This window comes from Rhineura floridana, chromosome 4 (assembly GCF_030035675.1).
Source record: "Rhineura floridana isolate rRhiFlo1 chromosome 4, rRhiFlo1.hap2, whole genome shotgun sequence".
NCBI classification, from domain to species: Eukaryota; Metazoa; Chordata; class Lepidosauria; order Squamata; family Rhineuridae; genus Rhineura; species Rhineura floridana.
The window spans coordinates 42,332,125-42,475,086 of record NC_084483.1 but is presented as its reverse complement, the minus strand read 5'-3'; positions in this window follow the sequence as shown (position 1 = coordinate 42,475,086).

Below are 142,962 nucleotides of genomic sequence, written 5' to 3'. Positions count from 1 at the left end.
TTTTCTCTCCTGAGCTGCACTCAGGTTTCTGCAGCTTGTTCAGAATCTAGAGCAGGGAAACAGGTTCTGCAAACTTTTTCTGCCCTTTCAGATCTCGGGCATCATATGATGTGAGTTTAAGACGCTTTGGATACTTTTCATTTTTTTGAAAAAATCATGACCCGCGGGTCAGCCTTCTTTTTCTCTCCTGAGCTGCACTCAGGTTTCTGCAGCTTGTTCAGAATCTAGAGCAGGGAAACAGGTTCCGCAAACTTTTTCTGCCCTTTCGGATCTCGGGCGTCATATGAAGTGAGTTTGAGATGCTTTGGATCCTTTTCATTTTTTTGAAAAAATCCTGACCCGCGGGTCTCAGCCTGCTTTTTCTTTCTTGAGCTGCACTCAGGTTTCTGCAGCTTGTTCAGAATCTAGAGCAGGGAAACAGGTTCCGCAAACTTTTTCTGCCCTTTCAGATCTCGGGCATCATATGATGTGAGTTTAAGACGCTTTGGATACTTTTCATTTTTTTGAAAAAATCATGACCCGCGGGTCAGCCTTCTTTTTCTCTCCTGAGCTGCACTCAGGTTTCTGCAGCTTGTTCAGAATCTAGAGCAGGGAAACAGGTTCCGCAAACTTTTTCTGCCCTTTCGGATCTCGGGCGTCATATGAAGTGAGTTTGAGATGCTTTGGATCCTTTTCATTTTTTTGAAAAAATCCTGACCCGCGGGTCTCAGCCTGCTTTTTCTTTCTTGAGCTGCACTCAGGTTTCTGCAGCTTGTTCAGAATCTAGAGCAGGGAAACAGGTTCCGCAAACTTTTTCTGCCCTTTCGGATCTCGGGCATCATATGACGCGAGTTTGAGACGCTTTGGATACTTTTCATTTTTTTGAAAAAATCATGACCCGCGGGTCAGAGCCTGCTTTTTCTTTCCTGAGCTGCACTCAGGTTTCTGCAGCTTGTTCAGAATGTAGAGCAGGGAAACAGGTTCTGCAAACTTTTCCTGCCCTTTTGGATCTCGGGCATCATATGACGAGAGTTTGAGACGGTTTGGATACTTTTCATTTTTTTGAAAAAATCATGACCCGCGGGTCACAGCCTTCTTTTTCTCTCCTGAGCTGCACTCAGGTTTCTGCAGCTTGTTCAGAATCTAGAGCAGGGAAACAGGTTCCGCAAACTTTTTTTGCCCTTTCGGATCTCAGGCATCATATGACTTGAGTTTGAGACGCTTCGTATACTTTTCATTTTTTTGAAAAAATCCTGACCCGCGGGTCACACTTTTTGCCTTTTTTTTCTCTCCTGAGCTGCACTCAGGTTTCTGCAGCTTGTTCAGAATCTAGAGCAGGGAAACAGGTTCCGCAAACTTTTTCTGTCCTTTTGGATCTCGGGCATCATATGACGTGAGTTTGAGACGCTTTGGATATTTTCATTTTTTTGAAAAAATCCTGACCCGCGGGTCAGAGCCTGCTTTTTCTTTCCTGAGCTGCACTCAGGTTTCTGCAGCTTGTTCAGAATCTAGAGCAGGGAAACAGGTTCCGCAAACTTTTTCTGCCCTTTCGGATCTCGGGCATCATATGATGCGAGTTTGAGATGCTTTGGATACTTTTCATTTTTTTGAAAAAATCATGAGCCGCGGGTCAGAGTTTTTGCCTTCTTTTTCTCTCCTGAGCTGCACTCAGGTTTCTGCAGCTTGTTCAGAATCTAGAGCAGGGAAACAGGTTCCGCAAACTTTTTCTGCCCTTTCGGATCTCGGGCATCATATGACGTGAGTTTGAGATGCTTTGGATCCTTTTCATTTTTTTGAAAAAATCCTGACCCGCGGGTCACAGCCTGCTTTTTCTTTCTTGAGCTGCACTCAGGTTTCTGCAGCTTGTTCAGAATCTAGAGCAGGGAAACAGGTTCCGCAAACTTTTTCTGCCCTTTCGGATCTCGGGCATCATATGACGTGAGTTTGAGACGCTTTGGATACTTTTCGTTTTTTTGAAAAAATCCTGACCCGCGGGTCACACTTTTTGCCTTCTTTTTCTCTCCTGAGCTGCACTCAGGTTTCTGCAGCTTGTTCAGAATCTAGAGCAGGGAAACAGGTTCCGCAAACTTTTTCTGCCCTTTCGGATCTCGGGCGTCATATGAAGTGAGTTTGAGATGCTTTGGATCCTTTTCATTTTTTTGAAAAAATCCTGACCCGCGGGTCACAGCCTGCTTTTTCTTTCTTGAGCTGCACTCAGGTTTCTGCAGCTTGTTCAGAATCTAGAGCAGGGAAACAGGTTCCGCAAACTTTTTCTGCCCTTTCGGATCTCGGGCATCATATGACGCGAGTTTGAGACGCTTTGGATACTTTTCATTTTTTTGAAAAAATCATGACCCGCGGGTCAGAGTTTTTGCCTTCTTTTTCTCTCCTGAGCTGCACCCAGGTTTCTGCAGCTTGTTCAGAATCTGGAGCACAGAAACAGGTTCCGCAAACTTTTTCTGCCCTTTCGGATCTCGGGCATCATATGACGCGAGTTTGAGATGCTTTGGATGCTTTTAATTTTTTTGAAAAAATCATGACCCGCGGGTCAGAGTTTTTGCCTTCTTTTTCTCTCCTGAGCTGCACCCAGGTTTCTGCAGCTTGTTCAGAATCTGGAGCACAGAAACAGGTTCCGCAAACTTTTCCTGCCCTTTTGGATCTCGGGCATCATATGATGAGAGTTTGAGACGGTTTGGATACTTTTCATTTTTTTGAAAAAATCATGACCCGCGGGTCACAGCCTTCTTTTTCTCTCCTGAGCTGCACTCAGGTTTCTGCAGCTTGTTCAGAATCTAGAGCAGGGAAACAGGTTCCGCAAACTTTTTCTGCCCTTTCAGATCTCGGGCATCATATGACTTGAGTTTGAGACGCTTTGGATACTTTTCATTTTTTTGAAAAATCAAGACCCCAAGGGTCAGAGTTTTTGCCTTCTTTTTCTCTCCTGAGCTGCACTCAGGTTTCTGCAGCTTGTTCAGAATCTAGAGTAGGGAAACAGGTTCCGCAAACTTTTTCTGTCCTTTTGGATCTCGGGCATCATATGACGTGAGTTTGAGACGCTTTGGATATTTTCATTTTTTTGAAAAAATCCTGACCCGCGGGTCAGAGCCTGCTTTTTCTTTACTGAGCTGCACTCAGGTTTCTGCAGCTTGTTCAGAATCTAGAGCAGGGAAACAGGTTCCGCAAACTTTTTCTGCCCTTTTGGATCTCGGGCATCATATGATGCGAGTTTGAGATGCTTTTGATACTTTACATTTTTTTGAAAAAATCCTGACCCGCGGGTCACACTTTTTGCCTTCTTTTTCTCTCCTGAGCTGCACTCAGGTTTCTGCAGCTTGTTCAGAATCTAGAGCAGGGAAACAGGTTCCGCAAACTTTTTCTGCCCTTTTGGATCTCGGGCGTCATATGAAGTGAGTTTGAGATGCTTTGGATCCTTTTCATTTTTTTGAAAAAATCCTGACCCGTGGGTCTCAGCCTGCTTTTTCTTTCTTGAGCTGCACTCAGGTTTCTGCAGCTTGTTCAGAATCTAGAGCAGGGAAACAGGTTCCGCAAACTTTTTCTGCCCTTTCGGATCTCGGGCATCATATGACGCGAGTTTGAGACGCTTTGGATACTTTTCATTTTTTTGAAAAAATCATGACCCGCGGGTCACAGCCTTCTTTTTCTCTCCTGAGCTGCACTCAGGTTTCTGCAGCTTGTTCAGAATCTAGAGCAGGGAAACAGGTTCCGCAAACTTTTTCTGCCCTTTCGGATCTCGGACATCATATGACGCGAGTTTGAGACGCTTTGGATACTTTTCAGTTTTTTGAAAAAATCCTGACCCGCGGGTCACAGTTTTTGCCTTCTTTTTCTCTCCTGAGCTGCACTCAGGTTTCTGCAGCTTGTTCACAATCTAGAGCAGGGAAACAGGTTCCGCAAACTTTTTCTGCCCTTTCGGATCTCAGGCATCATATGACTTGAGTTTGAGACGCTTCGTATACTTTTCATTTTTTTGAAAAAATCCTGACCCGCGGGTCACAGTTTTTGCCTTCTTTTTCTCTCCTGAGCTGCACCCAGGTTTCTGCAGCTTGTTCAGAATCTGGAGCACAGAAACAGGTTCCGCAAACTTTTCCTGCCCTTTTGGATCTCGGGCATCATATGATGAGAGTTTGAGACGGTTTGGATACTTTTCATTTTTTTGAAAAAATCATGACCCGCGGGTCACAGCCTTCTTTTTCTCTCCTGAGCTGCACTCAGGTTTCTGCAGCTTGTTCAGAATCTAGAGCAGGGAAACAGGTTCCGCAAACTTTTTCTGCCCTTTCAGATCTCGGGCATCATATGACTTGAGTTTGAGACGCTTTGGATACTTTTCATTTTTTTGAAAAATCAAGACCCCACGGGTCAGAGTTTTTGCCTTCTTTTTCTCTTCTGAGCTGCACTCAGGTTTCTGCAGCTTGTTCAGAATCTAGAGTAGGGAAACAGGTTCCGCAAACTTTTTCTGTCCTTTTGGATCTCGGGCATCATATGACGTGAGTTTGAGACGCTTTGGATATTTTCATTTTTTTGAAAAAATCCTGACCCGCGGGTCAGAGCCTGCTTTTTCTTTACTGAGCTGCACTCAGGTTTCTGCAGCTTGTTCAGAATCTAGAGCAGGGAAACAGGTTCCGCAAACTTTTTCTGCCCTTTCAGATCTCGGGCATCATATGATGTGAGTTTAAGACGCTTTGGATACTTTTCATTTTTTTGAAAAAATCATGACCCGCGGGTCAGCCTTCTTTTTCTCTCCTGAGCTGCACTCAGGTTTCTGCAGCTTGTTCAGAATCTAGAGCAGGGAAACAGGTTCCGCAAACTTTTTCTGCCCTTTCGGATCTCGGGCATCATATGACTTGAGTTTGAGACGCTTTGGATACTTTTCATTTTTTTGAAAAATCAAGACCCCACGGGTCAGAGTTTTTGCCTTCTTTTTCTCTCCTGAGCTGCACTCAGGTTTCTGCACCTTGTTCAGAATCTAGAGCAGGGAAAAAGGTTCCGCAAACTTTTTCTGCCCTTTCGGATCTCGGACATCATATGACGCGAGTTTGAGACGCTTTGGGTACTTTTCAGTTTTTTGAAAAAATCCTGACCCGCGGGTCACAGTTTTTGCCTTCTTTTTCTCTCCTGAGCTGCACTCAGGTTTCTGCAGCTTGTTCACAATCTAGAGCAGGGAAACAGGTTCCGCAAACTTTTTCTGCCCTTTCGGATCTCAGGCATCATATGACTTGAGTTTGAGACGCTTTGGATACTTTTCATTTTTTTGAAAAAATCCTGACCCGCGGGTCACACTTTTTGCCTTTTTTTTCTCTCCTGAGCTGCACTCAGGTTTCTGCAGCTTGTTCAGAATCTAGAGTAGGGAAACAGGTTCCGCAAACTTTTTCTGTCCTTTTGGATCTCGGGCATCATATGACGTGAGTTTGAGACGCTTTGGATATTTTCATTTTTTTGAAAAAATCCTGACCCGCGGGTCAGAGCCTGCTTTTTCTTTACTGAGCTGCACTCAGGTTTCTGCAGCTTGTTCAGAATGTAGAGCAGGGAAACAGGTTCCGCAAACTTTTTCTGCCCTTTCGGATCTCGGGCATCATATGATGCGAGTTTGAGATGCTTTGGATACTTTTCATTTTTTTGAAAAAATCCTGACCCGCGGGTCACACTTTTTGCCTTCTTTTTCTCTCCTGAGCTGCACTCAGGTTTCTGCAGCTTGTTCAGAATCTAGAGCAGGGAAACAGGTTCTGCAAACTTTTTCTGCCCTTTCAGATCTCGGGCATCATATGATGTGAGTTTAAGACGCTTTGGATACTTTTCATTTTTTTGAAAAAATCATGACCCGCGGGTCAGCCTTCTTTTTCTCTCCTGAGCTGCACTCAGGTTTCTGCAGCTTGTTCAGAATCTAGAGCAGGGAAACAGGTTCCGCAAACTTTTTCTGCCCTTTCGGATCTCGGGCGTCATATGAAGTGAGTTTGAGATGCTTTGGATCCTTTTCATTTTTTTGAAAAAATCCTGACCCGCGGGTCTCAGCCTGCTTTTTCTTTCTTGAGCTGCACTCAGGTTTCTGCAGCTTGTTCAGAATCTAGAGCAGGGAAACAGGTTCCGCAAACTTTTTCTGCCCTTTCAGATCTCGGGCATCATATGATGTGAGTTTAAGACGCTTTGGATACTTTTCATTTTTTTGAAAAAATCATGACCCGCGGGTCAGCCTTCTTTTTCTCTCCTGAGCTGCACTCAGGTTTCTGCAGCTTGTTCAGAATCTAGAGCAGGGAAACAGGTTCCGCAAACTTTTTCTGCCCTTTCGGATCTCGGGCGTCATATGAAGTGAGTTTGAGATGCTTTGGATCCTTTTCATTTTTTTGAAAAAATCCTGACCCGCGGGTCTCAGCCTGCTTTTTCTTTCTTGAGCTGCACTCAGGTTTCTGCAGCTTGTTCAGAATCTAGAGCAGGGAAACAGGTTCCGCAAACTTTTTCTGCCCTTTCGGATCTCGGGCATCATATGACGCGAGTTTGAGACGCTTTGGATACTTTTCATTTTTTTGAAAAAATCATGACCCGCGTCAGAGCCTGCTTTTTCTTTCCTGAGCTGCACTCAGGTTTCTGCAGCTTGTTCAGAATGTAGAGCAGGGAAACAGGTTCTGCAAACTTTTCCTGCCCTTTTGGATCTCGGGCATCATATGACGAGAGTTTGAGACGGTTTGGATACTTTTCATTTTTTTGAAAAAATCATGACCCGCGGGTCACAGCCTTCTTTTTCTCTCCTGAGCTGCACTCAGGTTTCTGCAGCTTGTTCAGAATCTAGAGCAGGGAAACAGGTTCCGCAAACTTTTTTTGCCCTTTCGGATCTCAGGTATCATATGACTTGAGTTTGAGACGCTTCGTATACTTTTCATTTTTTTGAAAAAATCCTGACCCGCGGGTCACACTTTTTGCCTTTTTTTTCTCTCCTGAGCTGCACTCAGGTTTCTGCAGCTTGTTCAGAATCTAGAGCAGGGAAACAGGTTCCGCAAACTTTTTCTGTCCTTTTGGATCTCGGGCATCATATGACGTGAGTTTGAGACGCTTTGGATATTTTCATTTTTTTGAAAAAATCCTGACCCGCGGGTCAGAGCCTGCTTTTTCTTTCCTGAGCTGCACTCAGGTTTCTGCAGCTTGTTCAGAATCTAGAGCAGGGAAACAGGTTCCGCAAACTTTTTCTGCCCTTTCGGATCTCGGGCATCATATGATGCGAGTTTGAGATGCTTTGGATACTTTTCATTTTTTTGAAAAAATCATGAGCCGCGGGTCAGAGTTTTTGCCTTCTTTTTCTCTCCTGAGCTGCACTCAGGTTTCTGCAGCTTGTTCAGAATCTAGAGCAGGGAAACAGGTTCCGCAAACTTTTTCTGCCCTTTCGGATCTCGGGCATCATATGACGTGAGTTTGAGATGCTTTGGATCCTTTTCATTTTTTTGAAAAAATCCTGACCCGCGGGTCACAGCCTGCTTTTTCTTTCTTGAGCTGCACTCAGGTTTCTGCAGCTTGTTCAGAATCTAGAGCAGGGAAACAGGTTCCGCAAACTTTTTCTGCCCTTTCGGATCTCGGGCATCATATGACGTGAGTTTGAGACGCTTTGGATACTTTTCGTTTTTTTGAAAAAATCCTGACCCGCGGGTCACACTTTTTGCCTTCTTTTTCTCTCCTGAGCTGCACTCAGGTTTCTGCAGCTTGTTCAGAATCTAGAGCAGGGAAACAGGTTCCGCAAACTTTTTCTGCCCTTTCGGATCTCGGGCGTCATATGAAGTGAGTTTGAGATGCTTTGGATCCTTTTCATTTTTTTGAAAAAATCCTGACCCGCGGGTCACAGCCTGCTTTTTCTTTCTTGAGCTGCACTCAGGTTTCTGCAGCTTGTTCAGAATCTAGAGCAGGGAAACAGGTTCCGCAAACTTTTTCTGCCCTTTCGGATCTCGGGCATCATATGACGCGAGTTTGAGACGCTTTGGATACTTTTCATTTTTTTGAAAAAATCATGACCCGCGGGTCAGAGCCTGCTTTTTCTTTCCTGAGCTGCACTCAGGTTTCTGCAGCTTGTTCAGAATCTAGAGCAGGGAAACAGGTTCCGCAAACTTTTTCTGCCCTTTCGGATCTCGGGCATCATATGACGCGAGTTTGAGATGCTTTGGATGCTTTTAATTTTTTTGAAAAAATCATGACCCGCGGGTCAGAGTTTTTGCCTTCTTTTTCTCTCCTGAGCTGCACCCAGGTTTCTGCAGCTTGTTCAGAATCTGGAGCACAGAAACAGGTTCCGCAAACTTTTCCTGCCCTTTTGGATCTCGGGCATCATATGATGAGAGTTTGAGACGGTTTGGATACTTTTCATTTTTTTGAAAAAATCATGACCCGCGGGTCACAGCCTTCTTTTTCTCTCCTGAGCTGCACTCAGGTTTCTGCAGCTTGTTCAGAATCTAGAGCAGGGAAACAGGTTCCGCAAACTTTTTCTGCCCTTTCAGATCTCGGGCATCATATGACTTGAGTTTGAGACGCTTTGGATACTTTTCATTTTTTTGAAAAATCAAGACCCCAAGGGTCAGAGTTTTTGCCTTCTTTTTCTCTCCTGAGCTGCACTCAGGTTTCTGCAGCTTGTTCAGAATCTAGAGTAGGGAAACAGGTTCCGCAAACTTTTTCTGTCCTTTTGGATCTCGGGCATCATATGACGTGAGTTTGAGACGCTTTGGATATTTTCATTTTTTTGAAAAAATCCTGACCCGCGGGTCAGAGCCTGCTTTTTCTTTACTGAGCTGCACTCAGGTTTCTGCAGCTTGTTCAGAATCTAGAGCAGGGAAACAGGTTCCGCAAACTTTTTCTGCCCTTTTGGATCTCGGGCATCATATGATGCGAGTTTGAGATGCTTTTGATACTTTTCATTTTTTTGAAAAAATCCTGACCCGCGGGTCACACTTTTTGCCTTCTTTTTCTCTCCTGAGCTGCACTCAGGTTTCTGCAGCTTGTTCAGAATCTAGAGCAGGGAAACAGGTTCCGCAAACTTTTTCTGCCCTTTTGGATCTCGGGCGTCATATGAAGTGAGTTTGAGATGCTTTGGATCCTTTTCATTTTTTTGAAAAAATCCTGACCCGTGGGTCTCAGCCTGCTTTTTCTTTCTTGAGCTGCACTCAGGTTTCTGCAGCTTGTTCAGAATCTAGAGCAGGGAAACAGGTTCCGCAAACTTTTTCTGCCCTTTCGGATCTCGGGCATCATATGACGCGAGTTTGAGACGCTTTGGATACTTTTCATTTTTTTGAAAAAATCATGACCCGCGGGTCACAGCCTTCTTTTTCTCTCCTGAGCTGCACTCAGGTTTCTGCAGCTTGTTCAGAATCTAGAGCAGGGAAACAGGTTCCGCAAACTTTTTCTGCCCTTTCGGATCTCGGACATCATATGACGCGAGTTTGAGACGCTTTGGATACTTTTCAGTTTTTTGAAAAAATCCTGACCCGCGGGTCACAGTTTTTGCCTTCTTTTTCTCTCCTGAGCTGCACTCAGGTTTCTGCAGCTTGTTCACAATCTAGAGCAGGGAAACAGGTTCCGCAAACTTTTTCAGCCCTTTCGGATCTCAGGCATCATATGACTTGAGTTTGAGACGCTTCGTATACTTTTCATTTTTTTGAAAAAATCCTGACCCGCGGGTCACAGTTTTTGCCTTCTTTTTCTCTCCTGAGCTGCACCCAGGTTTCTGCAGCTTGTTCAGAATCTGGAGCACAGAAACAGGTTCCGCAAACTTTTCCTGCCCTTTTGGATCTCGGGCATCATATGATGAGAGTTTGAGACGGTTTGGATACTTTTCATTTTTTTGAAAAAATCATGACCCGCGGGTCACAGCCTTCTTTTTCTCTCCTGAGCTGCACTCAGGTTTCTGCAGCTTGTTCAGAATCTAGAGCAGGGAAACAGGTTCCGCAAACTTTTTCTGCCCTTTCAGATCTCGGGCATCATATGACTTGAGTTTGAGACGCTTTGGATACTTTTCATTTTTTTGAAAAATCAAGACCCCACGGGTCAGAGTTTTTGCCTTCTTTTTCTCTTCTGAGCTGCACTCAGGTTTCTGCAGCTTGTTCAGAATCTAGAGTAGGGAAACAGGTTCCGCAAACTTTTTCTGTCCTTTTGGATCTCGGGCATCATATGACGTGAGTTTGAGACGCTTTGGATATTTTCATTTTTTTGAAAAAATCCTGACCCGCGGGTCAGAGCCTGCTTTTTCTTTACTGAGCTGCACTCAGGTTTCTGCAGCTTGTTCAGAATCTAGAGCAGGGAAACAGGTTCCGCAAACTTTTTCTGCCCTTTCAGATCTCGGGCATCATATGATGTGAGTTTAAGACGCTTTGGATACTTTTCATTTTTTTGAAAAAATCATGACCCGCGGGTCAGCCTTCTTTTTCTCTCCTGAGCTGCACTCAGGTTTCTGCAGCTTGTTCAGAATCTAGAGCAGGGAAACAGGTTCCGCAAACTTTTTCTGTCCTTTTGGATCTCGGGCATCATATGACGTGAGTTTGAGACGCTTTGGATATTTTCATTTTTTTGAAAAAATCCTGACCCGCGGGTCACAGCCTGCTTTTTCTTTCCTGAGCTGCACTCAGGTTTCTGCAGCTTGTTCAGAATCTAGAGCAGGGAAACAGGTTCCGCAAACTTTTTCTGCCCTTTCGGATCTCGGGCATCATATGATGCGAGTTTGAGATGCTTTGGATACTTTTCATTTTTTTGAAAAAATCATGAGCCGCGGGTCAGAGTTTTTGCCTTCTTTTTCTCTCCTGAGCTGCACTCAGGTTTCTGCAGCTTGTTCAGAATCTAGAGCAGGGAAACAGGTTCCGCAAACTTTTTCTGCCCTTTCGGATCTCGGGCATCATATGACATGAGTTTGAGATGCTTTGGATCCTTTTCATTTTTTTGAAAAAATCCTGACCCGCGGGTCACAGCCTGCTTTTTCTTTCTTGAGCTGCACTCAGGTTTCTGCAGCTTGTTCAGAATCTAGAGCAGGGAAACAGGTTCCGCAAAGTTTTTCTGCCCTTTCGGATCTCGGGCATCATATGACGTGAGTTTGAGACGCTTTGGATACTTTTCATTTTTTTGAAAAAATCATAACCCGCGGGTCAGAGCCTGCTTTTTCTTTCCTGAGCTGCACTCAGGTTTCTGCAGCTTGTTCAGAATGTAGAGCAGGGAAACAGGTTCCGCAAACTTTTTCTGCCCTTTCGGATCTCGGGCATCATATGACGCGAGTTTGAGATGCTTTGGATGCTTTTAATTTTTTTGAAAAAATCATGACCCGCGGGTCAGAGTTTTTGCCTTCTTTTTCTCTCCTGAGCTGCACCCAGGTTTCTGCAGCTTGTTCAGAATCTGGAGCACAGAAACAGGTTCCGCAAACTTTTCCTGCCCTTTTGGATCTCGGGCATCATATGATGAGAGTTTGAGACGGTTTGGATACTTTTCAGTTTTTTGAAAAAATCCTGACCCGCGGGTCACAGTTTTTGCCTTCTTTTTCTCTCCTGAGCTGCACTCAGGTTTCTGCAGCTTGTTCACAATCTAGAGCAGGGAAACAGGTTCCGCAAACTTTTTCTGCCCTTTCGGATCTCAGGCATCATATGACTTGAGTTTGAGACGCTTCGTATACTTTTCATTTTTTTGAAAAAATCCTGACCCGCGGGTCACACTTTTTGCCTTTTTTTTCTCTCCTGAGCTGCACTCAGGTTTCTGCAGCTTGTTCAGAATCTAGAGCAGGGAAACAGGTTCCGCAAACTTTTTCTGCCCTTTCAGATCTCGGGCATCATATGATGCGAGTTTGAGATGCTTTGGATACTTTTCATTTTTTTGAAAAAATCCTGACCCGCGGGTCACAGCCTTCTTTTTCTCTCCTGAGCTGCACTCAGGTTTCTGCAGCTTGTTCAGAATCTAGAGCAGGGAAACAGGTTCCGCAAACTTTTTCTGCCCTTTCAGATCTCGGGCATCATATGACTTGAGTTTGAGACGCTTTGGATACTTTTCATTTTTTTGAAAAATCATGACCCCACGGGTCAGAGTTTTTGCCTTCTTTTTCTTTCCTGAGCTGCACTCAGGTTTCTGCAGCTTGTTCAGAATCTAGAGCAGGGAAACAGGTTCCGCAAACTTTTTCTGCCCTTTCGGATCTCGGACATCATATGACGCGAGTTTGAGACGCTTTGGATACTTTTCAGTTTTTTGAAAAAATCCTGACCCGCGGGTCACAGTTTTTGCCTTCTTTTTCTCTCCTGAGCTGCACTCAGGTTTCTGCAGCTTGTTCAGAATCTAGAGCAGGGAAACAGGTTCCGCAAAGTTTTTCTGCCCTTTCGGATCTCAGGCATCATATGACTTGAGTTTGAGACGCTTTGGATACTTTTCATTTTTTTGAAAAAATCCTGACCCGCAGGTCACACTTTTTGCCTTTTTTTTCTCTCCTGAGCTGCACTCAGGTTTCTGCAGCTTGTTCAGAATCTAGAGCAGGGAAACAGGTTCCGCAAACTTTTTCTGTCCTTTTGGATCTCGGGCATCATATGACGTGAGTTTGAGACGCTTTGGATATTTTCATTTTTTTGAAAAAATCCTGACCCGCGGGTCAGAGCCTGCTTCTTCTTTCCTGAGCTGCACTCAGGTTTCTGCAGCTTGTTCAGAATCTAGAGCAGGGAAACAGGTTCCGCAAACTTTTTCTGCCCTTTCGGATCTCGGGCATCTTATGACGCGAGTTTGAGATGCTTTGGATGCTTTTCATTTTTTTGAAAAAATCATGACCCGCGGGTCAGAGTTTTTGCCTTCTTTTTCTCTCCTGAGCTGCACCCAGGTTTCTGCAGCTTGTTCAGAATCTGGAGCACAGAAACAGGTTCCGCAAACTTTTCCTGCCCTTTTGGATCTCGGGCATCATATGACGAGAGTTTGAGACGGTTTGGATACTTTTCATTTTTTTGAAAAAATCATGACCCGCGGGTCAGAGTTTTTGCCTTCTTTTTCTCTCCTGAGCTGCACCCAGGTTTCTGCAGCTTGTTCAGAATCTGGAGCAGAGAAACAGGTTCCGCAAACTTTTCCTGCCCTTTTGGATCTTGGGCATCATATGACGAGAGTTTGAGATGGTTTGGATACTTTTCATTTTTTTGAAAAAACCATGACCCGCGGGTCACAGCCTTCTTTTTCTCTCCTGAGCTGCACTCAGGTTTCTGCAGCTTGTTCAGAATCTAGAGCAGGGAAACAGGTTCCGCAAACTTTTTCTGCCCTTTCAGATCTTGGGCATCATATGACTTGAGTTTGAGACGGTTTGGATACTTTTCAATTTTTTGAAAAAATCGTGACCCGCGGGTCAGAATTTTTGCCTCCTTTTTCTCTCCTGAGCTGCACTCAGGTTTTTGCAGCTTGTTCAGAATCTAGAGCACGGAAACAGGTTCCGGAAACTTTTTCTGCCCTTTCGGAACTCAGGCATCATATGACTTGAGTTTGAGAAGCTTTGGATACTTTTCATTCTTTTGAAAAAATCATGAGCAGCGTGTCAGCGTTTTTGCATCCTTTTTCTCTCCTGAGCTGCATTCAGGTTTCTGCAGCTTGTGCAGAATCTAGAGCAGGGAGACAGGCTCCGCACACTTTTTCTGCCCTTTCGGATCTCAGGCATCATATGACGTGAGTTTGAGACGCTTTGGATACTTTTCAATTTTATGAAAAATTCCTGACCCGCGGGTCAGAATTTTTGCCTTCTTTTTCTCTCGTGAGCTGCACTCAGGTTTTTGCAGCTTGTTCAGAATCTAGAGCAGGGAAACAGGTTCCGCAAACTTTTTCTGCCCTTTTGGATCTCGGGCGTCATATGACATGAGTTTGAGATGCTTTGGATACTTTTCATTTTTTTGAAAAAATCCTGACCCGCGGGTCACACCTTTTTACTTTTTTTTCTCTCCTGAGCTGCACTCAGGTTTCAGCAGCTTGTTCAGAATCTAGAGCACGGAAACAGGTTCCGCAAACTTTTTCTGCCCTTTCAGATCTCGGGCATCATATGATGTGAGTTTGAGACGCTTTGGATACTTTTCATTTTTTTGAAAAAATGCTGACCCGCGGGTGAGCGTTTTTGCCTTCTTTTTCTCTCCTGAGCTGCATTCAGGTTTCTGCAGCTTGTTCACAATCTAGAGCAGGGAAACAGGTTCCGCAAACTTTTTCTGCCCTTTCGGATCTCGGGCATCATATGACGTGACTTCGAGACGCTTTGGATACTTTTCATTTTTTTGAAAAAATCCTGACCCGCGGTTCACACTTTTTGCCTTCTTTTTCTCTCCTGAGCTGCACTCAGGTTTCTGCAGGTTGTGCAGAATCTAGAGCAGGGAGAGAGGATCCGCACACTTTTTCTGCCCTTTTGATTCTCGGGCATCATATGACTTGAGTTTGAGATGCTTTGGATACTTTTCATTTTTTTGAAAAAATCCTGACCCGCGGGTCAGAGCCTGCTTTTTCTCTCCTGAGCTGCACTCAGGTTTCTGCAGCTTGTTCAGAATCTAGAGCAGGGAAACAGGTTCCGCAAACTTTTTCTGCCCTTTCGGATTTCGGGCATCATATGTTGTGAGTTTGAGACGCTTTGGATACTTTTCATTTTTTTGAAAAAATCGTGACCCGCGGGTCAGAGTTTTTGCCTTCTTTTTCTCTCCTGAGCTGCATTCAGGTTTTTGCAGCTTGTTCAGAATCTAGAGCACGGAAACAGGTTCCGGAAACTTTTTCTGCCCTTTCGGAACTCAGGCATCATATGACTTGAGTTTGAGACGCTTTGGATACTTTTCATTCTTTTGAAAAAATCATGAGCAGCGTGTCAGCGTTTTTGCCTCCTTTTTCTCTCCTGAGCTGCATTCAGGTTTCTGCAGCTTGTTCACAATCTAGAGCAGGGAAACAGGTTCCGCAAACTTTTTCTGCCCTTTCGGATCTCGGGCATCATATGACGTGACTTCGAGACGCTTTGGATACTTTTCATTTTTTTGAAAAAATCCTGACCCGCGGTTCACACTTTTTGCCTTCTTTTTCTCTCCTGAGCTGCACTCAGGTTTCTGCAGGTTGTGCAGAATCTAGAGCAGGGAGAGAGGATCCGCACACTTTTTCTGCCCTTTTGATTCTCGGGCATCATATGACTTGAGTTTGAGATGCTTTGGATACTTTTCATTTTTTTGAAAAAATCCTGACCCGCGGGTCAGAGCCTGCTTTTTCTCTCCTGAGCTGCACTCAGGTTTCTGCAGCTTGTTCAGAATCTAGAGCAGGGAAACAGGTTCCGCAAACTTTTTCTGCCCTTTCGGATTTCGGGCATCATATGTTGTGAGTTTGAGACGCTTTGGATACTTTTCATTTTTTTGAAAAAATCGTGACCCGCGGGTCAGAGTTTTTGCCTTCTTTTTCTCTCCTGAGCTGCATTCAGGTTTCTGCAGCTTGTTCAGAATCTAGAGCAGGGAAACAGGTTCCGCAAACTTTTTCTGCCCTTTCGGATCTCAGGCATCATATGACGTGACTTTGAGACGCTTTGGATACTTTTCAATTTTATGAAAAATTCCTGACCCGCGGGTCAGAATTTTTGCCTTCTTTTTCTCTCGTGAGCTGCACTCAGGTTTTTGCAGCTTGTTCAGAATCTAGAGCAGGGAAACAGGTTCCGCAAACTTTTTCTGCCCTTTCGGATCTCGGGCATCATATGACTTGAGTTTGAGAAGCTTTGGATACTTTTAATTCTTTTGAAAAAATCATGAGCAGCGTGTCAGCGTTTTTGCCTCCTTTTTCTCTCCTGAGCTGCATTCAGGTTTCTGCAGCTTGTGCAGAATCTAGAGCAGGGAGAAAGGCTCCGCACACTTTTTCTGCCCTTTTGGTTCTCGGGCATCATATGACTTGAGTTTGAGACGCTTTGGATACTTTTCATTTTTTTGAAAAAATCCTGACCCGCCGGTCACAGCCTTCTTTTTCTCTCCTGAGCTGCACTCAGGTTTTTTCAGCTTGTTCAGAATCTAGATCAGGAAAACAGGTTCCGCAAACTTTTTCTGCCCTTTCGGATCTCAGGCATCATATGACGTGACTTTGAGACGCTTTGGATACTTTTCATTCTTTTGAAAAAATCATGAGCAGCGTGTCAGCGTTTTTGCCTCCTTTTTCTCTCCTGAGCTGCATTCAGGTTTCTGCAGCTTGTTCACAATCTAGAGCAGGGAAACAGGTTCCGCAAACTTTTTCTGCCCTTTCGGATCTCAGGCATCATATGACGTGACTTTGAGACGCTTTGGATACTTTTCATTCTTTTGAAAAAATCATGAGCAGCGTGTCAGCGTTTTTGCCTCCTTTTTCTCTCCTGAGCTGCATTCAGGTTTCTGCAGCTTGTTCACAATCTAGAGCAGGGAAACAGGTTCCGCAAACTTTTTCTGCCCTTTCGGATCTCGAGCATCATATGACGTGACTTTGAGACGCTTTGGGTACTTTTCATTTTTTTGAAAAAATCCTCACCCGGGGGTCACAGCCTCCTCTTTCTCTCCTGAGCTGCACTCAGGTTTCTGCAGCTTGTTCAGAATCTAGAGCAGGGAAACAGGTTCCGCAAACTTTTTCTGCCCTTTTGGATCTCGGGCATCATATGACGCGAGTTTGAGACGCTTTGGATACTTTTCATTTTTTTGAAAAAATCCTGACCTGCGGGTCACACTTTTTTCCTTTTTTCTCTCTCCTGAGCTGCACTCAGGTTTCTGCAGCTTGTTCAGAATCTAGAGCACGGAAACAGGTTCCGGAAACTTTTTCTGCCCTTTCGGATCTCAGGCATCATATGACTTGAGTTTGAGATGCTTTGAATACTTTTCATTTTTTTGAAAAAATCCTGACCCGTGGGTCACACCCTTCTTTTTCTCTCCTGAGCTGCACCCAGGTTTTTGCAGCTTGTTCAGAATCTAAAGCAGGGAAACAGGTTCCGCAAACTTTTTCTGCCCTTTTGGATCTCGGGCATCATATGACGTGAGTTTGAGACGGTTTGGATACTTTCCAATTTTTTGAAAAAATCGTGACCCGCGGGTCAGCATTTTTGCCTTCTTTTTCTCTCCTGAGCTGCACTCAGGTTTTTGCAGCTTGTTCAGAATCTAGAGCACGGAAACAGGTTCCGGAAACTTTTTCTGCCCTTTCGGAACTCAGGCATCATATGACTTGAGTTTGAGACGCTTTGGATACTTTTCATTCTTTTGAAAAAATCATGAGCAGCGTGTCAGCGTTTTTGCCTCCTTTTTCTCTCCTGAGCTGCATTCAGGTTTCTGCAGCTTGTGCAGAATCTAGAGCAGGGAGACAGGCTCCACACACTTTTTCTGCCCTTTTGGTTCGCGGGCATCATATGACTTGAGTTTGAGACGCTTTGGATACTTTTCATTTTTTTGAAAAAATCCTCACCCGGGGGTCACAGCCTCCTCTTTCTCTCCTGAGCTGCACTCAGGTTTCTGCAGCTTGTTCAGAATCTAGAGCAGGGAAACAGGTTCCGCAAACTTTTTCTGCCCTTTTGGATCTCGGGCATCATATGACGCGAGTTTGAGACGCTTTGGATACTTTTCATTTTTTTGAAAAAATCCTGACCTGCGGGTCACACTTTTTTCCTTTTTTCTCTCTCCTGAGCTGCACTCAGGTTTCTGCAGCTTGTTCAGAATCTAGAGCACGGAAACAGGTTCCGGAAACTTTTTCTGCCCTTTCGGATCTCAGGCATCATATGACTTGAGTTTGAGATGCTTTGAATACTTTTCATTTTTTTGAAAAAATCCTGACCCGTGGGTCACACCCTTCTTTTTCTCTCCTGAGCTGCACCCAGGTTTTTGCAGCTTGTTCAGAATCTAAAGCAGGGAAACAGGTTCCGCAAACTTTTTCTGCCCTTTTGGATCTCGGGCATCATATGACGTGAGTTTGAGACGGTTTGGATACTTTCCAATTTTTTGAAAAAATCGTGACCCGCGGGTCAGCATTTTTGCCTTCTTTTTCTCTCCTGAGCTGCACTCAGGTTTTTGCAGCTTGTTCAGAATCTAGAGCACGGAAACAGGTTCCGGAAACTTTTTCTGCCCTTTCGGAACTCAGGCATCATATGACTTGAGTTTGAGACGCTTTGGATACTTTTCATTCTTTTGAAAAAATCATGAGCAGCGTGTCAGCGTTTTTGCCTCCTTTTTCTCTCCTGAGCTGCATTCAGGTTTCTGCAGCTTGTTCACAATCTAGAGCAGGGAAACAGGTTCCGCAAACTTTTTCTGCCCTTTCGGATCTCGGGCATCATATGACGTGACTTCGAGACGCTTTGGATACTTTTCATTTTTTTGAAAAAATCCTGACCCGCGGTTCACACTTTTTGCCTTCTTTTTCTCTCCTGAGCTGCACTCAGGTTTCTGCAGGTTGTGCAGAATCTAGAGCAGGGAGAGAGGATCCGCACACTTTTTCTGCCCTTTTGGTTCGCGGGCATCATATGACTTGAGTTTGAGACGCTTTGGATACTTTTCATTTTTTTGAAAAAATCCTGACCCGCCGGTCACAGCCTTCTTTTTCTCTCGTGAGCTGCACTCAGGTTTTTGCAGCTTGTTCAGAATCTAGAGCAGGGAAACAGGTTCCGCAAACTTTTTCTGCCCTTTCGGATCTCGGGCTTCATATGACACGAGTTTGAGATGCTTTGGATACTTTTCATTTTTTTGAAAAAATCCTGACCCGCGGGTCACACCTTTTTCCTTTTTTTTCTCTACTGCGATGCTCTCAGGTTTCTGCAGCTTGTTCAGAAACTAGAGCACGGAAACAGGTTCCGCAAACTTTTTCTGCCCTTTCAGATCTTGGGCATCATATGATGTGAGTTTGAGACGCTTTGGATACTTTTCATTTTTTTGAAAAAATGCTGACCCGCGGGTCAGCGTTTTTGCCTTCTTTTTCTCTCCTGAGCTGCATTCAGGTTTCTGCAGCTTGTTCACAATCTAGAGCAGGGAAACAGGTTCCGCAAACTTTTTCTGCCCTTTCGGATCTCGGGCATCATATGACGTGACTTCGAGACGCTTTGGATACTTTTCATTTTTTTGAAAAAATCCTGACCCGCGGTTCACACTTTTTGCCTTCTTTTTCTCTCCTGAGCTGCACTCAGGTTTCTGCAGGTTGTGCAGAATCTAGAGCAGGGAGAGAGGATACGCACACTTTTTCTGCCCTTTTGATTCTCGGGCATCATATGACTTGAGTTTGAGATGCTTTGGATACTTTTCATTTTTTTGAAAAAATCCTGACCCGCGGGTCAGAGCCTGCTTTTTCTCTCCTGAGCTGCACTCAGGTTTCTGCAGCTTGTTCAGAATCTAGAGCAGGGAAACAGGTTCCGCAAACTTTTTCTGCCCTTTCGGATTTCGGGCATCATATGTTGTGAGTTTGAGACGCTTTGGATACTTTTCATTTTTTTGAAAAAATCGTGACCCGCGGGTCAGAGTTTTTGCCTTCTTTTTCTCTCCTGAGCTGCACTCAGGTTTCTGCAGCTTGTTCAGAATCTAGAGCAGGGAAACAGGTTCCGCAAACTTTTTCTGCCCTTTCGGATCTCGGGCATCATATGACTTGAGTTTGAGAAGCTTTGGATACTTTTAATTCTTTTGAAAAAATCATGAGCAGCGTGTCAGCGTTTTTGCCTCCTTTTTCTCTCCTGAGCTGCATTCAGGTTTCTGCAGCTTGTGCAGAATCTAGAGCAGGGAGAAAGGCTCCGCACACTTTTTCTGCCCTTTTGGTTCTCGGGCATCATATGACTTGAGTTTGAGACGCTTTGGATACTTTTCATTTTTTTGAAAAAATCCTGACCCGCCGGTCACAGCCTTCTTTTTCTCTCCTGAGCTGCACTCAGGTTTTTTCAGCTTGTTCAGAATCTAGATCAGGAAAACAGGTTCCGCAAACTTTTTCTGCCCTTTCGGATCTCAGGCATCATATGACGTGACTTTGAGACGCTTTGGATACTTTTCATTCTTTTGAAAAAATCATGAGCAGCGTGTCAGCGTTTTTGCCTCCTTTTTCTCTCCTGAGCTGCATTCAGGTTTCTGCAGCTTGTTCACAATCTAGAGCAGGGAAACAGGTTCCGCAAACTTTTTCTGCCCTTTCGGATCTCAGGCATCATATGACGTGACTTTGAGACGCTTTGGATACTTTTCATTCTTTTGAAAAAATCATGAGCAGCGTGTCAGCGTTTTTGCCTCCTTTTTCTCTCCTGAGCTGCATTCAGGTTTCTGCAGCTTGTTCACAATCTAGAGCAGGGAAACAGGTTCCGCAAACTTTTTCTGCCCTTTCGGATCTCGAGCATCATATGACGTGACTTTGAGACGCTTTGGGTACTTTTCATTTTTTTGAAAAAATCCTGACCCGCGGGTCACAGCCTCCTCTTTCTCTCCTGAGCTGCACTCAGGTTTCTGCAGCTTGTTCAGAATCTAGAGCAGGGAAACAGGTTCCGCAAACTTTTTCTGCCCTTTTGGATCTCGGGCATCATATGACGCGAGTTTGAGACGCTTTGGATACTTTTCATTTTTTTGAAAAAATCCTGACCTGCGGGTCACACTTTTTTCCTTTTTTCTCTCTCCTGAGCTGCACTCAGGTTTCTGCAGCTTGTTCAGAATCTAGAGCACGGAAACAGGTTCCGGAAACTTTTTCTGCCCTTTCGGATCTCAGGCATCATATGACTTGAGTTTGAGACGCTTTGGATACTTTTCATTCTTTTGAAAAAATCATGAGCAGCGTGTCAGCGTTTTTGCCTCCTTTTTCTCTCCTGAGCTGCATTCAGGTTTCTGCAGCTTGTGCAGAATCTAGAGCAGGGAGACAGGCTCCGCACACTTTTTCTGCCCTTTTGGTTCTCGGGCATCATATGACTTGAGTTTGAGACGCTTTGGATACTTTTCATTTTTTTGAAAAAATCCTGACCCGCCGGTCACAGCCTTCTTTTTCTCTCGTGAGCTGCACTCAGGTTTTTGCAGCTTGTTCAGAATCTAGAGCAGGGAAACAGGTTCCGCAAACTTTTTCTGCCCTTTCGGATCTCGGGCTTCATATGACACGAGTTTGAGATGCTTTGGATACTTTTCATTTTTTTGAAAAAATCCTGACCCGCGGGTCACACCTTTTTCCTTTTTTTTCTCTACTGCGATGCTCTCAGGTTTCTGCAGCTTGTTCAGAAACTAGAGCACGGAAACAGGTTCCGCAAACTTTTTCTGCCCTTTCAGATCTTGGGCATCATATGATGTGAGTTTGAGACGCTTTGGATACTTTTCATTTTTTTGAAAAAATGCTGACCCGCGGGTCAGCGTTTTTGCCTTCTTTTTCTCTCCTGAGCTGCATTCAGGTTTCTGTAGCTTGTTCACAATCTAGAGCAGGGAAACAGGTTCCGCAAACTTTTTCTGCCCTTTCGGATCTCGGGCATCATATGACGTGACTTCGAGACGCTTTGGATACTTTTCATTTTTTTGAAAAAATCCTGACCCGCGGTTCACACTTTTTGCCTTCTTTTTCTCTCCTGAGCTGCACTCAGGTTTCTGCAGGTTGTGCAGAATCTAGAGCAGGGAGAGAGGATACGCACACTTTTTCTGCCCTTTTGATTCTCGGGCATCATATGACTTGAGTTTGAGATGCTTTGGATACTTTTCATTTTTTTGAAAAAATCCTGACCCGCGGGTCAGAGCCTGCTTTTTCTCTCCTGAGCTGCACTCAGGTTTCTGCAGCTTGTTCAGAATCTAGAGCAGGGAAACAGGTTCCGCAAACTTTTTCTGCCCTTTCGGATTTCGGGCATCATATGTTGTGAGTTTGAGACGCTTTGGATACTTTTCATTTTTTTGAAAAAATCGTGACCCGCGGGTCAGAGTTTTTGCCTTCTTTTTCTCTCCTGAGCTGCACTCAGGTTTCTGCAGCTTGTTCAGAATCTAGAGCAGGGAAACAGGTTCCGCAAACTTTTTCTGCCCTTTCGGATCTCGGGCATTATATGACTTGAGTTTGAGAAGCTTTGGATACTTTTAATTCTTTTGAAAAAATCATGAGCAGCGTGTCAGCGTTTTTGCCTCCTTTTTCTCTCCTGAGCTGCATTCAGGTTTCTGCAGCTTGTGCAGAATCTAGAGCAGGGAGAAAGGCTCCGCACACTTTTTCTGCCCTTTTGGTTCTCGGGCATCATATGACTTGAGTTTGAGACGCTTTGGATACTTTTCATTTTTTTGAAAAAATCCTGACCCGCCGGTCACAGCCTTCTTTTTCTCTCCTGAGCTGCACTCAGGTTTTTTCAGCTTGTTCAGAATCTAGATCAGGAAAACAGGTTCCGCAAACTTTTTCTGCCCTTTCGGATCTCAGGCATCATATGACGTGACTTTGAGACGCTTTGGATACTTTTCATTCTTTTGAAAAAATCATGAGCAGCGTGTCAGCGTTTTTGCCTCCTTTTTCTCTCCTGAGCTGCATTCAGGTTTCTGCAGCTTGTTCACAATCTAGAGCAGGGAAACAGGTTCCGCAAACTTTTTCTGCCCTTTCGGATCTCGAGCATCATATGACGTGACTTTGAGACGCTTTGGGTACTTTTCATTTTTTTGAAAAAATCCTGACCCGCGGGTCACAGCCTCCTCTTTCTCTCCTGAGCTGCACTCAGGTTTCTGCAGCTTGTTCAGAATCTAGAGCAGGGAAACAGGTTCCGCAAACTTTTTCTGCCCTTTTGGATCTCGGGCATCATATGACGCGAGTTTGAGACGCTTTGGATACTTTTCATTTTTTTGAAAAAATCCTGACCTGCGGGTCACACTTTTTTCCTTTTTTCTCTCTCCTGAGCTGCACTCAGGTTTCTGCAGCTTGTTCAGAATCTAGAGCACGGAAACAGGTTCCGGAAACTTTTTCTGCCCTTTCGGATCTCAGGCATCATATGACTTGAGTTTGAGACGCTTTGGATACTTTTCATTCTTTTGAAAAAATCATGAGCAGCGTGTCAGCGTTTTTGCCTCCTTTTTCTCTCCTGAGCTGCATTCAGGTTTCTGCAGCTTGTGCAGAATCTAGAGCAGGGAGACAGGCTCCGCACACTTTTTCTGCCCTTTTGGTTCTCGGGCATCATATGACTTGAGTTTGAGACGCTTTGGATACTTTTCATTTTTTTGAAAAAATCCTGACCCGCCGGTCACAGCCTTCTTTTTCTCTCGTGAGCTGCACTCAGGTTTTTGCAGCTTGTTCAGAATCTAGAGCAGGGAAACAGTTTCCGCAAACTTTTTCTGCCCTTTTGGATCTCGGGCGTCATATGACACGAGTTTGAGATGCTTTGGATACTTTTCATTTTTTTGAAAAAATCCTGACCCGCGGGTCACACCTTTTTCCTTTTTTTTCTCTACTGCGATGCTCTCAGGTTTCTGCAGCTTGTTCAGAAACTAGAGCACAGAAACAGGTTCCGCAAACTTTTTCTGCCCTTTCAGATCTCGGGCATCATATGATGTGAGTTTGAGACGCTTTGGATACTTTTCATTTTTTTGAAAAAATCCTCACCCGCGGGTCAGAGTTTTTGCCTTCTTTTTCTCTCCTGAGCTGCATTCAGGTTTCTGCAGCTTGTTCAGAATCTAGAGCAGGGCAACAGGTTCCGCAAACTTTTTCTGCCCTTTCGGATCTCAGGCATGATATGACGTGAGTTTGAGACGCTTTGGATACTTTTCAATTTTATGAAAAATTCCTGACCCGCGGGTCAGAATTTTTGCCTTCTTTTTCTCTCGTGAGCTGCACTCAGGTTTCAGCAGCTTGTTCAGAATCTAGAGCAGGGAAACAGGTTCCGCAAACTTTTTCTGCCCTTTCAGATCTCGGGCGTCATATGATGTGAGTTTGAGATGCTTTGGATACTTTTCATTTTTTTGAAAAAATGCTGACCCGCGGGTCAGCGTTTTTGCCTTCTTTTTCTCTCGTGAGCTGCATTCAGGTTTCTGCAGCTTGTTCAGAATCTAGAGCAGGGAGACAGGCTCCGCACACTTTTTCTGCCCTTTTGGTTCTCGGGCATCATATGACGTGAGTTTGAGACGGTTTGGATACTTTTCAATTTTTTGAAAAAATCCTGACCCGCGGGTCAGAATTTTTCCCTTCTTTTTCTCTCCTGAGCTGCACTCAGGTTTTTGCAGCTTGTTCAGAATCTAGAGCACGGAAACAGGTTCGGCAAACTTTTTCTGCCCTTTCGGATCACGGTCATCATATGACGCGAGTTTGAGATGCTTTGAATACTTTCCATTTTTTTGAAAAAATCGTGACCCGCGAGTCACAGCCTTCTTTTTCTCTCCTGAGCTGCACTCAGGTTTCTGCAGCTTGTTCAGAATCTAGAGCAGGGAGAGAGGATCCGCACACTTTTTCTGCCCTTTTGGTTCTCGGGCATCATATGACTTGAGTTTGAGACGCTTTGGATACTTTTCATTTTTTTGAAAAAATCCTGACCCGCGGGTCAACGTTTTTGCCTTCTTTTTCTCTCCTGAGCTGCATTCAGGTTTCTGCAGCTTGTTCACAATCTAGAGCAGGGAAACAGGTTCCGCAAACTTTTTCTGCCCTTTCGGATCTCGGGCATCATATGACGTGACTTTGAGACGCTTTGGATACTTCTAATTTTTTTGAAAAAATCCTGACCCGCGGGTCACACTTTTTTCCTTTTTTCTCTCTCCTGAGCTGCACTCAGGTTTCTGCACCTTGTGCAGAATCTAGAGCAGGGAGACAGGCTCCGCACACTTTTTCTGCCCTTTTGGTTCTTGGGGATCATATGACTTGAGTTTGAGACGCTTTGGATACTTTTCATTTTTTTGAAAAAATCCTGACCCGCGGGTCACAGCCTCCTCTTTCTCTCCTGAGCTGCACTCAGGTTTCTGCAGCTTGTTCAGAATCTAGAGCAGGGAAACAGGTTCTGCAAACTTTTTCTGCCCTTTCAGATCTCGGGCATCATATGATGTGAGTTTGAGACGCTTTGGATACTTTTCATTTTTTTGAAATAATCGTGACCCGCGGGTCACAGCCTTCTTTTTCTCTCCTGAGCTGCACTCAGGTTTCTGTAGCTTGTTCAGAATCTACAGCAGGGAAACAGGTTCCGCAAACTTTTTCTGCCCTTTTGGATCTCGGGCGTCATATGACACGAGTTTGAGACTCTTTGGATACTTTTCATTTTTTTGAAAAAATCCTGACCCGCGGGTCACACGTTTTTCCTTTTTTTTCTCTCCTGAGATGCACTCAGGTTTCTGCAGCTTGTTCAGAATCTAGAGCACGGAAACAGGTTCCGCACACTTTTTCTGCCCTTTCAGATCTCGGGCATCATATGATGTGAGTTTGAGACGCTTTGGATGCTTTTCATTTTTTTGAAAAAATGCTGACCCGCGGGTCAGCGTTTTTGCCTTCTTTTTCTCTCCTGAGCTGCATTCAGGTTTCTAAAGCTTGTTCACAATCTAGAGCAGGGAAACAGGTTCCGCAAACTTTTTCTGCCCTTTCGGATCTCGGGCATCATATGACGTGACTTTGAGACGCTTTGGATACTTTTCATTTTTTTGAAAAAATCCTGACCCGCGGGTCACACTTTTTGCCTTCTTTTTCTCTCCTGAGCTGCACTCAGGTTTCTGCAGCTTGTTCAGAATCTAGAGCAGGGAAACAGGTTCCGCAAACTTTTTCTGCCCTTTTGAATCTCGGGCATCATATGACGCGAGTTTGAGACGCTTTGGATACTTTTCATTTTTTTGAAAAAATCCTGACCTGCGGGTCACACTTTTTTCCTTTTTTTTCTCTCCTGAGCTGCACTCAGGTTTCTGCAGCTTGTTCAGAATCTAGAGCACGGAAACAGGTTCCGGAAACTTTTTCTGCCCTTTCGGATCTCAGGCATCATATGACTTGAGTTTGAGATGCTTTGAATACTTTTCATTTTTTTGAAAAATTCCTCACCCGTGGGTCACACCCTTCTTTTTCTCTCCTGAGCTGCACTCAGGTTTTTGCAGCTTGTTCAGAATCTAGAGCAGGGAAACAGGTTCCGCAAACTTTTTCTGCCCTTTTGGATCTCGGGCATCATATGACGTGAGTTTGAGACGGTTTGGATACTTTTCAATTTTTCAAAAAATCCTGACCCGCGGGTCAGAATTTTTGCCTTCTTTTTCTCTCCTGAGCCGCACTGAGGTTTTTGCAGCTTGTTCAGAATCTAGAGCAGGGAAACAGGTTCCGTAAACTTTTTCTGCCCTTTCGGATCTCGGTCATCATATGACGCGAGTTTGAGACGCTTTGAATACTTTCCATTTTTTTGAAAAAATTGTGACCCGCGAGTCACAGCCTTCTTTTTCTCTCCTGAGCTGCACTCAGGTTTTTTCAGCTTGTTCAGAATCTAGAGCACGGAAACAGGTTCCGTAAACTTTTTCTGCCCTTTCGGATCTCGGTCATCATATGACGCGAGTTTGAGACGCTTTGAATACTTTCCATTTTTTTGAAAAAATCGTGACCCGCGAGTCACAGCCTTCTTTTTCTCTCCTGAGCTGCACTCAGGTTTTTTCAGCTTGTTCAGAATCTAGAGCACGGAAACAGGTTCGGCAAATTTTTCTGCCCTTTCGGATCACGGTCATCATATGACGCGAGTTTGAGACGCTTTAAATACTTTCCATTTTTTTGAAAAAATCGTGACCCGCGAGTCACAGCCTTCTTTTTCTCTCCTGAGCTGCACTCAGGTTTCTGCAGCTTGTGCAGAATCTAGAGCAGGGAGAGAGGATCCGCACACTTTTTCTGCCCTTTTGGTTCTCGGGCATCATATGACTTGAGGTTGAGACGCTTTGGATACTTTTCATTTTTTTGAAAAAATCCTGACCCGCGGGTCAACGTTTTTGCCTTCTTTTTCTCTGGTGAGCTGCATTCAGGTTTCTGCAGCTTGTTCAGAATCTAGAGCAGGGAAACAGGTTCCGCAAACTTTTTCTGCCCTTTCGGATCTCGGGCATCATATGACGTGACTTTGAGACGCTTTGGATACTTCTCATTTTTTTGAAAAAATCCTGACCCGCGGGTCACACTTTTTTCCTTTTTTCTCTCTCCTTAGCTGCACTCAGGTTTCTGCACCTTGTGCAGAATCTAGAGCAGGGAGACAGGCTCCGCACACTTTTTCTGCCCTTTTGGTTCTTGGGCATCATATGACTTGAGTTTGAGACGCTTTGGATACTTTTCATTTTTTTGAAAAAATCCTGACCCGCGGGTCACAGCCTCCTCTTTCTCTCCTGAGCTGCACTCAGGTTTCTGCAGCTTGTTCAGAATCTAGAGCAGGGAAACAGGTTCTGCAAACTTTTTCTGCCCTTTCAGATCTCGGGCATCATATGATGTGAGTTTGAGACGCTTTGGATACTTTTCATTTTTTTGAAATAATCCTGACCCGCGGGTCACAGCCTTCTTTTTCTCTCCTGAGCTGCACTCAGGTTTCTGTAGCTTGTTTAGAATCTAGAGCAGGGAAACAGGTTCCGCAAACTTTTTCTGCCCTTTTGGATCTCGGGCGTCATATGACACGAGTTTGAGACTCTTTGGATACTTTTCATTTTTTTGAAAAAATCCTGACCCGCGGGTCAAACGTTTTTCCTTTTTTCTCTCTCCTGAGATGCACTCATGTTTCTGCAGCTTGTTCAGAATCTAGAGCACGGAAACAGGTTCCGCACACTTTTTCTGCCCTTTCAGATCTCGGGCATCATATGATGTGAGTTTGAGATGCTTTGGATGCTTTTCATTTTTTTAAAAAAATGCTGACCCGCGGGTCAGCGTTTTTGCCTTCTTTTTCTCTCCTGAGCTGCATTCAGGTTTCTAAAGCTTGTTCACAATCTAGAGCAGGGAAACAGGTTCCGCAAACTTTTTCTGCCCTTTCGGATCTCGGGCATCATATGACGTGACTTTGAGACGCTTTGGATACTTTTCATTTTTTTGAAAAAATCCTGACCCGCGGGTCACACTTTTTGCCTTCTTTTTCTCTCCTGAGCTGCACTCAGGTTTCTGCAGCTTGTTCAGAATCTAGAGCAGGGAAACAGGTTCCGCAAACTTTTTCTGCCCTTTCAGATCTCGGGCATCATATGACGCGAGTTTGAGACGCTTTGTATACTTTTCATTTTTTTGAAAAAATCCTGACCTGCGGGTCACACTTTTTTCCTTTTTTTTCTCTCCTGAGCTGCACTCAGGTTTCTGCAGCTTGTTCAGAATCTAGAGCACGGAAACAGGTTCCGGAAACATTTTCTGCCCTTTCGGATCTCAGGCATCATATGACTTGAGTTTGAGATGCTTTGAATAATTTTCATTTTTTTGAAAAAATCCTGACCCGTGGGTCACACCCTTCTTTTTCTCTCCTGAGCTGCACTCAGGTTTTTGCAGCTTGTTCAGAATCTAGAGCAGGGAAACAGGTTCCGCACACTTTTTCTGCCCTTTCAGATCTCGGGCATCATATGACGTGAGTTTGAGACGGTTTGGATACTTTTCAATTTTTCAAAAAATCCTGACCCGCGGGTCAGAATTTTTGCCTTCTTTTTCTCTCCTCAGCTGCACTGAGGTTATTGCAGCTTGTTCAGAATCTAGAGCACGAAAACAGGTTCCGGAAACTTTTTCTGCCCTTTCGGAACTCAGGCATCATATGACTTGAGTTTGAGACGCTTTGGATACTTTTCATTCTTTTAAAAAAATCATGAGCAGCGTGTCAGCGTTTTTGCCTCCTTTTTCTCTCCTGAGCTGCATTCAGGTTTCTGCAGCTTGTTCAGAATCTAGAGCAGGGAGACAGGCTCCGCACACTTTTTCTGCCCTTTTGGTTCTCGGGCATCATATGACTTGAGTTTGAGACGCTTTGGATACTTTTCATTTTTTTGAAAAAATCCTGACCCGCGGGTCACAGCCTTCTTTTTCTCTCCTGAGCTGCACTCAGGTTTTTGCAGCTTGTTCAGATTCTAGAGGAGGGAAACAGGTTCCGCAAACTTTTTCTGCCCTTTTCGAGCTCGGGCGTCATATGACACGAGTTTGAGATGCTTTGGATACTTTTCATTTTTTTGAAAAAATCCTGACCTGCGGGTCACAGCCTTCTTTTTCTCTCATGAGCTACACTCAGGTTTCTGCAGCTTGTTCAGAATCTAGAGCAGGGAAACAGGTTCCGCAAACTTTTTCTGCCCTTTTGGATCTCGGGCATCATATGACGCGAGTTTGAGATGCTTTGGATACTTTTCATTTTTTTGAAAAAATCCTGACCCGCGGGTCACACTTTTTTCCTTTTTTTTCTCTCCTGAGATGCACTCAGGTTTCTGCAGCTTGTTCACAATCTAGAGCCGGGAAACAGGTTCCGCAAACTTTTTCTGCCCTTTCGGATCTCGGGCGTCATATGACGCGAGTTTGAGACGCTTTGGATACTTTTCATTTTTTTCAAAAATCCTTACCCGCAATCACTTTTTTCCTTTTTTTTCTCTCCTGAGATGCACTCAGGTTTCTGCAGCTTGTTCAGAATCTAGAGCAGGGAAACAGGTTCCGCAAACTTTTTCTGCCCTTTCGGATCTCGGGCATCATATGACGTGACTTTGAGACGCTTTGGATACTTCTAATTTTTTTGAAAAAATCCTGACCCGCGAGTCACAGCCTTGTTTTTCTCTCCTGAGCTGCACTCAGATTTTTTCAGCTTGTTCAGAATCTAGAGCACGAAAACAGGATCCGGAAACTTTTTCTGCCCTTTCGGAACTCAGGGATCATATGACTTGAGTTTGAGACGCTTTGGATACTTTTCATTTTTTTGAAAAAATTGTGCCCCGCGTGTCAGTTTTTGCCTTCTTTTTCTCTCCTGAGCTGCATTCAGGTTTCTGCAGCTTGTTCACAATCTAGAGCAGGGAAACAGGTTCCGCAAAATTTTTCTGCCCTTTCGGATCTCAGGCATCATATGACTTGAGTTTAAGATGCTTTGGATACTATTCATTTTTTTGAATGCTCCACACTTTTTGCCTTCTTTTTCTCTCCTGAGCTGCACTCAGGTTTCTGCAGCTTGTTCACAATCTAGAGCAGGGAAATAGGTCCGCAAACTTTTTCTGCCCTTTTGGATCTCGGGCATCATATGACGCGACTTTGAGACGCTTTGGATACTATTCATTTTTTTGAAAAAATCCTGACCTGCGGGTCACTCTTTTTTCCTTTTTTTTCTCTCCTGAGCTGCACTCAGGTTTCTGCAGCTTGTTCAGAATCTAGAGTACGGAAACAGGTTCCGGAAACTTTTTCTGCCCTTTCGGATCTCAGGCATCATATGACTTGAGTTTAAGATGCTTTGGATACTTTTCATTTTTTTGAAAAAATCCTGACCTGCGGGCCACAGCCTTCTTTTTCTCTCCTGAGCTGCACTCAGGTTTCTGCAGCTTGTTCAGAATGTAGAGCAGGGAAACAGGTTCCGCAAACTTTTTCTCCCCTTTCGGAACTCGGTCATCATATGACGCGAGTTTGAGACGCTTTGAATACTTTCCATTTTTTTGAAAAAATCGTGACCCGCGAGTCACAGCCTTCTTTTTCTCTTCTGAGCTGCACTCAGGTTTTTTCACCTTGTTCAGAATCTAGAGCACGGAAACAGGTTCCGGAACTTTTTCTGCCCTTTCGGATCTCAGGCATCATATGACTTGAGTTTGAGACGCTTTGGATACTTTTCATTTTTTTGAAAAAATCCTGCCAGTGGGTCAGCGTTTTTGCCTCCTTTTTCTCTCCTGAGCTGCATTCAGGTTTCTGCAGCTTGTTCACAATCTAGAGCAGGGAAACAGCTTCCGCAAACTTTTTCTGCCCTTTCAGATCTCAGGCATCATATGACGTGACTTTGAGATGCTTTGGATACTTTTCATTTTTTTGAAAAAATCCTGACCCGCGGGTCACGCTTTTTGCCTTCTTTTTCTCTCCTGAGCTGCACTCAGGTTTCTGCAGCTTGTTCAGAATCTAGAGCACGGAAACAGGTTCCGCAAACTTTTTCTGCCCTTTCGGATCTCAGGCATCATATGACTTGAGTTTGAGACGCTTTGGATACTTTTCATTTTTTTGAAAAAATCCTGACCCGCGGGTCACAGCCTTCTTTTTCTCTCCTGAGCTGCACTCAGGTTTCTGCAGCTTGTTCAGAATCTAGAGCACGGAAACAGATTCCGCAAACTTTTTCTGCCCTTTCGGATCTCAGGCATCATATGACGTGAGTTTGAGACGCTTTGGATGCTTTTCATTTTTTTGAAAAAATCCTGCCAGCGGGTCAGCGTTTTTGCCTCCTTTTTCTCTCCTGAGCTGCATTCAGGTTTCTGCAGCTTGTTCACAATCTAGACCAGGGAAACAGGTTCCGCAAACTTTTTCTGCCCTTTCGGATCTCGGGCATCATATGACGTGACTTTGAGACGCTTTGGATACTTTTCATTTTTTTGAAAAAATCCTGACCAGCGGGTCAGCTTTTTTGCCTTTTTTTTCTCTCCTGAGCTGCATTCAGGTTTCTGCAGTTTGTTCACAATCTAGAGCAGGGAAACAGGTTCCTAAACTTTTTCTGCCCTTTCAGATTTCAGGCATTATATGACTTGAGTTTGAGACGCTTTGGATACTTTTCATTTTTTTGAAAAAATCCTGACCTGCGGGTCACAGCCTTCTTTTTCTCTCGTGAGCTGCACTCAGGTTTCTGCAGCTTGTTCAGAATCTAGAGCACGGAAACAGATTCCGCAAACTTTTTCTGCCCTTTCGGATCTCAGGCATCATATGACGTGAGTCTGAGACGCTTTGGATGCTTTTCATTTTTTTGAAAAAATCCTGCCAGCGGGTCAGCGTTTTTGCCTCCTTTTTCTCTCCTGAGCTGCATTCAGGTTTCTGCAGCTTGTTCACAATCTAGACCAGGGAAACAGGTTCCGCAAACTTTTTCTGCCCTTTCGGATCTCAGGCATCATATGACGTGACTTTGAGACGCTTTGGATACTTTTCATTTTTTTGAAAAAATCCTGACCCCGCGGGACACGCTTTTTGCCTTCTTTTTCTGTCCTGAGATGCACTCAGGTTTCTGCAGCTTGTTCAGAATCTAGAGCACGGAAACAGGTTCCGCAAACTTTTTCTGCCCTTTCGGTTCTCGGGCATCATATGACGTGACTTTGAGACGCTTTGGATACTTTTCATTTTTTTGAAAAAATCCTGACCAGCGGGTCAGCTTTTTTGCCTTTTTTTTCTCTCCTGAGCTGCATTCAGGTTTCTGCAGTTTGTTCACAATCTAGAGCAGGGAAACAGGTTCCTAAACTTTTTCTGCCCTTTCGGATTTCAGGCATTATATGACTTGAGTTTGAGACGCTTTGGATAGTTTTCATTTTTTTGAAAAAATCCTGACCCGCGGGTCAGCGTTTTTGCCTTCTTTTTCTCTCCTGAGCTGCACTCAGGTTTCTGCAGCTTGTTCAGAATGTGGAGCAGGGAAACAGGTTCCGCAAACTTTTTCTGCCCTTTCGGATCTCGGGCACAATATGACGTGACTTTGAGACGCTTTGGATACTTTTCATTTTTTTGAAAAAATCCTGACCGCGTGTCAGAGTTTTTGCCCTCTTTTTCTCTCACGAGCTGCACTCAGGTTTATTCAGCTCGTTCAGAATGTGGAGCAGGGAAACAGGTTCCGCTAACTTTTTCTGCCTTTCGGATCTCGGGCACCATATGACGTGACTTTGAGACGCTTTGGATACTTTTCATTGTTTGGAAAAACTCCTGACCCGCGGGTCACAGTTTTTTCTTTTTTTTCTCTCCTGAGCTGCACTCAGGTTTTTGCAGCTTGTTCAGAATCTAGAGCTCGGAAACAGGTTCCGCAAACTTTTTCTGCCCTTTCGGATCTCGGGCATCATATGACGCGAGTTTGAGACGCTTTGGATACTTTTCATTTTTTTGAAAAAATCCTGACCCGCGGGTCAGAGTTTTTGCCTTCTTTTTCTCTCCTGAGCTGCATTCAGGTTTCTGCAGCTTGTTCACAATCCAGAGCAGGGAAACAGGTTCCGCAAACTTTTTCTGCCCTTTCGGATCTCAGGCATCATATGACTTGAGTTTGAGAGGCTTTGGATACTTTCCATTTTTTTGAAGAAATCCTGAGCGGTCAGCGTTTCTCCCTTCTTTTTCTCTCCTGAGCTGCATTCAGGTTTCTGCAGCTTGTTCAGAATCTAGAGCTCGGAAACAGGTTCCGCAAACTTTTTCTGCCCTTCTGGATCACAGGCATCATATGACGTGAGTTTGAGACGCTTTGGATACTTTTCATTTTTTTGAAAATATCCTGACCCGCGGGTCAGAGTTTTTGCCTTCTTTTTCTCTCCTGAGCTGCTCTCAGGTTTTTTCAGCTTGTTCAGAATTTAGAGCACGGAAACAAGTTCCGGAAACTTTTTCTGCCCTTTCGGATCTCAGGCATCATATGACTTGAGTTTGAGACTCTTTGGATACTTTTCATTTTTTTGAAAAAATCCTGACCCCACGGGTGACACTTTTTGCCTTCTTTTTCTCTCCTGAGATGCACTCAGGTTTCTGCAGCTTGTTCACAATCTAGAGCAGGGAAACACGTTCCGCAAACTTTTTCTGACCTTTCGGATCTCGGGCATCATATGATGCGAGTTTGAGACGCTTTGGATACTTTTCATTTTTTTGAAAAAATCCTCACCCGCGGGTCAGAGTTTTTGCCTTCTTTTTCTCTCCTGAGCTGCACTCAAGTTTATTCAGCTCGTTCAGAATGTGGAGCAGGGAAACATGTTCCGCAAACTTTTTCTGCTCTTTCGGATCTCGGGCATCATATGACGTGCCTTTGAGATGCTTTGGATTCTTTTCATTTTTTTGAAGAAATCTTGACCCGCGGGTCACACTTTTTTCTTTTTTTTCTCTCCTGAGCTGCCCTCAGGTTTCTGCAGCTTGTTCAGAATCAAGAGCAGGGAGACAGGCTCTGCACACTTTTTCTGCCCTTTTGGATCTCGGGCATCTATGACGTAACTTTGAGACGCTTTGGATTCTTTTCATTTTTTTGAAAAAATCCTGACCCGTGGGTCACAGCCTTTTTTTTCTCTCCTGAGCTGCACTCAGGTTTCTGGAGCTTGTTCAGAATCTAGAGCAGGGAGACAGGCTCCGCACACTTTTTCTTCCCTTTTGGTTCTCGGGCATCATATGACTTGAGTTTGAGACGCTTTGAATACTTTTCATTTTTTTGAAAAAATCCTGACTCGCGGGTCACAGCCTTCTTTTTCTCTCCTGAGCTGCACTCAGGTTTATTCAGCTCGTTCAGAATGTGGAGCAGGGAAACAGGTTCCACAAACTTTTTCTGCCCTTTCGTATCTCGGGCACCATATGACGTGACTTTGAGACGCTTTGGATACTTTTCATTTTTTGGAAAAACTCCTGACCCGCGGGTCACACTTTTTTCCTTTTTTCTCTCTCCTGAGCTGCAGTCAGGTTTCTGCAGCTTGTTCAGAATCTAGAGCACAGAAACAGGTTCCGGAAACTTTTTCTACCCTTTCGGATCTCGGGCACCATATGACGTGACTTTGAGACGCTTTGGATACTTTTCATTTTTTGGAAAAACTCCTGACCCGCGGGTCAGAGTTTTTGCCTTCTTTTTCTCTCCTGAGCTGCACTCAGGGTTCTGCAGCTTGTTCAGAATCTAGAGCAGGGAAACAGGTTCCGCAAACTTTTTCTGCCCTTTCGGATCTCTGGCATCATATGACGTGACCTTGAGACGCTTTGGATGCTTTTCATTTTTTTGAAAAAATCCTGACCAGCGGGTCAGCGTTTTTGCCTTCTTTTTCTCTCCTGAGCTGCATTCAGGTTTCTGCAGCTTGTTCAGAATCTTGAGCACGGAAACAGGTTCCGGAAACTTTTTCTGCCCTTTCGGATCTCAGGCATCATATGACTTGAGTTTGAGATGCTTTGGATACTTTTCATTTTTTTGAAAATATCCTGACCCGCGGGTCACAGCCTTCTTTTTCTCTCCTGAACTGCACTCAGGTTTTTTTGGCTTGTTCAGAATCTAGAGCACGGAAACAGGTTCCGCAAACTTTTTCTGCCCTTTCGGATCTCAGGCATCATATGACTTGAGTTTGAGACGCTTTGGATACTTTTCATGTTTTTGAAAAAATCCTCACCCGCGGGTCACACTTTTTGCCTTCTTTTTCTCTCCTGAGATGCACTCAGGTTTCTGCAGCTTGTTCACAATCTAGAGCAGGGAAACAGGTTCCGCAAACTTTTTCTGCCCTTTCGGATCTCGGGCATCATATGACGCGAGATTGAGACGCTTTGGATACTTTTCATTTTTTTGAAAAAATCCTCACCCGCGGGTCAGAGTTTTTGCCTTCTTTTTCTCTCCTGAGCTGCACTCAGGTTTATTCAGCTCGTTCAGAATGTGGAGCAGGGAAACATGTTCCGCAAACTTTTTCTGCCCTTTCGGATCTGGGGCATCATATGACGTAACTTTGAGACGCTTTGGATTCTTTTCATTTTTTTGAAAAAATCCTGACCCGTGGGTCACAGCCTTCTTTTTCTCTCCTGAGCTGCACTCAGGTTTCTGCAGCTTGTTCAGAATCTAGAGCAGGGAGACAGGCTCTGCACACTTTTTCTTCCCTTTTGGTTCTCGGGCATCATATGACTTGAGTTTGAGACGCTTTGAATACTTTTCATTTTTTTGAAAAAATCCTCACCCGCGGATCACAGCCTTCTTTTTCTCTCCTGAGCTGCACTCAGGTTTATTCAGCTCGTTCAGAATGTGGAGCAGGGAAACAGGTTCCGCAAACTTTTTCTGCCCTTTCGGATCTCGGTCACCATATGACGTGACTTTGAGACGCTTTGGATACTTTTCATTTTTTGGAAAAACTCCTGACCCGCGGGTCACACTTTTTTCCTTTTTTTTCTCTCCTGAGCTGCATTCAGGTTTCTGCAGCTTGTTCAGAATCTAGAGCACAGAAACAGGTTCCGCAAACTTTTTCTACCCTTTCGGATCTCAGACATCGTATGACTTGAGTTTGAGATGCTTTGGATACTTTTCATTTTTTTGAAAATATCCTGACCCACGGGTCACAGCCTTCTTTTTCTCTCCTGAGCTGCACTCAGGTTTTTTTGGCTTGTTCAGAATCTAGAGCACGGAAACAGGTTCCGGAAACTTTTTCTGCCCTTTCGGATCTCAGACATCATATGACTTGAGTTTGAGACGCTTTGGATACTTTTCATTTTTTTGAAAAAATCCTCACCCGCGGGTGACACTTTTTGCCTTCTTTTTCTCTCCTGAGCTGCACTCAGGCTCATTCAGCTCGTTCAGAATGTGGAGCAGGGAAACAGGTTCCGCAAACTTTTTCTGCCCTTTCGGATCTCGGGCACCATATGACGTGACTTAGAGACGCTTTGGATACTTTTCATTTTTTGGAAAAACTCCTGACCCGCGGGTCAGAGCCTGCTTTTTCTTTACTGAGCTGCACTCAGGTTTTTGCAGCTTGTTCAGAATCTAGAGCTCGGAAAAAGGTTCCGCAAACTTTTTCTGCCCTTTTGGATCTCGGGCATCATATGACGCGAGTTTGAGACGCTTTGGATACTTTTCATTTTTTTGAAAAAATCCTGACCCGCGGGTCACACTTTTTTCCTTTTTTCTCTCTCCTGAGCTGCATTCAGGTTTCTGCAGCTTGTTCAGAATCTAGAGCATGGAAACAGGTTCCGTAAACTTTTTCTGCCCTTTCGGATCTCAGGCATCATATGACTTGAGTTTGAGACGCTTTGGATACTTTTCATTTTTTTGAAAAAATCCTGACCCGCGGGTCAGAGTTTTTGCCTTTTTTTTCTCTCCTGAGCTGCACTCAAGTTTATTCAGCTCGTTCAGAATGTGGAGCAGGGAAACAGGTTCCGCAAACTTTTTCTGCCCTTTCGGATCTCGGGCACCATATGACGTGACTTTGAGACGCTTTGGATACTTTTCATTTTTTGGAAAAACTCCTGACCCGCGGGTCACGCTTTTTTCCTTTTTTTTCTCTTCTGAGCTGCACTCAGGTTTTTGCAGCTTGTTCAGAATCTAGAGCATGGAAACAGGTTCCGCAAACTTTTTCTGCCCTTTCGGATCTCGGGCATCATATGACGTGAGTTTGAGACGCTTTGGATACTTTTCATTTTTTTGAAAAAATCCTGACCAGCGGGTCAGCTTTTTTGCCTTTTTTTTCTCTCCTGAGCTGCATTCAGGTTTCTGCAGTTTGTTCACAATCTAGAGCAGGGAAACAGGTTCCTAAACTTTTTCTGCCCTTTCAGATTTCAGGCATTATATGACTTGAGTTTGAGACGCTTTGGATACTTTTCATTTTTTTGAAAAAATCCTGACCTGCGGGTCACAGCCTTCTTTTTCTCTCGTGAGCTGCACTCAGGTTTCTGCAGCTTGTTCAGAATCTAGAGCACGGAAACAGATTCCGCAAACTTTTTCTGCCCTTTCGGATCTCAGGCATCATATGACGTGAGTCTGAGACGCTTTGGATGCTTTTCATTTTTTTGAAAAAATCCTGCCAGCGGGTCAGCGTTTTTGCCTCCTTTTTCTCTCCTGAGCTGCATTCAGGTTTCTGCAGCTTGTTCACAATCTAGACCAGGGAAACAGGTTCCGCAAACTTTTTCTGCCCTTTCGGATCTCAGGCATCATATGACGTGACTTTGAGACGCTTTGGATACTTTTCATTTTTTTGAAAAAATCCTGACCCCGCGGGACACGCTTTTTGCCTTCTTTTTCTGTCCTGAGATGCACTCAGGTTTCTGCAGCTTGTTCAGAATCTAGAGCACGGAAACAGGTTCCGCAAACTTTTTCTGCCCTTTCGGTTCTCGGGCATCATATGACGTGACTTTGAGACGCTTTGGATACTTTTCATTTTTTTGAAAAAATCCTGACCAGCGGGTCAGCTTTTTTGCCTTTTTTTTCTCTCCTGAGCTGCATTCAGGTTTCTGCAGTTTGTTCACAATCTAGAGCAGGGAAACAGGTTCCTAAACTTTTTCTGCCCTTTCGGATTTCAGGCATTATATGACTTGAGTTTGAGACGCTTTGGATAGTTTTCATTTTTTTGAAAAAATCCTGACCCGCGGGTCAGCGTTTTTGCCTTCTTTTTCTCTCCTGAGCTGCACTCAGGTTTCTGCAGCTTGTTCAGAATGTGGAGCAGGGAAACAGGTTCCGCAAACTTTTTCTGCCCTTTCGGATCTCGGGCACAATATGACGTGACTTTGAGACGCTTTGGATACTTTTCATTTTTTTGAAAAAATCCTGACCGCGTGTCAGAGTTTTTGCCCTCTTTTTCTCTCACGAGCTGCACTCAGGTTTATTCAGCTCGTTCAGAATGTGGAGCAGGGAAACAGGTTCCGCTAACTTTTTCTGCCTTTCGGATCTCGGGCACCATATGACGTGACTTTGAGACGCTTTGGATACTTTTCATTGTTTGGAAAAACTCCTGACCCGCGGGTCACAGTTTTTTCTTTTTTTTCTCTCCTGAGCTGCACTCAGGTTTTTGCAGCTTGTTCAGAATCTAGAGCTCGGAAACAGGTTCCGCAAACTTTTTCTGCCCTTTCGGATCTCGGGCATCATATGACGCGAGTTTGAGACGCTTTGGATACTTTTCATTTTTTTGAAAAAATCCTGACCCGCGGGTCAGAGTTTTTGCCTTCTTTTTCTCTCCTGAGCTGCATTCAGGTTTCTGCAGCTTGTTCACAATCCAGAGCAGGGAAACAGGTTCCGCAAACTTTTTCTGCCCTTTCGGATCTCAGGCATCATATGACTTGAGTTTGAGAGGCTTTGGATACTTTCCATTTTTTTGAAGAAATCCTGAGCGGTCAGCGTTTCTCCCTTCTTTTTCTCTCCTGAGCTGCATTCAGGTTTCTGCAGCTTGTTCAGAATCTAGAGCTCGGAAACAGGTTCCGCAAACTTTTTCTGCCCTTCTGGATCACAGGCATCATATGACGTGAGTTTGAGACGCTTTGGATACTTTTCATTTTTTTGAAAATATCCTGACCCGCGGGTCAGAGTTTTTGCCTTCTTTTTCTCTCCTGAGCTGCTCTCAGGTTTTTTCAGCTTGTTCAGAATTTAGAGCACGGAAACAAGTTCCGGAAACTTTTTCTGCCCTTTCGGATCTCAGGCATCATATGACTTGAGTTTGAGACTCTTTGGATACTTTTCATTTTTTTGAAAAAATCCTGACCCCACGGGTGACACTTTTTGCCTTCTTTTTCTCTCCTGAGATGCACTCAGGTTTCTGCAGCTTGTTCACAATCTAGAGCAGGGAAACACGTTCCGCAAACTTTTTCTGACCTTTCGGATCTCGGGCATCATATGATGCGAGTTTGAGACGCTTTGGATACTTTTCATTTTTTTGAAAAAATCCTCACCCGCGGGTCAGAGTTTTTGCCTTCTTTTTCTCTCCTGAGCTGCACTCAAGTTTATTCAGCTCGTTCAGAATGTGGAGCAGGGAAACATGTTCCGCAAACTTTTTCTGCTCTTTCGGATCTCGGGCATCATATGACGTGCCTTTGAGATGCTTTGGATTCTTTTCATTTTTTTGAAGAAATCTTGACCCGCGGGTCACACTTTTTTCTTTTTTTTCTCTCCTGAGCTGCCCTCAGGTTTCTGCAGCTTGTTCAGAATCAAGAGCAGGGAGACAGGCTCTGCACACTTTTTCTGCCCTTTTGGATCTCGGGCATCTATGACGTAACTTTGAGACGCTTTGGATTCTTTTCATTTTTTTGAAAAAATCCTGACCCGTGGGTCACAGCCTTTTTTTTCTCTCCTGAGCTGCACTCAGGTTTCTGGAGCTTGTTCAGAATCTAGAGCAGGGAGACAGGCTCCGCACACTTTTTCTTCCCTTTTGGTTCTCGGGCATCATATGACTTGAGTTTGAGACGCTTTGAATACTTTTCATTTTTTTGAAAAAATCCTGACTCGCGGGTCACAGCCTTCTTTTTCTCTCCTGAGCTGCACTCAGGTTTATTCAGCTCGTTCAGAATGTGGAGCAGGGAAACAGGTTCCACAAACTTTTTCTGCCCTTTCGTATCTCGGGCACCATATGACGTGACTTTGAGACGCTTTGGATACTTTTCATTTTTTGGAAAAACTCCTGACCCGCGGGTCACACTTTTTTCCTTTTTTCTCTCTCCTGAGCTGCAGTCAGGTTTCTGCAGCTTGTTCAGAATCTAGAGCACAGAAACAGGTTCCGGAAACTTTTTCTACCCTTTCGGATCTCGGGCACCATATGACGTGACTTTGAGACGCTTTGGATACTTTTCATTTTTTGGAAAAACTCCTGACCCGCGGGTCAGAGTTTTTGCCTTCTTTTTCTCTCCTGAGCTGCACTCAGGGTTCTGCAGCTTGTTCAGAATCTAGAGCAGGGAAACAGGTTCCGCAAACTTTTTCTGCCCTTTCGGATCTCTGGCATCATATGACGTGACCTTGAGACGCTTTGGATGCTTTTCATTTTTTTGAAAAAATCCTGACCAGCGGGTCAGCGTTTTTGCCTTCTTTTTCTCTCCTGAGCTGCATTCAGGTTTCTGCAGCTTGTTCAGAATCTTGAGCACGGAAACAGGTTCCGGAAACTTTTTCTGCCCTTTCGGATCTCAGGCATCATATGACTTGAGTTTGAGATGCTTTGGATACTTTTCATTTTTTTGAAAATATCCTGACCCGCGGGTCACAGCCTTCTTTTTCTCTCCTGAACTGCACTCAGGTTTTTTTGGCTTGTTCAGAATCTAGAGCACGGAAACAGGTTCCGCAAACTTTTTCTGCCCTTTCGGATCTCAGGCATCATATGACTTGAGTTTGAGACGCTTTGGATACTTTTCATGTTTTTGAAAAAATCCTCACCCGCGGGTCACACTTTTTGCCTTCTTTTTCTCTCCTGAGATGCACTCAGGTTTCTGCAGCTTGTTCACAATCTAGAGCAGGGAAACAGGTTCCGCAAACTTTTTCTGCCCTTTCGGATCTCGGGCATCATATGACGCGAGATTGAGACGCTTTGGATACTTTTCATTTTTTTGAAAAAATCCTCACCCGCGGGTCAGAGTTTTTGCCTTCTTTTTCTCTCCTGAGCTGCACTCAGGTTTATTCAGCTCGTTCAGAATGTGGAGCAGGGAAACATGTTCCGCAAACTTTTTCTGCCCTTTCGGATCTGGGGCATCATATGACGTAACTTTGAGACGCTTTGGATTCTTTTCATTTTTTTGAAAAAATCCTGACCCGTGGGTCACAGCCTTCTTTTTCTCTCCTGAGCTGCACTCAGGTTTCTGCAGCTTGTTCAGAATCTAGAGCAGGGAGACAGGCTCTGCACACTTTTTCTTCCCTTTTGGTTCTCGGGCATCATATGACTTGAGTTTGAGACGCTTTGAATACTTTTCATTTTTTTGAAAAAATCCTGACCCGCGGATCACAGCCTTCTTTTTCTCTCCTGAGCTGCACTCAGGTTTATTCAGCTCGTTCAGAATGTGGAGCAGGGAAACAGGTTCCGCAAACTTTTTCTGCCCTTTCGGATCTCGGTCACCATATGACGTGACTTTGAGACGCTTTGGATACTTTTCATTTTTTGGAAAAACTCCTGACCCGCGGGTCACACTTTTTTCCTTTTTTTTCTCTCCTGAGCTGCATTCAGGTTTCTGCAGCTTGTTCAGAATCTAGAGCACAGAAACAGGTTCCGCAAACTTTTTCTACCCTTTCGGATCTCAGACATCGTATGACTTGAGTTTGAGATGCTTTGGATACTTTTCATTTTTTTGAAAATATCCTGACCCACGGGTCACAGCCTTCTTTTTCTCTCCTGAGCTGCACTCAGGTTTTTTTGGCTTGTTCAGAATCTAGAGCACGGAAACAGGTTCCGGAAACTTTTTCTGCCCTTTCGGATCTCAGACATCATATGACTTGAGTTTGAGACGCTTTGGATACTTTTCATTTTTTTGAAAAAATCCTCACCCGCGGGTGACACTTTTTGCCTTCTTTTTCTCTCCTGAGCTGCACTCAGGTTCATTCAGCTCGTTCAGAATGTGGAGCAGGGAAACAGGTTCCGCAAACTTTTTCTGCCCTTTCGGATCTCGGGCACCATATGACGTGACTTAGAGACGCTTTGGATACTTTTCATTTTTTGGAAAAACTCCTGACCCGCGGGTCAGAGCCTGCTTTTTCTTTACTGAGCTGCACTCAGGTTTTTGCAGCTTGTTCAGAATCTAGAGCTCGGAAAAAGGTTCCGCAAACTTTTTCTGCCCTTTTGGATCTCGGGCATCATATGACGCGAGTTTGAGACGCTTTGGATACTTTTCATTTTTTTGAAAAAATCCTGACCCGCGGGTCACACTTTTTTCCTTTTTTCTCTCTCCTGAGCTGCATTCAGGTTTCTGCAGCTTGTTCAGAATCTAGAGCATGGAAACAGGTTCCGTAAACTTTTTCTGCCCTTTCGGATCTCAGGCATCATATGACTTGAGTTTGAGACGCTTTGGATACTTTTCATTTTTTGGAAAAACTCCTGACCCGCGGGTCACACTTTTTTCCTTTTTTTTCTCTCCTGAGCTGCATTCAGGTTTCTGCAGCTTGTTCAGAATCTAGAGCACAGAAACAGGTTCCGCAAACTTTTTCTACCCTTTCGGATCTCAGACATCGTATGACTTGAGTTTGAGATGCTTTGGATACTTTTCATTTTTTTGAAAATATCCTGACCCACGGGTCACAGCCTTCTTTTTCTCTCCTGAGCTGCACTCAGGTTTTTTTGGCTTGTTCAGAATCTAGAGCACGGAAACAGGTTCCGGAAACTTTTTCTGCCCTTTCGGATCTCAGACATCATATGACTTGAGTTTGAGACGCTTTGGATACTTTTCATTTTTTTGAAAAAATCCTCACCCGCGGGTGACACTTTTTGCCTTCTTTTTCTCTCCTGAGCTGCACTCAGGTTCATTCAGCTCGTTCAGAATGTGGAGCAGGGAAACAGGTTCCGCAAACTTTTTCTGCCCTTTCGGATCTCGGGCACCATATGACGTGACTTAGAGACGCTTTGGATACTTTTCATTTTTTGGAAAAACTCCTGACCCGCGGGTCAGAGCCTGCTTTTTCTTTACTGAGCTGCACTCAGGTTTTTGCAGCTTGTTCAGAATCTAGAGCTCGGAAAAAGGTTCCGCAAACTTTTTCTGCCCTTTTGGATCTCGGGCATCATATGACGCGAGTTTGAGACGCTTTGGATACTTTTCATTTTTTTGAAAAAATCCTGACCCGCGGGTCACACTTTTTTCCTTTTTTCTCTCTCCTGAGCTGCATTCAGGTTTCTGCAGCTTGTTCAGAATCTAGAGCATGGAAACAGGTTCCGTAAACTTTTTCTGCCCTTTCGGATCTCAGGCATCATATGACTTGAGTTTGAGACGCTTTGGATACTTTTCATTTTTTTGAAAAAATCCTGACCCGCGGGTCAGAGTTTTTGCCTTTTTTTTCTCTCCTGAGCTGCACTCAAGTTTATTCAGCTCGTTCAGAATGTGGAGCAGGGAAACAGGTTCCGCAAACTTTTTCTGCCCTTTCGGATCTCGGGCACCATATGACGTGACTTTGAGACGCTTTGGATACTTTTCATTTTTTGGAAAAACTCCTGACCCGCGGGTCACGCTTTTTTCCTTTTTTTTCTCTTCTGAGCTGCACTCAGGTTTTTGCAGCTTGTTCAGAATCTAGAGCATGGAAACAGGTTCCGCAAACTTTTTCTGCCCTTTCGGATCTCGGGCATCATATGACGTGAGTTTGAGACGCTTTGGATACTTTTCATTTTTTTGAAAAAATCCTGACCCGCGGGTCAGAGTTTTTGCCTTCTTTTTCTCTCCTGAGCTGCATTCAGGTTTCTGCAGCTTGTTCAGAATCTAGAGCAGGGAAACAGGTTCCGCAAACTTTTTCTGCCCTTTTGGATCTCGGGCATCATATGACGCGAGTTTGAGACGCTTTGGATACTTTTCATTTTTTTGAAAAAATCCTGACCCGCGGGTCACAACCTTCTTTTTCTCTCCTGAGCTGCACTCAGGTTTCTGCTGCTTGTTCAGAATCTAGAGCAGGGAAACCGGTTCCGCAAACTTTTTCTGCCCTTTTGGATCTCGGGCATCATATGACGCGAGTTTGAGACGCTTTGGATACTTTTCATTTTTTTGAAAAAATCCTGACCCGCGGGTCACACCTTTTTCCTTTTTTCTCTCTCCTGAGCTGCACTCTGGTTTCTGCAGCTTGTTCACAATCTAGAGCACGGAAACAGGTTCCGGAAACTTTTTCTGCCCTTTCGGACCTCAGGCATCATATGACTTGAGTTTGAGATGCTTTGGATACTTTTCATTTTTTTGAAAATATCCTGACCCGCGGGTCACACTTTTTGCCTTCTTTTTCTCTCCTGAGCTGCACTCAGGTTTTTTTGGCTTGTTCAGAATGTAGAGCATGGAAACAGGTTCCAGAAACATTTTCTGCCCTTTCGGATCTCAGGCATCATATGACTTGAGTTTGAGATGCTTTGGATACTTTTCATGTTTTTGAAAAAATCCTGACCCGCGGGTCACACTTTTTGCCTTCTTTTTCTCTCCTGAGCTGCACTCAGGTTTCTGCAGCTTGTTCACAATCTAGAGCAGGGAAACAGGTTCTGCAAACTTTTTCTGCCCTTTCGGATCTCAGGCATCATATGACTTGAGTTTGAGACGCTTTGGATACTTTTCATTTTTTTGAAAAAATCCTGACCCGCGGGTCAGAGTTTTTGTCTTCTTTTTCTCTCCTGAGCTGCACTCAGGTTCATTCAGCTCGTTCAGAATGTGGAGCAGGGAAACAGGTTCCGCAAACTTTTTCTGCCCTTTTGGATCTCGGGCACCATATGACGTGACTTTGAGACGCTTTGGATACTTTTCATTTTTTGGAAAAACTCCTGACCTGCGGGTCAGAGTTTTTGCCTTATTTTTCTCTCCTGAGCTGCATTCAGGTTTCTGCAGCTTGTTCAGAATCTAGAGCAGGGAAACAGGTTCCGCAAACTTTTTCTGCCCTTTTGGATCTCGGGCATCATATGACTTGAGTTTGAGATGCTTTGGATACTTTCCATTTTTTTGAAAAAATCATGACCCGCGGGTCACAGCCTTCTTTTTCTCTCCTGAGCTGCACTCAGGTTTATTCAGCTCGTTCAGAATGTGGAGCAGGGAAACAGGTTCCACAAACTTTTTCTGCCCTTTCGGATCTCGGGCACCATATGACGTGACTTTGAGATGCTTTGGATACTTTTCATTTTTTGGAAAAACTCCTGACCCGCGGGTCACACTTTTTTCCTTTTTTTTCTCTAGTGAGCTGCACTCAGGTTTTTGCAGCTTGTTCATAATCTAGAGCTGGGAAACAGGTTCCACAAACTTTTTCTGCCCTTTTGGATCTCGGGCATCATATGACCCGAGTTTGAGACGCTTTGGATACTTTTCATTTTTTTGAAAAAATCCTGACCCGCGGGTCACACTTTATTCGTTTTTTCTCTCTCCTGAGCTGCATTCAGGTTTCTGCAGCTTGTTCAGAATCTAGAGCATGGAAACAGGTTCCGTAAACTTTTTCTGCCCTTTCGGATCTCAGGCATCATATGACTTGAGTTTGAGACGCTTTGGATACTTTTCATTTTTTTGAAAAAATCCTCACCCGCGGGTCAGAGTTTTTGCCTTTTTTTTCTCTCCTGAGCTGCACTCAAGTTTATTCAGCTCATTCAGAATGTGGAGCAGGGAAACAGGTTCCGCAAACTTTTTCTGCCCTTTCGGATCTCGGGCACCATATGACGTGACTTTGAGACGCTTTGGATACTTTTCATTTTTTTGAAAAAATCCTGACCCGCGGGTCAGAGTTTTTGCCTTCTTTTTCTCTCCTGAGCTGCATTCAGGTTTCTGCAGCTTGTTCAGAATCTAGAGCAGGGAAACAGGTTCCGCAAACTTTTTCTGCCCTTTTGGATCTCGGGCATCATATGACGCGAGTTTGAGACGCTTTGGATACTTTTCATTTTTTTGAAAAAATCCTCACCCGCGGGTCACAACATTCTTTTTCTCTCCTGAGCTGCATTCAGGTTTCTGCAGCTTGTTCACAATCTAGAGCAGGGAAACAGGTTCCGCAAACTTTTTCTGCCCTTTCGGATCTCAGGCATCATATGACGCGAGTTTGAGACGCTTTGGATACTTTTCATTTTTTTGAAAAAATCCTCACCCGCGGGTCAGAGTTTTTGCCTTCTTTTTCTCTCCTGAGCTGCATTCAGGTTTCTGCAGCTTGTTCACAATCTAGAGCAGGGAAACAGGTTCCGCAAACTTTTTCTACCCTTTCGGATCTCAGGCATCATATGACTTGAGTTTGAGACGCTTTGGATACTTTCCATTTTTTTGAAGAAATCCTGAGCGGTCAGGGTTTTTGCCTTCTTTTTCTCTCCTGAGCTGCACTCAGGTTTTTGCAGCTTGTTCAGAATCTAGAGCAGGGAAACAGGTTCCGCAAACTTTTTCTGCCCTTTCGGATCTCGGGCATCATATGACTTGAGTTTGAGATGCTTTGGATACTTTTCATTTTTTGGAAAAAATAATGACCCCACTGGTGACACTTTTTGCCTTCTTTTTCTCTCCTGAGATGCACTCAGGTTTCTGCAGCTTCTTCACAATCTAGAGCAGGGAAACAGGTTCCGCAAAATTTTTCTGCCCTTTCGGATCTCGGGCATCATATGACGCGAGTTTGAGACGCTTTGGATACTTTTCATTTTTTTGAAAAATTCCTCACCCGCGGGTCAGAGTTTTTGCCTTCTTTTTCTCTCCTGAGCTGCACTCAGGTTTATTCAGCTCGTTCAAAATGTGGAGCAGGGAATCATGTTCCGCAAACTTTTTCTGCCCTTTCGGATCTCGGGCACCATATGACGTGACTTTGAGACGCTTTGGATACTTTTCATTTTTTGGAAAAACTCCTGACCCGCGGGTCACACTTTTTTCTTTTTTTTCTCTCCTGAGCTGCACTCAGGTTTTTGCAGCTTGTTCAGAATCTAGAGCTCGGAAACAGGTTCCGCAAACTTTTTCTGCCCTTTCGGATCTCCGGCATCATATGACGCGAGTTTGAGACGCTTTGGATACTTTTCATTTTTTTGAAAAAATCCTGACCCGCGGGTCAGAGTTTTTGCCTTCTTTTTCTCTCCTGAGCTGCATTCAGGTTTCTGCAGCTTGTTCACAATCTAGAGCAGGGAAACAGGTTCCGCAAACTTTTTCTGCCCTTTCGGATCTCAGGCATCATATGACTTGAGTTTGAGAGGCTTTGGATACTTTCCATTTTTTTGAAGAAATCCTGAGCGGTCAGCGTTTCTCCCTTCTTTTTCTCTTCTGAGCTGCATTCAGGTTTCTGCAGCTTGTTCAGAATCTAGAGCTCGGAAACAGGTTCCGCAAACTTTTTCTGCCCTTTTGGATCACAGGCATCATATGACGTGAGTTGGAGATGCTTTGGATACTTTTCATTTTTTTGAAAATATCCTGACCCGCGGGTCAGAGTTTTTGCCTTCTTTTTCTCTCCTGAGCTGCACTCAGGTTTTTTCAGCTTGTTCAGAATTTAGAGCACGGAAACAAGTTCCGGAAACTTTTTCTGCCCTTTCGGATCTCAGGCATCATATGACTTGAGTTTAAGATGCTTTGGATACTATTCATTTTTTTGAATGCTCCACACTTTTTGCCTTCTTTTTCTCTCCTGAGCTGCACTCAGGTTTCTGCAGCTTGTTCACAATCTAGAGCAGGGAAATAGGTCCGCAAACTTTTTCTGCCCTTTTGGATCTCGGGCATCATATGACGCGACTTTGAGACGCTTTGGATACTATTCATTTTTTTGAAAAAATCCTGACCTGCGGGTCACTCTTTTTTCCTTTTTTTTCTCTCCTGAGCTGCACTCAGGTTTCTGCAGCTTGTTCAGAATCTAGAGTACGGAAACAGGTTCCGGAAACTTTTTCTGCCCTTTCGGATCTCAGGCATCATATGACTGGAGTTTAAGATGCTTTGGATACTTTTCATTTTTTTGAAAAAATCCTGACCCCACGGGTGACACTTTTTGCCTTCTTTTTCTCTCCTGAGATGCACTCAGGTTTCTGCAGCTTGTTCACAATCTAGAGCAGGGAAACACGTTCCGCAAACTTTTTCTGCCCTTTCGGATCTCGGGCATCATATGATGCGAGTCTGAGACGCTTTGGATACTTTTCATTTTTTTGAAAAAATCCTCACCCGCGGGTCAGAGTTTTTGCCTTCTTTTTCTCTCCTGAGCTGCACTCAAGTTTATTCAGCTCGTTCAGAATGTGGAGCAGGGAAACATGTTCCGCAAACTTTTTCTGCCCTTTCGGATCTCGGGCATCATATGACGTGACTTTGAGATGCTTTGGATTCTTTTCATTTTTTTGAAGAAATCTTGACCCGCGGGTCACACTTTTTTCCTTTTTTCTCTCTCCTGAGCTGCACTCAGGTTTCTGCAGCTTGTTCAGAATCAAGAGCAGGGAGACAGGCTCCGCACACTTTTTCTGCCCTTTCGGATCTCGGGCATCATATGACGTAACTTTGAGACGCTTTGGATTCTTTTCATTTTTTTGAAAAAATCCTGACCCGTGGGTCACAGCCTTCTTTTTCTCTCCTGAGCTGCACTCAGGTTTCTGGAGCTTGTTCAGAATCTAGAGCAGGGAGACAGGCTCCGCACACTTTTTCTTCCCTTTTGGTTCTCGGGCATCATGTGACTTGAGTTTGAGACGCTTTGAATACTTTTCATTTTTTTGAAAAAATCCTGACCCGCGGGTCACAGCCTTCTTTTTCTCTCCTGAGCTGCACTCAGGTTTATTCAGCTCGTTCAGAATGTGGAGCAGGGAAACAGGTTCCACAAACTTTTTCTGCCCTTTCGGATCTCGGGCACCATATGACGTGACTTTGAGACGCTTTGGATACTTTTCATTTTTTGGAAAAACTCCTGACCCGCGGGTCACACTTTTTTCCTTTTTTTTTTCTCCTGAGCTGCACTCAGGTTTTTGCAGCTTGTTCAGAATCTAGAGCTCGGAAAAAGGTTCCGCAAACTTTTTCTGCCCTTTTGGATCTCGGGCATCATATGACGCGAGTTTGAGACGCTTTGGATACTTTTCATTTTTTTGAAAAAATCCTGACCCGCGGGTCACACTTTTTTCCTTTTTTCTCTCTCCTGAGCTGCATTCAGGTTTCTGCAGCTTGTTCAGAATCTAGAGCATGGAAACAGGTTCCGTAAACTTTTTCTGCCCTTTCGGATCTCAGGCATCATATGACTTGAGTTTGAGACGCTTTGGATACTTTTCATTTTTTTGAAAAAATCCTGACCCGCGGGTCAGAGTTTTTGCCTTTTTTTTCTCTCCTGAGCTGCACTCAAGTTTATTCAGCTCGTTCAGAATGTGGAGCAGGGAAACAGGTTCCGCAAACTTTTTCTGCCCTTTCGGATCTCGGGCACCATATGACGTGACTTTGAGACGCTTTGGATACTTTTCATTTTTTGGAAAAACTCCTGACCCGCGGGTCACGCTTTTTTCCTTTTTTTTCTCTTCTGAGCTGCACTCAGGTTTTTGCAGCTTGTTCAGAATCTAGAGCATGGAAACAGGTTCCGCAAACTTTTTCTGCCCTTTCGGATCTCGGGCATCATATGACGTGAGTTTGAGACGCTTTGGATACTTTTCATTTTTTTGAAAAAATCCTGACCCGCGGGTCAGAGTTTTTGCCTTCTTTTTCTCTCCTGAGCTGCATTCAGGTTTCTGCAGCTTGTTCAGAATCTAGAGCAGGGAAACAGGTTCCGCAAACTTTTTCTGCCCTTTTGGATCTCGGGCATCATATGACGCGAGTTTGAGACGCTTTGGATACTTTTCATTTTTTTGAAAAAATCCTGACCCGCGGGTCACAACCTTCTTTTTCTCTCCTGAGCTGCACTCAGGTTTCTGCTGCTTGTTCAGAATCTAGAGCAGGGAAACCGGTTCCGCAAACTTTTTCTGCCCTTTTGGATCTCGGGCATCATATGACGCAGTTTGAGACGCTTTGGATACTTTTCATTTTTTTGAAAAAATCCTGACCCGCGGGTCACACCTTTTTCCTTTTTTCTCTCTCCTGAGCTGCACTCTGGTTTCTGCAGCTTGTTCACAATCTAGAGCACGGAAACAGGTTCCGGAAACTTTTTCTGCCCTTTCGGACCTCAGGCATCATATGACTTGAGTTTGAGATGCTTTGGATACTTTTCATTTTTTTGAAAATATCCTGACCCGCGGGTCACACTTTTTGCCTTCTTTTTCTCTCCTGAGCTGCACTCAGGTTTTTTTGGCTTGTTCAGAATGTAGAGCATGGAAACAGGTTCCAGAAACATTTTCTGCCCTTTCGGATCTCAGGCATCATATGACTTGAGTTTGAGATGCTTTGGATACTTTTCATGTTTTTGAAAAAATCCTGACCCGCGGGTCACACTTTTTGCCTTCTTTTTCTCTCCTGAGCTGCACTCAGGTTTCTGCAGCTTGTTCACAATCTAGAGCAGGGAAACAGGTTCTGCAAACTTTTTCTGCCCTTTCGGATCTCAGGCATCATATGACTTGAGTTTGAGACGCTTTGGATACTTTTCATTTTTTTGAAAAAATCCTGACCCGCGGGTCAGAGTTTTTGTCTTCTTTTTCTCTCCTGAGCTGCACTCAGGTTCATTCAGCTCGTTCAGAATGTGGAGCAGGGAAACAGGTTCCGCAAACTTTTTCTGCCCTTTTGGATCTCGGGCACCATATGACGTGAGTTTGAGACGCTTTGGATACTTTTCATTTTTTGGAAAAACTCCTGACCCGCGGGTCACACTTTTTCCCTTTTTTTTCTCTCCTGAGCTGCACTCAGGTTTTTGCAACTTGTTCATAATCTAGAGTTCGGAAACAGGTTCCGCAAACTTTTTCTGCCCTTTCGGATCTCGGGCATCATATGACGCGAGTTTGAGACGCTTTGGATACTTTTCATTTTTTTGAAAAAATCCTGACCTGCGGGTCAGAGTTTTTGCCTTATTTTTCTCTCCTGAGCTGCATTCAGGTTTCTGCAGCTTGTTCAGAATCTAGAGCAGGGAAACAGGTTCCGCAAACTTTTTCTGCCCTTTTGGATCTCGGGCATCATATGACTTGAGTTTGAGACGCTTTGGATACTTTCCATTTTTTTGAAAAAATCATGACCCGCGGGTCACAGCCTTCTTTTTCTCTCCTGAGCTGCACTCAGGTTTATTCAGCTCGTTCAGAATGTGGAGCAGGGAAACAGGTTCCACAAACTTTTTCTGCCCTTTCGGATCTCGGGCACCATATGACGTGACTTTGAGATGCTTTGGATACTTTTCATTTTTTGGAAAAACTCCTGACCCGCGGGTCACACTTTTTTCCTTTTTTTTCTCTAGTGAGCTGCACTCAGGTTTTTGCAGCTTGTTCATAATCTAGAGCTGGGAAACAGGTTCCACAAACTTTTTCTGCCCTTTTGGATCTCGGGCATCATATGACCCGAGTTTGAGACGCTTTGGATACTTTTCATTTTTTTGAAAAAATCCTGACCCGCGGGTCACACTTTTTTCCTTTTTTCTCTCTCCTGAGCTGCATTCAGGTTTCTGCAGCTTGTTCAGAATCTAGAGCATGGAAACAGGTTCCGTAAACTTTTTCTGCCCTTTCGGATCTCAGGCATCATATGACTTGAGTTTGAGACGCTTTGGATACTTTTCATTTTTTTGAAAAAATCCTCACCCGCGGGTCAGAGTTTTTGCCTTTTTTTTCTCTCCTGAGCTGCACTCAAGTTTATTCAGCTCATTCAGAATGTGGAGCAGGGAAACAGGTTCCGCAAACTTTTTCTGCCCTTTCGGATCTCGGGCACCATATGACGTGACTTTGAGACGCTTTGGATACTTTTCATTTTTTTGAAAAAATCCTGACCCGCGGGTCAGAGTTTTTGCCTTCTTTTTCTCTCCTGAGCTGCATTCAGGTTTCTGCAGCTTGTTCAGAATCTAGAGCAGGGAAACAGGTTCCGCAAACTTTTTCTGCCCTTTTGGATCTCGGGCATCATATGACGCGAGTTTGAGACGCTTTGGATACTTTTCATTTTTTTGAAAAAATCCTGACCCGCGGGTCACAACATTCTTTTTCTCTCCTGAGCTGCATTCAGGTTTCTGCAGCTTGTTCACAATCTAGAGCAGGGAAACAGGTTCCGCAAACTTTTTCTGCCCTTTCGGATCTCAGGCATCATATGACGCGAGTTTGAGACGCTTTGGATACTTTTCATTTTTTTGAAAAAATCCTCACCCGCGGGTCAGAGTTTTTGCCTTCTTTTTCTCTCCTGAGCTGCATTCAGGTTTCTGCAGCTTGTTCACAATCTAGAGCAGGGAAACAGGTTCCGCAAACTTTTTCTACCCTTTCGGATCTCAGGCATCATATGACTTGAGTTTGAGACGCTTTGGATACTTTCCATTTTTTTGAAGAAATCCTGAGCGGTCAGGGTTTTTGCCTTCTTTTTCTCTCCTGAGCTGCACTCAGGTTTTTGCAGCTTGTTCAGAATCTAGAGCAGGGAAACAGGTTCCGCAAACTTTTTCTGCCCTTTCGGATCTCGGGCATCATATGACTTGAGTTTGAGATGCTTTGGATACTTTTCATTTTTTGGAAAAAATAATGACCCCACTGGTGACACTTTTTGCCTTCTTTTTCTCTCCTGAGATGCACTCAGGTTTCTGCAGCTTCTTCACAATCTAGAGCAGGGAATCATGTTCCGCAAAATTTTTCTGCCCTTTCGGATCTCGGGCATCATATGACGCGAGTTTGAGACGCTTTTAATACTTTTCATTTTTTGGAAAAACTCCTGACCCGCGGGTCACACTTTTTTCTTTTTTTTCTCTCCTGAGCTGCACTCAGGTTTTTGCAGCTTGTTCAGAATCTAGAGCTCGGAAACAGGTTCCGCAAACTTTTTCTGCCCTTTCGGATCTCCGGCATCATATGACGCGAGTTTGAGACGCTTTGGATACTTTTCATTTTTTTGAAAAAATCCTGACCCGCGGGTCAGAGTTTTTGCCTTCTTTTTCTCTCCTGAGCTGCATTCAGGTTTCTGCAGCTTGTTCACAATCTAGAGCAGGGAAACAGGTTCCGCAAACTTTTTCTGCCCTTTCGGATCTCAGGCATCATATGACTTGAGTTTGAGAGGCTTTGGATACTTTCCATTTTTTTGAAGAAATCCTGAGCGGTCAGCGTTTCTCCCTTCTTTTTCTCTTCTGAGCTGCATTCAGGTTTCTGCAGCTTGTTCAGAATCTAGAGCTCGGAAACAGGTTCCGCAAACTTTTTCTGCCCTTTTGGATCACAGGCATCATATGACGTGAGTTGGAGACGCTTTGGATACTTTTCATTTTTTTGAAAATATCCTGACCCGCGGGTCAGAGTTTTTGCCTTCTTTTTCTCTCCTGAGCTGCACTCAGGTTTTTTCAGCTTGTTCAGAATTTAGAGCACGGAAACAAGTTCCGGAAACTTTTTCTGCCCTTTCGGATCTCAGGCATCATATGACTTGAGTTTAAGATGCTTTGGATACTATTCATTTTTTTGAATGCTCCACACTTTTTGCCTTCTTTTTCTCTCCTGAGCTGCACTCAGGTTTCTGCAGCTTGTTCACAATCTAGAGCAGGGAAATAGGTCCACAAACTTTTTCTGCCCTTTTGGATCTCGGGCATCATATGACGCGACTTTGAGACGGTTTGGATACTATTCATTTTTTTGAAAAAATCCTGACCTGCGGGTCACTCTTTTTTCCTTTTTTTTCTCTCCTGAGCTGCACTCAGGTTTCTGCAGCTTGTTCAGAATCTAGAGTACGGAAACAGGTTCCGGAAACTTTTTCTGCCCTTTCGGATCTCAGGCATCATATGACTGGAGTTTAAGATGCTTTGGATACTTTTCATTTTTTTGAAAAAATCCTGACCCCACGGGTGACACTTTTTGCCTTCTTTTTCTCTCCTGAGATGCACTCAGGTTTCTGCAGCTTGTTCACAATCTAGAGCAGGGAAACACGTTCCGCAAACTTTTTCTGCCCTTTCGGATCTCGGGCATCATATGATGCGAGTCTGAGACGCTTTGGATACTTTTCATTTTTTTGAAAAAATCCTCACCCGCGGGTCAGAGTTTTTGCCTTCTTTTTCTCTCCTGAGCTGCACTCAAGTTTATTCAGCTCGTTCAGAATGTGGAGCAGGGAAACATGTTCCGCAAACTTTTTCTGCCCTTTCGGATCTCGGGCATCATATGACGTGACTTTGAGATGCTTTGGATTCTTTTCATTTTTTTGAAGAAATCTTGACCCGCGGGTCACACTTTTTTCCTTTTTTGTCTCTCCTGAGCTGCACTCAGGTTTCTGCAGCTTGTTCAGAATCAAGAGCAGGGAGACAGGCTCCGCACACTTTTTCTGCCCTTTCGGATCTCGGGCATCATATGACGTAACTTTGAGACGCTTTGGATTCTTTTCATTTTTTTGAAAAAATCCTGACCCGTGGGTCACAGCCTTCTTTTTCTCTCCTGAGCTGCACTCAGGTTTCTGGAGCTTGTTCAGAATCTAGAGCAGGGAGACAGGCTCCGCACACTTTTTCTTCCCTTTTGGTTCTCGGGCATCATGTGACTTGAGTTTGAGACGCTTTGAATACTTTTCATTTTTTTGAAAAAATCCTGACCCGCGGGTCACAGCCTTCTTTTTCTCTCCTGAGCTGCACTCAGGTTTATTCAGCTCGTTCAGAATGTGGAGCAGGGAAACAGGTTCCACAAACTTTTTCTGCCCTTTCGGATCTCGGGCACCATATGACGTGACTTTGAGACGCTTTGGATACTTTTCATTTTTTGGAAAAACTCCTGACCCGCGGGTCACACTTTTTTCCTTTTTTTTTTCTCCTGAGCTGCACTCAGGTTTTTGCAGCTTGTTCAGAATCTAGAGCATGGAAACAGGTTCCGCAAACTTTTTCTGCCCTTTTGGATCTCGGGCATCATATGACGCGAGTTTGAGACGCTTTGGATACTTTTCATTTTTTTGAAAAAATCCTGACCCGCGGGTCACACTTTTTTCCTTTTTTCTCTCTCCTGAGCTGCAGTCAGGTTTCTGCAGCTTGTTCAGAATCTAGAGCACAGAAACAGGTTCCGGAAACTTTTTCTACCCTTTCGGATCTCGGGCACCATATGACGTGACTTTGAGACGCTTTGGATACTTTTCATTTTTTGGAAAAACTCCTGACCCGCGGGTCACACATTTTTCTTTTTTTTCTCTCCTGAGCTGCACTCAGGTTTTTGAAGCTTGTTCAGAATCTAGAGCTCGGAAACAGGTTCCGCAAACTTTTTCTGCCCTTTCGGATCTCGGGCATCATATGACGCGAGTTTGAGACGCTTTGGATACTTTTCATTTTTTTGAAAAAATCCTCACCCGCGGTACAGAGTTTTTGCCTTCTTTTTCTCTCCTGAGCTGCATTCAGGTTTCTGCAGCTTTTTCACAATCTAGAGCAGGGAAACATGTTCCGCAAACTTTTTCTGCCCTTTCGTATCTCAGGCATCATATGACGTGAGTTTGAGACGCTTTGGATACTTTCGATTTTTTTGAAGCAATCCTGAGCGGTCAGCGTTTCTGCCTTCTTTTTCTCTCCTGAGCTGCATTCAGGTTTCTGCAGCTTGTTCAGAATCTAGAGCAGGGAAACAGGTTCCGCAAACTTTTTCTGCCCTTTCGGATCACAGGCATCATATGACGTGAGTTTGAGACGCTTTGGATACTTTTCAGTTTTTTGAAAATATCCTGACCCGCGGGTCACAGCCTCCTTTTTCTCTCCTGAGCTGCACTCAGGTTTTTTCAGCTTGTTCAGAATCTAGAGCACGGAAACAGGTTCCGCAAACTTTTTCTACCCTTTCAGATCTTGGGCATCATATGATGTGAGTTTGAGACGCTTTTTATTCTTTTCATTTTTTGGAAAAACTCCTGACCCGCGGGTCATAGTTTTTGCCTTCTTTTTCTCTCCTGATCTGCATTCAGGTTTCTGCAGCTTGTCCAGAATCTTGAGAAGGGAAACAGGTTTCGGAAACTTTTTCTGCCCTTTCGGATCTCAGGCATCATATGACTTGAGTTTGAGACGCTTTGGATACTTTTCATTTTTTTGAAAAAATCCTCACCCGCGGGTCAGAGTTTTTGCCTTCTTTTTCTCTCCCGAGCTGCACTCAGGTTTATTCAGCTCGTTCAGAATGTGGAGCAGGGAAACAGGTTCCGCTAACTTTTTCTGCCCTTTCGGATCTCGGGCACCATATGACCTGACTTTGAGACGCTTTGGATACTTTTCATTTTTTTGAAAAACTCCTGACCCGCCGGTCACAACCTTCTTTTTCTCTCCTGAGCTGCACTCATGTTTCTGCAGCTTGTTCAGAATCTAGAGCAGGGAAACAGGTTCCGCAAACTTTTTCTGCCCTTTTGGATCTCGGGCATCATATGACGCGAGTTTGAGACGCTTTGGATACTTTTCATTTTTTTGAAAAAATCCTCACCCGCGGGTCAGAGTTTTTGCCTTCTTTTTCTCTCCTGAGCTGCACTCAGGTTCATTCAGCTCGTTCAGAATGTGGAGCAGGGAAACAGGTTCCGCAAACTTTTTCTGCCCTTTCGGATCTCGGGCACCATATGACGTGACTTTGAGATGCTTTGGATACTTTTCATTTTTTGGAAAAACTCCTGACCCGCGGGTCACACTTTTTTCCTTTTTTTTCTCTCCTGAGCTGCACTCAGGTTTTTGCAACTTGTTCATAATCTAGAGCTTGGAAACTGGTTCCGCAAACTTTTTCTGCCCTTTCGGATCTCGGGCATCATATGACGCGAGTTTGAGACGCTTTGGATACTTTTCATTTGTTTGAAAAAATCCTGACCCGCGGATCAGAGTTTTTGCCTTCTTTTTCTCTCCTGAGCTGCATTCAGGTTTCTGCAGCTTGTTCAGAATCTAGAGCAGGGAAACAGGTGCCGCAAACTTTTTCTGCCCTTTTGGATCTCGGGCATCATATGACGCGAGTTTGAGATGCTTTGGATACTTTTCATTTTTTTGAAAAAATCCTGACCCGCGGGTCAGAGTTTTTGCCTTCTTTTTCTCTCCTGAGCTGCACTCAGGTTCATTCAGCTCGTTCAGAATGTGGAGCAGGGAAACAGGTTCCGCAAACTTTTTCTGCCCTTTCGGATCTCGTGCACCATATGACGTGAGTTTGAGACGCTTTGGATACTTTTCATTTTTTTGAAAAAATCCTGACCGCGTGTCAGAATTTTTGCCTTCTTTTTCTCTCCCGTGCTGCACTCAGGTTTATTCAGCTCATTCAGAATGTGGAGCAGAGAAACAGGTTCCGCTAACTTTTTCTGCCCTTTCGGATCTCAGGCATCATATGAGTTGAGTTTGAGAGGCTTTGGATACTTTCCATTTTTTTGAAGAAATCCTGAGCGGTCAGCGTTTCTCCCTTCTTTTTCTCTCCTGAGCTGCATTCAGGTTTCTGCAGCTTGTTCACAATCTAGAGCAGGGAAACAGGTTCCGCAAACTTTTTCTGCCCTTTCGGATCACAGGCATCATATGACGTGAGTTTGAGACGCTTTGGATACTTTTCATTTTTTTGAAAATATCCTGACCCGCGGGTCACAGCATTCTTTTTCTCTCCTGAGCTGCACTCAGGTTTTTTCAGCTTGTTCAGAATTTAGAGCACGGAAACAAGTTCCGGAAACTTTTTCTGCCCTTTCGGATCTCAGGCATCATATGACTTGAGTTTGAGACTCTTTGGATACTTTTCATTTTTTTGAAAAAATCCTGACCCCACGGGTGACACTTTTTGCCTTCTTTTTCTCTCCTGAGATGCACTCAGGTTTCTGCAGCTTGTTCACAATCTAGAGCAGGGAAACACGTTCCGCAAACTTTTTCTGCCCTTTCGGATCTCGGGCATCATATGACGCGAGTTTGAGACGCTTTGGATACTTTTCATTTTTTTGAAAAAATCCTCACCCGCGGGTCAGAGTTTTTGCCTTCTTTTTCTCTCCTGAGCTGCACTCAAGTTTATTCAGCTCGTTCAGAATGTGGAGCAGGGAAACATGTTCCGCAAACTTTTTCTGCCCTTTCGGATCTCGGGCATCATATGACGTGACTTTGAGATGCTTTGGATTCTTTTCATTTTTTTGAAGAAATCTTGACCCGCGGGTCACACTTTTTTCCTTTTTTTTCTCTCCTGAGCTGCACTCAGGTTTCTGCAGCTTGTTCAGAATCAAGAGCAGGGAGACAGGCTCCGCACACTTTTTCTGCCCTTTTGGATCTCGGGCATCATATGACGTAACTTTGAGACGCTTTGGATTCTTTTCATTTTTTTGAAAAAATCCTGACCCGTGGGTCACAGCCTTCTTTTTCTCTCCTGAGCTGCACTCAGGTTTCTGGAGCTTGTTCAGAATCTAGAGCAGGGAGACAGGCTCCGCACACTTTTTCTTCCCTTTTGGTTCTCGGGCATCATATGACTTGAGTTTGAGACGCTTTGAATACTTTTCATTTTTTTGAAAAAATCCTGATCCGCGGGTCACAGCCTTCTTTTTCTCTCCTGAGCTGCACTCAGGTTTATTCAGCTCGTTCAGAATGTGGAGCAGGGAAACAGGTTCCACAAACTTTTTCTGCCCTTTCGGATCTCGGGCACCATATGACGTGACTTTGAGACGCTTTGGATACTTTCATTTTTTGGAAAAACTCCTGACCCGCGGGTCACACTTTTTTCCTTTTTTCTCTCTCCTGAGCTGCAGTCAGGTTTCTGCAGCTTGTTCAGAATCTAGAGCACAGAAACAGGTTCCGGAAACTTTTTCTACCCTTTCGGATCTCGGGCACCATATGACGTGACTTTGAGACGCTTTGGATACTTTTCATTTTTTGGAAAAACTCCTGACCCGCGGGTCACACTTTTTTCTTTTTTTTCTCTCCTGAGCTGCACTCAGGTTTTTGAAGCCTGTTCAGAATCTAGAGCTCGGAAACAGGTTCCGCAAACTTTTTCTGCCCTTTCGGATCTCGGGCATCATATAACGCGAGTTTGAGACGCTTTGGATACTTTTCATTTTTTTGAAAAAATCCTCACCCGCGGGACAGAGTTTTTGCCTTCTTTTTCTCTCCTGAGCTGCATTCAGGTTTCTGCAGCTTTTTCACAATCTAGAGCAGGGAAACATGTTCCGCAAACTTTTTCTGCCCTTTCGTATCTCAGGTATCCTATGACTTGAGTTTGAGACGCTTTGGATACTTTCCATTTTTTGAAGAAATCCTGAGCGGTCAGCGTTTCTGCCTTCTTTTTCTCTCCTGAGCTGCATTCAGGTTTCTGCAGCTTGTTCACAATCTAGAGCAGGGAAACAGGTTCCGCAAACTTTTTCTGCCCTTTCGGATCACAGGCATCATATGACGTGAGTTTGAGACGCTTTGGATACTTTTCAGTTTTTTGAAAATATCCTGACCCGCGGGTCACAGCCTCCTTTTTCTCTCCTGAGCTGCACTCAGGTTTTTTCAGCTTGTTCAGAATCTAGAGCACGGAAACAGGTTCCGCAAACTTTTTCTGCCCTTTCAGATCTTGGGCATCATATGATGTGAGTTTGAGACGCTTTTTATTCTTTTCATTTTTTGGAAAAACTCCTGACCCGCGGGTCATAGTTTTTGCCTTCTTTTTCTCTCCTGAGCTGCATTCAGGTTTCTGCAGCTTGTTCAGAATCTTGAGAAGGGAAACAGGTTTCGGAAACTTTTTCTGCCCTTTCGGATCTCAGGCATCATATGACTTGAGCTTGAGACGCTTTGGATACTTTTCATTTTTTTGAAAAAATCCTGACCCGCGGGTCAGAGTTTTTGCCTTCTTTTTCTCTCCTGAGCTGCACTCAGGTTTATTCAGCTCGTTCAGAATGTGGAGCAGGGAAACATGTTCCACAAACTTTTTCTGCCCTTTCGGATCTCGGGCATCATATGACGTAACTTTGAGACGCTTTGGATACTTTTCATTTTTTTGAAAAAATCCTGACCCGTGGGTCACAGCCTTATTTTTCTCTCCTGAGCTGCACTCAGGTTTCTGCAGCTTGTTCAGAATCTAGAGCAGGGAGACAGGCTCTGCACACTTTTTCTTCCCTTTTGGTTCTCGGGCATCATATGACTTGAGTTTGAGACGCTTTGAATACTTTTCATTTTTTTGAAAAAATCCTCACCCGCGGGTCACAGCCTTCTTTTTCTCTCCTGAGCTGCACTCAGGTTTATTCAGCTCGTTCAGAATGTGGAGGAGGGAAACAGGTTCCGCAAACTTTTTCTGCCCTTTCGGATCTCGGGCACCATATGACGTGACTTTGAGACGCTTTGGATTCTTTTCATTTTTTGGAAAAACTCCTGACCAGCGGGTCAGCGTTTTTGCCTTCTTTTTCTCTCCTGAGCTGCATTCAGGTTTCTGCAGCTTGTTCAGAATCTTGAGCACGGAAACAGGTTCCGGAAACTTTTTCTGCCCTTTCGGATCTCAGGCATCATATGACTTGAGTTTGAGATGCTTTGGATACTTTTCATTTTTTTGAAAATATCCTGACCCGCGGGTCACAGCCTTCTTTTTCTCTCCTGAACTGCACTCAGGTTTTTTTGGCTTGTTCAGAATCTAGAGCACGGAAACAGGTTCCGGAAACTTTTTCTGCCCTTTCGGATCTCAGGCATCATATGACTTGAGTTTGAGACGCTTTGGATACTTTTCATGTTTTTGAAAAAATCCTCACCCGCGGGTCACACTTTTTGCCTTCTTTTTCTCTCCTGAGATGCACTCAGGTTTCTGCAGCTTGTTCACAATCTAGAGCAGGGAAACAGGTTCCGCAAACTTTTTCTGCCCTTTCAGATCTCAGGCATCATATGACTTGAGCTTGAGACGCTTTGGATACTTTTCATTGTTTTGAAAAAATCCTCACCCGCGGGTCAGAGTTTTTGCCTTCTTTTTCTCTCCTGAGCTGCACTCAGGTTCATTCAGCTCGTTCAGAATGTGGAGCAGGGAAACAGGTTCCGCAACCTTTTTCTGCCCTTTCGGATCTCGGGCACCATATGACGTGACTTTGAGACGCTTTGGATACTTTTCATTCTTTTGAAAAAATCCTGACCGCGTGTCAGAGTTTTTGCCCTCTTTTTCTCTCACGAGCTGCACTCAGGTTTATTCAGCTCGTTCAGAATGTGGAGCAGGGAAACAGGTTCCGCTAACTTTTTCTGCCTTTCGGATCTCGGGCACCATATGACGTGACTTTGAGACGCTTTGGATACTTTTCATTGTTTGGAAAAACTCCTGACCCGCGGGTCACAGTTTTTTCTTTTTTTTCTCTCCTGAGCTGCACTCAGGTTTTTGCAGCTTGTTCAGAATCTAGAGCTCGGAAACAGGTTCCGCAAACTTTTTCTGCCCTTTCGGATCTCGGGCATCATATGACGCGAGTTTGAGACGCTTTGGATACTTTTCATTTTTTTGAAAAAATCCTGACCCGCGGGTCAGAGTTTTTGCCTTCTTTTTCTCTCCTGAGCTGCATTCAGGTTTCTGCAGCTTGTTCACAATCCAGAGCAGGGAAACAGGTTCCGCAAACTTTTTCTGCCCTTTCGGATCTCAGGCATCATATGACTTGAGTTTGAGAGGCTTTGGATACTTTCCATTTTTTTGAAGAAATCCTGAGCGGTCAGCGTTTCTCCCTTCTTTTTCTCTCCTGAGCTGCATTCAGGTTTCTGCAGCTTGTTCAGAATCTAGAGCTCGGAAACAGGTTCCGCAAACTTTTTCTGCCCTTCTGGATCACAGGCATCATATGACGTGAGTTTGAGACGCTTTGGATACTTTTCATTTTTTTGAAAATATCCTGACCCGCGGGTCAGAGTTTTTGCCTTCTTTTTCTCTCCTGAGCTGCTCTCAGGTTTTTTCAGCTTGTTCAGAATTTAGAGCACGGAAACAAGTTCCGGAAACTTTTTCTGCCCTTTCGGATCTCAGGCATCATATGACTTGAGTTTGAGACTCTTTGGATACTTTTCATTTTTTTGAAAAAATCCTGACCCCACGGGTGACACTTTTTGCCTTCTTTTTCTCTCCTGAGATGCACTCAGGTTTCTGCAGCTTGTTCACAATCTAGAGCAGGGAAACACGTTCCGCAAACTTTTTCTGACCTTTCGGATCTCGGGCATCATATGATGCGAGTTTGAGACGCTTTGGATACTTTTCATTTTTTTGAAAAAATCCTCACCCGCGGGTCAGAGTTTTTGCCTTCTTTTTCTCTCCTGAGCTGCACTCAAGTTTATTCAGCTCGTTCAGAATGTGGAGCAGGGAAACATGTTCCGCAAACTTTTTCTGCCCTTTCGGATCTCGGGCATCATATGACGTGCCTTTGAGATGCTTTGGATTCTTTTCATTTTTTTGAAGAAATCTTGACCCGCGGGTCACACTTTTTTCTTTTTTTTCTCTCCTGAGCTGCACTCAGGTTTCTGCAGCTTGTTCAGAATCAAGAGCAGGGAGACAGGCTCTGCACACTTTTTCTGCCCTTTTGGATCTCGGGCATCTATGACGTAACTTTGAGACGCTTTGGATTCTTTTCATTTTTGTGAAAAAATCCTGACCCGTGGGTCACAGCCTTTTTTTTCTCTCCTGAGCTGCACTCAGGTTTCTGGAGCTTGTTCAGAATCTAGAGCAGGGAGACAGGCTCCGCACACTTTTTCTTCCCTTTTGGTTCTCGGGCATCATATGACTTGAGTTTGAGACGCTTTGAATACTTTTCATTTTTTTGAAAAAATCCTGACTCGCGGGTCACAGCCTTCTTTTTCTCTCCTGAGCTGCACTCAGGTTTATTCAGCTCGTTCAGAATGTGGAGCAGGGAAACAGGTTCCACAAACTTTTTCTGCCCTTTCGTATCTCGGGCACCATATGACGTGACTTTGAGACGCTTTGGATACTTTTCATTTTTTGGAAAAACTCCTGACCCGCGGGTCACACTTTTTTCCTTTTTTCTCTCTCCTGAGCTGCAGTCAGGTTTCTGCAGCTTGTTCAGAATCTAGAGCACAGAAACAGGTTCCGGAAACTTTTTCTACCCTTTCGGATCTCGGGCACCATATGACGTGACTTTGAGACGCTTTGGATACTTTTCATTTTTTGGAAAAACTCCTGACCCGCGGGTCAGAGTTTTTGCCTTCTTTTTCTCTCCTGAGCTGCATTCAGGTTTCTGCAGCTTGTTCAGAATCTAGAGCACGGAAACATGTTCCGCAATCTTTTTCTGCCCTTTCGGATCTCGGGCATCATATGATTTGAGTTTGAGACGCTTTGGATATTTTCATTTTTTTGAAAAAATCCTGACCCGTGGGTCACAGCCTTCTTTTTCTCTCCTGAGCTGCACTCAGGGTTCTGCAGCTTTTTCAGAATCTAGAGCAGGGAAACAGGTTCCGCAAACTTTTTCTGCCCTTTCGGATCTCTGGCATCATATGACGTGACCTTGAGACGCTTTGGATGCTTTTCATTTTTTTGAAAAAATCCTGACCAGCGGGTCAGCGTTTTTGCCTTCTTTTTCTCTCCTGAGCTGCATTCAGGTTTCTGCAGCTTGTTCAGAATCTTGAGCACGGAAACAGGTTCCGGAAACTTTTTCTGCCCTTTCGGATCTCAGGCATCATATGACTTGAGTTTGAGATGCTTTGGATACTTTTCATTTTTTTGAAAATATCCTGACCAGCGGGTCACAGCCTTCTTTTTCTCTCCTGAACTGCACTCAGGTTTTTTTGGCTTGTTCAGAATCTAGAGCACGGAAACAGGTTCCGCAAACTTTTTCTGCCCTTTCGGATCTCAGGCATCATATGACTTGAGTTTGAGACGCTTTGGATACTTTTCATGTTTTTGAAAAAATCCTCACCCGCGGGTCACACTTTTTGCCTTCTTTTTCTCTCCTGAGATGCACTCAGGTTTCTGCAGCTTGTTCACAATCTAGAGCAGGGAAACAGGTTCCGCAAACTTTTTCTGCCCTTTCGGATCTCGGGCATCATATGACGCGAGATTGAGACGCTTTGGATACTTTTCATTTTTTTGAAAAAATCCTCACCCGCGGGTCAGAGTTTTTGCCTTCTTTTTCTCTCCTGAGCTGCACTCAGGTTTATTCAGCTCGTTCAGAATGTGGAGCAGGGAAACATGTTCCGCAAACTTTTTCTGCCCTTTCGGATCTGGGGCATCATATGACGTAACTTTGAGACGCTTTGGATTCTTTTCATTTTTTTGAAAAAATCCTGACCCGTGGGTCACAGCCTTCTTTTTCTCTCCTGAGCTGCACTCAGGTTTCTGCAGCTTGTTCAGAATCTAGAGCAGGGAGACAGGCTCTGCACACTTTTTCTTCCCTTTTGGTTCTCGGGCATCATATGACTTGAGTTTGAGACGCTTTGAATACTTTTCATTTTTTTGAAAAAATCCTGACCCGCGGATCACAGCCTTCTTTTTCTCTCCTGAGCTGCACTCAGGTTTATTCAGCTCGTTCAGAATGTGGAGCAGGGAAACAGGTTCCGCAAACTTTTTCTGCCCTTTCGGATCTCGGTCACCATATGACGTGACTTTGAGACGCTTTGGATACTTTTCATTTTTTGGAAAAACTCCTGACCCGCGGGTCACACTTTTTTCCTTTTTTTTCTCTCCTGAGCTGCATTCAGGTTTCTGCAGCTTGTTCAGAATCTAGAGCACAGAAACAGGTTCCGCAAACTTTTTCTACCCTTTCGGATCTCAGACATCGTATGACTTGAGTTTGAGACGCTTTGGATACTTTCCATTTTTTTGAAGAAATCCTGAGCGGTCAGGGTTTTTGCCTTCTTTTTCTCTCCTGAGCTGCACTCAGGTTTTTGCAGCTTGTTCAGAATCTAGAGCAGGGAAACAGGTTCCGCAAACTTTTTCTGCCCTTTCGGATCTCGGGCATCATATGACTTGAGTTTGAGATGCTTTGGATACTTTTCATTTTTTGGAAAAAATAATGACCCCACTGGTGACACTTTTTGCCTTCTTTTTCTCTCCTGAGATGCACTCAGGTTTCTGCAGCTTCTTCACAATCTAGAGCAGGGAAACAGGTTCCGCAAAATTTTTCTGCCCTTTCGGATCTCGGGCATCATATGACGCGAGTTTGAGACGCTTTGGATACTTTTCATTTTTTTGAAAAATTCCTCACCCGCGGGTCAGAGTTTTTGCCTTCTTTTTCTCTCCTGAGCTGCACTCAGGTTTATTCAGCTCGTTCAAAATGTGGAGCAGGGAATCATGTTCCGCAAACTTTTTCTGCCCTTTCGGATCTCGGGCACCATATGACGTGACTTTGAGACGCTTTGGATACTTTTCATTTTTTGGAAAAACTCCTGACCCGCGGGTCACACTTTTTTCTTTTTTTTCTCTCCTGAGCTGCACTCAGGTTTCTGCAGCTTGTTCAGAATCTAGAGCACGGAAACATGTTCCGCAATCTTTTTCTGCCCTTTCGGATCTCGGGCATCATATGATTTGAGTTTGAGACGCTTTGGATATTTTCATTTTTTTGAAAAAATCCTGACCCGTGGGTCACAGCCTTCTTTTTCTCTCCTGAGCTGCACTCAGGTTTTTGCAGCTTGTTCAGAATCTAGAGCTCGGAAACAGGTTCCGCAAACTTTTTCTGCCCTTTCGGATCTCCGGCATCATATGACGCGAGTTTGAGACGCTTTGGATACTTTTCATTTTTTTGAAAAAATCCTGACCCGCGGGTCAGAGTTTTTGCCTTCTTTTTCTCTCCTGAGCTGCATTCAGGTTTCTGCAGCTTGTTCACAATCTAGAGCAGGGAAACAGGTTCCGCAAACTTTTTCTGCCCTTTCGGATCTCAGGCATCATATGACTTGAGTTTGAGAGGCTTTGGATACTTTCCATTTTTTTGAAGAAATCCTGAGCGGTCAGCGTTTCTCCCTTCTTTTTCTCTTCTGAGCTGCATTCAGGTTTCTGCAGCTTGTTCAGAATCTAGAGCTCGGAAACAGGTTCCGCAAACTTTTTCTGCCCTTTTGGATCACAGGCATCATATGACGTGAGTTGGAGACGCTTTGGATACTTTTCATTTTTTTGAAAATATCCTGACCCGCGGGTCAGAGTTTTTGCCTTCTTTTTCTCTCCTGAGCTGCACTCAGGTTTTTTCAGCTTGTTCAGAATTTAGAGCACGGAAACAGGTTCCGCAAACTTTTTCTGCCCTTTCGGATCTCGGGCACCATATGACGTGACTTAGAGACGCTTTGGATACTTTTCATTTTTTGGAAAAACTCCTGACCCGCGGGTCAGAGCCTGCTTTTTCTTTACTGAGCTGCACTCAGGTTTTTGCAGCTTGTTCAGAATCTAGAGCTCGGAAAAAGGTTCCGCAAACTTTTTCTGCCCTTTTGGATCTCGGGCATCATATGACGCGAGTTTGAGACGCTTTGGATACTTTTCATTTTTTTGAAAAAATCCTGACCCGCGGGTCACACTTTTTTCCTTTTTTCTCTCTCCTGAGCTGCATTCAGGTATCTGCAGCTTGTTCAGAATCTAGAGCATGGAAACAGGTTCCGTAAACTTTTTCTGCCCTTTCGGATCTCAGGCATCATATGACTTGAGTTTGAGACGCTTTGGATACTTTTCATTTTTTTGAAAAAATCCTGACCCGCGGGTCAGAGTTTTTGCCTTTTTTTTCTCTCCTGAGCTGCACTCAAGTTTATTCAGCTCGTTCAGAATGTGGAGCAGGGAAACAGGTTCCGCAAACTTTTTCTGCCCTTTCGGATCTCGGGCACCATATGACGTGACTTTGAGACGCTTTGGATACTTTTCATTTTTTGGAAAAACTCCTGACCCGCGGGTCACGCTTTTTTCCTTTTTTTTCTCTTCTGAGCTGCACTCAGGTTTTTGCAGCTTGTTCAGAATCTAGAGCATGGAAACAGGTTCCGCAAACTTTTTCTGCCCTTTCGGATCTCGGGCATCATATGACGTGAGTTTGAGACGCTTTGGATACTTTTCATTTTTTTGAAAAAATCCTGACCCGCGGGTCAGAGTTTTTGCCTTCTTTTTCTCTCCTGAGCTGCATTCAGGTTTCTGCAGCTTGTTCAGAATCTAGAGCAGGGAAACAGGTTCCGCAAACTTTTTCTGCCCTTTTGGATCTTGGGCATCATATGACGCGAGTTTGAGACGCTTTGGATACTTTTCATTTTTTTGAAAAAATCCTGACCCGCGGGTCACAACCTTCTTTTTCTCTCCTGAGCTGCACTCAGGTTTCTGCTGCTTGTTCAGAATCTAGAGCAGGGAAACCGGTTCCGCAAACTTTTTCTGCCCTTTTGGATCTCGGGCATCATATGACGCGAGTTTGAGACGCTTTGGATACTTTTCATTTTTTTGAAAAAATCCTGACCCGCGGGTCACACCTTTTTCCTTTTTTCTCTCTCCTGAGCTGCACTCTGGTTTCTGCAGCTTGTTCACAATCTAGAGCACGGAAACAGGTTCCGGAAACTTTTTCTGCCCTTTCGGACCTCAGGCATCATATGACTTGAGTTTGAGATGCTTTGGATACTTTTCATTTTTTTGAAAATATCCTGACCCGCGGGTCACACTTTTTGCCTTCTTTTTCTCTCCTGAGCTGCACTCAGGTTTTTTTGGCTTGTTCAGAATGTAGAGCATGGAAACAGGTTCCAGAAACATTTTCTGCCCTTTCGGATCTCAGGCATCATATGACTTGAGTTTGAGATGCTTTGGATACTTTTCATGTTTTTGAAAAAATCCTGACCCGCGGGTCACACTTTTTGCCTTCTTTTTCTCTCCTGAGCTGCACTCAGGTTTCTGCAGCTTGTTCACAATCTAGAGCAGGGAAACAGGTTCTGCAAACTTTTTCTGCCCTTTCGGATCTCAGGCATCATATGACTTGAGTTTGAGACGCTTTGGATACTTTTCATTTTTTTGAAAAAATCCTGACCCGCGGGTCACACTTTTTCCCTTTTTTTTCTCTCCTGAGCTGCACTCAGGTTTTTGCAACTTGTTCATAATCTAGAGTTCGGAAACAGGTTCCGCAAACTTTTTCTGCCCTTTCGGATCTCGGGCATCATATGACGCGAGTTTGAGACGCTTTGGATACTTTTCATTTTTTTGAAAAAATCCTGACCTGCGGGTCAGAGTTTTTGCCTTATTTTTCTCTCCTGAGCTGCATTCAGGTTTCTGCAGCTTGTTCAGAATCTAGAGCAGGGAAACAGGTTCCGCAAACTTTTTCTGCCCTTTTGGATCTCGGGCATCATATGACTTGAGTTTGAGACGCTTTGGATACTTTCCATTTTTTTGAAAAAATCATGACCCGCGGGTCACAGCCTTCTTTTTCTCTCCTGAGCTGCACTCAGGTTTATTCAGCTCGTTCAGAATGTGGAGCAGGGAAACAGGTTCCACAAACTTTTTCTGCCCTTTCGGATCTCGGGCACCATATGACGTGACTTTGAGATGCTTTGGATACTTTTCATTTTTTGGAAAAACTCCTGACCCGCGGGTCACACTTTTTTCCTTTTTTTTCTCTAGTGAGCTGCACTCAGGTTTTTGCAGCTTGTTCATAATCTAGAGCTGGGAAACAGGTTCCACAAACTTTTTCTGCCCTTTTGGATCTCGGGCATCATATGACCCGAGTTTGAGACGCTTTGGATACTTTTCATTTTTTTGAAAAAATCCTGACCCGCGGGTCACACTTTTTTCATTTTTTCTCTCTCCTGAGCTGCATTCAGGTTTCTGCAGCTTGTTCAGAATCTAGAGCATGGAAACAGGTTCCGTAAACTTTTTCTGCCCTTTCGGATCTCAGGCATCATATGACTTGAGTTTGAGACGCTTTGGATACTTTTCATTTTTTTGAAAAAGTCCTCACCCGCGGGTCAGAGTTTTTGCCTTTTTTTTCTCTCCTGAGCTGCACTCAAGTTTATTCAGCTCATTCAGAATGTGGAGCAGGGAAACAGGTTCCGCAAACTTTTTCTGCCCTTTCGGATCTCGGGCACCATATGACGTGACTTTGAGACGCTTTGGATACTTTTCATTTTTTTGAAAAAATCCTGACCCGCGGGTCAGAGTTTTTGTCTTCTTTTTCTCTCCTGAGCTGCACTCAGGTTCATTCAGCTCGTTCAGAATGTGGAGCAGGGAAACAGGTTCCGCAAACTTTTTCTGCCCTTTTGGATCTCGGGCACCATATGACGTGACTTTGAGACGCTTTGGATACTTTTCATTTTTTGGAAAAACTCCTGACCCGCGGGTCACACTTTTTCCCTTTTTTTTCTCTCCTGAGCTGCACTCAGGTTTTTGCAACTTGTTCATAATCTAGAGTTCGGAAACAGGTTCCGCAAAGTTTTTCTGCCCTTTCGGATCTCGGGCATCATATGACGCGAGTTTGAGACGCTTTGGATACTTTTCATTTTTTTGAAAAAATCCTGACCTGCGGGTCAGAGTTTTTGCCTTATTTTTCTCTCCTGAGCTGCATTCAGGTTTCTGCAGCTTGTTCAGAATCTAGAGCAGGGAAACAGGTTCCGCAAACTTTTTCTGCCCTTTTGGATCTCGGGCATCATATGACTTGAGTTTGAGACGCTTTGGATACTTTCCATTTTTTTGAAAAAATCATGACCCGCGGGTCACAGCCTTCTTTTTCTCTCCTGAGCTGCACTCAGGTTTATTCAGCTCGTTCAGAATGTGGAGCAGGGAAACAGGTTCCACAAACTTTTTCTGCCCTTTCGGATCTCGGGCACCATATGACGTGACTTTGAGATGCTTTGGATACTTTTCATTTTTTGGAAAAACTCCTGACCCGCGGGTCACACTTTTTTCCTTTTTTTTCTCTAGTGAGCTGCACTCAGGTTTTTGCAGCTTGTTCATAATCTAGAGCTGGGAAACAGGTTCCACAAACTTTTTCTGCCCTTTTGGATCTCGGGCATCATATGACCCGAGTTTGAGACGCTTTGGATACTTTTCATTTTTTTGAAAAAATCCTGACCCGCGGGTCACACTTTTTTCATTTTTTCTCTCTCCTGAGCTGCATTCAGGTTTCTGCAGCTTGTTCAGAATCTAGAGCATGGAAACAGGTTCCGTAAACTTTTTCTGCCCTTTCGGATCTCAGGCATCATATGACTTGAGTTTGAGACGCTTTGGATACTTTTCATTTTTTTGAAAAAATCCTCACCCGCGGGTCAGAGTTTTTGCCTTTTTTTTCTCTCCTGAGCTGCACTCAAGTTTATTCAGCTCATTCAGAATGTGGAGCAGGGAAACAGGTTCCGCAAACTTTTTCTGCCCTTTCGGATCTCGGGCACCATATGACGTGACTTTGAGACGCTTTGGATACTTTTCATTTTTTTGAAAAAATCCTGACCCGCGGGTCAGAGTTTTTGCCTTCTTTTTCTCTCCTGAGCTGCATTCAGGTTTCTGCAGCTTGTTCAGAATCTAGAGCAGGGAAACAGGTTCCGCAAACTTTTTCTGCCCTTTTGGATCTCGGGCATCATATGACGCGAGTTTGAGACGCTTTGGATACTTTTCATTTTTTTGAAAAAATCCTGACCCGCGGGTCACAACATTCTTTTTCTCTCCTGAGCTGCATTCAGGTTTCTGCAGCTTGTTCACAATCTAGAGCAGGGAAACAGGTTCCGCAAACTTTTTCTGCCCTTTCGGATCTCAGGCATCATATGACGCGAGTTTGAGACGCTTTGGATACTTTTCATTTTTTTGAAAAAATCCTCACCCGCGGGTCAGAGTTTTTGCCTTCTTTTTCTCTCCTGAGCTGCATTCAGGTTTCTGCAGCTTGTTCACAATCTAGAGCAGGGAAACAGGTTCCGCAAACTTTTTCTACCCTTTCGGATCTCAGGCATCATATGACTTGAGTTTGAGACGCTTTGGATACTTTCCATTTTTTTGAAGAAATCCTGAGCGGTCAGGGTTTTTGCCTTCTTTTTCTCTCCTGAGCTGCACTCAGGTTTTTGCAGCTTGTTCAGAATCTAGAGCAGGGAAACAGGTTCCGCAAACTTTTTCTGCCCTTTCGGATCTCGGGCATCATATGACTTGAGTTTGAGATGCTTTGGATACTTTTCATTTTTTGGAAAAAATAATGACCCCACTGGTGACACTTTTTGCCTTCTTTTTCTCTCCTGAGATGCACTCAGGTTTCTGCAGCTTCTTCACAATCTAGAGCAGGGAAACAGGTTCCGCAAAATTTTTCTGCCCTTTCGGATCTCGGGCATCATATGACGCGAGTTTGAGACGCTTTGGATACTTTTCATTTTTTTGAAAAATTCCTCACCCGCGGGTCAGAGTTTTTGCCTTCTTTTTCTCTCCTGAGCTGCACTCAGGTTTATTCAGCTCGTTCAAAATGTGGAGCAGGGAATCATGTTCCGCAAACTTTTTCTGCCCTTTCGGATCTCGGGCACCATATGACGTGACTTTGAGACGCTTTGGATACTTTTCATTTTTTGGAAAAACTCCTGACCCGCGGGTCACACTTTTTTCTTTTTTTTCTCTCCTGAGCTGCACTCAGGTTTCTGCAGCTTGTTCAGAATCTAGAGCACGGAAACATGTTCCGCAAACTTTTTCTGCCCTTTCGGATCTCGGGCATCATATGATTTGAGTTTGAGACGCTTTGGATATTTTCATTTTTTTGAAAAAATCCTGACCCGTGGGTCACAGCCTTCTTTTTCTCTCCTGAGCTGCACTCAGGTTTTTGCAGCTTGTTCAGAATCTAGAGCTCGGAAACAGGTTCCGCAAACTTTTTCTGCCCTTTCGGATCTCCGGCATCATATGACGCGAGTTTGAGACGCTTTGGATACTTTTCATTTTTTTGAAAAAATCCTGACCCGCGGGTCAGAGTTTTTGCCTTCTTTTTCTCTCCTGAGCTGCATTCAGGTTTCTGCAGCTTGTTCACAATCTAGAGCAGGGAAACAGGTTCCGCAAACTTTTTCTGCCCTTTCGGATCTCAGGCATCATATGACTTGAGTTTGAGAGGCTTTGGATACTTTCCATTTTTTTGAAGAAATCCTGAGCGGTCAGCGTTTCTCCCTTCTTTTTCTCTTCTGAGCTGCATTCAGGTTTCTGCAGCTTGTTCAGAATCTAGAGCTCGGAAACAGGTTCCGCAAACTTTTTCTGCCCTTTTGGATCACAGGCATCATATGACGTGAGTTGGAGACGCTTTGGATACTTTTCATTTTTTTGAAAATATCCTGACCCGCGGGTCAGAGTTTTTGCCTTCTTTTTCTCTCCTGAGCTGCACTCAGGTTTTTTCAGCTTGTTCAGAATTTAGAGCACGGAAACAAGTTCCGGAAACTTTTTCTGCCCTTTCGGATCTCAGGCATCATATGACTTGAGTTTAAGATGCTTTGGATACTATTCATTTTTTTGAATGCTCCACACTTTTTGCCTTCTTTTTCTCTCCTGAGCTGCACTCAGGTTTCTGCAGCTTGTTCACAATCTAGAGCAGGGAAATAGGTCCGCAAACTTTTTCTGCCCTTTTGGATCTCGGGCATCATATGACGCGACTTTGAGACGGTTTGGATACTATTCATTTTTTTGAAAAAATCCTGACCTGCGGGTCACTCTTTTTTCCTTTTTTTTCTCTCCTGAGCTGCACTCAGGTTTCTGCAGCTTGTTCAGAATCTAGAGTACGGAAACAGGTTCCGGAAACTTTTTCTGCCCTTTCGGATCTCAGGCATCATATGACTGGAGTTTAAGATGCTTTGGATACTTTTCATTTTTTTGAAAAAATCCTGACCCCACGGGTGACACTTTTTGCCTTCTTTTTCTCTCCTGAGATGCACTCAGGTTTCTGCAGCTTGTTCACAATCTAGAGCAGGGAAACACGTTCCGCAAACTTTTTCTGCCCTTTCGGATCTCGGGCATCATATGATGCGAGTCTGAGACGCTTTGGATACTTTTCATTTTTTTGAAAAAATCCTCACCCGCGGGTCAGAGTTTTTGCCTTCTTTTTCTCTCCTGAGCTGCACTCAAGTTTATTCAGCTCGTTCAGAATGTGGAGCAGGGAAACATGTTCCGCAAACTTTTTCTGCCCTTTCGGATCTCGGGCATCATATGACGTGACTTTGAGATGCTTTGGATTCTTTTCATTTTTTTGAAGAAATCTTGACCCGCGGGTCACACTTTTTTCCTTTTTTCTCTCTCCTGAGCTGCACTCAGGTTTCTGCAGCTTGTTCAGAATCAAGAGCAGGGAGACAGGCTCCGCACACTTTTTCTGCCCTTTCGGATCTCGGGCATCATATGACGTAACTTTGAGACGCTTTGGATTCTTTTCATTTTTTTGAAAAAATCCTGACCCGTGGGTCACAGCCTTCTTTTTCTCTCCTGAGCTGCACTCAGGTTTCTGGAGCTTGTTCAGAATCTAGAGCAGGGAGACAGGCTCCGCACACTTTTTCTTCCCTTTTGGTTCTCGGGCATCATGTGACTTGAGTTTGAGACGCTTTGAATACTTTTCATTTTTTTGAAAAAATCCTGACCCGCGGGTCACAGCCTTCTTTTTCTCTCCTGAGCTGCACTCAGGTTTATTCAGCTCGTTCAGAATGTGGAGCAGGGAAACAGGTTCCACAAACTTTTTCTGCCCTTTCGGATCTCGGGCACCATATGACGTGACTTTGAGACGCTTTGGATACTTTTCATTTTTTGGAAAAACTCCTGACCCACGGGTCACACTTTTTTCCTTTTTTTTTTCTCCTGAGCTGCACTCAGGTTTTTGCAGCTTGTTCAGAATCTAGAGCATGGAAACAGGTTCCGCAAACTTTTTCTGCCCTTTTGGATCTCGGGCATCATATGACGCGAGTTTGAGACGCTTTGGATACTTTTCATTTTTTTGAAAAAATCCTGACCCGCGGGTCACACTTTTTTCCTTTTTTCTCTCTCCTGAGCTGCAGTCAGGTTTCTGCAGCTTGTTCAGAATCTAGAGCACAGAAACAGGTTCCGGAAACTTTTTCTACCCTTTCGGATCTCGGGCACCATATGACGTGACTTTGAGACGCTTTGGATACTTTTCATTTTTTGGAAAAACTCCTGACCCGCGGGTCACACATTTTTCTTTTTTTTCTCTCCTGAGCTGCACTCAGGTTTTTGAAGCTTGTTCAGAATCTAGAGCTCGGAAACAGGTTCCGCAAACTTTTTCTGCCCTTTCGGATCTCGGGCATCATATGACGCGAGTTTGAGACGCTTTGGATACTTTTCATTTTTTTGAAAAAATCCTCACCCGCGGTACAGAGTTTTTGCCTTCTTTTTCTCTCCTGAGCTGCATTCAGGTTTCTGCAGCTTTTTCACAATCTAGAGCAGGGAAACATGTTCCGCAAACTTTTTCTGCCCTTTCATATCTCAGGCATCATATGACTTGAGTTTGAGACGCTTTGGATACTTTCGATTTTTTTGAAGCAATCCTGAGCGGTCAGCGTTTCTGCCTTCTTTTTCTCTCCTGAGCTGCATTCAGGTTTCTGCAGCTTGTTCAGAATCTAGAGCAGGGAAACAGGTTCCGCAAACTTTTTCTGCCCTTTCGGATCACAGGCATCATATGACGTGAGTTTGAGACGCTTTGGATACTTTTCAGTTTTTTGAAAATATCCTGACCCGCGGGTCACAGCCTCCTTTTTCTCTCCTGAGCTGCACTCAGGTTTTTTCAGCTTGTTCAGAATCTAGAGCACGGAAACAGGTTCCGCAAACTTTTTCTGCCCTTTCAGATCTTGGGCATCATATGATGTGAGTTTGAGACGCTTTTTATTCTTTTCATTTTTTGGAAAAACTCCTGACCCGCGGGTCATAGTTTTTGCCTTCTTTTTCTCTCCTGATCTGCATTCAGGTTTCTGCAGCTTGTCCAGAATCTTGAGAAGGGAAACAGGTTTCGGAAACTTTTTCTGCCCTTTCGGATCTCAGGCATCATATGACTTGAGTTTGAGACGCTTTGGATACTTTTCATTTTTTTGAAAAAATCCTCACCCGCGGGTCAGAGTTTTTGCCTTCTTTTTCTCTCCCGAGCTGCACTCAGGTTTATTCAGCTCGTTCAGAATGTGGAGCAGGGAAACAGGTTCCGCTAACTTTTTCTGCCCTTTCGGATCTCGGGCACCATATGACGTGACTTTGAGACGCTTTGGATACTTTTCATTTTTTGGAAAAACTCCTGACCCGCGGGTCACACTTTTTTCTTTTTTTTCTCTCCTGAGCTGCACTCAGGTTTCTGCAGCTTGTTCAGAATCTAGAGCACGGAAACATGTTCCGCAATCTTTTTCTGCCCTTTCGGATCTCGGGCATCATATGATTTGAGTTTGAGACGCTTTGGATATTTTCATTTTTTTGAAAAAATCCTGACCCGTGGGTCACAGCCTTCTTTTTCTCTCCTGAGCTGCACTCAGGTTTTTGCAGCTTGTTCAGAATCTAGAGCTCGGAAACAGGTTCCGCAAACTTTTTCTGCCCTTTCGGATCTCCGGCATCATATGACGCGAGTTTGAGACGCTTTGGATACTTTTCATTTTTTTGAAAAAATCCTGACCCGCGGGTCAGAGTTTTTGCCTTCTTTTTCTCTCCTGAGCTGCATTCAGGTTTCTGCAGCTTGTTCACAATCTAGAGCAGGGAAACAGGTTCCGCAAACTTTTTCTGCCCTTTCGGATCTCAGGCATCATATGACTTGAGTTTGAGAGGCTTTGGATACTTTCCATTTTTTTGAAGAAATCCTGAGCGGTCAGCGTTTCTCCCTTCTTTTTCTCTTCTGAGCTGCATTCAGGTTTCTGCAGCTTGTTCAGAATCTAGAGCTCGGAAACAGGTTCCGCAAACTTTTTCTGCCCTTTTGGATCACAGGCATCATATGACGTGAGTTGGAGACGCTTTGGATACTTTTCATTTTTTTGAAAATATCCTGACCCGCGGGTCAGAGTTTTTGCCTTCTTTTTCTCTCCTGAGCTGCACTCAGGTTTTTTCAGCTTGTTCAGAATTTAGAGCACGGAAACAAGTTCCGGAAACTTTTTCTGCCCTTTCGGATCTCAGGCATCATATGACTTGAGTTTAAGATGCTTTGGATACTATTCATTTTTTTGAATGCTCCACACTTTTTGCCTTCTTTTTCTCTCCTGAGCTGCACTCAGGTTTCTGCAGCTTGTTCACAATCTAGAGCAGGGAAATAGGTCCGCAAACTTTTTCTGCCCTTTTGGATCTCGGGCATCATATGACGCGACTTTGAGACGGTTTGGATACTATTCATTTTTTTGAAAAAATCCTGACCTGCGGGTCACTCTTTTTTCCTTTTTTTTCTCTCCTGAGCTGCACTCAGGTTTCTGCAGCTTGTTCAGAATCTAGAGTACGGAAACAGGTTCCGGAAACTTTTTCTGCCCTTTCGGATCTCAGGCATCATATGACTGGAGTTTAAGATGCTTTGGATACTTTTCATTTTTTTGAAAAAATCCTGACCCCACGGGTGACACTTTTTGCCTTCTTTTTCTCTCCTGAGATGCACTCAGGTTTCTGCAGCTTGTTCACAATCTAGAGCAGGGAAACACGTTCCGCAAACTTTTTCTGCCCTTTCGGATCTCGGGCATCATATGATGCGAGTCTGAGACGCTTTGGATACTTTTCATTTTTTTGAAAAAATCCTCACCCGCGGGTCAGAGTTTTTGCCTTCTTTTTCTCTCCTGAGCTGCACTCAAGTTTATTCAGCTCGTTCAGAATGTGGAGCAGGGAAACATGTTCCGCAAACTTTTTCTGCCCTTTCGGATCTCGGGCATCATATGACGTGACTTTGAGATGCTTTGGATTCTTTTCATTTTTTTGAAGAAATCTTGACCCGCGGGTCACACTTTTTTCCTTTTTTCTCTCTCCTGAGCTGCACTCAGGTTTCTGCAGCTTGTTCAGAATCAAGAGCAGGGAGACAGGCTCCGCACACTTTTTCTGCCCTTTCGGATCTCGGGCATCATATGACGTAACTTTGAGACGCTTTGGATTCTTTTCATTTTTTTGAAAAAATCCTGACCCGTGGGTCACAGCCTTCTTTTTCTCTCCTGAGCTGCACTCAGGTTTCTGGAGCTTGTTCAGAATCTAGAGCAGGGAGACAGGCTCCGCACACTTTTTCTTCCCTTTTGGTTCTCGGGCATCATGTGACTTGAGTTTGAGACGCTTTGAATACTTTTCATTTTTTTGAAAAAATCCTGACCCGCGGGTCACAGCCTTCTTTTTCTCTCCTGAGCTGCACTCAGGTTTATTCAGCTCGTTCAGAATGTGGAGCAGGGAAACAGGTTCCACAAACTTTTTCTGCCCTTTCGGATCTCGGGCACCATATGACGTGACTTTGAGACGCTTTGGATACTTTTCATTTTTTGGAAAAACTCCTGACCCACGGGTCACACTTTTTTCCTTTTTTTTTTCTCCTGAGCTGCACTCAGGTTTTTGCAGCTTGTTCAGAATCTAGAGCATGGAAACAGGTTCCGCAAACTTTTTCTGCCCTTTTGGATCTCGGGCATCATATGACGCGAGTTTGAGACGCTTTGGATACTTTTCATTTTTTTGAAAAAATCCTGACCCGCGGGTCACACTTTTTTCCTTTTTTCTCTCTCCTGAGCTGCAGTCAGGTTTCTGCAGCTTGTTCAGAATCTAGAGCACAGAAACAGGTTCCGGAAACTTTTTCTACCCTTTCGGATCTCGGGCACCATATGACGTGACTTTGAGACGCTTTGGATACTTTTCATTTTTTGGAAAAACTCCTGACCCGCGGGTCACACATTTTTCTTTTTTTTCTCTCCTGAGCTGCACTCAGGTTTTTGAAGCTTGTTCAGAATCTAGAGCTCGGAAACAGGTTCCGCAAACTTTTTCTGCCCTTTCGGATCTCGGGCATCATATGACGCGAGTTTGAGACGCTTTGGATACTTTTCATTTTTTTGAAAAAATCCTCACCCGCGGTACAGAGTTTTTGCCTTCTTTTTCTCTCCTGAGCTGCATTCAGGTTTCTGCAGCTTTTTCACAATCTAGAGCAGGGAAACATGTTCCGCAAACTTTTTCTGCCCTTTCATATCTCAGGCATCATATGACTTGAGTTTGAGACGCTTTGGATACTTTCGATTTTTTTGAAGCAATCCTGAGCGGTCAGCGTTTCTGCCTTCTTTTTCTCTCCTGAGCTGCATTCAGGTTTCTGCAGCTTGTTCAGAATCTAGAGCAGGGAAACAGGTTCCGCAAACTTTTTCTGCCCTTTCGGATCACAGGCATCATATGACGTGAGTTTGAGACGCTTTGGATACTTTTCAGTTTTTTGAAAATATCCTGACCCGCGGGTCACAGCCTCCTTTTTCTCTCCTGAGCTGCACTCAGGTTTTTTCAGCTTGTTCAGAATCTAGAGCACGGAAACAGGTTCCGCAAACTTTTTCTGCCCTTTCAGATCTTGGGCATCATATGATGTGAGTTTGAGACGCTTTTTATTCTTTTCATTTTTTGGAAAAACTCCTGACCCGCGGGTCATAGTTTTTGCCTTCTTTTTCTCTCCTGATCTGCATTCAGGTTTCTGCAGCTTGTCCAGAATCTTGAGAAGGGAAACAGGTTTCGGAAACTTTTTCTGCCCTTTCGGATCTCAGGCATCATATGACTTGAGTTTGAGACGCTTTGGATACTTTTCATTTTTTTGAAAAAATCCTCACCCGCGGGTCAGAGTTTTTGCCTTCTTTTTCTCTCCCGAGCTGCACTCAGGTTTATTCAGCTCGTTCAGAATGTGGAGCAGGGAAACAGGTTCCGCTAACTTTTTCTGCCCTTTCGGATCTCGGGCACCATATGACCTGACTTTGAGACGCTTTGGATACTTTTCATTTTTTTGAAAAACTCCTGACCCGCCGGTCACAACCTTCTTTTTCTCTCCTGAGCTGCACTCATGTTTCTGCAGCTTGTTCAGAATCTAGAGCAGGGAAACAGGTTCCGCAAACTTTTTCTGCCCTTTTGGATCTCGGGCATCATATGACGCGAGTTTGAGACGCTTTGGATACTTTTCATTTTTTTGAAAAAATCCTCACCCGCGGGTCAGAGTTTTTGCCTTCTTTTTCTCTCCTGAGCTGCACTCAGGTTCATTCAGCTCGTTCAGAATGTGGAGCAGGGAAACAGGTTCCGCAAACTTTTTCTGCCCTTTCGGATCTCGGGCACCATATGACGTGACTTTGAGACGCTTTGGATACTTTTCATTTTTTGGAAAAACTCCTGACCCGCGGGTCACACTTTTTTCCTTTTTTTTCTCTCCTGAGCTGCACTCAGGTTTTTGCAACTTGTTCATAATCTAGAGCTTGGAAACTGGTTCCGCAAACTTTTTCTGCCCTTTCGGATCTCGGGCATCATATGACGCGAGTTTGAGACGCTTTGGATACTTTTCATTTGTTTGAAAAAATCCTGACCCGCGGATCAGAGTTTTTGCCTTCTTTTTCTCTCCTGAGCTGCACTCAGGTTCATTCAGCTCGTTCAGAATGTGGAGCAGGGAAACAGGTTCCGCAAACTTTTTCTGCCCTTTCGGATCTCGTGCACCATATGACGTGAGATTGAGACGCTTTGGATACTTTTCATTTTTTTGAAAAAATCCTGACCGCGTGTCAGAATTTTTGCCTTCTTTTTCTCTCCCGTGCTGCACTCAGGTTTATTCAGCTCATTCAGAATGTGGAGCAGAGAAACAGGTTCCGCTAACTTTTTCTGCCCTTTCGGATCTCAGGCATCATATGAGTTGAGTTTGAGAGGCTTTGGATACTTTCCATTTTTTTGAAGAAATCCTGAGCGGTCAGCGTTTCTCCCTTCTTTTTCTCTCCTGAGCTGCATTCAGGTTTCTGCAGCTTGTTCACAATCTAGAGCAGGGAAACAGGTTCCGCAAACTTTTTCTGCCCTTTCGGATCACAGGCATCATATGACGTGAGTTTGAGACGCTTTGGATACTTTTCATTTTTTTGAAAATATCCTGACCCGCGGGTCACAGCATTCTTTTTCTCTCCTGAGCTGCACTCAGGTTTTTTCAGCTTGTTCAGAATTTAGAGCACGGAAACAAGTTCCGGAAACTTTTTCTGCCCTTTCGGATCTCAGGCATCATATGACTTGAGTTTGAGACTCTTTGGATACTTTTCATTTTTTTGAAAAAATCCTGACCCCACGGGTGACACTTTTTGCCTTCTTTTTCTCTCCTGAGATGCACTCAGGTTTCTGCAGCTTGTTCACAATCTAGAGCAGGGAAACACGTTCCGCAAACTTTTTCTGCCCTTTCGGATCTCGGGCATCATATGACGCGAGTTTGAGACGCTTTGGATACTTTTCATTTTTTTGAAAAAATCCTCACCCGCGGGTGAGAGTTTTTGCCTTCTTTTTCTCTCCTGAGCTGCACTCAAGTTTATTCAGCTCGTTCAGAATGTGGAGCAGGGAAACATGTTCCGCAAACTTTTTCTGCCCTTTCGGATCTCGGGCATCATATGACGTGACTTTGAGATGCTTTGGATTCTTTTCATTTTTTTGAAGAAATCTTGACCCGCGGGTCACACTTTTTTCCTTTTTTTTCTCTCCTGAGCTGCACTCAGGTTTCTGCAGCTTGTTCAGAATCAAGAGCAGGGAGACAGGCTCCGCACACTTTTTCTGCCCTTTTGGATCTCGGGCATCATATGACGTAACTTTGAGACGCTTTGGATTCTTTTCATTTTTTTGAAAAAATCCTGACCCGTGGGTCACAGCCTTCTTTTTCTCTCCTGAGCTGCACTCAGGTTTCTGGAGCTTGTTCAGAATCTAGAGCAGGGAGACAGGCTCCGCACACTTTTTCTTCCCTTTTGGTTCTCGGGCATCATATGACTTGAGTTTGAGACGCTTTGAATACTTTTCATTTTTTTGAAAAAATCCTGATCCGCGGGTCACAGCCTTCTTTTTCTCTCCTGAGCTGCACTCAGGTTTATTCAGCTCGTTCAGAATGTGGAGCAGGGAAACAGGTTCCACAAACTTTTTCTGCCCTTTCGGATCTCGGGCACCATATGACGTGACTTTGAGACGCTTTGGATACTTTCATTTTTTGGAAAAACTCCTGACCCGCGGGTCACACTTTTTTCCTTTTTTCTCTCTCCTGAGCTGCAGTCAGGTTTCTGCAGCTTGTTCAGAATCTAGAGCACAGAAACAGGTTCCGGAAACTTTTTCTACCCTTTCGGATCTCGGGCACCATATGACGTGACTTTGAGACGCTTTGGATACTTTTCATTTTTTGGAAAAACTCCTGACCCGCGGGTCACACTTTTTTCTTTTTTTTCTCTCCTGAGCTGCACTCAGGTTTTTGAAGCCTGTTCAGAATCTAGAGCTCGGAAACAGGTTCCGCAAACTTTTTCTGCCCTTTCGGATCTCGGGCATCATATAACGCGAGTTTGAGACGCTTTGGATACTTTTCATTTTTTTGAAAAAATCCTCACCCGCGGGACAGAGTTTTTGCCTTCTTTTTCTCTCCTGAGCTGCATTCAGGTTTCTGCAGCTTTTTCACAATCTAGAGCAGGGAAACATGTTCCGCAAACTTTTTCTGCCCTTTCGTATCTCAGGTATCCTATGACTTGAGTTTGAGACGCTTTGGATACTTTCCATTTTTTGAAGAAATCCTGAGCGGTCAGCGTTTCTGCCTTCTTTTTCTCTCCTGAGCTGCATTCAGGTTTCTGCAGCTTGTTCACAATCTAGAGCAGGGAAACAGGTTCCGCAAACTTTTTCTGCCCTTTCGGATCACAGGCATCATATGACGTGAGTTTGAGACGCTTTGGATACTTTTCAGTTTTTTGAAAATATCCTGACCCGCGGGTCACAGCCTCCTTTTTCTCTCCTGAGCTGCACTCAGGTTTTTTCAGCTTGTTCAGAATCTAGAGCACGGAAACAGGTTCCGCAAACTTTTTCTGCCCTTTCAGATCTTGGGCATCATATGATGTGAGTTTGAGACGCTTTTTATTCTTTTCATTTTTTGGAAAAACTCCTGACCCGCGGGTCATAGTTTTTGCCTTCTTTTTCTCTCCTGAGCTGCATTCAGGTTTCTGCAGCTTGTTCAGAATCTTGAGAAGGGAAACAGGTTTCGGAAACTTTTTCTGCCCTTTCGGATCTCAGGCATCATATGACTTGAGCTTGAGACGCTTTGGATACTTTTCATTTTTTTGAAAAAATCCTGACCCGCGGGTCAGAGTTTTTGCCTTCTTTTTCTCTCCCGAGCTGCACTCAGGTTTATTCAGCTCGTTCAGAATGTGGAGCAGGGAAACAGGTTCCGCTAACTTTTTCTGCCCTTTCGGATCTCGGGCACCATATGACCTGACTTTGAGACGCTTTGGATACTTTTCATTTTTTTGAAAAACTCCTGACCCGCCGGTCACAACCTTCTTTTTCTCTCCTGAGCTGCACTCATGTTTCTGCAGCTTGTTCAGAATCTAGAGCAGGGAAACAGGTTCCGCAAACTTTTTCTGCCCTTTTGGATCTCGGGCATCATATGACGCGAGTTTGAGACGCTTTGGATACTTTTCATTGTTTTGAAAAAATCCTCACACTCGGGTCAGAGTTTTTGCCTTCTTTTTCTCTCCTGAGCTGCACTCAGGTTCATTCAGCTCGTTCAGAATGTGGAGCAGGGAAACAGGTTCCGCAAACTTTTTCTGCCCTTTCGGATCTCGGGCACCATATGACGTGACTTTGAGATGCTTTGGATACTTTTCATTTTTTGGAAAAACTCCTGACCCGCGGCTCACACTTTTTTCCTTTTTTTCTCTCCTGAGCTGCACTCAGGTTTTTGCAACTTGTTCATAATCTAGAGCTCGGAAACTGGTTCCGCAAACTTTTTCTGCCCTTTCGGATCTCGGGCATCATATGACGCGAGTTTGAGACGCTTTGGATACTTTTCATTTTTTTGAAAAAATCCTGACCCGCGGATCAGAGTTTTTGCCTTCTTTTTCTCTCCTGAGCTGCATTCAGGTTTCTGCAGCTTGTTCAGAATCTAGAGCAGGGAAACAGGTGCCGCAAACTTTTTCTGCCCTTTCGGATCTCGGGCACCATATGACGTGACTTTGAGAAGCTTTGGATACTTTTCATTTTTTGGAAAAACTCCTGACCCGCGGGGTCACACTTTTTTCTTTTTTTTCTCTCCTGAGCTGCACTCAGGTTTTTGCAGCTTGTTCAGAATCTAGAGCAGGGAAACAGGTTCTGCAAACTTTTTCTGCCCTTTCGGATCTCAGGCATCATATGAGTTGAGTTTGAGAGGCTTTGGATACTTTCCATTTTTTTGAAGAAATCCTGAGCGGTCAGCGTTTCTCCCTTCTTTTTCTCTCCTGAGCTGCATTCAGGTTTCTGCAGCTTGTTCAGAATCTAGAGCAGGGAAACAGGTTCCGCAAACTTTTTCTGCCCTTTCGGATCACAGGCATCATATGACGTGAGTTTGAGACGCTTTGGATACTTTTCATTTTTTTGAAAATATTCTCACCCGCGGGTCACAGCCTTCTTTTTATCTCCTGAGCTGCACTCAGGTTTTTTCAGCTTGTTCAGAATTTAGAGCACGGAAACAAGTTCCGGAAACTTTTTCTGCCCTTTCGGATCTCAGGCATCATATGACTTGAGTTTGAGACTCTTTGGATACTTTTCATTTTTTTGAAAAAATCCTGACCCCACGGGTGACACTTTTTGCCTTCTTTTTCTCTCCTGAGATGCACTCAGGTTTCTGCAGCTTGTTCACAATCTAGAGCAGGGAAACACGTTCCGCAAACTTTTTCTGCCCTTTCGGATCTCGGGCATCATATGACGCGAGTTTGAGACGCTTTGGATACTTTTCATTTTTTTGAAAAAATCCTCACCCGCGGGTCAGAGTTTTTGCCTTCTTTTTCTCTCCTGAGCTGCACTCAAATTTATTCAGCTCGTTCAGAATGTGGAGCAGGGAAACATGTTCCACAAACTTTTTCTGCCCTTTCGGATCTCGGGCATCATATGACGTGACTTTGAGATGCTTTGGATTCTCTTCATTTTTTTGAAGAAATCTTGACCCGCGGGTCACACTTTTTTCCTTTTTTTCTCTCCTGAGCTGCACTCAGGTTTCTGCAGCTTGTTCAGAATCAATAGCAGGGAGACAGGCTCCGCACACTTTTTCTGCCCTTTTGGATCTCGGGCATCATATGACGCAAGTTTGAGATCCTTTGGATACTTTTAATATTTTTGAAAAAATCCTGACCCGCGGGTGACAGCCTTCTTTTTCTCTCCTGAGCTGCATTCAGGTTTCTGCGGCTTGTTCAGAATCTAGTGCAGGGAAACAGGTTCTGCAAACTTTTTCTTCCCTTTTGGATCTCGGGCATCATATGACGCGAGTTTGAGACGCTTTGGATACTTTTCATTTTTTTGAAAAATGCTGACCCGCGGGTCACAGCCTTCTTTTTCTCTCCTGAGCTGCACTCAGGTTTCTGCAGCTTGTTCAGAATCTAGAGCAGGGAAACAAGTTCTGCAAACTTTTTCTGCCCTTTTGGATCTCGGAAATCATATGACGCGAGTTTGAGACGCTTTGGATACTTTACATTTTTTTGAAAAAATCCTGACCCACGGGTCAGAGTTTTTGCCTTCTTTTTTTCTCCTGAGATGCACTCAGGTTTCTGCAGCTTGTTCAGAATCTAGAGCACAGAAACAGGTTCCGTAAACTTTTTCTGCCCTTTTGGATCTCGGGCATCATGTGATGTGAGTTTGTGACGCTTTGGATACTTTTCATTTTTTTGAAAAAATCCTGACCCGCGGGTCACACTTTTTTCCTTTTTTTCTCTCCTGAGCTGCACTCAGGTTTCTGCAGCTTGTTCAGAATCTAGAGCAGGGAAACAGGTTCCGCAAACTTTTTCTGCCCTTTCAGATGTCGGGCATCATATGACATGAGTTTGAGATGCTTTGGATATTTTCATTTTTTTGAAAAAATCCTGACCCGCGGGTCACAGCCTTCTTTTTCTCTCCTGAGCTGCACTCAGGGTTCTGCAGCTTTTTCAGAATCTAGAGCAGGGAAACAGGTTCCACAAACTTTTTCTGCCCTTTCGGATCTCTGGCATCATATGACGTGACCTTGAGACGCTTTGGATGCTTTCCATTTTTTTGAAAAAATCCTGACCAGCGGGTCAGCGTTTTTGCCTTCTTTTTCTCTCCTGAGCTGCATTCAGGTTTCTGCAGCTTATTTAGAATCTTGAGCACGGAAACAGGTTCCGGAAACTTTTTCTGCCCTTTCGGATCTCAGGCATCATATGACTTGAGTTTGAGATGCTTTGGATACTTTTCATTTTTTTGAAAATATCCTGACCCGCGGGTCACAGCCTTCTTTTTCTCTCCTGAACTGCACTCAGGTTTTTTTGGCTTGTTCAGAATCTAGAGCACGGAAACAGGTTCCGGAAACTTTTTCTGCCCTTTCGGATCTCAGGCATCATATGACTTGAGTTTGAGACGCTTTGGATACTTTTCATGTTTTTCAAAAAATCTTCACCCGCGGGTCACACTTTTTGCCTTCTTTTTCTCTCCTGAGATGCACTCAGGTTTCTGCAGCTTGTTCACAATCTAGAGCAGGGAAACAGGTTCCGCAAACTTTTTCTGCCCTTTCGGATCTCGGGCATCATATGACGCGAGATTGAGATGCTTTGGATACTTTTCATTTTTTTGAAAAAATCCTCACCCGCGGGTCAGAGTTTTTGCCTTCTTCTTCTCTCCTGAGCTGCACTCAGGTTTATTCAGCTCGTTCAGAATGTGGAGCAGGGAAACATGTTCCACAAACTTTTTCTGCCCTTTCGGATCTCGGGCATCATATGACGTAACTTTGAGACGCTTTGGATACTTTTCATTTTTTTGAAAAAATCCTGACCCGTGGGTCACAGCCTTATTTTTCTCTCCTGAGCTGCACTCAGGTTTCTGCAGCTTGTTCAGAATCTAGAGCAGGGAGACAGGCTCTGCACACTTTTTCTTCCCTTTTGGTTCTCGGGCATCATATGACTTGAGTTTGAGACGCTTTGAATACTTTTCATTTTTTTGAAAAAATCCTCACCCGCGGGTCACAGCCTTCTTTTTCTCTCCTGAGCTGCACTCAGGTTTATTCAGCTCGTTCAGAATGTGGAGGAGGGAAACAGGTTCCGCAAACTTTTTCTGCCCTTTCGGATCTCGGGCACCATATGACGTGACTTTGAGACGCTTTGGATTCTTTTCATTTTTTGGAAAAACTCCTGACCAGCGGGTCAGCGTTTTTGCCTTCTTTTTCTCTCCTGAGCTGCATTCAGGTTTCTGCAGCTTGTTCAGAATCTTGAGCACGGAAACAGGTTCCGGAAACTTTTTCTGCCCTTTCGGATCTCAGGCATCATATGACTTGAGTTTGAGATGCTTTGGATACTTTTCATTTTTTTGAAAATATCCTGACCCGCGGGTCACAGCCTTCTTTTTCTCTCCTGAACTGCACTCAGGTTTTTTTGGCTTGTTCAGAATCTAGAGCACGGAAACAGGTTCCGGAAACTTTTTCTGCCCTTTCGGATCTCAGGCATCATATGACTTGAGTTTGAGACGCTTTGGATACTTTTCATGTTTTTGAAAAAATCCTCACCCGCGGGTCACACTTTTTGCCTTCTTTTTCTCTCCTGAGATGCACTCAGGTTTCTGCAGCTTGTTCACAATCTAGAGCACGGAAACAGGTTCCGGAAACTTTTTCTGCCCTTTCGGATCTCAGGCATCATATGACTTGAGTTTGAGATGCTTTGGATACTTTTCATTTTTTTGAAAAAATCCTCACCCGCGGGTCAGAGTTTTTGCCTTCTTTTTCTCTCCTGAGCTGCACTCAGTTTTTTTTGGCTTGTTCAGAATCTAGAGCACGGAAACAGGTTCCGGAAACTTTTTCTGCCCTTTCGGATCTCAGGCATCATATGACTTGAATTTGAGACGCTTTGGATACTTTTCATGTTTTTGAAAAAATCCTGACCCGCGGGTCACACTTTTTGCCTTCTTTTTCTCTCCTGAGATGCACTCAGGTTTCTGCAGCTTGTTCACAATCTAGAGCAGGGAAATAGGTTCTGCAAACTTTTTCTGCCCTTTCGGATCTCAGGCATCATATGACTTGAGTTTGAGACGCTTTGGATACTTTTCATGGTTTTGAAAAAATCCTGACCCGCGGGTCACACTTTTTGCCTTCTTTTTCTCTCCTGAGCTGCACTCAGGTTTCTGCAGCTTGTTCACAATCTAGAGCAGGGAAACAGGTTCTGCAAACTTTTTCTGCCCTTTCGGATCTCAGGCATCATATGACTTGAGTTTGAGACGCTTTGGATACTTTTCATTGTTTTGAAAAAATCCTCACCCGCGGGTCAGAGTTTTTGCCTTCTTTTTCTCTCCTGAGCTGCACTCAGGTTCATTCAGCTCGTTCAGAATGTGGAGTAGGGAAACAGGTTCCGCAAACTTTTTCTGCCCTTTTGGATCTCGGGCACCATATGACGTGACTTTCAGACGCTTTGGATACTTTTCATTTTTTTGGAAAATCTCCTGACACGCGGGTCACACTTTTTTCCTTTTTTTTCTCTCCTGAGCTGCACTCAGGTTTTTGCAACTTGTTCATAATCTAGAGTTCGGAAACAGGTTCCGCAAACTTTTTCTGCCCTTTCGGATCTCGGGCATCATATGACGCGAGTTTGAGACGCTTTGGATACTTTTCATTTTTTTGAAAAAATCCTGACCCGCGGGTCAGAGTTTTTGCCTTATTTTTCTCTCCTGAGCTGCATTCAGGTTTCTGCAGCTTGTTCAGAATCTAGAGCAGGGAAACAGGTTCCGCAAACTTTTTCTGCCCTTTTGGATCTCGGGCATCATATGACTTGAGTTTGAGACGCTTTGGATACTTTCCATTTTTTTGAAAAAATCATGACCCGCGGGTCACAGCCTTCTTTTTCTCTCCTGAGCTGCACTCAGGTTTATTCAGCTCGTTCAGAATGTGGAGCAGGGAAACAGGTTCCACAAACTTTTTCTGCCCTTTCGGATCTCGGGCACCATATGACGTGACTTTGAGACGCTTTGGATACTTTTCATTTTTTGAAAAAACTCCTGACCCGCGGGTCACACTTTTTTCCTTTTTTTTCTCTAGTGAGCTGCACTCAGGTTTTTGCAGCTTGTTCATAATCTAGAGCTCGGAAACAGGTTCCACAAACTTTTTCTGCCCTTTTGGATCTCGGGCATCATATGACGCGAGTTTGAGACGCTTTGGATACTTTTCATTTTTTTGAAAAAATCCTGACCCGTGTGTCACACTTTTTTCCTTTTTTCTCTCTCCTGAGCTGCATTCAGGTTTCTGCAGCTTGTTCAGAATCTAGAGCATGGAAACAGGTTCCGTAAACTTTTTCTGCCCTTTCGGATCTCAGGCATCATATGACTTGAGTTTGAGACGCTTTGGATACTTTTCATTGTTTTGAAAAAATCCTCACCCGCGGGTCACAGTTTTTGCCTTTTTTTTCTCTCCTGAGCTGCACTCAAGTTTATTCAGCTCATTCAGAATGTGGAGCAGGGAAACAGGTTCCGCAAACTTTTTCTGCCCTTTCGGATCTCGGGCACCATATGACGTGACTTTGAGACGCTTTGGATACTTTTCATTTTTTGGAAAAACTCCTGACCCGCGGGTCACGCTTTTTTCCTTTTTTTTCTCTTCTGAGCTGCACTCAGGTTTTTGCAGCTTGTTCAGAATCTAGAGCATGGAAACAGGTTCCGCAAACTTTTTCCGCCCTTTCGGATCTCGGGCATCATATGACGTGAGTTTGAGACGCTTTGGATACTTTTCATTTTTTTGAAAAAATCCTGACCCGCGGGTCAGAGTTTTTGCCTTCTTTTTCTCTCCTGAGCTGCATTCAGGTTTCTGCAGCTTGTTCAGAATCTAGAGCAGGGAAACAGGTTCCGCAAACTTTTTCTGCCCATTTGGATCTCGGGCATCATATGACGCGAGTTTGAGACGCTTTGGATACTTTTCATTTTTTTGAAAAAATCCTCACCCGCGGGTCACAACCTTCTTTTTCTCTCCTGAGCTGCATTCAGGTTTCTGCAGCTTGTTCACAATCTAGAGCAGGGAAACAGGTTCCGCAAACTTTTTCTGCCCTTTCGGATCTCAGGCATCATATGACGCGAGTTTGAGACGCTTTGGATACTTTTCATTTTTTTGAAAAAATCCTCACCCGCGGGTCAGAGTTTTTGCCTTCTTTTTCTCTCCTGAGCTGCATTCAGGTTTCTGCAGCTTGTTCACAATCTAGAGCAGGGAAACAGGTTCCGCAAACTTTTTCTACCCTTTCGGATCTCAGGCATCATATGACTTGAGTTTGAGACGCTTTGGATACTTTCCATTTTTTTGAAGAAATCCTGAGCGGTCAGGGTTTTTGCCTTCTTTTTCTCTCCTGAGCTGCACTCAGGTTTCTGCAGCTTGTTCAGAATCTAGAGCAGGGAAACAGGTTCCGCAAACTTTTTCTGCCCTTTCGGATCTCGGGCATCATATGACTTGAGTTTGAGATGCTTTGGATACTTTTCATTTTTTGGAAAAAATAATGACCCCACTGGTGACACTTTTTGCCTTCTTTTTCTCTCCTGAGATGCACGCAGGTTTCTGCAGCTTCTTCACAATCTAGAGCAGGGAAACAGGTTCCGCAAACTTTTTCTGCCCTTTCGGATCTCGGGCATCATATAACGCGAGTTTGAGACGCTTTGGATACTTTTCATTTTTTTGAAAAATTCCTCACCCGTGGGTCAGAGTTTTTGCCTTCTTTTTCTCTCCTGAGCTGCACTCAGGTTTATTCAGCTCGTTCAAAATGTGGAGCAGGGAATCATGTTCCGCAAACTTTTTCTGCCCTTTCGGATCTAGGGCACCATATGACGTGACTTTGAGACGCTTTGGATACTTTTCAATTTTTGAAAAAAACTCCTGACCCGCGGGTCACACTTTTTTCCTTTTTTTCTCTAGTGAGCTGCACTCAGGTTTTTGCAGCTTGTTCATAATCTAGAGCTCGGAAACAGGTTCCGCAAACTTTTTCTGCCCTTTTGGATATCGGGCATCATATGACGCGAGTTTGAGACGCTTTGAATACTTTTCATTTTTTTGAAAAAATCCTGACCCCGCGGGTCACAGCCTTCTTTTTCTCTCCTGAGCTGCACTCAGGTTTCGGCAGCTTGTTCAGAATCTAGAGCAGGGAAACAGGTTCCGCAAACTTTTTCTGCCCTTTCGGATCTCAGGCATCATATGACTTGAGTTTGAGATGCTTTGGATACTTTTCATTTTTTTGAAAATATCCTGACCCGCGGGTCACAGCCTTCTTTTTCTCTCCTGAACTGCACTCAGGTTTTTTTGGCTTGTTCAGAATCTAGAGCACGGAAACAGGTTCCGGAAACTTTTTCTGCCCTTTCGGATCTCAGGCATCATATGACTTGAGTTTGAGACGCTTTGGATACTTTTCATGTTTTTGAAAAAATCCTCACCCGCGGGTCACACTTTTTGCCTTCTTTTTCTCTCCTGAGATGCACTCAGGTTTCTGCAGCTTGTTCACAATCTAGAGCAGGGAAACAGGTTCCGCAAACTTTTTCTGCCCTTTCGGATTTCGGGCATCATATGACGCGAGATTGAGACGCTTTGGATACTTTTCATTTTTTTGAAAAAATCCTCACCCGCGGGTCAGAGTTTTTGCCTTCTTTTTCTCTCCTGAGCTGCACTCAGGTTTATTCATCTCGTTCAGAATGTGGAGCAGGGAAACATGTTCCGTAAACTTTTTCTGCCCTTTCGGATCTCGGGCATCATATGACGTAACTTTGAGACGCTTTGGATTCTTTTCATTTTTTTGAAAAAATCCTGACCCGTGGGTCACAGCCTTCTTTTTCTCTCCTGAGCTGCACTCAGGTTTCTGCAGCTTGTTCAGAATCTAGAGCAGGGAGACAGGCTCTGCACACTTTTTCTTCCCTTTTGGTTCTCGGGCATCATATGACTTGAGTTTGAGACGCTTTGAATACTTTTCATTTTTTTGAAAAAATCCTGACCCGCGGATCACAGACTTCTTTTTCTCTCCTGAGCTGCACTCAGGTTTATTCAGCTCGTTCAAAATGTGGAGCAGGGAATCATGTTCCGCAAACTTTTTCTGCCCTTTCGGATCTCGGGCACCATATGACGTGACTTTGAGACGCTTTGGATACTTTTCATTTTTTGAAAAAAACTCCTGACCCGCGGGTCACACTTTTTTCCTTTTTTTTCTCTAGTGAGCTGCACTCAGGTTTTTGCAGCTTGTTCATAATCTAGAGCTCGGAAACAGGTTCCGCAAACTTTTTCTGCCCTTTTGGATATCGGGCATCATATGACGCGAGTTTGAGACGCTTTGAATACTTTTCATTTTTTTGAAAAAATCCTGACCCGCGGGTCACAGCCTTCTTTTTTCTCCTGAGCTGCACTCAGGTTTCGGCAGCTTGTTCAGAATCTAGAGCAGGGAAACAGGTTCCGCAAACTTTTTCTGCCCTTTCGGATCTCAGGCATCATATGACTTGAGTTTGAGATGCTTTGGATACTTTTCATTTTTTTGAAAATATCCTGACCCGCGGGTCACAGCCTTCTTTTTCTCTCCTGAACTGCACTCAGGTTTTTTTGGCTTGTTCAGAATCTAGAGCACGGAAACAGGTTCCGGAAACTTTTTCTGCCCTTTCGGATCTCAGGCATCATATGACTTGAGTTTGAGACGCTTTGGATACTTTTCATGTTTTTGAAAAAATCCTCACCCGCGGGTCACACTTTTTGCCTTCTTTTTCTCTCCTGAGATGCACTCAGGTTTCTGCAGCTTGTTCACAATGTAGAGCACGGAAACAGGTTCCGCAAACTTTTTCTGCCCTTTCGGATCTCGGGCATCATATGACGCGAGATTGAGACGCTTTGGATACTTTTCATTTTTTTGAAAAATTCCTCACCCGCGGGTCAGAGTTTTTGCCTTCTTTTTCTCTCCTGAGCTGCATTCAGGTTTATTCAGCTCGTTCAAAATGTGGAGCAGGGAATCATGTTCCGCAAACTTTTTCTGCCCTTTCGGATCTAGGGCACCATATGACGCGACTTTGAGACGCTTTGGATACTTTTCATTTTTTTGAAAAAATCCTGACCCGCGGGTCAGAGTTTTTGCCTTATTTTTCTCTCCTGAGCTGCATTCAGGTTTCTGCAGCTTGTTCAGAATCTAGAGCAGGGAAACAGGTTCCGCAAACTTTTTCTGCCCTTTTGGATCTCGGGCATCATATGACTTGAGTTTGAGACGCTTTGGATACTTTCCATTTTTTTGAAAAAATCATGACCCGCGGGTCACAGCCTTCTTTTTCTCTCCTGAGCTGCACTCAGGTTTATTCAGCTCGTTCAGAATGTGGAGTAGGGAAACAGGTTCCACAAACTTTTTCCGCCCTTTCGGATCTCGGGCACCATATGACGTGACTTTGAGACGCTTTGGATACTTTTCATTTTCTGAAAAAACTCCTGACCCGCGGGTCACACTTTTTTCCTTTTTTTTCTCTAGTGAGCTGCACTCAGGTTTTTGCAGCTTGTTCATAATCTAGAGCTCGGAAACAGGTTCCACAAACTTTTTCTGCCCTTTTGGATCTCGGGCATCATATGACGCGAGTTTGAGACGCTTTGGATACTTTTCATTTTTTTGAAAAAATCCTGACCCGTGTGTCACACTTTTTTCCTTTTTTCTCTCTCCTGAGCTGCATTCAGGTTTCTGCAGCTTGTTCAGAATCTAGAGCATGGAAACAGGTTCCGTAAACTTTTTCTGCCCTTTCGGATCTCAGGCATCATATGACTTGAGTTTGAGACGCTTTGGATACTTTTCATTTTTTTGAAAAAATCCTCACCCGCGGGTCACAGTTTTTGCCTTCTTTTTCTCTCCTGAGCTGCACTCAAGTTTATTCAGCTCATTCAGAATGTGGAGCAGGGAAACAGGTTCCGCAAACTTTTTCTGCCCTTTCGGATCTCGGGCACCATATGACGTGACTTTGAGACGCTTTGGATACTTTTCATTTTTTGGAAAAACTCCTGACCCGCGGGTCACGCTTTTTTCCTTTTTTTTCTCTTCTGAGCTGCACTCAGGTTTTTGCAGCTTGTTCAGAATCTAGAGCATGGAAACAGGTTCCGCAAACTTTTTCCGCCCTTTCGGATCTCGGGCATCATATGACGTGAGTTTGAGACGCTTTGGATACTTTTCATTTTTTTGAAAATTCCTGACCCGCGGGTCAGAGTTTTTGCCTTCTTTTTCTCTCCTGAGCTGCATTCAGGTTTCTGCAGCTTGTTCAGAATCTAGAGCAGGGAAACAGGTTCCGCAAACTTTTTCTGCCCATTTGGATCTCGGGCATCATATGACGCGAGTTTGAGACGCTTTGGATACTTTTCATTTTTTTGAAAAAATCCTCACCCGCGGGTCACAACCTTCTTTTTCTCTCCTGAGCTGCATTCAGGTTTCTGCAGCTTGTTCACAATCTAGAGCAGGGAAACAGGTTCCGCAAACTTTTTCTGCCCTTTCGGATCTCAGGCATCATATGACGCGAGTTTGAGACGCTTTGGATACTTTTCATTTTTTTGAAAAAATCCTCACCCGCGGGTCAGAGTTTTTGCCTTCTTTTTCTCTCCTGAGCTGCATTCAGGTTTCTGCAGCTTGTTCACAATCTAGAGCAGGGAAACAGGTTCCGCAAACTTTTTCTACCCTTTCGGATCTCAGGCATCATATGACTTGAGTTTGAGACGCTTTGGATACTTTCCATTTTTTTGAAGAAATCCTGAGCGGTCAGGGTTTTTGCCTTCTTTTTCTCTCCTGAGCTGCACTCAGGTTTCTGCAGCTTGTTCAGAATCTAGAGCAGGGAAACAGGTTCCGCAAACTTTTTCTGCCCTTTCGGATCTCGGGCATCATATGACTTGAGTTTGAGATGCTTTGGATACTTTTCATTTTTTGGAAAAAATAATGACCCCACTGGTGACACTTTTTGCCTTCTTTTTCTCTCCTGAGATGCACTCAGGTTTCTGCAGCTTCTTCACAATCTAGAGCAGGGAAACAGGTTCCGCAAACTTTTTCTGCCCTTTCGGATCTCGGGCATCATATGACGCGAGTTTGAGACGCTTTGGATACTTTTCATTTTTTTGAAAAATTCCTCACCCGTGGGTCAGAGTTTTTGCCTTCTTTTTCTCTCCTGAGCTGCACTCAGGTTTATTCAGCTCGTTCAAAATGTGGAGCAGGGAATCATGTTCCGCAAACTTTTTCTGTCCTTTCGGATCTAGGGCACCATATGACGTGACTTTGAGACGCTTTGGATACTTTTCATTTTTTGAAAAAAACTCCTGACCCGCGGGTCACACTTTTTTCCTTTTTTTTCTCTAGTGAGCTGCACTCAGGTTTTTGCAGCTTGTTCATAATCTAGAGCTCGGAAACAGGTTCCGCAAACTTTTTCTGCCCTTTTGGATATCGGGCATCATATGACGCGAGTTTGAGACGCTTTGAATACTTTTCATTTTTTTGAAAAAATCCTGACCCGCGGGTCACAGCCTTCTTTTTCTCTCCTGAGCTGCACTCAGGTTTCGGCAGCTTGTTCAGAATCTAGAGCAGGGAAACAGGTTCCGCAAACTTTTTCTGCCCTTTCGGATCTCAGGCATCATATGACTTGAGTTTGAGATGCTTTGGATACTTTTCATTTTTTTGAAAATATCCTGACCCGCGGGTCACAGCCTTCTTTTTCTCTCCTGAACTGCACTCAGGTTTTTTTGGCTTGTTCAGAATCTAGAGCACGGAAACAGGTTCCGGAAACTTTTTCTGCCCTTTCGGATCTCAGGCATCATATGACTTGAGTTTGAGACGCTTTGGATACTTTTCATGTTTTTGAAAAAATCCTCACCCGCGGGTCACACTTTTTGCCTTCTTTTTCTCTCCTGAGATGCACTCAGGTTTCTGCAGCTTGTTCACAATCTAGAGCAGGGAAACAGGTTCCGCAAACTTTTTCTGCCCTTTCGGATCTCGGGCATCATATGACGCGAGTTTGAGACGCTTTGGATACTTTTCATTTTTTTGAAAAAATCCTCACCCGCGGGTCACACTTCTTTCCTTTTTTCTCTCTCCTGAGCTGCATTCAGGTTTCTGCAGCTTGTTCAGAATCTAGAGCATGGAAACAGGTTCCGCAAACTTTTTCTGCCCTTTCGGATCTCGGGCATCATATGACGTAACTTTGAGACGCTTTGGATTCTTTTCATTTTTTTGAAAAAATCCTGACCCGTGGGTCACAGCCTTCTTTTTCTCTCCTGAGCTGCACTCAGGTTTCTGCAGCTTGTTCAGAATCTAGAGCAGGGAGATAGGCTCTGCACACTTTTTCTTCCCTTTTGGTTCTCGGGCATCATATGACTTGAGTTTGAGACGCTTTGAATACTTTTCATTTTTTTGAAAAAATCCTGACCCGCGGATCACAGCCTTCTTTTTCTCTCCTGAGCTGCACTCAGGTTTATTCAGCTCGTTCAGAATGTGGAGCAGGGAAACAGGTTCCGCAAACTTTTTCTGCCCTTTCGGATCTCGGTCACCATATGACGTGAATTTGAGACGCTTTGGATACTTTTCATTTTTTGGAAAAACTCCTGACCCGCGGGTCACACTTTTTTCCTTTTTTTTCTCTCCTGAGCTGCATTCAGGTTTCTGCAGCTTGTTCAGAATCTAGAGCACAGAAACAGGTTCCGCAAACTTTTTCTACCCTTTCGGATCTCAGACATCGTATGACTTGAGTTTGAGATGCTTTGGATACTTTTCATTTTTTTCAAAATATCCTGACCCACGGGTCACAGCCTTCTTTTTCTCTCCTGAGCTGCACTCAGGTTTTTTTGGCTTGTTCAGAATCTAGAGCACAGAAACAGGTTCCGCAAACTTTTTCTGCCCTTTCGGATCTCAGACATCATATGACTTGAGTTTGAGACGCTTTGGATACTTTTCATTTTTTTGAAAAAATCCTCACCCGCGGGTCACACTTTTTGCCTTCTTTTTCTCTCCTGAGCTGCACTCAGGTTCATTCAGCTCGTTCAGAATGTGGAGCAGGGAAACAGGTTCCGCAAACTTTTTCTGCCCTTTCGGATCTCGGGCACCATATGACGTGACTTAGAGACGCTTTGGATATTTTTCATTTTTTGGAAAAACTCCTGACCCGCGGGTCACACTTTTTTCTTTTTTTTCTCTCCTGAGCTGCACTCAGGTTTTTGCAGCTTGTTCAGAATCTAGAGCTCGGAAAAAGGTTCCGCAAACTTTTTCTGCCCTTTTGGATCTCGGGCATCATATGACGCGAGTTTGAGACGCTTTGGATACTTTTCATTTTTTTGAAAAAATCCTGACCCGCGGGTCACACTTCTTTCCTTTTTTCTCTCTCCTGAGCTGCATTCAGGTTTCTGCAGCTTGTTCAGAATCTAGAGCATGGAAACAGGTTCCATAAACTTTTTCTGCCTTTTCGGATCTCAGGCATCATATGACTTGAGTTTGAGACGCTTTGGATACTTTTCATTTTTTTGAAAAAATCCTGACCCGCGGGTCAGAGTTTTTGCCTTTTTTTTCTCTCCTGAGCTGCACTCAAGTTTATTCAGCTCGTTCAGAATGTGGAGCAGGGAAACAGGTTCCGCAAACTTTTTCTGCCCTTTCGGATCTCGGGCACCATATGATGTGACTTTGAGATGCTTTGGATACTTTTCATTTTTTGGAAAAACTCCTGACCCGCGGGTCACGCTTTTTTCCTTTTTTTTCTCTTCTGAGCTGCACTCAGGTTTTTGCAGCTTGTTCAGAATCTAGAGCATGGAAACAGGTTCCGCAAACTTTTTCTGCCCTTTGGGATCTCGGGCATCATATGACGTGAGTTTGAGACGCTATGGATACTTTTCATTTTTTTGAAAAAATCCTGACCCGCGGGGTCAGAGTTTTTGCCTTCTTTTTCTCTCCTGAGCTGCATTCAGGTTTCTGCAGCTTGTTCAGAATCTAGAGCAGGGAAACAGGTTCCGCAAACTTTTTCTGCCCTTTTGGATCTCGGGCATCATATGACGCGAGTTTGAGACGCTTTGGATACTTTTCATTTTTTGGAAAAAATCCTGACCCGCGGGTCACACCTTTTTCCTTTTTTCTCTCTCCTGAGCTGCACTCTGGTTTCTGCAGCTTGTTCACAATCTAGAGCACGGAAACAGGTTCCGGAAACTTTTTCTGCCCTTTCGGATCTCAGGCATCATATGACTTGAATTTGAGACGCTTTGGATACTTTTCATGTTTTTGAAAAAATCCTGACCCGCGGGTCACACTTTTTGCCTTCTTTTTCTCTCCTGAGATGCACTCAGGTTTCTGCAGCTTGTTCACAATCTAGAGCAGGGAAACAGGTTCTGCAAACTTTTTCTGCCCTTTCGGATCTCAGGCATCATATGACTTGAGTTTGAGACGCTTTGGATACTTTTCATGGTTTTGAAAAAATCCTGACCCGCGGGTCACACTTTTTTCCTTTTTTCTCTCTCCTGAGCTGCACTCAGGTTTCTGCAGCTTGTTCAGAATCTAGAGCACGGAAACAGGTTCCGGAAACTTTTTCTGCCCTTTCGGATCTCAGGCATCATATGACTTGAGTTTGAGACGCTTTGGATACTTTTCATTTTTTTGAAAATATCCTGACCCGCGGGTCACACTTTTTGCCTTCTTTTTCTCTCCTGAGCTGCACTCAGGTTTTTTTGGCTTGTTCAGAATCTAGAGCATGGAAACAGGTTCCAGAAACATTTTCTGCCCTTTCGGATCTCAGGCATCATATGACTTGAGTTTGAGATGCTTTGGATACTTTTCATGTTTTTGAAAAAATCCTGACCCGCGGGTCACACTTTTTGCCTTCTTTTTCTCTCCTGAGCTGCACTCAGGTTTCTGCAGCTTGTTCACAATCTAGAGCAGGGAAACAGGTTCTGCAAACTTTTTCTGCCCTTTCGGATCTCAGGCATCATATGACTTGAGTTTGAGACGCTTTGGATACTTTTCATTTTTTTGAAAAAATCCTGACCCGCGGGTCAGAGTTTTTGTCTTCTTTTTCTCTCCTGAGCTGCACTCAGGTTCATTCAGCTCGTTCAGAATGTGGAGCAGGGAAACAGGTTCCGCAAACTTTTTCTGCCCTTTTGGATCTCGGGCACCATATGACGTGACTTTGAGACGCTTTGGATACTTTTCATTTTTTGGAAAAACTCCTGACCCGCGGGTCACACTTTTTCCCTTTTTTTTCTCTCCTGAGCTGCACTCAGGTTTTTGCAACTTGTTCATAATCTAGAGTTCGGAAACAGGTTCCGCAAACTTTTTCTGCCCTTTCGGATCTCGGGCATCATATGACGCGAGTTTGAGATGCTTTGGATACTTTTCATTTTTTTGAAAAAATCCTGACCTGCGGGTCAGAGTTTTTGCCTTATTTTTCTCTCCTGAGCTGCATTCAGGTTTCTGCAGCTTGTTCAGAATCTAGAGCAGGGAAACAGGTTCCGCCAACTTTTTCTGCCCTTTTGGATCTCGGGCATCATATGACTTGAGTTTGAGACGCTTTGGATACTTTCCATTTTTTTGAAAAAATCATGACCCGCGGGTCACAGCCTTCTTTTTCTCTCCTGAGCTGCACTCAGGTTTATTCAGCTCGTTCAGAATGTGGAGCAGGGAAACAGGTTCCACAAACTTTTTCTGCCCTTTCGGATCTCGGGCACCATATGACGTGACTTAGAGACGCTTTGGATATTTTTCATTTTTTGGAAAAACTCCTGACCCGCGGGTCACACTTTTTTCTTTTTTTTCTCTCCTGAGCTGCACTCAGGTTTTTGCAGCTTGTTCAGAATCTAGAGCTCGGAAAAAGGTTCCGCAAACTTTTTCTGCCCTTTTGGATCTCGGGCATCATATGACGCGAGTTTGAGACGCTTTGGATACTTTTCATTTTTTTGAAAAAATCCTGACCCGCGGGTCACACTTCTTTCCTTTTTTCTCTCTCCTGAGCTGCATTCAGGTTTCTGCAGCTTGTTCAGAATCTAGAGCATGGAAACAGGTTCCATAAACTTTTTCTGCCTTTTCGGATCTCAGGCATCATATGACTTGAGTTTGAGACGCTTTGGATACTTTTCATTTTTTTGAAAAAATCCTGACCCGCGGGTCAGAGTTTTTGCCTTTTTTTTCTCTCCTGAGCTGCACTCAAGTTTATTCAGCTCGTTCAGAATGTGGAGCAGGGAAACAGGTTCCGCAAACTTTTTCTGCCCTTTCGGATCTCGGGCACCATATGATGTGACTTTGAGATGCTTTGGATACTTTTCATTTTTTGGAAAAACTCCTGACCCGCGGGTCACGCTTTTTTCCTTTTTTTTCTCTTCTGAGCTGCACTCAGGTTTTTGCAGCTTGTTCAGAATCTAGAGCATGGAAACAGGTTCCGCAATCTTTTTCTGCCCTTTGGGATCTCGGGCATCATATGACGTGAGTTTGAGACGCTATGGATACTTTTCATTTTTTTGAAAAAATCCTGACCCGCGGGGTCAGAGTTTTTGCCTTCTTTTTCTCTCCTGAGCTGCATTCAGGTTTCTGCAGCTTGTTCAGAATCTAGAGCAGGGAAACAGGTTCCGCAAACTTTTTCTGCCCTTTTGGATCTCGGGCATCATATGACGCGAGTTTGAGACGCTTTGGATACTTTTCATTTTTTGGAAAAAATCCTGACCCGCGGGTCACACCTTTTTCCTTTTTTCTCTCTCCTGAGCTGCACTCTGGTTTCTGCAGCTTGTTCACAATCTAGAGCACGGAAACAGGTTCCGGAAACTTTTTCTGCCCTTTCGGATCTCAGGCATCATATGACTTGAGTTTGAGATGCTTTGGATACTTTTCATTTTTTTGAAAATATCCTGACCCGCAGGTCACAGCCTTCTTTTTCTCTCCTGAGCTGCACTCAGTTTTTTTTGGCTTGTTCAGAATCTAGAGCAAGGAAACAGGTTCCGGAAACTTTTTCTGCCCTTTCGGATCTCAGGCATCATATGACTTGAATTTGAGACGCTTTGGATACTTTTCATGTTTTTGAAAAAATCCTGACCCGCGGGTCACACTTTTTGCCTTCTTTTTCTCTCCTGAGATGCACTCAGGTTTCTGCAGCTTGTTCACAATCTAGAGCAGTGAAACAGGTTCTGCAAACTTTTTCTGCCCTTTCGGATCTCAGGCATCATATGACTTGAGTTTGAGACGCTTTGGATACTTTTCATGGTTTTGAAAAAATCCTGACCCGCGGGTCACACTTTTTTCCTTTTTTCTCTCTCCTGAGCTGCACTCAGGTTTCTGCAGCTTGTTCAGAATCTAGAGCACGGAAACAGGTTCCGGAAACTTTTTCTGCCCTTTCGGATCTCAGGCATCATATGACTTGAGTTTGAGACGCTTTGGATACTTTTCATTTTTTTGAAAATATCCTGACCCGCGGGTCACACTTTTTGCCTTCTTTTTCTCTCCTGAGCTGCACTCAGGTTTTTTTGGCTTGTTCAGAATCTAGAGCATGGAAACAGGTTCCAGAAACATTTTCTGCCCTTTCGGATCTCAGGCATCATATGACTTGAGTTTGAGATGCTTTGGATACTTTTCATGTTTTTGAAAAAATCCTGACCCGCGGGTCACACTTTTTGCCTTCTTTTTCTCTCCTGAGCTGCACTCAGGTTCATTCAGCTCGTTCAGAATGTGGAGCAGGGAAACAGGTTCCGCAAACTTTTTCTGCCCTTTTGGATCTCGGGCACCATATGACGTGACTTTGAGATGCTTTGGATACTTTTCATTTTTTGGAAAAACTCCTGACCCGCGGGTCACACTTTTTCCCTTTTTTTTCTCTCCTGAGCTGCACTCAGGTTTTTGCAACTTGTTCATAATCTAGAGTTCGGAAACAGGTTCCGCAAACTTTTTCTGCCCTTTCGGATCTCGGGCATCATATGACGCGAGTTTGAGACGCTTTGGATACTTTTCATTTTTTTGAAAAAATCCTGACCTGCGGGTCAGAGTTTTTGCCTTATTTTTCTCTCCTGAGCTGCATTCAGGTTTCTGCAGCTTGTTCAGAATCTAGAGCAGGGAAACAGGTTCCGCAAACTTTTTCTGCCCTTTTGGATCTCGGGCATCATATGACTTGAGTTTGAGACGCTTTGGATACTTTCCATTTTTTTGAAAAAATCATGACCCGCGGGTCACAGCCTTCTTTTTCTCTCCTGAGCTGCACTCAGGTTTATTCAGCTCGTTCAGAATGTGGAGCAGGGAAACAGGTTCCACAAACTTTTTCTGCCCTTTCGGATCTCGGGCACCATATGACGTGACTTTGAGACGCTTTGGATACTTTTCATTTTTTGGAAAAACTCCTGACCCGCGGGTCACACATTTTTCCTTTTTTTTCTCTAGTGAGCTGCACTCAGGTTTTTGCAGCTTGTTCATAATCTAGAGCTGGGAAACAGGTTCCACAAACTTTTTCTGCCCTTTTGGATCTCGGGCATCATATGACGCGAGTTTGAGACGCTTTGGATACTTTTCATTTTTTTGAAAAAATCCTGACCCGCGGGTCACACTTTTTCCCTTTTTTCTCTCTCCTGAGCTGCATTCAGGTTTCTGCAGCTTGTTCAGAATCTAGAGCATGGAAACAGGTTCCGTAAACTTTTTCTGCCATTTCGGATCTCAGGCATAATATGACTTGAGTTTGAGACGCTTTGGATACTTTTTATTTTTTTGAAAAAATCCTCACCCGCGGGTCAGAGTTTTTGCCTTTTTTTTCTCTCCTGAGCTGCACTCAAGTTTATTCAGCTCATTCAGAATTTGGAGCAGGGAAACAGGTTCCGCAAACTTTTTCTGCCCTTTCGGATCTCGGGCACCATATGACGTGACTTTGAGACGCTTTGGATACTTTTCATTTTTTTGAAAAAATCCTGACCGCGGGTCAGAGTTTTTGCCTTCTTTTTCTCTCCTGAGCTGCATTCAGGTTTCTGCAGCTTGTTCAGAATCTAGAGCAGGGAAACAGGTTCCGCAAACTTTTTCTGCCCTTTGGATCTCGGGCATCATATGACGCGAGTTTGAGACGCTTTGGATACTTTTCATTTTTTTGAAAAAATCCTGACCCGCGGGTCACAACCTTCTTTTTCTCTCCTGAGCTGCATTCAGGTTTCTGCAGCTTGTTCACAATGTAGAGCAGTTAAACAGGTTCCACAAAGTTTTTCTGCCCTTTCGGATCTCAGGCATCATATGACTTGAGTTTGAGACGCTTTGGATACTTTCCATTTTTTTGAAGAAACCCTGAGCGGTCAGGGTTTTTGCCTTCTTTTTCTCTCCTGAGCTGCACTCAGGTTTCTGCAGCTTGTTCAGAATCTAGAGCAGGGAACAGGTACCGCAAACTTTTTCTGCCCTTTCGGATCTCAGGCATCATAAGACGTGACTTTGAGACGCATTGGATACTTTTCATTTTTTTGAAAAAATCCTCACCCGCGGGCCACAGCCTTCTTTTTCTCTCCTGAGCTGCACTCAGGTTTCTGCAGCTTGTTCAGAATCTAGAGCAGGGAAACAGGTTCCGCAAACATTTTCTGCTCTTTCAGATCTCGGGCATCATATGAAGCGAGTTTGAGACGCTTTGGATACTTTTCATTTTTTTGAAAAAATCCTGACGCGCGGGTCACAGCCTTCTTTTTCTCTCCTGAGCTGCACTCAGGTTTCTGCAGCTTGTTCAGAATCTAGAGCAGGGAAACAGGTTCCGCAAATTTTTTCTGCCCTTTCGGATCTCTGGCATCATACGACATGACTTTGAGACGCTTTGGATACTGTTCATTTTTTTGAAAAAATCCTGACCAGCGGGTCAGCGTTTTTGCCTTCTTTTTCTCTCCTGAGCTGCATTCAGGTTTCTGCAGCTTGTTCAGAATCTAGAGCAGGGAAACAGGTTCCGCAAACTTTTTCTGCCCTTTCGGATCTCAGGCATCATATGACGCGAGTTTGAGACGCTTTGGATACTTTTCATTTTTTTGAAAAAATCCTCACCCGCGGGTCACACTTTTTTCCTTTTTTTTCTCTCCTGAGCTGCACTCAGGTTTCTGCAGCTTGTTCAGAATCAAGAGCAGGGAGACAGGCTCCGCACACTTTTTCTGCCCTTTTGGATCTCAGGCATCATTTGACTTGAGTTTGAGACGCTTTGGATACTTTTAATTTTTTTGAAAAATTCCTGACCCACGGGTGACAGCCTTCTTTTTCTCTCCTGAGCTGCATTCAGGTTTCTGCAGCTTGTTCAGAATCTAGAGCAGGGAACCAGGTTCAGCAAACTTTTTCTGCCCTTTTGGATCTTGGGCATCATATGACGCGAGTTTGAGACGCTTTGGATACTTTTCATTTTTTGGAAAAATGCTGACCCGCGGGTCACAGCCTTCTTTTTCTCTCCTGAGCTGCACTCAGGTTTCTGCAGCTTGTTCAGAATCTAGAGCAGGGAAACAGGTTCTGCAAACTTTTTCTGCCCTTTTGGATCTCGGGCATCATATGACGTGACTTTGAGACGCTTTGGATACTTTTCATTTTTTTGAAAAAATCCTGACCCGCGGGTCACAGCCTTCTTTTTCTCTCCTGAGCTGCACTCAGGTTTCTGCAGCTTGTTCAGAATCTAGAGCAGGGAAACAGGTTCCGCAGACTTTTTCTGCCCTTTCGGATCTCTGGCATCATATGACGTTACTTTGAGACGCTTTGGATACTTTTCATTTTTTTGAAAAAATCCTCACCCGCGGGTCAGAGTTTTTGCCTTCTTTTTCTCTCCTGAGCTGCACTCAGGTTTCTGCAGCTTGTTCACAATCTAGAGCAGGGAAACAGGTTCCGCAAAGTTTTTCTGCCCTTTCGGATCTCAGGCATCATATGACTTGAGTTTGAGACGCTTTGGATATTTTCCATTTTTTTGAAGAAATCCTGAGCGGTCAGGGTTTTTGCCTTCTTTTTCTCTCCTGAGCTGCACTCAGGTTTATTCAGCTCGTTCAGAATGTTTAGCAGGGAAACAGGTTCCGCAAACTTTTTCTGCCCTTTCGGATCTCGGGCACCATATGACGTGACTTTGAGACGCTTTGGATACTTTTCATTTTTTGGAAAAAATCCTGACCCGCAGGTCACACTTTTTCCCTTTTTTTTCTCTCCTGAGCTGCACTCAGGTTTCTGCAGCTTGTTCAGAATCTAGAGCACGGAAACAGGTTCCGCAAACTTTTTCTGCCCTTTCGGATCTCAGGCATCATATGACTTGAGTTTGAGACGCTTTGGATTCTTTTCATTTTTTTGAAGAAATCCTGACCCGCGGGTCACACTTTTTTCCTTTTTTTTCTCTCCTGAGCTGCACTCAGGTTTCTGCAGCTTGTTCAGAATCAAGAGCAGGGAGACAGGCTCCGCACACTTTTTCTGCCCTTTTGGATCTCAGGCATCATTTGACTTGAGTTTGAGACACTTTGGATACTTTTCATTTTTTTGAAAAAATCCTGACCCACGGGTGACAGCCTTCTTTTTCTCTCCTGAGCTGCATTCAGGTTTCTGCAGCTTGTTCAGAATCTAGAGCAGGGAAACAGGTTCAGGAAACTTTTTCTGCCCTTTTGGATCTTGGGCATCATATGACGCGAGTTTGAGACGCTTTGGATACTTTTCATTTTTTTGAAAAATGCTGACCCGCGGGTCATAGCCTTCTTTTTCTCTCCTGAGCTGCACTCAGGTTTCTGCAGCTTGTTCAGAATCTAGAGCAGGGAAACAGGTTCTGCAAACTTTTTCTGCCCTTTTGGATCTCGGGCATCATATGACGTGACTTTGAGACGCTTTGGATACTTTTCATTTTTTTGAAAAAATCCTCACCCGCGGGTCAGAGTTTTTGCCTTCTTTTTCTCTCCTGAGCTGCATTCAGGTTTCTGCAGCTTGTTCACAATCTAGAGCAGGGAAACAGGTTCCGCAAAGTTTTTCTGCCCTTTCGGATCTCAGGCATCATATGACTTGAGTTTGAGACGCTTTGGATACTTTCCATTTTTTTGAAGAAATCCTGAGCGGTCAGGGTTTTTGCCTTCTTTTTCTCTCCTGAGCTGCACTCAGGTTTATTCAGCTCGTTCAGAATGTTTAGCAGGGAAACAGGTTCCGCAAACTTTTTCTGCCCTTTCGGATCTCGGGCACCATATGACGTGACTTTGAGACGCTTTGGATACTTTTCATTTTTTGGAAAAAATCCTGACCCGCAGGTCACACTTTTTCCTTTTTTTTCTCTCCTGAGCTGCACTCAGGTTTCTGCAGCTTGTTCAGAATCTAGAGCACGGAAACAGGTTCCGCAAACTTTTTCTGCCCTTTCGGATCTCAGGCATCATATGACTTGAGTTTGAGACGCTTTGGATTCTTTTCATTTTTTTGAAGAAATCCTGACCCGCGGGTCACACTTTTTTCCTTTTTTTTCTCTCCTGAGCTGCACTCAGGTTTCTGCAGCTTGTTCAGAATCAAGAGCAGGGAGACAGGCTCCGCACACTTTTTCTGCCCTTTTGGATCTCAGGCATCATTTGACTTGAGTTTGAGACACTTTGGATACTTTTCATTTTTTTGAAAAAATCCTGACCCACGGGTGACAGCCTTCTTTTTCTCTCCTGAGCTGCATTCAGGTTTCTGCAGCTTGTTCAGAATCTAGAGCAGGGAAACAGGTTCAGGAAACTTTTTCTGCCCTTTTGGATCTTGGGCATCATATGACGCGAGTTTGAGACGCTTTGGATACTTTTCATTTTTTTGAAAAATGCTGACCCGCGGGTCACAGCCTTCTTTTTCTCTCCTGAGCTGCACTCAGGTTTCTGCAGCTTGTTCAGAATCTAGAGCAGGGAAACAGGTTCTGCAAACTTTTTCTGCCCTTTTGGATCTCGGGCATCATATGACGTGACTTTGAGACGCTTTGGATACTTTTCATTTTTTTGAAAAAATCCTCACCCGCGGGTCAGAGTTTTTGCCTTCTTTTTCTCTCCTGAGCTGCATTCAGGTTTCTGCAGCTTGTTCACAATCTAGAGCAGGGAAACAGGTTCCGCAAAGTTTTTCTGCCCTTTCGGATCTCAGGCATCATATGACTTGAGTTTGAGACGCTTTGGATACTTTCCATTTTTTTGAAGAAATCCTGAGCGGTCAGGGTTTTTGCCTTCTTTTTCTCTCCTGTGCTGCACTCAGGTTTCTGCAGCTTGTTCAGAATCTAGAGCAGGGAAACAGGTTCCGCAAACTTTTTCTGCCCTTTTGGATCTCGGGCATCATATGACATGACTTTGAGACGCTTTGGATACTTTTCATTTTTTTGAAAAAATCCTGACCCGCGGGTCAGCGTTTTTGCCTTTTTTTTCTCTCCTGAGCTGCATTCAGGTTTCTGCAGCTTGTTCAGAATCTAGAGCAGGGAAACAGGTTCCGCAAACTTTTTCTGCCCTTTCGGATCTCAGGCATCATATGACGCGAGTTTGAGACGCTTTGGATACTTTTCATTTTTTTGAAAAAATCCTCACCCACGGGTGAGAGTTTTTACCTTCTCTTTCTCTCCTGAGCTGCACTCAGGTTTATTCAGCTCGTTCAGAATGTTTAGCAGGGAAACAGGTTCCGCAAACTTTTTCTGCCCTTTCGGATCTCGGGCACCATATGACGTGACTTTGAGACGCTTTGGATACTTTTCATTTTTTGGAAAAAATCCTGACCCGCAGGTCACACTTTTTTCCTTTTTTTTCTCTCCTGAGCTGCACTCAGGTTTCTGCAGCTTGTTCAGAATCTAGAGCACGGAAACAGGTTCCGCAAACTTTTTCTGCCCTTTCGGATCTCAGGCATCATATGACTTGAGTTTGAGACGCTTGGGATTCTTTTCATTTTTTTGAAGAAATCCTGACCCGCGGGTCACACTTTTTTCCTTTTTTTTCTCTCCTGAGCTGCACTCAGGTTTCTGCAGCTTGTTCAGAATCAAGAGCAGGGAGACAGGCTCCGCACACTTTTTCTGCCCTTTTGGATCTCAACCATCATTTGACTTGAGTTTGAGACGCTTTGGATACTTTTAATTTTTTTGAAAAAATCCTGACCCAGCCTTCTTTTTCTCTCCTGAGCTGCACTCAGGTTTCTGCAGCTTGTTCAGAATCTAGAGCAGGGAAACAGGTTCTGCAAACTTTTTCTGCCCTTTTGGATCTCGGACATCATATGACGCGAGTTTGAGACGCTTTGGATACTTTTCATTTTTTTGAAAAAATCCTGACCCGCGGGTCACACTTTTTTCCTTTTTCTCTCTCCTGAGCTGCACTCAGGTTTCTGCAGCTTGTTCACAATCTAGAGCACGGAAACAGGTTCCGGAAACATTTTCTGCCCTTTCGGATCTCAGGCATCATATGACGTGACTTTGAGACGCTTTGGATACTTTTCATTTTTTTGAAAAAATCCTGACCCGCGGGTCACAGCCTTCTTTTTCTCTCCTGAGCTGCACTCAGGTTTCTGCAACTTGTTCAGAATCTAGAGCAGGGAAACAGGTTCCGCAAACTTTTTCTGCCCTTTAGGATCTCGGGCATCATATGATGTGAGTTTAAGACGCTTTGGATACTTTTCAATTTTTTGAAAAAATCCTGACCCGCGGGTCAGAATTTTTGCCTTCTTTTTCTCTCCTGAGCTGCACTCAGGTTTTTGCAGCTTGTTCAGAATCTAGAGCACGGAAGCAGGTTCCGCAAACTTTTTCTGCCCTTTCGGTTCTCGGGCATCATATGACGCGAGTTTGAGACCCTTTAGATACTATTCATTTTTTAAAACAATATCCTGACCCCGGGACAAAGCCTTCTTTGTCTCTCCTGAGCTGCACTCAGGTTTTTTTGGCTTGTTCAGAATCTAGAGCACGGAAACAGGTTCCGGAAACTTTTTCTGCCCTTTCGGATCTCGGGCACCATATGACGTGACTTTGAGACACTTTGCATACTTTTCATTTTTTGGAAAAAATCCTGACCCGCAGGTCACACTTTTTTCCTTTTTTTTCTCTCCTGAGCTGCACTCAGGTTTCTGCAGCTTGTTCAGAATCTAGAACACGGAAACAGGTTCCGCAAACTTTTTCTGCCCTTTCGGATCTCGGGCATAATATGATTTGAGTTTGAGACGCTTTGGATACTTTTCATTTTTTTGAAAAAATCCTGACCCGCGGGTCACAGCCTTCTTTTTCTCTCCTGAGCTGCACTCAGGTTTTTGCAGCTTGTTCAGAATCTAGAGCACGGAAACAGGTTCCGGAAACTTTTTCTGCCCTTTCGGATCTCAGGCATCATATGACTTGAGTTTGAGACGCTTTGGATACTTTTCATTTTTTTGAAAAAATCCAGACCCGTGGGTCACACTTTTTGCCTTCTTTTTCTCTCCTGAGCTGCATTCAGGTTTCTGCAGCTTGTTCAGAATCTAGAGCAGGGAAACAGGTTCCGCAAACTTTTCCTGCCCTTTCGGATCTCAGGCATCATATGACGTGACTTTGAGATGCTTTGGATACTTTTCATTTTTTTGAAAATATCCTGACCCGCGGGTCAAAGCCTTCTTTTTCTCTCCTGAGCTGCACTCAGGTTTCTGCAGCTTGTTCAGAATCTAGAGCAGGGAAAAAGGTTCCGCAAACTTTTTCTGCCCTTTTGGACCTCAGACATCATATGACGTGACCTTGAGACGCTTTGGATACTTTTCATTTTTTTGAAAAAATCCTGACCACGGGTCAGAGTTTTTGCCTTCTTTTTCTCTCCTGAGCTGCACTCAGGTTTCTGCAGCTTGTTCACAATCTAGAGCAGGGAAACAGGTTCCACAAACTTTTTCTGCCCTTTTGGATCTCGGGTATCATATGATGCGAGTTTGAGACGCTTTGGACACTTTTGATTTTTTTGAAAAAATCCTGATCACGGTTCAGCATTTTTGCCTCCTTTTTCTCTCCTGAGCTGCACTCAGGTTTCTGCAGCTTGTTCAGAATCTAGAGCAGGGAAACAGGTTCCGCAAACTTTTTCTGCCCTTTCGGATCTCGGGCATCATATGACGCGAGTTTGAGACGCTTTGGATACTTTTAATTTTTTTGAAAATATCCTGACCCGTGGGTCACAGCCTTCTTTTTCTCTCCTGACCTGCACTCACTTTTCTGCAGCTTGTTCAGAATCTAGAGCAGGGAAACAGGTTCCGCAAACTTTTTCTGCCCTTTCAGATCTTGGGCATCATATGATGCGAGTTTGAGACGCTTTGGATACTTTTCATTTTTTTGAAAAAATCCTGACCCGTGGGTCAGAGTTTTTGCCTTCTTTTTCTCTCCTGAGCTGCATTCAGGTTTCTGCAGCTTGTTCAGAATGTATAGCAGGGAAACAGGTTCCGCAAACTTTTTCTGCCCTTTTGGACCTTGGGGATCATATGACGCAACTTTGAGATGCTTTGGATACTTTTCATTTGTTTCAAAAAATCCTGACCCGAGGGTCACAGCCCTCTTTTTCTCTCCTGAGATGCACTCAGGTTTCTGCAGCTTGTTTACAATCTAGAGCAGGGAAACAGGTTCTGCAAACTTTTTCTGCCCTTTCGGATCTCGGGCATCATATGACACAAGTTTGAGACGCTTTGGATACTTTTCATTTTTTTGAAAAAATCCTCACCCGCGGGTGAGAGTTTTTGCCTTCTTTTTCTCTCCTGAGCTGCACTCAGGTTTATTCAGCTCGTTCAGAATGTGGAGCAGGGAAACAGGTTCCGGAAACCTTTTCTGCCCTTTTGGATCTCGGGCATCATATGACGTTACTTTGAGACGCTTTGGATACTTTTCATTTTTTTGAAAAAATCCTGACCCGCGGGTCACACTTTTTTCCTTTTTTTTCTCTCCTGAGATGCACTCAAGTTTCTGCAGGTTGTTCAGAATCTAGAGCACGGAAACAGGTTCCGCAAACTTTTTCTGCCCTTTCAGATCTCGGGCATCATATGATGTGAGTTTGAGACGCTTTGGATACTTTTCATTTTTTTGAAAAAATCCTGACCCGCGGGTCAGATTTTTTGCCTTCTTTTTCTCTCCTGAGCTGCATTCAGGTTTCTGCAGCTTGTTCAGAATCTAGAGCAGGGAAACAGGTTCCGCAAACTTTTTCTGCCCTTTCGGATCTCAGGCATCATAAGACGTGACGTTGAGACGCATTGGATACTTTTCATTTTTTTGAAAAAATCCTGACCCGCGGGCCACAGCCTTCTTTTTCTCTCCTGAGCTGCACTCAGGTTTCTGCAGCTTGTTCAGAATCTAGAGCAGGGAAACAGGTTCCGCAAACATTTTCTGCTCTTTCAGATCTCGGGCATCATATGACGCGAGTTTGAGACGCTTTGGATACTTTTCATTTTTTTGAAAAAATCTTCGCCCGCGGGTGAGAGTTTTTGCCTTCTTTTTCTCTCCTGAGCTGCACTCAGGTTTATTCAGCTCGTTCAGAATGTGGAGCAGGGAAACACGTTCCGCAAACTTTTTCTGCCCTTTCGGATCTCGGGCTTCATATGACGTGACTTTGAGACGCTTTGGTTACTTTTCATTTTTTTGAAAAAATCCTGACCCGCGTTTTTGCATTCTTTTTCTATCCTGAGCTGCATTCAGGTTTCTGCAGCTTGTTCAGAATCTAGAGCAGGGAAACATGTTCCGCAAACATTTTCTGCCATTTCGGATCTCAGGCATCATAAGACGTGACTTTGAGACGCATTGGATACTTTTCATTTTTTTGAAAAAATCCTGACCCGCAGGCCACAGCCTTCTTTTTCTCTCCTGAGCTGCACTCAGGTTTCTGCAGCTTGTTCAGAATCTAGAGCAGGGAAACAGGTTCCGCAAACATTTTCTGCTCTTTCAGATCTCGGGCATCATATGAAGCGAGTTTGAGACGCTTTGGATACTTTTCATTTTTTTGAAAAAATCCTGACCCGCAGGTCACAGCCTTCTTTTTCTCTCCTGAGCTGCACTCAGGTTTATTCAGCTCGTTCAGAATGTTTAGCAGGGAAACAGGTTCCGCAAACTTTTTCTGCCCTTTCGGATCTCGGGCACCATATGACGTGACTTTGAGACGCTTTGGATACTTTTCATTTTTTGGAAAAAATCCTGACCCGCAGGTCACACTTTTTTCCTTTTTTTTCTCTCCTGAGCTGCACTCAGGTTTCTGCAGCTTGTTCAGAATCCAGAGCACAGAATCAGGTTCTGCAAACTTTTTCTGCCCTTTCGGATCTCGGGCATCATATGACGTGAGTTTGACACGCTTTGGATACTTTTCATTTTTTTGAAAAAATCCTGACCCGCGGGTCAAAGTTTTTGCCTTCTTTTTCTCTCCTGAGCTGCATTCAGGTTTCTGCATCTTGTTCAGAATCTAGAGCAGGGAAACAGATTCCGCAAACTTTTTCTGCCCTTTCGGATCTCAGGCATGATATGACTTGAGTTTGAGAAGCTTTGGATACTTTCCATTTTTTTGAAGAAATCCTCAGCGGTCAGCGTTTTTGCCTTCTTTTTCACTCCTGAGCTGCACTCAGGTTTCTGCAGCTTGTTCAGAATCTAGAGCAGGGAAACAGGTTCCGCAAACATTTTCTGCTCTTTCAGATCTCGGGCATCATATGACATGAGTTTGGGACGCTTTGGATACTTTTCATTTTTTGGAAAAAATCCTGACCCGCATGTCACACTTTTTTCCTTTTTTTTCTCTCCTGAGCTGCACTCAGGTTTCTGCAGCTTGTTCAGAATCTAGAACAGGGAAACAGGCTCCGCACACTTTTTCTGCCCTTTTGAATCTCGGGCATCATACGACGTGAGTTTGAGACGCTTTGGATACTTTTCATTTTTTTGCAAATATCCTGACCCGCGGGTCACAGCCTTCTTTTTCTCTCCTGAGCTGCACTCAGGTTTCTGCAGCTTGTTCAGAATCTAGAGCAGGGAAACAGGTTCTGCAAACTTTTTCTGCCCTTTTGGATCTCGGGCATCATATGACGTGACTTTGAGACGCTTTGGATACTTTTCATTTTTTTGAAAAAATCCTCACCCGCGGGTCAGAGTTTTTGCCTTCTTTTTCTCTCCTGAGCTGCATTCAGGTTTCTGCAGCTTGTTCACAATCTAGAGCAGGGAAACAGGTTCCGCAAAGTTTTTCTGCCCTTTCGGATCTCAGGCATCATATGACTTGAGTTTGAGACGCTTTGGATACTTTCCATTTTTTTGAAGAAATCCTGAGCGGTCAGGGTTTTTGCCTTCTTTTTCTATCCTGAGCTGCATTCAGGTTTCTGCAGCTTGTTCAGAATCTAGAGCAGGGAAACATGTTCCGCAAACATTTTCTGCCATTTCGGATCTCAGGCATGATAAGACGTGACTTTGAGACGCATTGGATACTTTTCATTTTTTTGAAAAAATCCTGACCCGCAGGCCACAGCCTTCTTTTTCTCTCCTGAGCTGCACTCAGGTTTCTGCAGCTTGTTCAGAATCTAGAGCAGGGAAACAGGTTCCGCAAACATTTTCTGCTCTTTCAGATCTCGGGCATCATATGAAGCGAGTTTGAGACGCTTTGGATACTTTTCATTTTTTTGAAAAAATCCTGACCCGCAGGTCACAGCCTTCTTTTTCTCTCCTGAGCTGCACTCAGGTTTATTCAGCTCGTTCAGAATGTTTAGCAGGGAAACAGGTTCCGCAAACTTTTTCTGCCCTTTCGGATCTCGGGCACCATATGACGTGACTTTGAGACGCTTTGGATACTTTTCATTTTTTGGAAAAAATCCTGACCCGCAGGTCACACTTTTTTCCTTTTTTTTCTCTCCTGAGCTGCACTCAGGTTTCTGCAGCTTGTTCAGAATCCAGAGCACAGAATCAGGTTCTGCAAACTTTTTCTGCCCTTTCGGATCTCGGGCATCATATGACGTGAGTTTGACACGCTTTGGATACTTTTCATTTTTTTGAAAAAATCCTGACCCGCGGGTCAAAGTTTTTGCCTTCTTTTTCTCTCCTGAGCTGCATTCAGGTTTCTGCATCTTGTTCAGAATCTAGAGCAGGGAAACAGATTCCGCAAACTTTTTCTGCCCTTTCGGATCTCAGGCATGATATGACTTGAGTTTGAGAAGCTTTGGATACTTTCCATTTTTTTGAAGAAATCCTCAGCGGTCAGCGTTTTTGCCTTCTTTTTCACTCCTGAGCTGCACTCAGGTTTCTGCAGCTTGTTCAGAATCTAGAGCAGGGAAACAGGTTCCGCAAACATTTTCTGCTCTTTCAGATCTCGGGCATCATATGACATGAGTTTGGGACGCTTTGGATACTTTTCATTTTTTGGAAAAAATCCTGACCCGCATGTCACACTTTTTTCCTTTTTTTTCTCTCCTGAGCTGCACTCAGGTTTCTGCAGCTTGTTCAGAATCTAGAACAGGGAAACAGGCTCCGCACACTTTTTCTGCCCTTTTGAATCTCGGGCATCATACGACGTGAGTTTGAGACGCTTTGGATACTTTTCATTTTTTTGCAAATATCCTGACCCGCGGGTCACAGCCTTCTTTTTCTCTCCTGAGCTGCACTCAGGTTTCTGCAGCTTGTTCAGAATCTAGAGCAGGGAAACAGGTTCTGCAAACTTTTTCTGCCCTTTTGGATCTCGGGCATCATATGACGTGACTTTGAGACGCTTTGGATACTTTTCATTTTTTTGAAAAAATCCTCACCCGCGGGTCAGAGTTTTTGCCTTCTTTTTCTCTCCTGAGCTGCATTCAGGTTTCTGCAGCTTGTTCACAATCTAGAGCAGGGAAACAGGTTCCGCAAAGTTTTTCTGCCCTTTCGGATCTCAGGCATCATATGACTTGAGTTTGAGACGCTTTGGATACTTTCCATTTTTTTGAAGAAATCCTGAGCGGTCAGGGTTTTTGCCTTCTTTTTCTCTCCTGAGCTGCACTCAGGTTTCTGCAGCTTGTTCAGAATCTAGAGCAGGGAAACAGGTTCCGCAAACTTTTTCTGCCCTTTCGGATCTCGGGCATCATATGACATGACTTTGAGACGCTTTGGATACTTTTCATTTTTTTGAAAAAATCCTGACCCGCGGGTCAGCGTTTTTGCCTTTTTTCTCTCTCCTGAGCTGCATTCAGGTTTCTGCAGCTTGTTCAGAATCTAGAGCAGGGAAACAGGTTCCGCAAACTTTTTCTGCCCTTTCGGATCTCAGGCATCATATGACGCGAGTTTGAGACGCTTTGGATACTTTTCATTTTTTTGAAAAAATCCTCACCCACGGGTGAGAGTTTTTACCTTCTCTTTCTCTCCTGAGCTGCACTCAGGTTTATTCAGCTCGTTCAGAATGTTTAGCAGGGAAACAGGTTCCGCAAACTTTTTCTGCCCTTTCGGATCTCGGGCACCATATGACGTGACTTTGAGACGCTTTGGATACTTTTCATTTTTTGGAAAAAATCCTGACCCGCAGGTCACACTTTTTTCCTTTTTTTTCTCTCCTGAGCTGCACTCAGGTTTCTGCAGCTTGTTCAGAATCTAGAGCACGGAAACAGGTTCCGCAAACTTTTTCTGCCCTTTCGGATCTCAGGCATCATATGACTTGAGTTTGAGACGCTTGGGATTCTTTTCATTTTTTTGAAGAAATCCTGACCCGCGGGTCACACTTTTTTCCTTTTTTTTCTCTCCTGAGCTGCACTCAGGTTTCTGCAGCTTGTTCAGAATCAAGAGCAGGGAGACAGGCTCCGCACACTTTTTCTGCCCTTTTGGATCTCAACCATCATTTGACTTGAGTTTGAGACGCTTTGGATACTTTTAATTTTTTTGAAAAAATCCTGACCCAGCCTTCTTTTTCTCTCCTGAGCTGCACTCAGGTTTCTGCAGCTTGTTCAGAATCTAGAGCAGGGAAACAGGTTCTGCAAACTTTTTCTGCCCTTTTGGATCTCGGACATCATATGACGCGAGTTTGAGACGCTTTGGATACTTTTCATTTTTTTGAAAAAATCCTGACCCGCGGGTCACACTTTTTTCCTTTTTCTCTCTCCTGAGCTGCACTCAGGTTTCTGCAGCTTGTTCACAATCTAGAGCACGGAAACAGGTTCCGGAAACATTTTCTGCCCTTTCGGATCTCAGGCATCATATGACGTGACTTTGAGACGCTTTGGATACTTTTCATTTTTTTGAAAAAATCCTGACCCGCGGGTCACAGCCTTCTTTTTCTCTCCTGAGCTGCACTCAGGTTTCTGCAACTTGTTCAGAATCTAGAGCAGGGAAACAGGTTCCGCAAACTTTTTCTGCCCTTTAGGATCTCGGGCATCATATGATGTGAGTTTAAGACGCTTTGGATACTTTTCAATTTTTTGAAAAAATCCTGACCCGCGGGTCAGAATTTTTGCCTTCTTTTTCTCTCCTGAGCTGCACTCAGGTTTTTGCAGCTTGTTCAGAATCTAGAGCACGGAAGCAGGTTCCGCAAACTTTTTCTGCCCTTTCGGTTCTCTGGCATCATATGACGCGAGTTTGAGACCCTTTAGATACTATTCATTTTTTAAAACAATATCCTGACCCCGGGACAAAGCCTTCTTTGTCTCTCCTGAGCTGCACTCAGGTTTTTTTGGCTTGTTCAGAATCTAGAGCACGGAAACAGGTTCCGGAAACTTTTTCTGCCCTTTCGGATCTCGGGCACCATATGACGTGACTTTGAGACACTTTGCATACTTTTCATTTTTTGGAAAAAATCCTGACCCGCAGGTCACACTTTTTTCCTTTTTTTTCTCTCCTGAGCTGCACTCAGGTTTCTGCAGCTTGTTCAGAATCTAGAACACGGAAACAGGTTCCGCAAACTTTTTCTGCCCTTTCGGATCTCGGGCATAATATGATTTGAGTTTGAGACGCTTTGGATACTTTTCATTTTTTTGAAAAAATCCTGACCCGCGAGTCACAGCCTTCTTTTTCTCTCCTGAGCTGCACTCAGGTTTTTGCAGCTTGTTCAGAATCTAGAGCACGGAAACAGGTTCCGGAAACTTTTTCTGCCCTTTCGGATCTCAGGCATCATATGACGTGACTTTGAGATGCTTTGGATACTTTTCATTTTTTTGAAAATATCCTGACCCGCGGGTCAAAGCCTTCTTTTTCTCTCCTGAGCTGCACTCAGGTTTCTGCAGCTTGTTCAGAATCTAGAGCAGGGAAAAAGGTTCCGCAAACTTTTTCTGCCCTTTTGGACCTCAGACATCATATGACGTGACCTTGAGACGCTTTGGATACTTTTCATTTTTTTGAAAAAATCCTGACCACGGGTCAGAGTTTTTGCCTTCTTTTTCTCTCCTGAGCTGCACTCAGGTTTCTGCAGCTTGTTCACAATCTAGAGCAGGGAAACAGGTTCCACAAACTTTTTCTGCCCTTTTGGATCTCGGGTATCATATGATGCGAGTTTGAGACGCTTTGGACACTTTTGATTTTTTTGAAAAAATCCTGATCACGGTTCAGCATTTTTGCCTCCTTTTTCTCTCCTGAGCTGCACTCAGGTTTCTGCAGCTTGTTCAGAATCTAGAGCAGGGAAACAGGTTCCGCAAACTTTTTCTGCCCTTTCGGATCTCGGGCATCATATGACGCGAGTTTGAGACGCTTTGGATACTTTTAATTTTTTTGAAAATATCCTGACCCGTGGGTCACAGCCTTCTTTTTCTCTCCTGACCTGCACTCACTTTTCTGCAGCTTGTTCAGAATCTAGAGCAGGGAAACAGGTTCCGCAAACATTTTCTGCCCTTTCAGATCTTGGGCATCATATGATGCGAGTTTGAGACGCTTTGGATACTTTTCATTTTTTTGAAAAAATCCTGACCCGTGGGTCAGAGTTTTTGCCTTCTTTTTCTCTCCTGAGCTGCATTCAGGTTTCTGCAGCTTGTTCAGAATGTATAGCAGGGAAACAGGTTCCGCAAACTTTTTCTGCCCTTTTGGACCTTGGGGATCATATGACGCAACTTTGAGATGCTTTGGATACTTTTCATTTGTTTCAAAAAATCCTGACCCGAGGGTCACAGCCCTCTTTTTCTCTCCTGAGATGCACTCAGGTTTCTGCAGCTTGTTTACAATCTAGAGCAGGGAAACAGGTTCTGCAAACTTTTTCTGCCCTTTCGGATCTCGGGCATCATATGACACAAGTTTGAGACGCTTTGGATACTTTTCATTTTTTTGAAAAAATCCTCACCCGCGGGTGAGAGTTTTTGCCTTCTTTTTCTCTCCTGAGCTGCACTCAGGTTTATTCAGCTCGTTCAGAATGTGGAGCAGGGAAACAGGTTCCGGAAACCTTTTCTGCGCTTTTGAATCTCGGGCATCATATGACGTTACTTTGAGACGCTTTGGATACTTTTCATTTTTTTGAAAAAATCCTGACCCGCGGGTCACACTTTTTTCCTTTTTTTTCTCTCCTGAGATGCACTCAAGTTTCTGCAGGTTGTTCAGAATCTAGAGCACGGAAACAGGTTCCGCAAACTTTTTCTGCCCTTTCAGATCTCGGGCATCATATGATGTGAGTTTGAGACGCTTTGGATACTTTTCATTTTTTTGCAAATATCCTGACCCGCGGGTCATTGCCTTCTTTTTCTCTCCTGAGCTGCACTTAGGTTTCTGCAGCTTGTTCAGAATCTAGAGCAGGGAAACATGTTCCGCAAACTTTTTCTGCCCTTTTGGATCTCGGGCGTCATATGGCGCGAGTTTGAGACTCTTTGGATACTTTTCATTTTTTTGAAAAAATCTTCGCCCGCGGGTGAGAGTTTTTGCCTTTTTTTTCTCTCCTGAGCTGCACTCAGGTTTATTCAGCTCGTTCAGAATGTGGAGCAGGGAAACACGTTCCGCAAACTTTTTCTGCCCTTTCGGATCTCGGGCTTCATATGACGTGACTTTGAGACGCTTTGGTTACTTTTCATTTTTTTGAAAAAATCCTGACCCGCGTTTTTGCATTCTTTTTCTATCCTGAGCTGCATTCAGGTTTCTGCAGCTTGTTCAGAATCTAGAGCAGGGAAACAGGTTCCGCAAACATTTTCTGCCATTTCGGATCTCAGGCATCATAAGACGTGACTTTGAGACGCATTGGATACTTTTCATTTTTTTGAAAAAATCCTGACCCGCAGGCCACAGCCTTCTTTTTCTCTCCTGAGCTGCACTCAGGTTTCTGCAGCTTGTTCAGAATCTAGAGCAGAGAAACAGGTTCCGCAAACATTTTCTGCTCTTTCAGATCTCGGGCATCATATGAAGCGAGTTTGAGACGCTTTGGATACTTTTCATTTTTTTGAAAAAATCCTGACCCGCAGGTCACAGCCTTCTTTTTCTCTCCTGAGCTGCACTCAGGTTTATTCAGCTCGTTCAGAATGTTTAGCAGGGAAACAGGTTCCGCAAACTTTTTCTGCCCTTTCGGATCTCGGGCACCATATGACGTGACTTTGAGACGCTTTGGATACTTTTCATTTTTTGGAAAAAATCCTGACCCGCAGGTCACACTTTTTTCCTTTTTTTTCTCTCCTGAGCTGCACTCAGGTTTCTGCAGCTTGTTCAGAATCCAGAGCACAGAATCAGGTTCTGCAAACTTTTTCTGCCCTTTCGGATCTCGGGCATCATATGACGTGAGTTTGACACGCTTTGGATACTTTTCATTTTTTTGAAAAAATCCTGACCCGCGGGTCAAAGTTTTTGCCTTCTTTTTCTCTCCTGAGCTGCATTCAGGTTTCTGCATCTTGTTCAGAATCTAGAGCAGGGAAACAGATTCCGCAAACTTTTTCTGCCCTTTCGGATCTCAGGCATGATATGACTTGAGTTTGAGACGCTTTGGATACTTTCCATTTTTTTGAAGAAATCCTCAGCGGTCAGCGTTTTTGCCTTCTTTTTCACTCCTGAGCTGCACTCAGGTTTCTGCAGCTTGTTCAGAATCTAGAGCAGGGAAACAGGTTCCGCAAACATTTTCTGCTCTTTCAGATCTCGGGCATCATATGACATGAGTTTGGGACGCTTTGGATACTTTTCATTTTTTGGAAAAAATCCTGACCCGCAGGTCACACTTTTTTCCTTTTTTTTCTCTCCTGAGCTGCACTCAGGTTTCTGCAGCTTGTTCAGAATCTAGAACAGGGAAACAGGCTCCGCACACTTTTTCTGCCCTTTTGAATCTCGGGCATCATACGACGTGAGTTTGAGACGCTTTGGATACTTTTCATTTTTTTGCAAATATCCTGACCCGCGGGTCATTGCCTTCTTTTTCTCTCCTGAGCTGCACTTAGGTTTCTGCAGCTTGTTCAGAATCTAGAGCAGGGAAACAAGTTCCGCAAACTTTTTCTGCCCTTTTGGATCTCGGGCGTCATATGACGCGAGTTTGAGACTCTTTGGATACTTTTCATTTTTTTGAAAAAATCCAGACCCGCGGGTCACACTTTTTGCCTTCTTTTTCTCTCCTGAGATGCACTCAGGTTTCTGCAGCTTGTTTACAATCTAGAGCAGGGAAACAGGTTCTGCAAACTTTTTCTGCCCTTTCGGATCTCGGGCATCATATGACGCGAGTTTGAGACGCTTTGGATACTTTTCATTTTTTTGAAAAAATCCTCACCCGCGGGTGAGAGTTTTTCCCTTCTTTTTCTCTCGTGAGCTGCACTCAGGTTTATTCAACTCGTTCAGAATGTGGAGCAGGGAAACAGGTTCCGCAAACTTTTTCTGCCCTTTGAGATCTCGGACATCATATGATGTGAGTTTGAGACGCTTTGGATACTTTTCATTTTTTTGAAAAAATCCTGAGCTGTCAGGGTTTTTGCCTTCTTTTTCTCTCCTGAGCTGCATTCCGGTTTCTGCAGCTTGTTCAGAATCTAGAGCAGGGAAACAGGTTCCGCAAACTTTTTCTGCCCTTTCGGATCTCAGGCATCATATGACGTGAGTTTGAGACGCTTTGGATACTTTTCAGTTTTTTGAAAATATCCTGACCTGCGGGTCACAGCCTTCTTTTTCTCTCCTGAGCTGCATTCACGTTTTTGGAGCTTGTTCAGAATCTAGAGCAGGGAAACAGGTTCCGCAAACTTTTTCTGCCCTTTCGGATCTCAGGCATCATAAGACGTGACTTTGAGACGCATTGGATACTTTTCATTTTTTTGAAAAAACCCTCGCGGGTCAGAGTTTTTGCCTTCTTTTTCTCTCCTGAGCTGCATTCAATTTTATTCAGCTCGTTCAGAATGTGGAGCAGGGAATCAGGTTCCGTAAACTTTTTCTGCCCTTTTGGATCTCGGGCATCATATGACGTTACTTTGACACGCTTTGGATACTTTTCATTTTTTTGAAAAAATCCTGACCCCACGGGTGACACTTTTTGCCTTCTTTTTCTCTCCTGAGCTGCACTCAGGTTTCTGCAGCTTGTTCAGAATCTAGAGCAGGGAAAAAGGTTCCGCAAACTTTTTCTGCCCTTTCAGATCTCAGGCATCATATGACGGGAGTTTTAGACGCTTTTGATACTTTTCATTTTTTAAAAAAATATCCTGACCCACGGGTCACAGCTTTCTTTTTCTCTCCTGAGCTGCATTCAGGTTTTTGCAGCTTGTTCAGAATCTAGAGCACGGAAACAGGTTCCGCAAACTTTTTCTGCCCTTTTGGATCTCGGGCATCATATGATGTGAGCTTGAGACGCTTTGAATACTTTTCAATTTTTTGAAAAAATCCTGACCCGCGGGTCAGAATTTTTGCCTTCTTTTTCTCTCCTGAGCTGCACTCAGGTTTTTGCAGCTTGTTCAGAATCTAGAGCACGGAAACAGGTTCCGCAAACTTTTTCTGCCCTTTCGGATCTCGGGCATCATATGACGGGAGTTTTAGACGCTTTGGATACTTTTCATTTTTTAAAAAAATATCCTGACTCGCGGGTCACAGCTTTCTTTTTCTCTCCTGAGCTGCACTCAGGTTTTTGCAGCTTGTTCAGAATCTAGAGCACGGAAACAGGTTTCGCAAACTTTTTCTGCCCTTTTGGATCTCGGGCATCATATGACGCGAGTTTGAGACGCTTTGGATACTTTTCATTTTTTTCAAAAATCCTGAACCGCGATCACTTTTTTCCTTTTTTTTCTCTCCTGAGATGCACTCAGGTTTCTGCAGCTTGTTCAGAATCTAGAGCAGGGAAACAGGTTCTGCAAACTTTTTCTGCCCTTTCGGATTTCGGGCATCATATGATGCGAGTTTGAGACGCTTTGTATACTTTTCATTTTTCTTAAAAAAACCTGACCCGCGGGTCACACTTTTTGCCTTCTTTTTCTCTCCTGAGATGCACTCAGGTTTCTGCAGCTTGTTCAGAATCTAGAGCATGGAAACAGGTTCCGCAAACTTTTTCTGCCCTTTCGGATCTCTGGCATCATATGACGTGACTTTGAGACGCTTTGGATACTTTTCATTTTTTTGAAAAAATCCTGACCACGGGTCAGTGTTTTTGCCTTCTTTTTCTCTCCTGAGCTGCACTCAGGTTTCTGCAGCTTGTTCAGAATCTAGAGCAGGGAAACTGGTTCCATAAACTTTTTCTGCCCTTTCAGATCTCTGGCATCATATGACGTGACTTTGAGACACTTTGTATACTTTTCATTTTTTTAAAAAATCCTGACCACGGGTCAGTGTTTTTGCCTTCTTTTTCTCTCCTGAGCTGCACTCAGGTTTCTGCAGCTTGTTCAGAATCTAGAGCAGGGAAACAGGTTCCGCAAACTTTTTCTGCCCTTTCGGATCTCTGGCATCATATGACATGACTCTGAGACGCTTTGGATACTTTTCATTTTTTTGAAAAAATCCTGACAACGGGTCAGAGTTTTTGCCTTCTTTTTCTCTCCTGAGCTGCACTCAAGTTTCTGCAGCTTGTTCAGAATCTAGAGCAGGGAAACAGGTTCCACAAACTTTTTCTGCTCTTTCAGATCTCGGGCATCATATGAAGCGAGTTTGAGACGCTTTGGATACTTTTCATTTTTTTGAAAAAATCCTGACCCACGGGTCACAGCCTTCTTTTTCTCTCCTGAGCTGCACTCAGGTTTATTCAGCTCGTTCAGAATGTTTAGCAGGGAAACAGGTTCCACAAACTTTTTCTGCCCTTTCGGATGTCGGGCACCATTTGACGTTACTTTGAGACGCTTTGGATACTTTTCATTTCTTGTAAAAAATCCTGACCCGCAGGTCACACTTTTTTCCTTTTTTTTCTCTCCTGAGCTGCACTCAGGTTTCTGCAGCTTGTTCAGAATCTAGAGCACGGAAACAGGTTCCGCAAACTTTTTCTGCCCTTTCGGATTTCGGGCATCATATGATTTGAGTTTGAGACGCTTTGGATACTTTTCATTTTTTTGAAAAAATCCTGACCCGCGGGTCACAGCCTTCTTTTTCTCTCCTGAGCTGCACTCAGGTTTTTGCAGCTTGTTCAGAATCTAGAGCACGGAAACATGTTCCGCAAACTTTTTCTGCCCTTTCGGATCTCAGGCATCATATGACTTGAGTTTGAGACGCTTTGGATACTTTTCATTTTTTTGAAAAAATCCAGACCCGCGGGTCACACTTTTTGCCTTCTTTTTCTCTCCTGAGGTGCACTCAGGTTTCTGCAGCTTGTTTACAATCTAGAGCAGGGAAACAGGTTCTGCAAACTTTTTCTGCCCGTTTGGATCTCGGGCATCATATGACGTGAGTTTGACACGCTTTGGATACTCTTCATTTTTTTGAAAATATCCTGACCCGTGGGTCAAAGCCTTCTTTTTCTCTCCTGAGCTGCATTCAGGTTTCTGCAGCTTTTTCAGAATCTAGAGCAGGGAGACAGGATCCACAAACCTTTTCTGCCCTTTCGGATCTCGCGCATCATATGACGCAAGTTTGAGATGCTTTGGATTCTTTTGCGGCCTATTGCCGAAATAAAACACAAACACCATTCATTGGGTTAAATCATGGGCCACTTTATTAAACGGAATCAATTAGAATAATGAACCTGCAGAGGGGAAATCAAGTGCGGGAGCATTCTGATGATCCAGGCAAAGCCTGCTTGCAGCCATAGGGCGACTAAACCTTGCCTGAGCCTGGGGCTGCCCTATGCCAGACCCCAGCTCAAGCCACACCCTGAAGATGTGTAGGGGGTCCAACCCGCATCACCGCCCCCCGGAGCCGTGAAACTCCGAGCGGATGAGGCACGTTGGCCCCAAAGGCGGCCCGTGTTCTGCCCCCCGGGCCGTATAGCCCTGAGCTGCAGGCCCCCGGACCGCCAATCGCCCCCAAAGGTGCCTAAAGGTGTCACCTAGCTGCCCTTTCCCTTTAAACCTTTTCCCGCACTTCTTTGCCACAAGTGACCGTTGACATATTGAAGCTAAAAACACACCAATCAGCCTATTAACCCCAAAGGCACCCGTGCTAACCCTTGACCCGTCCCCCCAACCACAGTGTGGAGTAGGCAAAAGAAACCTGCCAGCAAAGCGAGGCAGGCAGGCCAAAAATTCCTAGTCGGCCCCGTAGCGACCAAATGAATCACACTGCAGTAGAGGGAGGGTCGGGCGGGCGCCGCCAAAATTCAAAGGAGGGCGGGAGGCTGGTGGAGTGGCCTTAAATGGCCTTCAGCTGCCCCGCCTCCTTACTGTGCGTCACGACGGCGCGCTGGCGCGCCACGTGCGCACGCACACACCCTTGATGGCGGCCTGGCTTCGGCAGCAGCCGCAAACACGCCCCTTTTGCCCGGCAGGTACCGGGCACGGAACGGGATTGCGGCCTATTGCCGAAATAAAACACAAACACCATTCATTGGGTTAAATCATGGGCCACTTTATTAAACGGAATCAATTAGAATAATGAACCTGCAGAGGGGAAATCAAGTGCGGGAGCATTCTGATGATCCAGGCAAAGCCTGCTTGCAGCCATAGGGCGACTAAACCTTGCCTGAGCCTGGGGCTGCCCTATGCCAGACCCCAGCTCAAGCCACACCCTGAAGATGTGTAGGGGGTCCAACCCGCATCACCGCCCCCCGGAGCCGTGAAACTCCGAGCGGATGAGGCACGTTGGCCCCAAAGGCGGCCCGTGTTCTGCCCCCCGGGCCGTATAGCCCTGAGCTGCAGGCCCCCGGACCGCCAATCGCCCCCAAAGGTGCCTAAAGGTGTCACCTAGCTGCCCTTTCCCTTTAAACCTTTTCCCGCACTTCTTTGCCACAAAAGGGGGACAAGCCTCTGCTTAGTCTCCCTTTACCCCACACCCGATAAGAATCTCATGCAGACCCCTCTGCAGGTCCATCAGGAGGATGGCATCGTTGCCTCCCGAACTGCATGTCCAAGCATGTCTGCCACTGAGGGCCTTGCCCTCCATGTCCGACCACAGCAGACAACCCAAGTCTACCGAGGCCTCGACTGCATGTCCTCACATGCCTGCCACTGAGGGCCTTGCCCTCCATGTCTGACCACAGCAGACGACCCAAGGCTACCGTGGCCTCAACTGCATGTCCTCACATGCCTGCCACTGAGGGCCTTGCCCTCCATGTCTGACCACAGCAGACGACCCGAGGCTACCAAGGCCTCAGCTGCATGTCCTCACATGCCTGCCACTGAGGGCCTTGCCCTTCCTGTCTGACCATAGCAGACGACCAGAGGCTATTGTGGCCTCAACTGCATGTTCTCACATGTCTTGCCCTTCAGTAACCTTCTGCCCTGAACCCTGCTGGAACGACATGGGTAGGAGACCATTCCAGCGCATACTCTGTCAACCCAGTCACCAAACCATGGCCCACCATCAGAGGCCCAGCTGTGAACCAATGTGCGTTTGCGGCCCCAAGGCCAGCCTATGAGCTCATGCCATGGCTGCAGAGTAGACTGCGCATCTGCTCCATCCCCGTCCAGCAACCTGCCAAAAACAGAAACAATCGTGAACAGTTGGGTCCCAGACCTTCAGACTCGCCCCTGGGGTGAATGTATTCCATGCGCCCCCTACTTCCACCTCCTAGCGGCCTGCACCTGCATATACAAAAACCAAATAGACCGTCCCAGGTAGGCAATTCCACTGCCGGGTAGGCAACCCCAATTCCGGAGGGGCATGGCCCTCAAACCCCCATGGGTCCGCTCCCAGGCATCGCGACACTAGACCGAAACTTTATGAGGGAAGATCCCTCCCCCTGAATATCAGGCAGCCAGGCCTATAGCTTCCGGCCAAAAACACTATGTCGCCGTCATGGGGAAGTGTCCAGTCCAGGGGAGGGTAAAATAATGTGGAATGACTCTTGTACCCCTGGTCTGCCTGGAAACAAACCTTGGACCCCAGGATGGCTCGAAGGGAAGTCTGACCTGGCCCCAAACACCCCCACCCCCCATCCGGAAGGCTCCAAAATTAAGTGTGAGGGGTGCTACATGTAACCGCTGAGCTTTGAAGCATGATGGTCACAGGGCACCTCCCTGATCAACAATCCCTGGCGGGTCAGGTGAACATGGAGGGTGAGGATAAGGGGTATGGGGGTGTGCATGGGCCAGCTGGCCAGCACATGACATATCCCAAGACATGTGAATGGTCCTAAAGGCCCCCTGCAAGCCTACCTTGCGACACACTGGCAGACAAGCTTTACTCCTACCATCTGTGATGAATTCCAGGACGAGATTCCTAGGAATAGGCCACGCTTTGCATAGCCCCTGCCATCCCCCCAACTCCCAGGAGTCCCCTCCTGCCCTGACCATCTCTGACTCCCCTCCCCCATCTCCCAGTATGCGGTATGGGACTAGCAGAGTCGGTCCTTCCTCTAACTGGAACACCATTGACGCACTGCAGGAACGGAGGGGGCCACACCGCAGGTTGGCGCATAAGGCAGCCAAAACCCTGAACCTGTGGTGAGGCTGTGAAATCCCTGTTATGGCACTATAAACCCCACCACAGAAGGCCCCCAATACCTGAAGGGCAGAAAGCAAACACTTTCCCAGCCCCTGAAAACTTCAGGATCTTGATCTGCAACAATTCAAGCTTTTTCCAGGCAGCCTGCAGCCCTGGGTCCAAAAGTCGATTTTAATACCCTGGAAGGTGAACACTGGGGCAGGATCCTCCACTTTCCCAGCTGCCAAAAGAACTCCCCAGTTCATAGCTACGCTATAAACTGTGCCATCAAGCGCTAACATGCACCCAAAGTCTGCCCTACCCGAGAACTGGACATCATGAAAATAGTGCCCCACCGCTTCTGGGGCCTCTCGTCTCCTGGCTGTCCCTTCCCAGAAGGGGCTGAAGTGCTCCATGCAAGAATACAGCAGCCCATAGGTAATGCTCTGCTGCATAGTTGACCTAAAAGGCAAAACTCAGCAGCTCAAAATCCACCATGTGTAACAGCTGGCAACGCAGGCAGATTAGCTGCCACACTTGCCCATAAGGCATCTCTGCCACAGGTGCGCACTATATTGAATGAAGTGTAGTGCACTGTGCATAGACTATCTGGTATGAAGCCATCACTGACTGACCCCACTTGTATGACGGATGGTGAATCAGGTAGACTTTGCCCACTGCCACTTTGGGCACTATACAGGGGGGGCACTGAGAGAGCAGAGGTAGGGGATGATGGGAAGGGGCCAATAACCCTGCCCAACTGTGTGTCTTCATCAATTGTCCCCTGGACCAGTGCGTCCATAGGATCCGGAAAACTGCATAATAAAGAAAAACCACATCATAAAATGAGTCTCCCCATAACTGGGCAGTCTGCAAGCAAGGTCCATAGCCCTCGAGCGTAGCTGGGAAGGGACACTTTTCTCAAGCAGCCTCTGCTGGGGGCTGCTTCCCACTCCTTTGGGGGGCCCTGGCCCCACATATCCTTCTGGCTTGTTGTTGTGCCTTTAATAGCAGGTTCGTATTCAGCAGTTATTAGATGGCATGGAGTTAAGCAATGTCATCTTCTAATGTCTGCAGATCAGATGACTCTTAAAAGCACAGGACTAGAGGCCTGTAAAAAAGGTGGGCACCTTATCTACAGACCAGTTTGTAAACTAGCTAAAGAGAAGATGCAAGCAAATGTGCAGCCTGCACGTGATTAATTCCATTATGTTTAAATAATTTACTCAGAGAAATATGAATTGGACCAATTCTATGCATACTTACTTATGAGAAAATCCCCGAGTGTATCGTTACTTCTTCCCCTGGAAGGGTGCATGTGATTGCACACATACAGCAGAATCCTATGTGTGTTTACTCAGAATACCACAGATTAAATGGGTCTTAGGACAGAGGTTTATGGGACTTAACTGATGGAAAGGTTCATATATTTTTACCTGGGTTTTGAAGAACGTATTTGGGGGGGGAGAAGCTTGACAGTGAAAAAAGGGGGGATGAGTTCCCTTTGCATTTGGAGTTGAAGTAGTTTTGGAGGTGAGGTTGCAGCACTAACTGGGGGTCCCTACTGGCTCCTGCAGCCTCCTTTCTGTCTCCAGCTGCCCCCCACCCTCATCAGAAAGCCTCTGCTCTTTGTAATTACATTGCATTGCTCCAATCCAAATGGCCGCTACGTTATGACAGAGCATCTTTCTAGGTTATTCTGCAAAAGAAGTGGCGGCCACAGGCAGAAGGGTGTGGGAGTGCAGGCAATTTTTTTTGGGGGGGGGGCTCTCATCTCAAGTTCTCCCTAATTGACTAACCCCTTCTCTGAACTTTCCTGGTTTGCAAAACAGTGAGGAAGTGGGATGGCCTTCTCAGTACATCCCTTAATAAAAGCATCCCCTCTCCAGCTGCCCCTGGAATGCCCCCAGTGTCAGATAGCCCACTACCTCTCTAGGTAATTGGTAACTGAAAAGTAACATTTAGTTTAAACTAAAAATACACTTCAGTATCAAGAAAAGGAGTCTATTCCTATTTTGCTTTCTGTAATGGGCAGGGGACCCCAATAGAAGTATCTCCTGGCCCTAACTGGAGGTTTGCCACCCATTACAGCATTGTGAGAGACATGTAGTGAGCAAGTGGCAATGTCAATTGCCACATAAGGTGTGGAACTGGACCTAAATACATAGGAGAGGAGAGAGACAGCTCTTCGTCTATGCATCATCCCTTTACCTGCTGCATTACTATGCTTAGAGAAACAGACAGGAGCTCTCCATGAATACTTGCCTCTATGTTCTGCACAGAAGCCTGCCTGCATAAATATTTTGTTTAGTTTAAATAGAAAATCCTTAAAATAACCTTTTCCCCTACTGTTCTTTTCAAATTATATTTAATCCATAAAAATGCTGACTGTAATTCACCTTCAGCTAAAGTAAACATTTCTCTCTGCATACTTAAAACACAGACACACATGCCCTGGGTTGCAAGACATATTTGGCCTTTTCAATCTCTCTTTTACTATCAGCATAGAATTAAATTTTAAACATTGTCTCTCCCCCTACTCCACATATTCCAGGTTTATGATAGAAAGTCTAGGGTACTATTTAACTAGAAGTAGGTTGTTGTGTTTCCCTTAATCCCAAACATTATTTCTATGATAAATGATGGAATCAGAAGGTGATAGTTTGAAGGAAAGAAACAGGAGAGAGCAGAAGAGCATCAAAGGTGCCCCCATAGCAGTGCAGTTTGTTTAGGCCTGACATGTTCTGAATAAAGATTCTTCCTCAGGGGTAACTGAAACTGAAACCGTAACTGGAAAGCCACCCGTGCCCCGCTGCGGCTGAAAGTCCTCACGCGTCTCGTCGCAGCCGCAAGGCCGGCCCATCAGAGGCCTCACCGCGGCTGAAAGTCCTCCCGTGCCTCGCCGCCGCTGGAAGTCCCCATGTGCCTCGTCGCAGCCGCGAGGCCGGCCCATCAAAGGCCTCGCCGTGGCCGGAAGGCCTCCCGAGCCTCGCCGCGGCCCCAAGGCCCCTCGCGTCCCGCTGCCGCCGCTGCCCCCGCTAGGCCGGCGCACCAAAGGGCCCGCCGCGGCCGGAAGGCTCCCCGCGGCGCGCAGCAGCCGCCGCCACAAGGCCTCCGCCGCCAAAATTCAAAGGAGGGCGGGAGGCTGGTGGAGTGGCCTTAAATGGCCTTCAGCTGCCCCGCCTCCTTACTGTGCGTCACGACGGCGCGCTGGCGCGCCACGTGCGCACGCACACACCCTTGATGGCGGCCTGGCTTCGGCAGCAGCCGCAAACACGCCCCTTTTGCCCGGCAGGTACCGGGCACGGAACGGGATTCATTTTTTTGAAAATATCCTGACCCCGCGGGTGACAGTTTTTGCCTTCTTTTTCTCTCCTGAGCTGCACTCAGGTTTCTCAACAACTCAGTTGTTATTATTTCATGGCCCAAAAAAGTAGTAATTAATGTTACAATAACAATTGCTCTGAAAGTAACGGATTACTTTTTCTCAAAAGTAATCACTACAATTACATTTCAGTTACTTTAAAAAACCCGCCTACAAGGTGCTGGCCTTGGCTGCTGCACATCTAAGTAGCCTAAAACAACATTAAAAATAAACACACATACAGAGGTAGTAGAATAATTCTTTTTATCCATAAGATAGAAATGGTGGTCTCTTCGCTGGTAAGGGAGGTGGGGAGGGAGGCAGAGGCTGCTACTCAGATTTTTGCACGTAAAGCCAAGTGCACCCCCACACACACACTCAGCCAGCAAGCATAATCTCTTTCACTTAACCACCTCACAGACCCTGCCCTGCCACCAACTAAGGGACACTCACCCAAGCAAACATTTTCTCCTGAGATGCAAAAAAAGTTAAAACACTGCAAATGCAGCACAGTAGCCAGAGAGGATGGTGGAGGCCGCTTTGTGTTCAAGTGCAAACACAGTATTCACACACACACACACACACACACACACACACACACACACACACACACACACTGTCATCTTTCATCTCCACAGTTCTTTATATCTATTCTGCTACCGCCTCATTCTCCTCCTTTATCCATGTTCTTGCCCTCTGTCTCCTTTTTCCTTCCACTCCATTCTTCACCACCACCATCCATTTTTTAAAACAATTGTTTTCTCCACTCCACACCATCTCACTCTCCACCTCCTCCCTCGTCGCCTCCTACCCATCCACAGAGCAACGCTCACAGAAGCCCACGGGTGAGAGTTTTTGCCTTCTTTTTCTCTCCTGAGCTGCACTCAGGTTTATTCAGCTCGTTCCGAATGTGGAGCAGGGAAACAGGTTCCACAAACCTTTTCTGCCCTTTCGGATCTCGGGCATCATATGACGTTACTTTGAGACGCTTTGGATACTTTTCATTTTTTTGAAAAAATCCTGACCCGCGGGTCACACTTTTTGCCTTCTTTTTCTCTCCTGAGCTGCACTCAGGTTTCTGCAGCTTGTTTACAATCTAGAGCAGGGAAACAGGCTCCGCACACTTTTTCTGCCCTTTCGGATCTCGGGCATCATATGACGTGAGTTTGAGATGCTTTGGATACTTTTCATTTTTTTGCAAATATCCTGACCCGCGGGTCATAGCCTTCTTTTTCTCTCCTGAGCTGCACTTAGGTTTCTGCAGCTTGTTCAGAATCTAGAGCAGGGAAACATGTTCCGCAAACTTTTTCTGCCCTTTTGGATCTCGGGCGTCATATGACGCGAATTTGAGACTCTTTGGATACTTTTCATTTTTTGGAAAAAATCCAGACCTTTTTGCCTTCTTTTTCTCTCCTGAGATGCACTCAGGTTTCTGCAGCTTGTTTACAATCTAGAGCAGGGAAACAGGTTCTGCAAACTTTTTCTGCCCTTTCGGATCTCGGGCATCATATGACGCGAGTTTGAGACGCTTTGGATACTTTCCATTGTTTTGAAAAAATCCTCACCCGTGGGTGAGAGTTTTTGCCTTCTTTTTCTCTCGTGAGCTGCACTCAGGTTTATTCAGCTCGTTCAGAATGTGGAGCAGGGAAACAGGTTCCGCAAACTTTTTCTGCCCTTTCGGATCTCTGGCATCATATGACGTGACTTTGAGACGCTTTGGATACTTTTCATTTTTTTGAAAAAATCCTGACCACGGGTCAGCGTTTTTGCCTTCTTTTTCTCTCCTGAGCTGCACTCAGGTTTCTGCAGCTTGTTCACAGTCTAGAGCAGGGCAACAGGTTCCGCAAACTTTTTCTGCCCTTTCGGATCTCGGGCTTCATATGACGTGAGTTTGAGACGGTTTGGATACTTTTCATTGTTTTGAAAAAATCCTGACCCGCGGGTCAGAGTTTTTGCCTTCTTTTTCTCTCCTGAGATGCACTTAGGTTTATTCAGCTTGTTCAGAATCTAGAGCATGGAAACAGGTTCCGCAAACTTTTCTGCCCTTTTGGATCTCGGGCATCATATGACGCGAGTTTGAGACGCTTTGGATACTTTTCATTTTTTTGAAAAAATCCTGACCCGTGGGTCACAGCCTTCTTTTTCTCTCCTGAGCTGCACTCAGGTTTCTGCAGCTTGTTCAGAATCTAGAGCAGGGAAACAGGTTCCGCAAACTTTTTCTGCCCTTTCGGATCTCTGGCATCATATGACGTGACTTTGAGACGCTTTGGATACTTTTCATTTTTTTGAAAAAATCCTGACCACGGGTCAGAGTTTTTGCCTTCTTTTTCTCTCCTGAGCTGCATTCAGGTTTCTGCAGCTTGTTCAGAATCTAGAGCAGGGAAAAAGGTTCCGCAAACTTTTCCTGACCTTTCGGATCTCAGGCGTCATATGACGTGACTTTGAGACGCTTTGGATACTTTTCATTTTTTTGAAAAAATCCTGACCACGGGTCAGAGTTTTTGCCTTCTTTTTCTCTCCTGAGCTGCACTCAGGTTTCTGCAGCTTGTTCACAATCTAGAGCAGGGCAACAGGTTCCGCAAACTTTTTCTGCCCTTTCGGATCTCGGGCTTCATATGACGTGAGTTTGAGATGGTTTGGATACTTTTCATTTTTTTGAAAAAATCCTGACCCGCGGGTCACAGCCTTCTTTTCCTCTCGTGAGCTGCACTCAGGTTTCTGCAGCTTGTTCAGAATCTAGAGCAGGGAAACAGGTTCCGCAAACTTTTTCTGCCCTTTCGGATCTCGGGCATCATATGACGTGAGTTTGAGACGCTTTGGATACTTTTCATTTTTTTGAAAATATCCTGACCCGCGGGTCACACTTTTTGCCTTCTTTTCTCTCCTGAGATACACTCAGGTTTCTGCAGCTTGTTCAGAATCTAGAGCACGGAAACAGGTTCCGCAAACTTTTTCTCCCCTTTCGGATCTCGGGCATCATATGATGTGAGTTTGAGATGCTTTGGATACTTTCCATTTTTTTGAAAAACTCCTGACCCACGGGTCACAGCCTTCTTTTTCTCTCCTGAGCTGCACTCAGATTTCTGCAGCTTGTTCAGAATCGAGAGCACGGAAACAGGTTCCGCAAACTTTTTCTGCCCTTTCGGATTTCGGGCATCATATGATTTGAGTTTGAGACGCTTTGGATACTTTTCATTTTTTTGAAAAAATCCTGACCCGCGGGTCACAGCCTTCTTTTTCTCTCCTGAGCTGCACTCAGGTTTTTGCAGCTTGTTCAGAATCTAGAGCACGGAAACATGTTCCGCAAACTTTTTCTGCCCTTTCGGATCTCAGGCATCATATGACTTGAGTTTGAGACGCTTTGGATACTTTTCATTTTTTTGAAAAAATCCAGACCCGCGGGTCACACTTTTTGCCTTCTTTTTCTCTCCTGAGGTGCACTCAGGTTTCTGCAGCTTGTTTACAATCTAGAGCAGGGAAACAGGTTCTGCAAACTTTTTCTGCCCGTTTGGATCTCGGGCATCATATGACGTGAGTTTGACACGCTTTAGATACTCTTCATTTTTTTGAAAATATCCTGACCCGTGGGTCAAAGCCTTCTTTTTCTCTCCTGAGCTGCATTCAGGTTTCTGCAGCTTTTTCAGAATCTAGAGCAGGGAGACAGGATCCACAAACCTTTTCTGCCCTTTCGGATCTCGCGCATCATATGACGCAAGTTTGAGATGCTTTGGATTCTTTTCATTTTTTTGAAAATATCCTGACCCCGCGGGTGACAGTTTTTGCCTTCTTTTTCTCTCCTGAGCTGCACTCAGGTTTCTCAACAACTCAGTTGTTATTATTTCATGGCCCAAAAAAGTAGTAATTAATGTTACAATAACAATTGCTCTGAAAGTAACGGATTACTTTTTCTCAAAAGTAATCACTACAATTACATTTCAGTTACTTTAAAAAACCCGCCTACAAGGTGCTGGCCTTGGCTGCTGCACATCTAAGTAGCCTAAAACAACATTAAAAATAAACACACATACAGAGGTAGTAGAATAATTCTTTTTATCCATAAGATAGAAATGGTGGTCTCTTCGCTGGTAAGGGAGGTGGGGAGGGAGGCAGAGGCTGCTACTCAGATTTTTGCACGTAAAGCCAAGTGCACCCCCACACACACACTCAGCCAGCAAGCATAATCTCTTTCACTTAACCACCTCACAGACCCTGCCCTGCCACCAACTAAGGGACACTCACCCAAGCAAACATTTTCTCCTGAGATGCAAAAAAAGTTAAAACACTGCAAATGCAGCACAGTAGCCAGAGAGGATGGTGGAGGCCGCTTTGTGTTCAAGTGCAAACACAGTATTCACACACACACACACACACACACACACACACACACACACACACACACACACACACACACACTGTCATCTTTCATCTCCACAGTTCTTTATATCTATTCTGCTACCGCCTCATTCTCCTCCTTTATCCATGTTCTTGCCCTCTGTCTCCTTTTTCCTTCCACTCCATTCTTCACCACCACCATCCATTTTTTAAAACAATTGTTTTCTCCACTCCACACCATCTCACTCTCCACCTCCTCCCTCGTCGCCTCCTACCCATCCACAGAGCAACGCTCACAGAAGCCCACGGGTGAGAGTTTTTGCCTTCTTTTTCTCTCCTGAGCTGCACTCAGGTTTATTCAGCTCGTTCCGAATGTGGAGCAGGGAAACAGGTTCCACAAACCTTTTCTGCCCTTTCGGATCTCGGGCATCATATGACGTTACTTTGAGACGCTTTGGATACTTTTCATTTTTTTGAAAAAATCCTGACCCGCGGGTCACACTTTTTGCCTTCTTTTTCTCTCCTGAGCTGCACTCAGGTTTCTGCAGCTTGTTTACAATCTAGAGCAGGGAAACAGGCTCCGCACACTTTTTCTGCCCTTTCGGATCTCGGGCATCATATGACGTGAGTTTGAGATGCTTTGGATACTTTTCATTTTTTTGCAAATATCCTGACCCGCGGGTCATAGCCTTCTTTTTCTCTCCTGAGCTGCACTTAGGTTTCTGCAGCTTGTTCAGAATCTAGAGCAGGGAAACATGTTCCGCAAACTTTTTCTGCCCTTTTGGATCTCGGGCGTCATATGACGCGAATTTGAGACTCTTTGGATACTTTTCATTTTTTGGAAAAAATCCAGACCTTTTTGCCTTCTTTTTCTCTCCTGAGATGCACTCAGGTTTCTGCAGCTTGTTTACAATCTAGAGCAGGGAAACAGGTTCTGCAAACTTTTTCTGCCCTTTCGGATCTCGGGCATCATATGACGCGAGTTTGAGACGCTTTGGATACTTTCCATTGTTTTGAAAAAATCCTCACCCGTGGGTGAGAGTTTTTGCCTTCTTTTTCTCTCGTGAGCTGCACTCAGGTTTATTCAGCTCGTTCAGAATGTGGAGCAGGGAAACAGGTTCCGCAAACTTTTTCTGCCCTTTCGGATCTCTGGCATCATATGACGTGACTTTGAGACGCTTTGGATACTTTTCATTTTTTTGAAAAAATCCTGACCACGGGTCAGCGTTTTTGCCTTCTTTTTCTCTCCTGAGCTGCACTCAGGTTTCTGCAGCTTGTTCACAGTCTAGAGCAGGGCAACAGGTTCCGCAAACTTTTTCTGCCCTTTCGGATCTCGGGCTTCATATGACGTGAGTTTGAGACGGTTTGGATACTTTTCATTGTTTTGAAAAAATCCTGACCCGCGGGTCAGAGTTTTTGCCTTCTTTTTCTCTCCTGAGATGCACTTAGGTTTATTCAGCTTGTTCAGAATCTAGAGCATGGAAACAGGTTCCGCAAACTTTTCTGCCCTTTTGGATCTCGGGCATCATATGACGCGAGTTTGAGACGCTTTGGATACTTTTCATTTTTTTGAAAAAATCCTGACCCGTGGGTCACAGCCTTCTTTTTCTCTCCTGAGCTGCACTCAGGTTTCTGCAGCTTGTTCAGAATCTAGAGCAGGGAAACAGGTTCCGCAAACTTTTTCTGCCCTTTCGGATCTCTGGCATCATATGACGTGACTTTGAGACGCTTTGGATACTTTTCATTTTTTTGAAAAAATCCTGACCACGGGTCAGAGTTTTTGCCTTCTTTTTCTCTCCTGAGCTGCATTCAGGTTTCTGCAGCTTGTTCAGAATCTAGAGCAGGGAAAAAGGTTCCGCAAACTTTTCCTGACCTTTCGGATCTCAGGCGTCATATGACGTGACTTTGAGACGCTTTGGATACTTTTCATTTTTTTGAAAAAATCCTGACCACGGGTCAGAGTTTTTGCCTTCTTTTTCTCTCCTGAGCTGCACTCAGGTTTCTGCAGCTTGTTCAGAATCTAGAGCAGGGAAACAGGTTCCACAAACTTTTTCTGCCCTTTTGGATCTCGGGCATCATATGATGCGAGTTTGAGACGCTTTGGACACTTTTCATTTTTTTGAAAAAATCCTGATCACGGGTCAGCGTTTTTGCCTTCTTTTTCTCTCCTGAGCTGCACTCAGGTTTCTGCAGCTTGTTCACAATCTAGAGCAGGGCAACAGGTTCCGCAAACTTTTTCTGCCCTTTCGGATCTCGGGCTTCATATGACGTGAGTTTGAGATGGTTTGGATACTTTTCATTTTTTTGAAAAAATCCTGACCCGCGGGTCACAGCCTTCTTTTCCTCTCGTGAGCTGCACTCAGGTTTCTGCAGCTTGTTCAGAATCTAGAGCAGGGAAACAGGTTCCGCAAACTTTTTCTGCCCTTTCGGATCTCGGGCATCATATGACGTGAGTTTGAGACGCTTTGGATACTTTTCATTTTTTTGAAAATATCCTGACCCGCGGGTCACACTTTTTGCCTTCTTTTCTCTCCTGAGATACACTCAGGTTTCTGCAGCTTGTTCAGAATCTAGAGCACGGAAACAGGTTCCGCAAACTTTTTCTCCCCTTTCGGATCTCGGGCATCATATGATGTGAGTTTGAGATGCTTTGGATACTTTCCATTTTTTTGAAAAACTCCTGACCCACGGGTCACAGCCTTCTTTTTCTCTCCTGAGCTGCACTCAGATTTCTGCAGCTTGTTCAGAATCGAGAGCAGGGAAACAGGTTCCGCAAACCTTTTCTGCCCTTTCGGATCTCTGGCATCAGATGACGTGACTTTGAGATGCTTTGGATACTTTGCATTTTTTGAAAAAATCCTGACCACGGGTCAGCGTTTTTGCCTTCTTTTTCTCTCCCCTGCTGCATTCAGGTTTCTGCAGCTTGTTCACAATCTAGGGCAGGGAAACAGGTTCCGCAAACTTTTTCTGCCCTTTCGGATCTCAGGCATCATATGACTTGAGTTTGAGAGGCTTTGGATACTTTCCATTTTTTTGAAGAAATCCTGAGCGGTCAGCGTTTCTCCCTTCTTTTTCTCTTCTGAGCTGCATTCAGGTTTCTGCAGCTTGTTCAGAATCTAGAGCTCGGAAACAGGTTCCGCAAACTTTTTCTGCCCTTTTGGATCACAGGCATCATATGACGTGAGTTGGAGACGCTTTGGATACTTTTCATTTTTTTGAAAATATCCTGACCCGCGGGTCACACTTTTTGCCTTCTTTTCTCTCCTGAGATACACTCAGGTTTCTGCAGCTTGTTCAGAATCTAGAGCACGGAAACAGGTTCCGCAAACTTTTTCTCCCCTTTCGGATCTCGGGCATCATATGATGTGAGTTTGAGATGCTTTGGATACTTTCCATTTTTTTGAAAAACTCCTGACCCACGGGTCACAGCCTTCTTTTTCTCTCCTGAGCTGCACTCAGATTTCTGCAGCTTGTTCAGAATCGAGAGCACGGAAACAGGTTCCGCAAACTTTTTCTGCCCTTTCGGATTTCGGGCATCATATGATTTGAGTTTGAGACGCTTTGGATACTTTTCATTTTTTTGAAAAAATCCTGACCCGCGGGTCACAGCCTTCTTTTTCTCTCCTGAGCTGCACTCAGGTTTTTGCAGCTTGTTCAGAATCTAGAGCACGGAAACATGTTCCGCAAACTTTTTCTGCCCTTTCGGATCTCAGGCATCATATGACTTGAGTTTGAGACGCTTTGGATACTTTTCATTTTTTTGAAAAAATCCAGACCCGCGGGTCACACTTTTTGCCTTCTTTTTCTCTCCTGAGGTGCACTCAGGTTTCTGCAGCTTGTTTACAATCTAGAGCAGGGAAACAGGTTCTGCAAACTTTTTCTGCCCGTTTGGATCTCGGGCATCATATGACGTGAGTTTGACACGCTTTAGATACTCTTCATTTTTTTGAAAATATCCTGACCCGTGGGTCAAAGCCTTCTTTTTCTCTCCTGAGCTGCATTCAGGTTTCTGCAGCTTTTTCAGAATCTAGAGCAGGGAGACAGGATCCACAAACCTTTTCTGCCCTTTCGGATCTCGCGCATCATATGACGCAAGTTTGAGATGCTTTGGATTCTTTTCATTTTTTTGAAAATATCCTGACCCCGCGGGTGACAGTTTTTGCCTTCTTTTTCTCTCCTGAGCTGCACTCAGGTTTCTCAACAACTCAGTTGTTATTATTTCATGGCCCAAAAAAGTAGTAATTAATGTTACAATAACAATTGCTCTGAAAGTAACGGATTACTTTTTCTCAAAAGTAATCACTACAATTACATTTCAGTTACTTTAAAAAACCCGCCTACAAGGTGCTGGCCTTGGCTGCTGCACATCTAAGTAGCCTAAAACAACATTAAAAATAAACACACATACAGAGGTAGTAGAATAATTCTTTTTATCCATAAGATAGAAATGGTGGTCTCTTCGCTGGTAAGGGAGGTGGGGAGGGAGGCAGAGGCTGCTACTCAGATTTTTGCACGTAAAGCCAAGTGCACCCCCACACACACACTCAGCCAGCAAGCATAATCTCTTTCACTTAACCACCTCACAGACCCTGCCCTGCCACCAACTAAGGGACACTCACCCAAGCAAACATTTTCTCCTGAGATGCAAAAAAAGTTAAAACACTGCAAATGCAGCACAGTAGCCAGAGAGGATGGTGGAGGCCGCTTTGTGTTCAAGTGCAAACACAGTATTCACACACACACACACACACACACACACACACACACACACACACACACACACACACACACACACTGTCATCTTTCATCTCCACAGTTCTTTATATCTATTCTGCTACCGCCTCATTCTCCTCCTTTATCCATGTTCTTGCCCTCTGTCTCCTTTTTCCTTCCACTCCATTCTTCACCACCACCATCCATTTTTTAAAACAATTGTTTTCTCCACTCCACACCATCTCACTCTCCACCTCCTCCCTCGTCGCCTCCTACCCATCCACAGAGCAACGCTCACAGAAGCCCACGGGTGAGAGTTTTTGCCTTCTTTTTCTCTCCTGAGCTGCACTCAGGTTTATTCAGCTCGTTCCGAATGTGGAGCAGGGAAACAGGTTCCACAAACCTTTTCTGCCCTTTCGGATCTCGGGCATCATATGACGTTACTTTGAGACGCTTTGGATACTTTTCATTTTTTTGAAAAAATCCTGACCCGCGGGTCACACTTTTTGCCTTCTTTTTCTCTCCTGAGCTGCACTCAGGTTTCTGCAGCTTGTTTACAATCTAGAGCAGGGAAACAGGCTCCGCACACTTTTTCTGCCCTTTCGGATCTCGGGCATCATATGACGTGAGTTTGAGATGCTTTGGATACTTTTCATTTTTTTGCAAATATCCTGACCCGCGGGTCATAGCCTTCTTTTTCTCTCCTGAGCTGCACTTAGGTTTCTGCAGCTTGTTCAGAATCTAGAGCAGGGAAACATGTTCCGCAAACTTTTTCTGCCCTTTTGGATCTCGGGCGTCATATGACGCGAATTTGAGACTCTTTGGATACTTTTCATTTTTTGGAAAAAATCCAGACCTTTTTGCCTTCTTTTTCTCTCCTGAGATGCACTCAGGTTTCTGCAGCTTGTTTACAATCTAGAGCAGGGAAACAGGTTCTGCAAACTTTTTCTGCCCTTTCGGATCTCGGGCATCATATGACGCGAGTTTGAGACGCTTTGGATACTTTCCATTGTTTTGAAAAAATCCTCACCCGTGGGTGAGAGTTTTTGCCTTCTTTTTCTCTCGTGAGCTGCACTCAGGTTTATTCAGCTCGTTCAGAATGTGGAGCAGGGAAACAGGTTCCGCAAACTTTTTCTGCCCTTTCGGATCTCTGGCATCATATGACGTGACTTTGAGACGCTTTGGATACTTTTCATTTTTTTGAAAAAATCCTGACCACGGGTCAGCGTTTTTGCCTTCTTTTTCTCTCCTGAGCTGCACTCAGGTTTCTGCAGCTTGTTCACAGTCTAGAGCAGGGCAACAGGTTCCGCAAACTTTTTCTGCCCTTTCGGATCTCGGGCTTCATATGACGTGAGTTTGAGACGGTTTGGATACTTTTCATTGTTTTGAAAAAATCCTGACCCGCGGGTCAGAGTTTTTGCCTTCTTTTTCTCTCCTGAGATGCACTTAGGTTTATTCAGCTTGTTCAGAATCTAGAGCATGGAAACAGGTTCCGCAAACTTTTCTGCCCTTTTGGATCTCGGGCATCATATGACGCGAGTTTGAGACGCTTTGGATACTTTTCATTTTTTTGAAAAAATCCTGACCCGTGGGTCACAGCCTTCTTTTTCTCTCCTGAGCTGCACTCAGGTTTCTGCAGCTTGTTCAGAATCTAGAGCAGGGAAACAGGTTCCGCAAACTTTTTCTGCCCTTTCGGATCTCTGGCATCATATGACGTGACTTTGAGACGCTTTGGATACTTTTCATTTTTTTGAAAAAATCCTGACCACGGGTCAGAGTTTTTGCCTTCTTTTTCTCTCCTGAGCTGCATTCAGGTTTCTGCAGCTTGTTCAGAATCTAGAGCAGGGAAAAAGGTTCCGCAAACTTTTCCTGACCTTTCGGATCTCAGGCGTCATATGACGTGACTTTGAGACGCTTTGGATACTTTTCATTTTTTTGAAAAAATCCTGACCACGGGTCAGAGTTTTTGCCTTCTTTTTCTCTCCTGAGCTGCACTCAGGTTTCTGCAGCTTGTTCAGAATCTAGAGCAGGGAAACAGGTTCCACAAACTTTTTCTGCCCTTTTGGATCTCGGGCATCATATGATGCGAGTTTGAGACGCTTTGGACACTTTTCATTTTTTTGAAAAAATCCTGATCACGGGTCAGCGTTTTTGCCTTCTTTTTCTCTCCTGAGCTGCACTCAGGTTTCTGCAGCTTGTTCACAATCTAGAGCAGGGCAACAGGTTCCGCAAACTTTTTCTGCCCTTTCGGATCTCGGGCTTCATATGACGTGAGTTTGAGATGGTTTGGATACTTTTCATTTTTTTGAAAAAATCCTGACCCGCGGGTCACAGCCTTCTTTTCCTCTCGTGAGCTGCACTCAGGTTTCTGCAGCTTGTTCAGAATCTAGAGCAGGGAAACAGGTTCCGCAAACTTTTTCTGCCCTTTCGGATCTCGGGCATCATATGACGTGAGTTTGAGACGCTTTGGATACTTTTCATTTTTTTGAAAATATCCTGACCCGCGGGTCACACTTTTTGCCTTCTTTTCTCTCCTGAGATACACTCAGGTTTCTGCAGCTTGTTCAGAATCTAGAGCACGGAAACAGGTTCCGCAAACTTTTTCTCCCCTTTCGGATCTCGGGCATCATATGATGTGAGTTTGAGATGCTTTGGATACTTTCCATTTTTTTGAAAAACTCCTGACCCACGGGTCACAGCCTTCTTTTTCTCTCCTGAGCTGCACTCAGATTTCTGCAGCTTGTTCAGAATCGAGAGCAGGGAAACAGGTTCCGCAAACCTTTTCTGCCCTTTCGGATCTCTGGCATCAGATGACGTGACTTTGAGATGCTTTGGATACTTTGCATTTTTTGAAAAAATCCTGACCACGGGTCAGCGTTTTTGCCTTCTTTTTCTCTCCCCTGCTGCATTCAGGTTTCTGCAGCTTGTTCACAATCTAGGGCAGGGAAACAGGTTCCGCAAACTTTTTCTGCCCTTTTGGATCTCAGGCATCATATGACGTGAGTTTGAGACGCTTTGGATACTTTTCATTTTTTTGAAAATATCCTGACCCGCGGCTCACAGCCTTCTTTTTCTCTCCTGAGCTGCACTCAGGTTTCTGCAGCTTGTTCAGAATCTAGAGCAGGGAAACAGGTTCCGCAAACTTTTTCTGCCCTTTCAGATCTCGGGCATCATATGACGCGAGTTTGAGACACTTTGGATACTTTTCATTTTTTTGAAAAAATCCTGACGCGCGGGTCAGAGATTTTGCCTTCTTTTTCTCTTCTGAGATGCACTCAGGTTTCTGCAGCTTGTTCAGAATCTAGAGCACGGAAACAGGTTCTGCAAACTTTTTCTTCCCTTTCGGATCTCGGGCATCATATGACGCTAGTTTGAGACGCTTTGGATACTTTTCATTTTTTTGAAAAAATCCTGACGCGCGTGTCAGAGTTTTTGCCAGCTTTTTCTCTCCTGAGCTGCACTCAGGTTTCTGCAGGTTGTTCAGAATCTAGAGCATGGAAACAGGTTCTGCAAACTTTTTCTGCCTGTTTGGATCTCGGGCATCATATGACGTGAGTTTGAGACGCTTTGGATACTTTTCATTTTTTTGAAAATATCCCGACCCGCGGGTCAAAGCCTTCTTTTTCTCTCCTGAGCTGCACTCAGGTTTCTGCAGCTTGTTCAGAATCTAGAGCAGGGTAACAGGTTCCGCAAACTTTTTCTGCCCTTTCGGATCTCTGGCATCATATGACGTGACTTTGAGACGCTTTGGATACTTTTCATTTTTTTGAAAAAATCCTGACCACGGTTCAGAGTTTTTGCCTTCTTTTTCTCTCCTGAGCTGCACTCAGGTTTCTGCAGCTTGTTCAGAATCTAGAGCAGGGAAAAAGGTTCTGCAAACTTTTTCTGCCCTTTTGGATCTCAGGCATCATATGACGCGAGTTTGAGACACTTTGGATACTTTTCATTTTTTTGAAAAATCCTGACCCGCGGGTCACAGCCTTCTTTTTCTCTCCTGAGCTGCACTCAGGTTTCTGCAGCTTGTTCAGAATCTAGAGCAGGGAAACAGGTTCCGCAAACTTTTTCTGCCCGTTTGGATCTCGGGCATCATATGACGTGACTTTGAGACGCTTTGGATACTTTTCATTTTTTTGAAAAAATCCTGACCCGCGGGTCACAGCCTTCTTTTTCTCTCCTGAGCTGCACTCAGGTTTCTGCAGCTTGTTCAGAATCTAGAGCAGGGAAAAAGGTTCCGCAAACTTTTTCTGCCCTTTCGGATCTCAGGCATCATATGACGTGACTTTGAGACGCTTTGGATACTTTTCATTTTTTTGAAAAAATCCTGACCACGGGTCAGAGTTTTTGCCTTCTTTTTCTCTCCTGAGCTGCACTCAGGTTTCTGCAGCTTCTTCAGAATCTAGAGCAGGGAAACAGGTTCCACAAACTTTTTCTGCCCTTTTGGATCTCGGGCATCATATGATGCGAGTTTGAGACGCTTTGGACACTTTTCATTTTTTTGAAAAAATCCTGATCACGGGTCAGCGTTTTTGCCTTCTTTTTCTCTCCTGAGCTGCACTCAGGTTTCTGCAGCTTGTTCACAATCTAGAGCAGGGAAACAGGTTCCGCAAACTTTTTCTGCCCTTTCAGATCTCGGGCTTCATATGACGTGAGTTTGAGACGGTTTGGATACTTTTCATTGTTTTGAAAAAATCCTGACCCGCGGGTCAGAGTTTTTGCCTTCTTTTTCTCTCCTGAGATGCACTTAGGTTTATTCAGCTTGTTCAGAATCTAGAGCATGGAAACAGGTTCCGCAAACTTTTCTGCCCTTTTGGATCTCGGGCATCATATGACGCGAGTTTGAGACGCTTTGGATACTTTTCATTTTTTTGAAAAAATCCTGACCCGCGGGTCACAGCCTTCTTTTTCTCTCCTGAGCTGGACTCAGGTTTCTGCAGCTTGTTCAGAATCTAGATCAGGGAAACAGGTTCCGCAAACTTTTTCTGCCCTTTCAGATCTCGGGCATCATATGACGCGAGTTTGAGACACTTTGGATACTTTTCATTTTTTTGAAAAAATCCTGACGCGCGGGTCAGAGATTTTGCCTTCTTTTTCTCTCCTGAGCTGCACTCAGGTTTCTGCAGGTTGTTCAGAATCTAGAGCACGGAA